We start from the raw sequence: 133,733 nt of genomic DNA, 5'->3' as shown, positions 1-133,733 counted from the left end.
GACTCCAATCATATCGTCAGCATCTTTAGAGCGTGAATGATGTCATCGAAGGCATCATCAATCCTCTGGTCTTTACCCAACATCCTCTGATGGTAGAAATGGATAATTAGCACATTTTCCCATTGTGCCAAAAATAAAGCTGAAAAGATGACTTTTAGCTTTCTTTGGCTCTCCACAACCTTGAAAAGCCTCCAAAGTGGTAACATTACTTGCCAGAGTTACTACATCAAGCAGTGTTGAAGTGGTTCATTCATCCAAGTATGTTTTTTTTCCACATTTATTTAAAATAAGTGAAAATGCCAGCTTTTGTCTTCAGTGGTCTGTTGTTTGATCATCACAGACCTGAAGTTAAAGGAGTAATTAGACATTTTGGAAAATATACATTTTAGATGTACCTTCTTGCCGAGAATCAAAAAGTGATGTCAGTCTTGTGCCTGTCAAGCAGACCCCTGGAGACAGGAGGCAATTTGTCAAGTTAAACATAAAGACTGAAAGCAGGGGGCAACACCTTACCTGGCTCTATCCAAAGTTCCAAAATATGCAAGAATCTCTGAAGCTATAAATTAACAGCGTATCTGAGGTGTTTAAAGGTCCCATATTGTATAAATTCAGATTTATGTTTCTTTTCTTTAAGACAGGTCTTGGTGCTATAAATACTGTGAACATATCAAATTGCTAATTCAAAGGAGAAATACACACAGGCCGTATTCATCAACTGTATCGTTTGGACTTCTGCAAGTTTGTGATGTCACAAACTCACACTTATATCTCACGTGGTACTGTGGTTGGCCTGGGTGTGCAACACTCAGAAAAGAATCAGCCAATCAGAAGAGAGGGTTAAGGAGATCAACGCACCTTAAAGACACAAAGCAGCATGTTCTTCATGGATCTCATGACAGAGACTTAAGAGAGGAAATGTTAAACTAAATTAAGATGGTTTTGGGTACTTAAAACCACACAAATAGTTGTTTTATTTATTATCAAGACTACAAATGAATCAATGGAAAAGAGACCTTTAATATGCATAAACATTTTTTAGATTACAAGATTTGTTTTTATGCAACATTACATGCTGAAACTAATGCATTTCTTGGAGAACAGTGGCCTAGATTATTGAATATTGAGCTCTAGAAACACTGGAAGACATGTCTTTGAACTGCTCCTTTCCACTGCATCAAGTCCTTATGCTAAGATAATCACCTGCTGAGACAGACATCAGAGTGCTATTGATTTTCTACTCTGAGTCTTAGCAAGAGAGCGAATAACCATATTTCATGAAATGTCAAACTATTCTTCTGAGGTCATAACCACAGTAATCATCCCCATCATGACCATCATTATTAATCCCAGTTACAGTACAATATGTGAACAGCAACTTTGTGCCAAGAGCTCTTTATATTTGGGAGAAACCAAAGCATGTCTCCTTGTGAAGGACATTCTCTTTTTGAAGGAGGTGCAACCACAATATAATGTGAGCAACAAGGCTTTTTTTTTTTGAAAAAGTGCAATATCAAGGGCACACTGTAATTACAATGTGTTTGTTTTAGCCTGTGGAGACTTAGGTCTCTGCAGACAAGTAGAGCCAACTGTCCTTGAAAATGTAACCAGATTGGCTGAGTAAAGTCAAGAGGTTTCCAAAGGTGGGCCAAACTGAAGGAATGTGAGTGCATATCGGGTCATGTTGGTAACCGATGTCCACTTAAAGAGCAAATTCACTCAATTTAGAGAAATCCAAGTCATTTTGTGAAGGTCAGTCAGACCAGTAATAAGTGATTGTTTGAGTTGTGTTGGGAGATCACTCCTGACTAAGCTGATACCAGAGGACATGTGGAGTCTGGTCGCCAGTAGAAACAGACAGGGTTGTGGTCCAGATTAAAGGTTACTGTTTTATCCTTGAGGGACCGAAAGGCCATCTTTCATTTCTCATTTAATAAGTGTGTGTGTGTGTTTGTGCGGTGTGAGTGTGGGTTTTGAACAAGAGGATGGTAGCTTTAACAGGAGAGAGTGAAGAATGGTCTCATTTGGATTTGAAGGCAAATAAACAGTAAAATGTAAAACAGCCAACGATAACTATAATAGGTTGATGACTAATGAAACAATGAATTAGATAATGAATTGCTTAAACTTATGGACACTGAAGTGAAACCTTACACGCTCTACAAGACTCATGGAAATACCATGGAAAGGTACTTATTCATCAGTGTGTGTCAGCAGGTCATGTTTTAAACAGCTCCTGCAGCACTGTGTTGCAAATAAAGACCAATGGGCCAGTTGGGCGCAAATAGATCTTTTAACACCAAACATTCCTTTGTAGTCGCTTCGGGCTTAACAGTCGTCCACCTAAAGCTTTGGAGCAAACAGGATTGTACATAAATAATGGACGTAGCCTCGTCACCTAAAGGTTTCCTGAAGGGCGGATTTGAACCTTTGTGTGAGTGAGTTTAGTTGGTGAAACCTAAATAACTCGAGGAAAAAATGTATTGATTTAAAATTTTATGGGACTAGTTGAATGCAAGTATATGAAACCGGAGGAACTTTTTGGAGCCAACCTCCAGGAGCACTCGGAGGTATTGCAGCTTCAGGCATCTGCCTCATTTTTCAAACCTGGAAGCTCCATCCACTTTTATATACAGTTTATGAGCCTCATGTGGCCATTTGGGGAACTGTAGTTTTTGGCACTTTTGCATTGGCTTAATGTTTCAGCCCTGGTGGAGTTCCACACTGGACTGACTGACACAAAAAGTCACACAAGGTGGCTGCTATACATTTGGAGGAAATGATGCGGGAGTAACTGTAGTGCAGCATGCAATTTTCAGAGCATGGCATTTTCACTCATACATAGCCACTCCTCTATAGTGACAGGGTTGCATAAAGAAGGTTACGTGATAATGGTCTAGAGCAAGAATGAGTGAGAGGAAGGACAGCTGAGGTGATGTACGTATCAAGCTTCCTATATCCCTCCGTTTTCTGTTATATGACGGTGTAGTAAGTCAGTGCAGCGGCCTTTGCTCTGGCAGCCTCGTGATTTAAAGACAATACTTTTAACCTGTAAATCTGGACAGTATATCACTGGCTCACCTCCTCATTTTCCCCTCTTTATCTCCACACTTGGGTCTTCATTATTGTCGTCTGTGTCACATAGGCTCAGGTACACACTCCCAGGCACCTCCCCTCCTCACCCTCGGGGCCCACACAATAAGAGCTTAATGAAAAGGTACTTTGCACTGGCAGCTGTTCACTGGGGAGATATCTTTAAATGTCACTGTTAATGGGAGGAATTAGCAGAGAGCCGGTTGTTGTATCTGTGTGTGAACATGTGCATCCTGATGACAGTGTATGATATCTGGTTAAATGAGCTGCAGCTTATTTGTGCCGCGTTGCGTGTGCATGTGTGCTCTCGTTCAACACCCAGCAGTGTAGAGCTGCAGTTCATTCGACTGATTTATGTTCCTCAGGCCTCAGCTCTCTGGACCCCGGCTTGATTACAGTGTATCGCTGCAGCTAACGCCATGACCCCCCTGTGATCTCATAAATTAGCCCCACTCTATGACGGGAGCTGGCCAAATCAGATGATGCCGATCTACTTGAGCTGATTGATTTAACTACAGGCATGATTTCAGCATATCATTTATGCTCACCTGGTCTTCTGCCTCCAAATCGAACATCTCAGTGGTGCAATGCATCACAGCTCCAGTGAGCCTAGAGGACCACAGTGAGCGAGATTGATGCTCTTCCATGCATCATTGCTAAAAGGGTCTTTTTTAAAGGCTTACAGTAATGGATTACATGCTTGATAGAAAGGTGTTAAAAAAAATGTAGGCAGATCATGTTGCTGCCGTCTTAGAGGAGGAAAACTGGCTGCATTCTTGAGCTGCGGTTTTACACTGAGACACAGCAGAACGAGTCAGCGCAGAATTGATCACTTTTGACCTTTTCCTGAACTTTACTCTGTCTGTGACAGATATTTACAGAGTCTCCCAGAAAGGAAAATGACTGATGGACAGAAAGGAGGAGGAAGAGTCCAAGAGAGAGAGAAGAAAACGGTTGTTTATAGGACTGTGACTTGCTGCTGTGGAGAAGGCAGGTTTTCCATCACATCAGATCTGCTTTTGGGGAGCGGTTTGCAGAGCTGCAAATGGGAGGATAACACAATTTACAGTGACACCATCTTTACATTTAACATGGGCCCGGGCTAATTGAATTTGAAAAAAAAAAAAAACGTGTGAACTGTTGCTAATGGATGACACTCTGTCTTTGATTGTCTCACTTAGGCTTAGATTTTAGATTGCCAGGAGAAGCACAGATGTGTGCTGTGATCAGAAGTGGAGCAAGCCACCACAGGGGGAGAGGGAGGGATTTGCACGTGACTGGTAGACTGCAGAGTGTGTCTGCAAAGTCATCTGAGGTCGGTCAGGCTGTGTGATGAGATAGATGACGCAGGCTCAGAGTAAAGGGCCCAGGCTGAGGACAGCACAGTGCCACACAGGCCCAGGCTTTGCACTTTACATAGTAGATCAGATAACAATTGAACCATTATCTTTATTTACAAACAAGAAACTTAAGGGAGGAATTCAAACTTATTCCACTGCAGCAACAGCTATGTGGTTCCTGTGGCGGGTAGGGCTACATCCACGCTAATACATTTTCATTTTAAAATACCTTTGCTACTTTAATGCCAAGCGTTCCCACTACTCTGACGTTTTCCAAGCCCTGAAACTGAGACTTTTTAAAATGCTGCTGACCCAATTTTACTTTGAAAATGGTGAGATTGTGTTATAGACTTGACTTTTGAAAAGAATGACGCAGACATCCACCATCACTTCCTGATTGGGTCTTATCAGTCATGGCATCCCTTTCCCTAATTCATTGTGCTCCTATCACATGGCATGTTTCCAGAATGAAACAAACAACATCAGCCTGGGCTACCAATTTATTCAACATTGGATAACAAATTACAGATTTTTCTGACCTTGTTGTCTCACTAGCAGCTTTTGTGCTCTTAAATTCTGCATTTTATACAACTACCACTGCCCACATGTGCAGGAGGAGAGCTTTTATTCAACGTGTAGGCTTTAATGTGCACCTCAAAATGTAACTTCACGTTAGGGCTACAGCGCTGATGGACATGCCACATGGGGATGGCAGGAAGTGGAAATGGCTGCTTGTGTTTCCCTTTACATGTCTCTAATGTCAGGGAAATTTGTTGAGACATAAAAAGTTAAGAAAATAGATTAGAGGTAGTTGTCACTCTTTCTGTCACAAACATCTGACAAAACAATCACGCCGAGACTAGTTCTCGGTGTGAGCAAAATAACATTATTTTACAATCTCCAAACGGCCAAATCAATGGCACAAAGTCACTGAAATAATGTAAACACAGTTATTGTGGGCAATACAAAGTATGACATGACATAATAACATACGCCAGCAAACATGCATTGGTGATGTCACAGGGTGAAATCTGATGCTCATCTGCAAAGTGCGACCTACACTCTTGTTACCATATTTACCATTTAAGTTTAGCATGTCAGCATGAAAACATTTCCTATCTAAACAGTACAGCTGAGGCTGATGGGAATGTCAGCTAAACAGATAGAAATTCATATTTTGGCCTGATGACAGCACTACACACAAAATTAGGGGGTCACCCAATTTCCAATTCATCCCATGTTACAATTCATCCTGTGTGGAGTCCAAAGAGGATTACTTTGGGATTTGAGATTCATTGTCTGAAAACGAATAATGTTTAACAAACTGTTGGTCCTATTGATGTATGTTCAGATATTTCACTTTAACTAAAAACTGTGATGGAGCTAAAAGATCACCAAAGGATTCATTCTAGTGGAAAAAGTACAAAATTTGTACAACATTTGACAACAATCCATGAAATGGTTGAACCAAATTGTTGGATCAGCTGATTGTCAGACAGATAGACACCACTAGCATGGCTGAAAATGATAGCTAAACCGGTCAAGTACCAAATAAGAGGCAACACAGCTGCCAAAAAAGCTGCGATGGAACATTTATTAAAAAAATAACACATTTTTGCTCATATACTGCAGCTGCTTTGAGCAATTTCCACTGCAGATCATTTTTGCAATTACACAGTAACACAGTGAGACAAAGATTGAAGAGAAGAAATTGGTATGGACCTGTGTGATTAGCCCTGTGAGCTGTGTTTCAACACAGTGGCAGTGACTGCTTGGTGATGTTCTGAGCCTCAGCATACTAAACACTCCAAAACAGAGGAGAGGAGGAAAGGGAAGGAGAGATGAAGCTGGGGGATTGGAGCGGCACTAAACTGGCTGTCCTCCAGCCCCATCCCAAGCACAATCTGGGTAGTAGCTGGGCGCTTATTCCTGTAAACATATAACTCCTACAGGATGAGAGGTGACTGGATCTCGGTACTGGGTGCTACTCAGATGTTTGCCAGGATTTAACTTCACTCCCAGTTCTTCAAAGGCTGAAGTGTGCATTTTTTTCCCCACCACTTTCCTGTTGGATACAGGAGCAGACATATCCCTTTCATCAGAAGGTGCTTTTCTCTGACAGCACAGATTAGTAAGAGGCAAATGCATTTAGAAATGCCAGCCTCATTTTCCTTCCTCACACACCGAGCCTTTACCAATGCTTTGCAATAATAAATGGCTCATCCGAGGTCCTCTATCTGTTGGTCCTATTAAAGTCAGCATATAAAAAATGTATGTTCGCTCACATCACACAAGGAATTCTGAATTCAAATGATGCCAGGGGCCTTCTGTGGGTGCAGAGGAACAGACACTTCAAATCAGTTTGATCTGTATTAAGTAAATTGAATCGAGTAGACTGAGAATTGATGTAGAGACTGAGACCAAATGAGGTAATCTGGGTACAGCTCAGGTCGCTGATGGCCGTAGGGATGCTTGGTGGCTTAAACACTTTGGGCTGGGCCTTAGCTCTCTCAGCTGGAGTCTGGAGCCTCAGTCTCAGCCCTGGAGTTCCTGTAAATCCTGCCTTCTGTTGTTTACACTTTGGCTAAAGCTGATGTTACAGGGGCTCGCTCGCTCCATCTGGAGGAGGCAGAACCATGCTGGGCTCCACGCTGATCGAGACACTCCTTGAGTTTAAGATCTTCTCAAAAATGTGGTCAAATCTCTGTCTTGATCAAACATAGCAAATTGGGTTGCTTTGCTTTTTCACCTTTCCTAAAGCCACTTCGTTTTGAATTCAAAGATTTGTCACGTGCCCCTGTTGTAAAATCAACAAGTCGATAGCCATGCCAGCAACAGTGAAGCTCTGCTTTGAACTAATATCAACAGGCTGACATGCTCACAGCAACAATGCTATGATGTTAAACAGGAATAATGTGTTGGCCATTTTTACTATCTTAGTTTAGCACGTTTACATTCAGCAATTAGTAATATAAATGAAGTACAGCAGAAGCTAATGGAAATGTCTTTGTTTTTTCTGCCTGTGGATCATGAGAATCCAGCAGTTGTTGACATATTTCAGTGGAGACTGACAAAGCGACACTGTCAGCCTTAAAGCCAAGCTGCCAGCATGGCTAAACATGATCTTATGTGCACCAAAATCAAACATTTCAAGGAAACAACAAAATATTGTCATACCCTACTCATCAATTCTTAATAACCACCTTGAAAACATACATTTTCAGTTAAATATTTAACATTTTAAATTACATTTTTTTTATTACACATTTACTTCACAAGAGTCAAAAATCTTGTGAAGTGAAATATTTAACCCACTGTGTGATTAACATTTCTACCGCCTTCTGGTCCTTTCCCAGAGAGAGCAATCATTCCCCATGTAGAAGACTGTGTAGAGACTCTGTGAGCATTGGGAAACAGTCTCAGGCTATCAGTGATGTAACATCAGGGTAAGAGAGGATGAAGACAAACACACACCCTTACACACGGAAATATGTTTAATCTCGTTATGCACATATTCAACTATGTTTTTTAATGTATGCAGCCGTTGCAAACTACTGTGATTGTGATGCCTCTGGAAGATGTTCTTAACAAGAAGGTTTTAAATATTTAAGTTTCTACAATATTTAAAATTAAATGTGTACCATGAAATAGTATCATGAGGGTTTTTCATAACCTGATTTTTCTTAGTTCCACAACACTGATAATACACATAATAATGCAAGAACCAACATAAACGAGTCTGCTCCACTATGTACATTTGTATTCTGTATGTTTCCTTGCCAGGGTAAAAGCTGTCTTCCCTGACAGGCACATTTCCTTTGAAGCTGGGGGCTGAGTGAACGCAGAGATCCAGATTGCACAATGGGAATACAGGTCAGGAATCCCGGCTCATGGATATGGGAATGGGCAGTGTCCTTTGGAAAGTGAGCTGCGCTGATAAGCTGCTTAGGGATTCCTGGAATGGAAATGGGGTGAGCCAATCGATCACGAGAGTAGAACCCTGAGGCTGAGCAGAAGTGGTGCGTGGTGGGATGGGAGCTGGAACGGCATGATTGTATCTCCATCAATGTTCTAATCCCCCTCGAGTCCAATGACCACTTGACCACTCTGAGCATTTGTTTCATCATTAGACCTCTTTCACGGCCGACATTTTGGCTTGTCACAGAGGGAAAATACAGGCGGAACTAATGATGGCTCAGATCCATTAAGTGTCCCTGTAAGTCAATACAATGAACCAGCATGCACAAGAGTGGGACCTCCCAGCGGTAGAATGCCGCCATCATTAATACACCTGTTCTTTCCCCACAGTGACAAGTCACAATGTTGGGAAACTGGTCCATCTCCCCTTGAAAACACACACAGACCACCTTTTCTTTTTGTAAAAGTTATTGTATAGTTCTGAGGAGGAGTTTACAGCAATTAGAAATAATGGTGGAAAATACAAAAGGAGATATAATGCTTTGATAGTTTACAATAATATAAATCAAAACTATTTATGCAATGATTGACTTTTTTCTCATAGAATGTTACAGAATCAAGTCAATCAAATAAAAAATAAAAAAAACTTTCACTGATTTGTTGCAGAGATAAATAAAATTAAAAACCTGCCTGGAAAATCAAAAACATACATGTCTAAAAGTATAGACTTCTATAGTAGATAATAGCACTTTATAAAGTACACCTGTATAACTAAAGACAAGCCAGAACAACATTCCATAACCTCTGTTTATTTATATGCATTTAATGTGTCAGTTACTGTATATGGTGACTTTGTCAGAAATATGTAAATTCTATTAAATGTTCTTTACTGAGATTATAGTTAAAGGCATTGTTGTACTGCACTAAATTACATTAAGATGTGTTTGTAACATTTTGTCGATACGTGAGGGGACAGAATATTAGAAACACTCAATATAATGTTAGTGCAGTACAACGCCATGACAAACTAAAGCATGATTTCTGTATTTAACTGCCTTTAGCTGGACATCTATATCAAATAAATTAGCAACTAGGCCTATATATTCATGTAAGTGTAAGTTAGTAGTTATGAGCTGAAGGTGCTAAAACAGTGGAAACACGAGATAGCTATCGTAGGACTTGTAATCACATGGCCAAGGTTACTTACCTGCATTATGTGATAACAACTGCTCAAACTCGTTTCACTGATGAAGACTGTGAGATGCAGTTAAAATATGTAACACTTCAATGTAAGAGATGGTAAACAAATGCTCTTGAGTGGACCTTATATCACACTTGTCTTGTCTGCTTGTAACATCGCCCCAGGATAGAGCTCGGGCCGAGAGGGTTGTCTTCTCTAAACCAATCAGAGATGCCTGGCCTGTCTCTTTTTCCTCTCTGACGTCAGGTAGATGAAAGGCCAGAAAGAGCGAGAAAAGAGGTAGACAGGCTTTTGGTGACCGAGAACAGAGAAACAAAGAAACGCATTGGAAGAGTCGTCCAGGGTCGGCTGAGTACAGGACGGGAGAGAAGGAAGGACAGAGATGGTGTTAGTAGAAAACAGGAATGATATGCTGATAGAGCATGAGAGGAGAGAAACAAATACTTTTTACTGATGAGGAGACAAAGAGAAGAAGAACATGCATATTGAAGCCCACCAAACGAGATACGGCAACAGATCACTTTAAGAGGTATATATCCGTGCTGACACGGTGCGTAGGAGGTGTGAAGGTTGGTGATTTGACACAATTTGGCAAATGGCCATGTGCAGTTAGATGATGTTACCTGTCTCTTTTCTCTCACTCCACTCTCATCCTCCTCTGTAGGTCCTCCTTGTCTGTAGGTCCAACCTGGCATCCACCTCTCTCATTCTCCCCATCTCCCTCGATGAGGAATGCAGATAGGCGGGAAACACATTGCAATGATGAGATAAACAGATGAACATCATGTTGGAAAAAAAAAGTCTAGACACAAACTTCAAAAGCTTATTAAGCCTGTTTTTTTTTTTTGTTTTTTTTAAATAAAAAACATTTTTAGCATCAGTTTAAGCTCCTTATATGACTCATAAACACAAAATTGAATGTGGTTACTTTTTATAGTTTGAACTCAGAGGGAGATTGACTTAAAAAGCATTGAAACAATTACTAAAAAGGCACCGAGACGTCCACTTTTGATTTCTTCACTCAACATTTTTAAACAGATATTTATACATTTTTGAGGCATGTATGAATGACAGAGATACACTTTCAAGTGCCTTTGACACGTGTTGCCTACTTTTTAAACTCCTCAAATTTGAATATGCAAAAGAGACAAAACCTTTGACTCTTCAAATTACCCTTGATTTAGCGAGAGCTATCAGTACTGTGAGACAGTACAATCAATTCTACGCATGTATGTAGGCCACAGTCGTTTCAGAGAGGACACACACAGACACACACGTTCCCCAGCTTTCATAGTGGATGAGTCATGTCTGCCAGCCCTTACTGTTATTGTGATGGCTCCAGATTTAAGGGCCAGCAATCTGCATTCATCTCACACTCACTCCCTTTCTCGCTCTCCCCTCTGTCTCTCCACTCGGTCTCACTCTTGCCCTCGCACTACTTCTGTCTCCTTCACACACACACACACACACACACACACACACACACACACACACACACACACACACACACACACACACACACACACACACACACACACACACACACACACACACACACACACACACACACACACAGGTAGGAAATGTAGGCGGTTGGTGTGAAACTGACAACTCTGCTGTGCCAGACACACACTCTCTGTTGTTGATTGGTCTCCTCTCAACTCTCAGTTGATGACATAAGTCAGGTGTTAAGATATGGAGATAGTGTCATGAGACGCAAGTCTTCGTCCTTATCACCATATGTCCACCAAAGAAGTAGGTGGGAAACAATTACACACATCCACACGCACACACCACGATCCGGGTCAAAGACAGAGCGACTACAGTGATAGGCGGACCGGAGAATCGCAGCTGATGTAAGACATCTATCCCCACAAGGCATGATCACAGCTTCCTGCGGTGACATAATATATGAGCGCTGAATGCATAAAACACCCCTAGCAACGAGACAACAGATGTTTGCCATACCACCATCCCTGGATCACTCAGGACAGCATGGCAGAAGGTGCCTGCATCACACACATGGGCCCTTGTCAAGCTGTTTAATTAAGAGCTTTTTAGATGCAAATTTGCTAAATTCAACCAACTTTTGGAGCTTAAATAAGTCTGTAGAGCACTCAGTGGAAGGTGTAATGCCATCAACAAGCCAACATGAGTAAATAAACACCTGTTTTTGTTGCGCTTGGGAGCACTTTTACAAAAGCCTCAGTAAAAGGGAAACTACAGCCTCCATTCACACAGGCGACAGTGAGTGGTGAGCTATCCATGGTGCTGAAATTCAGAGCTGAAAGTTTTCCAACGATTTCAACAATTACATCTTCGGTTTTTGGCAGAGGGACACGAACTGCGCTAAAAAATAATTGGATTGGTGTTCGACCAGCAGTTTTCCTCCCTCCGAAACAACAAACTGTGGAATAAGCTGCCCCCTGCACAGCCTTAAGAACTAATTAATCAAGTAATCATCTCTTTTCTTTTCCCCTATATACAACCCATTAACATCAGGCAACACTCTCTTGTCTCTTTGGTAATACTGCAAGCCATGCCACTGACAATGATTAGTAGCTTTAAAGATAGGGATAAATACTGTAATTTACTTTCAGCACCCGAAGAGCAACTATCTATCTCCCCATCCCTCTCTCTGTCACACACGCTTGAACGTTGCCTACATCCATACTGCATGTAATGTGCTTGTTTTAAACCCACTGACCAAACACAACGGAGCTGATAAGACTGGACTCACATGCAAAAAACAAATGATATTGTTACAGCACAAACCTCATGCTTGTTCAGCTGCTTTGCACGTGTTCAGAGGCTTAAGCTTGACTCGTTTCCAGCGGTGTTGTCAAAGCCTTTCCTACATCTCAATTTCACCTTCTCCTCTGGGCAAGAAGACAAACATTTGAGGATGAACAGTTTAGCCTGCGGTTCGACATATGGGACTGCTCAGGCCTACACTGTGTAAAGAATGGGTCGGATCAGTGACTTTTAATGAGGACATGGAAACGGTGAGCGTGATTTCTTAACTGCCTTGTTGTTCTTGTGAAAGAAATGCATCTATCCTGCACCAAAAGCAAGATGTCGCCACAAGTGTGTGTTTGTTTCCTACCAGGGAAATATCTGGCGACTATTACTTCTGAACAGCAGAGTGGAGAGCCAGAACTACATTAACCACCTCTCTGTGTCTGTGGTCTCTCCCTCACCCTCTGTCCGCGTGTGTGAGTGTGTGTGAGTGCGTGTGTGGCGTGCATATAGGTAATAAGCTGCTCCGCCACTGCGCAACGATGGAGCTATCGCAGCGATGGAGATGACGCAAACAGACCCAGCTCTCCGAAAAAGTGTTTCAAGACGAACATGGCGGCAACTTAACCGCGGTCCAAGATGACAATGGACAACAGGAGAAAGGATTCTAGGCTTTCCGCCCAGGTACGGGACAGAGAAACCAGCCTGCCTGCATCAAAGGGGCTCGTTGCTCTCCTTTAAGTGAATCTGCAAAGCGAACGGCGGCAGACGCGCAGCATCAGTACCGAGAGGCTCGCAACAGCTGGTCTCCCTGCGCCCCTGACGAGAGAACAAACCCGGGGAGGGACGGTAAGAGGAGAGGGGGGCATGCGGTCAAAGAGGACGCCGTTTCCCCCCGGAGAGCCATGGAGAGCCGGGATGCGGCAGCGCGAAGCTTAATCTGTGCGGGCACGCTAATTGGCTCGGAATAGCACCGATTGCTGCGGGCGCGATAGTGGAGCGCCCTGGACCGGCGGAGGCAGAGCACCCCACTGTTACAGAGAAGAACCAACCGGAGTCCATCTCCCAACAAGTCAATGAGTATTGTGGCAGAGCAGCCCCCGCGGTGGAGTCGGCCAGGGCAGCACTTTCCTAAAATATGACCAGGGGTGCTTGGATGCGTCGGCAGCATGACGAAGGCTTAAAATACTGGTTTGCACCCCGAGAGAACGAGAAGCCATTTACCGAGTCAGAGCGGGCCCAGAGATGGCGACTGTCGCTGGCCTCTCTGCTGTTCATCACCGTCCTGCTCTCTGATCACTTGTGGTTCTGCGCCGAGGCGAAACTGACGCGAACCCGAGACAAGCGGTCGGACGAAGGGCTTGGAATTACGGACATGGGCGAGTACCCAAACTCCCTAAACCGACACCATATCCCAACATCACCTGACCCCAACCATCTCGCCAGAGAGCAAGATGTTATTTTTCTAGGGAATTCTACCAAACCTCTGTGGCGAATGGACACCTGTCACCCCGACAGCCTGTCCAAAGACTGCTTTACTTTCACGGACGCGAAGACCGTGTGCCTGGGCCTCTCTGGTGGAGGGGAAAACGGGACACAGTTGGCGTACGTGAATCTGAGCGATTTGTACCTTTCTTTTTGTAATTCCTACTCACTTTTCGATTTGTTTTACGGGTTTACGAGTCCGGACGTTTTGAATTGCACCCTGGATATGGCCACGGGGGTGGATGTGCTGGGATGCAGTGAGTGTGTCCGGGCTTACCAGCTTCTTGACAAGGAGGCGGAGGAGAATTACCGGGAGTTTGAACTGCTGGTTCAGAAATACGAGACGGATGCATACTCGGTTAGGACGTGCATGGAAGAGTGCAAGGTAGGACTAACGAGGCCGGGTCGCGCACGCGCGCATACACACGCGGGTACATTTAACGAGGGTGGGTTCACGGTCGTCATGGCAACCGTTGGGCATATCTGTCAGTATACTGGTATTTATTTTTTTCAGAGTTCAGAGTACCACCAGTGCCTCCACTGCATCCTCTGATCTGTTTTTCACAAATACACAACTGCATCTCACACAAGCAGCACAGGAGGACTGGAGGACAGGTCCACGCATACTCCCGCAGTCCACCATGCTCTGTCTCTTCTCCCTTTGTTTTTGCTCTCTAAGCCTAATCTTTCTAATATTGACTGTTTTGTGAACTGTGACTGAGGAAGTGACGTTTGACATTTGGAGGAAGGTCCAAGCTTGTACCACAGTTCTCTGAGATGAGGGTAGAGAGTGGTGCCCATTTCAATATTGTTAATAGCACTCCAGTGATTTCTGCACCTAATCCAGGCTTTGCATTGTCCCCTGTTCACTTGTCGTTCCAATAGCACAGCAGCCTTAGAGCACGCATCCCAGGCTCTTCACTTGCATACATGTTGTGCATTTCAAAAGCATAGTAGAAACAGGGTTGAAACCAGCTACACACACACACGCACGCACGCACGCACGCACGCACGCACACACACACACACACACACACACACACACACACACACACACACACACACACACACACACACTCAGCTGGACTTGTGCTACTTTGGTATTAAAGCCACCTCTGCTGTGGTGAACAACAAAAGCCTGTAAAGTGAAACAGGGTGAATATATATCGTTTTAAATCACACTTCAACCTCTTTCATTTGCTGTTAACTGGACTGTTGCAGAGGCTCGTCTCTGCATCAGAAGTGCATGCTCCTGTGTTCACTGTCCATGGTGCTGAATGAAGGAAAAAGGCCTTACAGTAGGACAGATTTTTTTTTAATACTCTACATATTCAATTATATCTATTGTTTTAATTAGTATGTCATGTTCAACCTTATTTCTCTGACTAAGTTGACCACAGGATATTCTGCATCTCTTCTAAGTATTCTCTAAGAGTGTGCTGTCTTGCCTGCCTTTACACCCCTGAGAGGCACAAAATATGCAGTGTGAGGGTCTTCCAAGAACAAGATCAGTGGTATGGAAACTGTACAATATGGTTAAAGACACTGGGGATGTGGGAGTAAAGCCTAACAAGGACAGTAGAGATTGATGATGCTATCCTTGCTTGTACTGTATCTGGCAGAAATACAGTACATGCATCATTACACTGCATCGTCTGTATAGCCTTATTGTCCCCTTTCACGTGTGCTGTGAGATGTTTTTTGTGTTTAATGCACCATAACTTCACAGATTTTCTTCATCCTAAACACTGAGTTTGAGCAAAAAACAGTTATCAAATGTGTCTCATGCCAGCTGAGGTGCATCATCATCACACCAGCGCTGTAAGAAAGGTCAGGGAATGAACCTTGGAAAGCAGGAAGCGTTCCCTCAAAACATCTGTCTTAATGATCCTGCAACCCATACTGTGTTTGCAAGATAGATGTTGTAAGAGGGCAGATGGTCAGGGTCCTGGGCTGTGAGTACTGATCATCCCTGTGTGTGGAGGGATAGTTAGTGGGAGGAAATACCAAGGATAAACCTTCACAATGGAATCATGTGTTGTAATATGTTGTTTGCTTACTGTGAGTCATACCTTATTGTTATGCTTGTTTGTCAGAGAGTGTGTGCATGCATATGTATGTATCAAATGTGTCTCATGCCAGCTGAGGTGCATCATCATCACAACAGCGCTGTAAGAAAGGTCACATATAGATTCTGTATGTGCATGAATCTATTTCTTATGACATCTCCTAGCTGCTTCCTTATTATGCCATCTAATCATGAGTGTGCTTTTGCACTCCTACTCTCTGCTAATGTAATAAGACTCAGGCAGGGCTACTTTTTTGCCCCTTTAGCCCAATCTGAATTGCTAATCGGCTTCAGTGTTCGTGTGACCTTTACCAAAGTACAGCACCCCGGGCCTGCATCACAAGTCACGGCTCCTTGAAGAACCTCTCTGCTGGACAATAAAAAGACATTCAGCAGCTTGAAACAATAATTATTGCTATTCACTGTTATCTCAGCATTATTTCTCCACACTTCAAGCAGCTACTCAAGACTTTTGTTTCCAAACACTAAGTGAATTGAAACAAAAACATCAAATGGTATTTGCTTCATTGGTTTGTTGTCACTGTTATAGATAATAAAATAAGTGGCATAAGGTTAAGAAGTGAATATAAAGGAGATAACAAAAACAAAAAATGCATTGAAGGAGGGAAACTGTCACAATTAGGCACCGGTATCAATATACATCCAGAGTACAAGCATACTGCATGCATAATAAGGCATAAGTAGCTCAAAAGATCTTTATGAAAAGAGGTAAACTAGGGGCTTTCAGCTTCACTCAAAGGCATGGTATTCATCTGGATGGTGTTTGGCATGGGGCCAGCTAATCTCCCTGTCTGAGGAACGATAGTTTGGCAGTTAGTTATATGCTAAAAAAATGTAAATCTAAATTCATAAAAAAAAAGAAAGAAAACAAAACAAAAAGCAGAACACCAATATATCTGGATGTTTGGTGGGTGTAATGAAGCTGATATAGCAAAAATAAAACATGCATAACATTTGGCACCCTATCATATCATTAACGAATTATATTAAGATAGAACCAAACTTTACATTGCAAAGCTAAGTGAGGGGTTTGTATGAGTGAGAAGGTCAACTAAATATCTTACAAGAATTAGTTCAGTATACAGTACGTACTGGATGTGAGTGAAAGGAGGGAAAAGAGCTGCTTCAATGGACAAACCTCCAGCATGTGTGACAAATGCAAAGAGAGGCATAGTCAGCAGAAAAAAAATGCTCTGAAGGGCTTTTCTTAAAATCAACTGTCAGAGACTATTTAACTGTCACGATTACAGTATTTGTAGCCTACTGTTTAGTTATACAAGTTTGTAGTTATTCAAAGGACAAGACATTATAAATCCTTATTAGTACTCCAATTGTGTATGAATCTACTATTAATCCCATGTTTACTACTATTTCAGTAACCTTTGATTTTTGTTGGAAATTACTTCAAACAAGAGGAAACCATATTTGTCACTGATTTTTAAAAAATGACTTCATCAGAAGGAACAAAGGGCCTTGGAGTTGAGATCCGCTGACAGGACATGGAAGTTTCAGTCGCCGATGCTGCCTTTGACTCAGGTCGGTGCTTCTCTGGCTCCACTTGATGAAATTGTGCACAAACCTCTGTTAAATTAGCAGTCCCAGATGACATCCACCAGCATCCTGCTATTAACTAAACAAGATGATTTGATTGGCCTTTCTTTTTCTTTTTTTTGCCAAAGAAGCATTGACATGTCACTGCTGGATGAGCACAGATGTACACAATCAAAGTAACGCCAGTTGAATTTCATTCAACTTCTCAGGGTGTTGTTATTGTGCATGATGTGTCACTGGCATACTATCATGTCGTACCGGGAGACTTTAATACTGCAGAGTCATTGTTAAGGTTATTAAACACCCGTGATGTTCCTACTATGACAAGTCAAAATGTTTACTGGAAAAAAGGCCTATTGATGCAGAGTTTTGGCAGCCTTGTCTGGTGCAGCCCACTGCTCCATCTTAAAGCCCTTTTAGGATGTTATATCAAAACAAGCAAGGTTGTTATGTTTTCAAAAATCAGTCATCTGAGATGGAAGAATGGCAACATGAAATGAACTGTGTCAAAACTGATGGGTGACAGTGTAAGGTTACAACCAATAAATAATTAACTTAATAAAAACATTTGATAAAACCAACTATACCAAATAAGTAACTTCCGCAATTCCTATTCAAAGTCCTGTTGAAAATAATAAAAATATCAGTTAAAAATAAACTTTTCAACAGACAAACCAACACAGCAATTAAAGACAGAAGAGCGACGTCTCTTCTCAGGATCCTTTATAAAGACAAGAGAGATAACTGAGTACTTCTGTGTCCATAAACCTCACTGCTGAAGCTTGTCCTCGGCTGTTTGTTGAGTTGGTCCTCTTTCTTTTATCGCGGGTCAGACTGACCTCCACAGATATCTTGGGGACAAGAGTATACTACTAGTGACAAGTTCTAAAGTTCTTTGCCGACAAGCACATCTACTCATCAGATGACTGTCACTGCCCAGAGCTTCTTGCAGAACTCTACACTCTTTCCGGCACGACATAGGATGCTTATCCTTCCGGCGGGTGACTTGTCCTCTGGGTAAATGACCCTGTTTCTTGTCTGCTTCGGTCAGATATCTCCGCAGATCTGTGTTGTGGCCTTGCATGTTGCTTCATCAACCTCGCTCTCCTCCCATGCTTGCTCCATTTGTGTTTCCCTGCAGCTGGTTAACTTCCTGTCTCTGGTGCTGTGATGCTTCATCTCTCCACAGGTCCATTGAACTGTGCGTTCTTCTAGGGTTGTAAAAGCTTTACCAGGTGCAGGATTGGAGTGTTGTCTAATGTCCAGCAGCAGAAAGTTAAGAACATGCAAGTAAAACTGATCACAACATAAAAGTGATTTTAAACACTCCTCATGTGGTAGAAAAATACTCCCAACAGGCATTACTGCTCCGCATTCACTCAAAATCTCACAAACACAAAACTAATACTTCTGTTGTGGTCCAAGAAAAGTTCCAAGAAAAGAGCCATTGTGTGCACAGACAATGATCAGCACACACCGGGTTCAAAGTTCATCAAGTCCTTGTAGCACAGAATCACGGCAAAAAGAAAGCCTTATTATGAAATGAAAAAGGGGGACGTGGAAGAACTGCTTTACTGGATCATATATGTATGATGTTTTAATGTGGAGGTGCTCGGCATATTTCATGCAGAACCAAATACTGTGTCCCAGTAAACCCCCTCCCCCCCATTCTTCTGTTTCACTTTCACTTTCACACACACACACACACACACACACACACACACACACACACACACACACACACACACACACACACACACACACACACACACACACACACACACACACACACACACACACACACACACACACACACAAACTTTGTGTAATCAGGTTGTATCACAGAGATTTAGATTTATTTTTCAAGAGGGACCTAGGTACATGAAATATTCATGATTAGACGTATATGTTTACACACACAATCACACACACACACACACACACACACACACACACACACACACACACACACACACACACACACACACACACACACACACACACACACACACACACACACACACACACACACACACACACACACACACACACACACACACACACACACACACACACACACGCGCTCAAACAAAGAGCCCCATGCACAGTGTTTCCTGCAGGTCCAGACCTGACTGTTCCTTCCGGTGTAATTTAATTTGCACTCCCATAATTCTCTGCTTCTCTGGTGGCTGTGCCTCCAGGGCTCTGTCTCTACATGTTGATCTCCTTTCTCCCTCTATTTGTCACTGTCTCTCCCTTAGTTTCACATCCGCTCCCTCTTTGTCTTCCTCCCATCTGTGTCAAAGCTCTGAGGAACCAACATCACACATACACATGTCCAGTGTCTGTCTCTGCATCGCCTTCACCCCTCTCTCCCTCGTCCTTATGGCCTTTCTTCTCATCTGGGGCTTTGGTTTCTCTTTCCCTCTGCTTTTCTGGAAATATGTGGGTGTTGAGCTCTTTTCTTTTTTCCTGCTGGAGTGATAGATACTGATCTAGGTTGAGGTCCTTCCCTTCCCTTCAATTACAGGCCTGTCCACACTAATCCCTCTGTGCGCTCCTCCACCCTGCCTCTCTGGTCGTTTGCTTATTCAATCACCTTTTCTCCTCCATCACTCTCCATTTCTACAAGACTATTCATTTCAGCCCCTATTTGATTTAGTTTATGTGTTAAATCCACAGTAGTGAACAATACAGCTGAGGCTGTTGGTCAAAATGTAATGTTGGGTAAACAGAAATTTTGACCTGATGATGGCACTTTATACAATTCATTCTAAAGGGAGCACAGATGTTTTTTGTTTTTTTTAACAAATTCCATGGCAATCTGCTCAATAGCATTAATATCCCCAGAACATTGGAGTTGCATTTATGATAATTGTGTTTGTTAAAGTTTCTACTCTTCTATATTTTGATATAAGGGTCCAATCTGAAACATTATTCCTTGTCTCTGAAGCAAAACTCTACGACGCAAACAAACGCTTCAACAGCTATGAACCTTGTGGTGAAATTGTTTTTTTTGTTTTTTTTGGTCAATCCATCCAATAGTTGTGGAGATATTCCCATGAGAACCAAAGTGGGTGAGTGGGTGGATCTGGAGTCGATAAAATGCCACGAACATCTGTGCAAAATTACAGGGCAATCCTCAGAATATGTCCAGATAATTAAACAATCAAACAAGTGCAAGAGACCGACAGCTCGCATGGCTAAAAATATACAGAAATAACAAGTCAAAGTCAGAGCGATGTGTGGTGCATTGGGTGTGTGTGCCTTAGTCCTGATTGTTTGAGACAACTAGGTAGAAGAACTATAAGAGGACAAACTGACACAGCATATTCATGTTGGTATAAACTGCACATTTGCTGAACTGAACAGCTTTTTGTACAAGTCACATTAAAAACGGCTTTGTCAAAGCACATAATGTACAGATGGTTCTGCTATCAACACAGACGGCTTGGCCCTCGTAGACGTCCTGCACTTTTGTCTCTCTTTCCTCAAATTCAATTAGGGCTCTGTTGCTTCTCCACAGCTCAAATAGATCCAAGGAAACTCCCCTTCGTATGAGCTGCCAGTGTTTGTTTCTCCCCAGGCAGGAGATAAGGGGATGCGTATGTTCGAGAAGAACACAGCAGCCCTCCCATGGAAACGCCTCCTCGTCATCCTCTATTCCCCCGCCTGCACTACACAATGAGACCGTACGGCTCCTGCCTTTGCTGCCTTGAGCCTCGACTCCAATCAACACATTCACAACCGCTTCTTTCTCTCCATGCACTTCTCCCCTTTGTCTTCTGCATGCCAGTACTCTGAAAGAGTTCTTATGCTTTCACAGTGTAAATGCATGTCCCATTTCTCTGGTGCATGGTGTTGGGTGCAGTTAAATAAGTCAAAAGACTGGAGGAGACCTATGTGCTTGTCCATGTGTGTGACTTTCTGTGTGCAAAAACAAGCTGCACATATTCAGCCAATCACACAAGCCAAATCCCCTCCCGCCCCCCCGTAATGAGATAAAAGTTTAAATGAGTTCTTTTAATGCGTCCAATTCAATAAAACCCATGACATAAACAAATTAGGACTTTTACAAATGCACACTTTGCTATCTGTCTCTTCTCTCCTCTGTCTCTCTGGTATGCTTAGCTGAATGAGTTGACGAGTGGGTGATGTGTTATGTTCGATTTTCTGTGACAAAGCGAGGAGACAGAAGCAGAGAGAGAGAGAGAGAGAGCGGAAATGGCTTGATAACGCCATACAAAATGCATTAAACGCTGGAGGCATCAAATCGGTAGACATCAGGAATTTATTTGTTTAAGCTGGTAATATTTGGTGGTGTCTAACATCTCATATTTATATGAAAACATCAGCATCACAGCAACAACAATGACCATCTAGATTTTGAACTTGTGTCCGGGATTTGGTTGACATCTGTCCGTTAAATTTTATGCAGCGTTAGCGGATGGTGAAAAAAAGGAAGATGACTATTGAATTAACTCAATCAGTAATGTTAGGACTCTGATTTGAAACACGAACCGTCTGATATATGCAAGTACTGTCATGACAGTCAGTTCTCCTTTGTGTGGAGATGCCCATGGTAATTCAGTTCTTGTGTATAGGCCTGGCAAAGATCTGTAGACTGGATTGTTTATATGAAAGGATGAGAAAATTGCTTTTCAATGGAATGAGTCATTGATAAAAATGGAAACCATTTAATCAGAACTTCATTGAAGCAGCTCTGTGGAAGCTATTTATAAAAGCAGGGAGTGGAAGTATGTGATATTTGGGCAGTATTTTTAGAGTAATATTAGTTAGTTTCAATGACATTCATCTTGGACAAGAAATGGAAGGAAACAGCACCATGACATTTTATTTACATGTAAATGCATCTGAGTTATTAAATAATTTAAAGGGGACGCGGTCTTCAGTATGAAAAAAAATAATAAATGAGTGTTAAAGGATAAACACTGACATGATTATGGCAATTATTATCCCTATGTAACCAAGAAAATCAATTACTGATAACTGCAAAAGTTGAATAGGCAGAAAAATAGCATTTTATTCAGTCTGATTCTGATGAATGTGCATGTGACTCCCTGTGTATGCTTCTGGAAACCGTCCAAGCTGACTGCAGCTTTTTGTCACCTCCCCCGGCTGCAGTCACCAGCTCTTGTCCTCTCGCCAGGCGAGAAGGGATTCATCTTAAACAAGCTTACAGTTTTTTTTTTTATCAAATCAGACCACCACAGGGTACTTTCTTCCCATGCGCTTCACTTCTGAGGCAGTATCTCCTCACAATATTTAAGGAAAAATTCCATAGGTTGTCAAAATCTAACCTAAAGCTAAGCCCTATACCTTTCAAGATAAACCTGAGCATTCAAACAACAGTCAGACAAATAAAAATAAAAAAAATCTAAATATAATGCAGCTACTGGTTAGAGAAGCATTGTAGATGTTGAAAAGGTATAAGAAGTAGGGTGTGCAAAGTTAAGGCCTATATGATGTAAGTATGAAAGCTCAAGGGAGATTTTTCTTGTCACATTAAAAGCAACCGAAAGACACCAGGACAGTGATTTTAACATGAGGTCATACATTCTGCTTTATCTATGAGTGCTGGTTACAAATATTTTCTACCCGTATTTTTGTGAGTTTGATTTGTATTGGGGATGTACACCGGTTCCTCCAGAAAAAAGCCATATGCTTAATCAAAATTTTGCCTGGTGTTTGCTTTCTTCTTCTCTGTGAATCATATAGCCAAGTCATATATGAAAATTTATAGAACCTTCAATCGTGTCTCAAACTCGCATAAGTATTTTCACCCAGCACTTATAATTTCAGCTAGTATTAAGTCATGCAGACGGTGAGTGACTGACACATTTCGTACCATAGCTCTAGGTAAATAGGTGTATTTGAACCTCCCTGCACCAGTCAGAGGTTATTAATCTATTGGGCGCAATCAAGGCCGCTGCAGCACCCCCTGGTGGATGACAGGGGACCTGCATTCCAAAAATATAAGAAAAAAAAACGTTTAACTTGATTTTTGTTGGTTATGTTATATTGTGTAGAAATATTATGGTTTCAGTAAGTGGTTAAGAATGGAAAATAAAGGCTTCACACTTTCAGTCCGGTTGAAAGTGACATTCAGGGTCAGACAGTCTGGTCAAAAGCCTCTCGTGATGAAGGACAAACAGGACCAACAGAAAGAAAATGGTGGCCAAAAAGCAAACCGCAGTGGACCAAAATCAACACCCTAAAAGCAGGTCAAAGATGACGGTCGAGACTCGGTGGAATGTTTTCCAGTAAGAGAGCAGGGAGCTTACGTTTTTCGAGTGCCACGAGGAGAGCTGAGAATAACGAGACAAGGCATGTTGATTCGTATCGCATTAAGTAGCCTGTTAGTTGTTAGATTGATCCAGCGCCATTACTTTGCTTGTAGATATTGTAAATCTGACCCTAATTGTTGTTTGTACTTTGTGTATGCTTATCAGATCAGCTCATCGCCTGCTTTGCAAGTAAATGAGCGTCATTGGATGCAGTTTTGTCATTTCCGTTTCTTGTGTAAATCTGGCTTTCCTTTGAGCCAGTGCATTTTATGCAAGAAATGCATAATTTATTTTAAATGTATTTATTTAATTATTATTAAATAATAATTTAATTTTTGTATTTAATTTTTTTAAATTTTATTGAATAAATTCATTATTATTAAATAATAATGTATTTCATGCAAGAAAGCATGCTGAACTGATGTACATTTTACAGCAGATGTTATTAATACAGATCTTTTTCATATAGGTGTGGGGTTCACATATTGCATCATCCTGACTGACATCATCCCTCTTTAAAATATTTTCACAGCTGTGGAGGCATCGAGAGTGAGAGCCCAGAGTAAAACATTTGTCTGGGTATTTCAGCCATTTAGATCAGCCATGTGTTACTGGTCTAATATCCTGCTTCTAATGTGTTTTTGAGCCAAAGTAGTGCCAACTTTGAAGCAGCATCCTGGAGAAGTACCAACTTTGATTTCCTTGAAGCCTAAAGTGGTTTAAGTGTAAACAAAGTGTATAAAATCATATACCTGTATTTTGTCCACATTTGAAGAGACAGTTGAAGTGGGGTTGAAAAAAAAAAAGAAAATTTCATACAGCAGTAGGGAAGTGTGCTGAGAAAGCTGCAGTCTGAGCAGAGAGACAGAAACCAGTCACAGCTCCAAGACTCTGGTGACATTCTCACATTACTGAGTCATCGTCATCATCAGTCGCTCACAGCATGTCCTGATTCAGAGAGAGCAGGGAGAAAAGACACGCACATGTATACGTGCAGTCTCTGTTTATACACTCATATTATACTGCACATAAACCGCATGAGCAGACACAGAGGCTGGACATATACTCTCTTTGTTAATGATGCATAGACTCAACGTTGTTCACAGCATGGCCTGCGTACTTTGCATGTTACTGCAGGATTTCACCAAACTCCATTCATCATAGAACAAAGAATGTTAAATGGAACTTCTGGATGTTTATGATGTAACCGATAAACACGACGACATTGTCATATCCCTGCACTGCCTCATAGCTCACACGTGTCTTGCGCAGCCGATGCAAGAATGCACGAGGCAACCGTCATGCACATGCAGACGCATAGTTAAAAAGTGAACATATGAGCAAACATGGGAGAGAGGCTGACGGATGCAAATAGAAGAGGATTGGAGAGGGAGAGAGAATGACAAATGAACAGGGAGATTAGAGGAAATACCCAGTGATGTGTGCAGCGTGATGGGCTTGTGTCGGACATCCCCTGACATACTGTATTTTTCAGGGTTTGGTAGAAACAATTGATTTGAGCACCTGGTCTGGCGTAATCCTTTCCATTTTAATCAGGCTAGTGTGTCTTTCAATGAGTGTGTGTGTGTATTTGTCAACCGAGTGCGTGTACATGCACAGTGGGATGCCACAATACGTTGTATTTGTTTCCATTGTTACTGGAAAAAGGAGCTTTAGAGGAACAGTTTGACATTATGGAAAAAATGCCACTTTGTTGTCAAGAGGTGGAGGAAAGAATCGATGCCACTCTCATCACTATCACTGTCTGTTAAGAAGGAAGCTGCAACCAGATGACCATTTACTTATTTTAGTGGAACTGCTGGCGGCAGGGGAAACCAGCTGTTTTAGTCTTTTGTACTCATCGTTTGTGCCGATCAATGTTTTAATCAGTGAGCTTTAGAGGTGGATTTTTGTTAACCTTATGGACAGGGTCAATATGCTGTTTCAGCTAAATGGCTGCTGATGCTGGCTTCATATTTACCATACAGACATGAGAGTTCATTTTTCTTTTCATCTAACTCCCACCGAGAAAGCAAATAAACAGATTTCCCATAAACTATTTGCTGTAATTCATAAGTTTGCTGAAACATATTTTCCAACAATGGAGTCTTGAAACTGGAAATGTTTTAATTGTATATGTTGCAACTGATTCTCATTCTGAAGTAATCAGCCATTTAATTCCTTTTTTTTTAATTTTTTTTTTTAAAGGCATTTATTCATATCACAAATTTATGTCAGAAGAACATGAGCAATTCTGGGCAACACATTTAGATTAACTTGTTTTATTCATCAAATTAAATGAATCCAAATTTAAAGATTCCAGTAGACACTCATAAATGAAGAACCCCTGATTTATATGGTAGCAAATTAACTTCCTCTCAATGAACTGACCAATAAAAAAACATGTATAAACTTTAGCTGTAGGGTCCTGATACATATTTGACCAGTGATGCACATAAAAGCACAGTGAGGTTGTTGATGCAGCTGTTCTTCTTTCTGGAGTATAACAAGGGTAAAAAAAAAAGTGACAATGCTTTGCTCTAAATAGTGTCAGTCATAATGGATTCTTTTATGTGTTTGGTAATTTAGAAGGTGGAACATTTGATCTTTGTTAATTTAGTCATGTTCAAATGAGAGTTTCTTTAAATAAAAAAAAAAAAAAGAATTTTCCCGTTGGGGTGGAAAAACCTCCAAACAGCATGTCGACCATATTACACTAAACGCTTCCATTAAAACCAATGCAAATGAGTTTGTGCTGTCCCTGTCACAGCCCTCATTATGAAGCCAAAGAGGCTGATTATTCACATCATTACTCCTCCAGTGGCACCTAGCAACCACCTCGCCACCGAAGAGCCTTTTCTGTAGCGTGATACACGCCTGTCTGTAAGAATGTAAGACTTACAGTTGGTTGTGTGGTCAGACGGAGGATTTTTGCGAGTGGGCGGAAGCTGAGCAAACTGCGTCCCCACCCCCACACCCCTAGTCTGACAGAGTAATTTGATTGTGATAGAGCAGAGGGGAAGGGGGTGGGGGAGAGAGAGAGAGAGGTTATTGATGGGTACAGATAGAACAAGGAAAAGGAACAAGACATGACAGAAGAGGAATGGAGGGGAGCTTGACTTGATGATGAAGGTATTATCAGCACCTCTTCGTAATGGTTTTCCAGCTGCTCTGTGTGCAAAGTGGACGGATGGTGGAAGGGTCAGAGGGCTTTTTCACCCACTCAAGTTCACCTCTTTGTCTAAAACCCTTTGGTCCATTTGTCCTCAGTCCCCATCTGCCATTTGTCAAATGCAACTGTGTGTCTTCAACTTTTTTTTTCTTTTTTTTTTTACGCCATCTTTCCCCGACTGTTGTGCTTTCTTCTTCTTTTTTTTTTTTTTCGAATCGTATTTCTTCTGTCTCTTTCCGGCTTGCAGTCTACCTGTGTGACATGGATGTCCTCATTTGACTCTTTTTTTGCAGTGTTTCTTTACAGTGGCACTGACGGCGCATCAGTGATTCTGTCTAAATTATTTATCTATCGTTGACTTTTCAAAAGCACAAAATAGGAACTAGAACAGTCCTCTCCTTTGCTCCCACAACGCTGTGACGCCGTGCTGTGTCTCACTTTTTGCTGTTCACAAAGGCACGTGCACGCTGAAGTATTTCCTCATGTCAAGGATGTTGGTGCCCGATCTGTGCCGACTTCCCAATCAGTGCACTTGGGAACTCTTGAGTATCGCTGTCCAATTTGTACCACACATGTGTAAAGAGTTTTAAGTATTTGTTAAATCATTCACGTCCCCCAGCCTAGAAGAAATGTCAGACACAGAGGCAGACAATCCTCCTTTCTGGGCCAGTTGTCCATGTCATCTGGATATGAACCCAAACTTGTGACACTCCACTTGTTTATGCTTGTTTTATTTTTTTATGTGGCACGGGCAATGTCAGCCAACATAAAAGCACACAAAAAGATGCTTTATTCAAATAATTTGATCCACACAGAAATTAAAGGAATATAACGAAACGAAGGAAAGGCTGCTGAAAGGATCGTTCTTTGTTTATCCATGTCACATCACACTTTTCCATTTAGGTTGCCTGTGGTGAATGTACCTTGGTGAATGGAGTCTGAGCCTTCCTTTACGGACATAGTTATCAGCCACATGGGTGTTTTTCTTTTGCATAACCTTGTCCAATTGTAGTGTTATTTTTCCGGCTCTCTGGACATTGCTAGAGGAGCAGCGTAGAACTCGGGATGACACTCCGTTTCAGTCTTGTATCACTCGTGAAAATTAAAGCAAGTAAAAAAAAAAACACTAAAAAAAACAGAACGCACTGGGCACTGCAAGTGTAACGCACAAAACCAGGAGGTAATTGGCAGATGTTCCTTTAGCCGTTTTACTGGCAGGAACCGTTTCTGTCAAAGGAAATACTTTCAAATTGTCCAAAAATCTTCAGGTTATGTCTGATGCTGATTTTCTGTGACTGCTACAAAATACTCGTGCAGCATTAATTTAGCTTCTAGAGCGCTTGGTTTAGGAGGTATTTATATTAGGATTTGGAATAGAAGTTGAATATTATTGGTGTTAAAACAAACATTTATGATTTTCTGACAAATTGAGGAAAAAGAGGAATGACTTTTTAGAATCTAAACTGTTTATTGTAGTTACTTACTAAAGCGGAAAAGCACAATAAGAATCACCTGAGAGATCCTCTTCACTTTGGAAACAGGCATCATTATCTTCAGTCTTTCTTTCTACCTCTGCACATCATATTTCCAGCAGTGAACATCACAGGTGCACAACGGTAAATAAAAACATACTGATGACTCGCGTCTCAGCACAAACATTTCATCTCAAACAGGGTTGATGCTGGAAATATAAAGACACATGCATAAACATATTTTTAGCTCTTCATTCAGTTGCTGACTTTCTTCCAGGGCCTTCTTCATCTCACTGAAGGGCCTGTTCATGTGCAAAACACCAACTTCTCATCTGTGTTGCAGCACCTGTGTGTCCTGTGTCTGACAAAGCACAGCTGAGACAGCAGTTGTTCAATATTTAGATGGCCGGAATGAAGTTCACTTAAAATTCAGCTAATAACGCTCTCCACAGACACTATGTGCGTGTTTGTTTTGCTCTAACCCAGAGGGCATGCATGTGTTTTGGTGAAGATATCGCCTTTCCACTGTAATCCTGTAGACTCTGACCTCTGTATTGACATTTTCTCCACACAGTCGTATCCCTTTCCCCCCTACTACCCATTTCCTCTTTGCATTTATTCCGTTCCTCTTCCATTTTTATCAAGGTGGTTACCCGTCGCATTGACGCCGCTGCCCCCGTCCGTCACCTCCTCCTATCTTGCTCCCTGTAGCCCTAATCCTCCTGTGCAGGCTCTTAGCTGGATAAAGCTGTCCCCCATCCTTTCTCTTTGTGGCAGGATTTACAGCAGTACCCCATCACATCCGCCTTTTAGCACTCTTATGGTAGCTTCCACTGTTGCAAGGTCATGCTCTTTGGAGAGCGTATAATTCAGCTGCTCAGTGAAAAGAAATCCCACAGGGGTCTCTGAAAAACAAAAAATAACCATAATGTGAAATATAATTGAGAAAGTTGTGCTTTGTGGGATCAAGACATATTAAAGAGAGAAAGGGGACGGAAGGACATTTTGAAAGTGGAGACATTTGAATTGTAAACTGGCTTTATGACACACTGGTGTAATTAATGCAAGTGACCTCTCTGTTCCAGGCTATTGTAGTAGTCATATATGACTGTTTTGATGGCAGCATCAGACATGCCAGACAAAGATGAAATGTGTCGTGTACTATATGAACTAAACTATTTGATTTTCATCACTTTAATTTGTCAAATAATTGTAGACTTCTCATTGGTGGTGACGGTTAGTTGTTTTATTCTTCTCAGCACCTTCGCATCATGTCCCCTCTTTCTGCCGGTGTAATCCAGAATGTGTGTCATTTCCTCCCTGCAGTGAAGTGTCTTTGATTAGGACAGGATGAGACGGAAATGTGAATTAGTCCAACTGATTTTCTAAATTTCATACTTTTGTGTTAATGATTTGTTTTTGTACTAACAGCAGGCTTGGTGGGAAACAAGGGGAGGCATATTAGTGTGTGTGTGTGTGTGTGTGTGTGTGTGTGTGTGTGTGTGTGTGTGTGTGTGTGTGTGTGTGTGTGTGTGTGTGTGTGTGTGTGTGTGTGTGTGTGTGTGTGTGTGTGTGTGTGTGTGTGTGTGTGTGCAGTATTGTCAACAGAATAAAACTGATGATTTAAAACCAAGTGCGCTGGACTCGCATGTAGAAGGAGGGTGGACAAACTGGGGGAGGGCTGGTAGGAGGAAGTAAAGGGTCATGACCCTTCCCCTCCCCCATCTGAGATTGATGCTTTCAGCCAAGGCACACAGATGCTGGAAGCACAACTGAGGCACAGAAGAGGATGGTGATTGATCGAGAGAGGATGATGAGGGTCATATCCTGGACAGAGAACAGCAGGACTATTACTGAAAGAGTCACTTTGGCTCTTTCTTCCTCCCTTTCACTTCTTCCCCTGTCTGTCAGTCCTCTGGTCACCTCTGTCAACCCAGCATGCCATCATCTCTCCGGCTCAGCCTCTTTCTTCATCTCTGTTTTTACTTAAAAAAAAAAAAAAAAAAAAAAAAAAAAAATGCAGTTATCTGACTTTTCCCACCAAAAGCAAAGCCGAAAAACAGAGCTAAAAAATATCCATCATATTATGTTTGTTTAGAAGGATTATAAAACTGTCAAAACTATAACGTGTCAACTTCTTGAAAAAAGGAGACATCAGCATGTTCTTGTCCAACACACACAGATAGTGCAGTATAATAACTGCTGTTGTGACAGACCTGACAAACAGCGCAGAGCTGCTGTTTTCTCAGCAGCAGGATTTCCCTCTGGATAATTACATGTTTCTACCTCTCTTTACGAAACCGTTTCACCTGTGTGTGGCTCTGTTCTTTATTCTCCACACCAAAACTGACATGTTAAACAATGCAGCCCCTTCATTAGTGTTTTAATTCCACTTGCTAAAAGTTTGGTGTCTATTAGATGCAAAATCAGTCCTCATTTTTTTTTTTAGCTGTTCTTCATCAAGCTATGCTAATCCCATTATGAAGCCTTCTTGAAGTAATGTCAGCTAACCACCAAACGCCCCTGCCTTCAAATTAATATGCATTTACAAGAGTGGTGATGTTTCTGACCTCTCATTGGAAAAGAAAAAAAAATTGATCAATGATTTTTTTTTTTTTGACTCACACCCAATCTGCTTCAGTCTGTTTGATCCAGAAGTTTGGACTGGTGCATTGCTACTCTATTCCACTGCCTCTTTGCATTAGGGCTGGGTATCGCACTTCAATACTTTTATGGCACAGGCTGATTTGGTTCGGTTGTATCTAACTGAAAAAAAGCCTTGTCACTCAATACCAAATTTCGATACCCAAGTTATGTTCACACAAACACTTTTTTTTTTAATCAAAATGCCTAACTTTTGCACCGTTTACGTCAGAGTAAATCTAATCTATGTCAGTGAGCAACAGCGGTACGTAGCCTTTATAGCCTTGATAAAAACACTCCAATCCAACTCAGCTAGTTTAAATGTTATATGAGAACACATTATTTCACTCTTTACAAACTAACTTTTGGCCACACATCTGTCTTGAGTTGCACGCCCTGCAGGAACAGAAAGCTTCCCTGTGTGCAGCCAAGTTAGCCAGTTAACGTCTACTGATAAGCATGCAAGGCGTTTTTAGGGGGACATCAGTAAATTGTAGATACAGAAAACTAGCTAGGTTACATTGTCCCACTTAGTCTTGCGCCTTCAGCGGCAACAGAATCAGAAGAAAGAAGGAGATCACAGTGAAGCACTAGATGTTATTACCAATCTTTGCTTGTTAAACTTCAACCCCATTTATGCTTGTTTGTAGACATGTGCGACTGTGTTGGGGGCGTGTGTGTGCTGTGTGTGCTGTGTGTGCTGTGTGTGCAGTGTGTGTAGTGTGTGTAGTGCGTCTCTGTGTTCTCGGGGCTCAGTGTAATCACAGTTCTAATCTGTCTGCTGGGATTCTGTGTGTGGGTGACATTAAAGTTCTCATTAGCACTGTAACTCAGCACCGATGTCACTGTGAAGACACCAGCGACACATCCACTGCAGCAAAGTCTACCCACCCTGTGTGTGTGTGTGCGTGCGTGCGTGTGCGTGTGTGTGTGTGTGTGTGTGCGTGTGTGTGTGTGTGTGTGTGTGAGGGAAAGACAGTGTAAAAGCTTAAGTTAACAGTTTGAATGATTTCTCGCACCCCTTCTCCTCATTTTCTTTTCTTAGTCGTCGGGAATGTGCTGTTGATTTCATTACACATGCAGGCAACATTAGATAAAACAGAACACGGTTGCTTCGTTTAATTGAACGCACCATTAAGAAAAAGTTGGGGAAAGATTGATTCACCACAGATTTACCAGGTGAGATGGAACATTTCTTTTTCCTTAAGCATCTTAACGGTTCTCTTTACAGAGATATTTGATGTGGCCTAAGTTGAAGTAAGGCTGAATGAATGATACAAATGAGGTGGACAGAAGGAATAGTTGGGAAGAAGGAAGAGACGGGTTGCTATGGTAACTGGAAACGGGTTGGAATTGAGTGAAAGATGTGGTGTAGACCTTTTTACTGAGTGGAAACCACAATAAATTGGTACATTGCGAGTTCCACCACTGCCATCGTAAACTCAGCTGCTGTGTGAATTTCTTCTGTGTCCTTCTGTTGTCAGCCGAGCCCCCCGTTTCTGGAACCAACCCTTGACCCACCTCTGAATGCTGTTCGAATGGCTTTGAGCACTCTGCACCAAGTTTGTCTGAGTTGTTTGTTGCAGCAAGCATATTAAATAAAAGAAGCAGAGCAAGTGAGAGAAGTGGGTCAGGGGAGGATATGGGCGTCTGCACTCTTCTGTCTGATTTCACACGTCCCAGCTAATCAGCCCCTAACACGATGCATCCTCACTTGCTCTAACATGCTAAACACAAGCACGCCACATCACTAATTGTTCTTGGGGGAGAGGACAATGTAAGATGCTAACACAGAGCTAATCATCTTTTTCGCACACAGAAATGATATCCTACAGAGGGTATTGTGTTCATTCAAAGCAGGCTAGTATGGTCTTGGTACTTTGCAAACTGATGGTCTGAAATGCTTGAATGCAATGTTACGTGCAGACTGATTTCTCTCCTGTTAACTGCAGCCTTGATTTGAAACACACTCAATTTCCCTGCCTGGATGTTTTGTTTCAGAAACGGGAGGGTTTTTTTTGATAAAAAGGCAGCAAAAAGTGAAAGCAAGAAAAAGGAGTGATAGCAGACTCTGTCTCTTGTGTCCTTGGTGACGCAGAGCTGCAGTTTTTCTGCAGCAGTAACAACAGAGAGTGAGAGACAGAGACACAGAATGATAAACAAAAAAAAAGAGAATACATTTGGAAGGTCAGGGGCTGAGACAAACACTGAAGCTCTGGGAGTGAACATTCGGCACCTGCAGTGGGACTTGGCTGCTGAAGTCATTCTTATTTTTGGAGGAAATGGGGTCTCTGATTTGCATTATGCAGCATCCTGGCTGCAATGCCAGCTCTGCTGCAAAGTACAAAGTTAACAAATATCGTCTTTATACTCAGTTTGTTAAAATACAAAGCAAGGGTTCGACCTGGTATTGGTGTTGGAACAGATATATTTCTTATATGGCCTTCATGGAGGCAGCATTTTTGTTGTTGATGGTGTGTGTATATATGTGTGTGTGTGTGCAAGGGAAGGGGGAGTAAACCCGGGGCTGCAGTTTTGATGTTGAGTTTGAAAGTTTTGGCTGAGATTAAAGGATGAATGCAGAAAGCTGATGTTGGTTGATAATCCTGGAAAGAGGTGAAACTTGACAAATAAACATTCAGAAAAAAAATGTATCACATGCTTATTGTAGCTAGTAAGTACAGCTCATATTTATTAAAGATTATTGTTTGTAGAAGAAGCAAGTCCTGTTAATATGACTTACCCAAAGTCCACAGAGAGTTCATTAAATGTGTGCTTTCTCTTTGCCTTGTTAAAGTTTTAACCAGCCATTTTTAAGATAATCCATTCAGAGTGGGTCTATAAATGGACCACTGAAAACTTTTGCTTAATTAATAAAGGTTAATGCATTCAAGATGGGACACTTAATCCTGCAATACAAGGGCATTTGGTTGAACATTCACTTTCAGTATGTTTGATATCAGTTTCGTCAATATTTAATGTAGAAAATTAAGTGAAATTTTAAATGGGCTTTCCAGGCCTTTAACAAATCTGCTCTTCCATAGAATTAAGCATTTTATTCTTCTTTTCTCACTATTTTATTAATACAAGTGTGCGTACAGAGGCCGATGACGACTCACTAGTTTCTGAATCTAGATATGAACACAACAGGTAAAAGTAGAAAAATGGACATTATTTGATTCAGTTGCAACAAACACTGTTTCTTTACGAGGCTGGGTGGCCATCAGTAGCATCAAGCAACATCCCAAGAAAATAAATTAATCAATTTAGGGGTTGATGTAATCTTTAGTAACCCTGTAAACCAGTTAGGAATTACATCACTGGGCCGATGTTGGAAGAGCAGTGTTAGCTCGTTGCCACAAAGCTCCAGATAAATAAATAGTTTCCTTCCCCGTTGCAGCGATGAAATGACTGTTAGGTTTACTTATGCAGTCATAAAAGTAAAATGGCTACCATATTATCAAAATGTGTGAAGACAGGTTTCAATATGAATAGAATATGAAGCAATATTGTCTCTTGTCTTTCTACTTTTAGACTACACACTTAAAACAAGACGTTAGTGTTTGCTTGACTTACATGTATCATTTCAGTTGATCCTGATTACAACAATTGACTTTGGTACTGTATTTGCCTAAATCATACATTTAAGGAAACTAGCTTTTAGTGTTTGTTCAAAAAGGATATTAATTATTCTGATTTCCTCCTCTCATCAGCTCTCAGCTTCTCATTAACTGTCCAGCAAACACACTTGCTTTCAGTGTTTTATTGGAGTGCAGTGTGACAGCTGTCATTTCAGGAGCAAACATCTGGATTCATATCTGATGAATGCCTCAATTTGCAACGACGTCGTTTTGATTTCAGTCTGAAGATTATAATGATAAAAATATCACCATAGGCTTTCGTTTGTTAAATCGGTTAACTCACTGACTGCTGTGACTTGAGCTAAGGGCACCACGGTGTGACACTATTATCTGTCTGCTGATTGTTATTTATGCGGGTGTGGATCATACCATAATGTTTGCAGGGAACATAACTAACCTGGTTACTTATATGTGATGCAAATGAACCATGGGATTGCGAAAACTGGCAAACAGGAAGTAATATGAATGTGAGAGTGAGCCCTCAGCAGTGTGTCTGCAGTCTTCTCTCAGAATTCGGTGTTCAGTGCATATTTTTTGTTTCAAATTAGTTGTGTATAAATGTAACTTTTATGAACGGGGTTGCACTGCTGCAACAGTTGGAAGAGGTTTTGATCCGTTGCTTATCACCATCTGTGACCTCAACATTCGGTATTTCACCCGCGGAGGTCACAATGGGTTAACTTGTTGATCTAAAGCCATGACAACTGTAAACTATGTTTAATACTATGATTAACACCATTGATATAATTCTAGTAGTTATGTGGTAGACAGATCTCGCTCAACATCTGCGTCAGTCAAGTCTGACATCTGCAGGCTTTTTGCACCGCTGATCGCAAATAACGGCAATCCTAAGTAACATCATACAGCTGCCCTCCTATTGTTTTACTGGGATACCAATGAAACAAAAAAGGACCAACTATAACCCAGAAGTTTATAGACTCAATTTTACACTGTATAAATATAATGGCCAGGATTAACAGCAGACTAGAGCATCATTAAAGCAGAAAACAGAGATTTAGAAGCAATATAAACTGAACAGTGGCAGCTACCACAATAACACATCAATGCAAACAGACACTCTGCACAATTCTTGCATACAGTTTAAAAATATTTTACATTCCTGGGCAAGGCATTGGTTGTTTACGGCCTCCTTTCTCTCATACAGTGAGTGTTTTTGCATCTATTCACCTGTCTGTAAGTCACTCAGTAAGTCTTGTGCTCCATTAACTCCTGCTGTCTGCTTCAGATTCAGCTTCCCTGCTTGTTCAATCTCTTACTATATATTTAGTCCCTTCAACCTGTCTCTCCTCAAAGTTTTAAGACACTAAGCTGGATGAGCACTCCACCAACGTCCACCATTTTAGCATGATTTTTGGACTGTAAACAAACTGCTATACCCGGCCCACTGAACATAAATATATGAAGTGCAGAGTAGCACCAGTCTGACATCGACTGCTGCCTTTTGTTGTTTGTTGGCAGGTTCTTCTCGACTGATTGGCCTTCAGGACTTTATCATCTTGTGACTTTTGTTTTTACTCTGCAATAGATACAACTATACATTTCACTAAAATGTATTTCCAAAATATTTTACATATAGTTTTAAGGGTTCTTGAAAAACTGATTAATAATGATCAACTTTTCTAATGCTACAGATTACGATCGAAAAAAAAAAAAAATCACGTCGTCTCATTAACATCTATTTATGCTATTTTTGATAAATTTAAATGCATGTGCACAGCAGCTCTGCTCTGGAACTGATTTTATCTGCTGTCTATATGTCCTATATCATAGCATGTAGGAAGCTTTTTATTTATCATGCCTCGTAGGCTGCTTTTATTCCATTAATCTTAACTCCCTCCCATAGCAATTTATTTTCACTCAATAACAAATAAATTTGACACCAAATCAGTTATGATACTAGACATAGGTCTAAATCTTTTTATTTTCCTTTGTAATACAGTATTCGATATTAGAGCCAGCTACAGCTTAATGAAGTTTAACTTTGAGGCTGTCCATGGTTCTAACAGGCAGATCTTTAATGTGTAGTACATTGCTGCATCTGTAAATTCAGTTTAACAGATGTAACTCATTTACGTTATCAGAGGGAGTAGACACTGAATGGCCTCGCAGCTAGTTGAGCATTTGTCCGTCAACTAGACAAAAGCTTGTGTTGCGAGACATTTTCTAGAAGCTTGTTATCCAGCCTCAGCCATCTTGTTTTCACATTACAGTTAGTTGCATCAACAGAGCAAAAGTTAACTCGCTAACAACAAACATTTTGCAAGTATGCCGCAGCAGGTAATGATATGTTTGTGATATAGACATATTTCAAAACCTTAACAAAAGCAGCTGTTGTCATGAGTGTCCTTGAGATTATTTCCTGTATTTTCTGATGTGTCATACAGCTCAAAAAAACTAAATTTCAACTTGAATTGTGTGAACCTCAGTTTGCATCAGTTATATTAAAAGTATCTCATTTTGTGTGCCGTTTTTAGCTCATTTTGAGATTCTAACACGAATTAGGTGACAAAAAAACAAATATGGACTGAGACCTTGTTGTCAGGTTCTTTGTGGTGAAGGTGGAAGAAAAAAAAAGGGGCGTATCTAGATGTAGGAGCTACAGGACAATAGGGTTTGAACACAAATGCGATAAGGAATACAATGTAGATGCTGGCCGACCAGAAATGCATTGTTCACATTAAACAAAACCATTTTCTGACTGTTCATCAATAGCCCAAATTAGGTTATAATGCACTTCAGTTTTTTCAAAGCAACCAAAACAAATGCTAAAACCATTATTACGAGATTCAAGGTCACATTGTACCAAAGTGTCTGGAGGTTTCTGTCAGAAAAACAGCTGTGGTTACATATCACACCTGCAGCTGTAAAGGTTCCCCTTTGCTGTCAGAGGTTGGCCCCAGTAAGTGCTTGTGTGGGTTTTGTCAGTATGTTTGTGGCTTTGCACAAACACAAGCAGAGACAGTGAGAGCCCGTGTCAGTAGTGCACCTGTGTCTGTTTTGTCCTGTATCAGCGTGGCCTATCTGAAGCTTGATGTTATCAAACTCTGGTGATGAAAGGTAGATTTTGTACTTTCCAGGTGTGCTTGATATGAGAGAGAGCGAGAGCTTTCACAAATTCTCCATGGATCTTGGTGAACATTGGAGGCCGGCTTGTTACTAAGCACTTCCATGCAAATTGGGCCTGAAGTCTGGGCATGGATGTGAATCAAATCTTAAATCCCTTTTGGATTTATTATCAGTGTTTCATATAATCTCTCACAGGACCAAGGGCCCTGAACAGTCACCATGATAATGAAGCACTTTGTGGCTGGAGATTGAGTAATTTGGTCTTAATTGGCTGAATAGCTTTTCTTTCAACCTTTTGATATTTTTTGGACACTGACAGTTAATGTGGTGAAACATGTGAAGTATACTCTTAGTTGCCTGTGTGGTGATATTAAAAACAACGAATTGGTAAGGTTTGGGGACCGATCATGGTTTGGTTTAGGTCAATTGTCAAGGTTGGAGGACATTTGTCATAGCTGTAATAGTAAAAATGCGGTTACAGTGATGGAAGGCTCATGATTAAAAGAAACAACGTTGACTCTCAGTTTGAACCGGAAACACAACAACAACAACAACAACAACAACAATGGCCACCCATGTTAAAGTTTACATCCACTCTAAGAACGCCAGCCCATGTCCTTCTTTGCTCCTGTCACAGTTTCCATGGCCTTTAGAGTGCTTTGTCATTTGACTGTAAACATACAGTTTGTTTTAGGACATTTACTGAAATGGCAGATCCTGTCTTACATGACTGCTTGAAGTGAAGCTAATGGATATAGATGGCTAACCTCAGAGTGCTACACAATGAAAGCCACCTGTGTTTTGCCAGGAGAATGCTTTTAATGTGAAGCAGAAACAGTAGGAAATATTCTGTTTGTAACAGCAAAAAGTTAATACAGCTCTGATATGACTGTAGGAGTGTGACAGTACACAGTGAGGCTGATATCACTGTGATGAAATAAAATTGTTAGGGTATTTTGAATCCAGAGCAAGAGTGGCATAGTGCAACATCAAGACTGACAACTACTGTTTACTGTGTGCCTTCCATTTAAGAGTCATTCATTAAAAAAATGGAAATATAAACAGTAGTATATCCACTATTGTACTGGATAATAACCTGTTACATTTATTCACAAACAGCTTGTTCAGGCATTACTCAGTAACATATGGTCCTATTCTTTCTTACAGCTTCCTCATTTCAAATATTATCCCTCCCAGTCGCAAGGCAGTATCACTGAAATATTCAGCAGAGGCTTTGTCACCTAATATAAACTCAGTGTCCTGAAAAGTGTCAGAGAGCCTGTGTATTGTGTTGTTCCCTGGCCTGCCCAGTTGTTTGCAACCTCACACGCAGATGCGGGGAAGTTGTGTAAGACGCGCACAAACCTGGAGGTTTTTTAAGGATGACAAAGGAAAGGAAAATGTTAAAGCGGATGAATCATTTGAGGATACGGAGAGGAAACACTGTATGCTTTCACACCTGCACTGTTTGAAGTGATTGATTCAGACCAAGGACCATGACCACTGTTAATTAATTTTACCTGGAAGATGCCAGATGTTCGGCTGTGCAATTAGGGGCCCCTGTTGTTTTCTTGTATCTTTCCAGGTGCCCTTTATATACTATATGCAGTTACATTAATTTGCATGTTGTTTATTAGCACTGAATTGAAAAAACAACAACATCAGCATCTCTCAATGGAATTAGACACATGGGTTTGTGTGTCGAATATGATGAATAAATCCTGCTGTTAAGTATACATTTGCTCATTAAGTCATATGCAAATCCCATTTTTGACGCATCTTTGGGCTGCGAGTACCTGCTAGAGCTTGGGCCTTTGTAGGCTAAAAGCTAACAGTGCTAACAGAACTATTGAATAATTTCAATATGTTTTTTATTTTATTGAATATGCCTGTGGGAGATTTCTTTTGAGTTGCCTTAATGCTTGGTATGTTTTCAGTGTAAATTAGGATGTGATGCTTTCAAGAGAGCAAAATTCAACTCGGGTTAGTTTTGAAACTATTGGAGCAGCCTTCAACCAGTGGGTATTGACCACCATCTACCGTATGTCGTCTGCCGAAACTCTCCCACTACCGCGATTGTTGGAACTACGTCATTGCTCTTAGTCTCCCCGACTACTTCCAGACTTTCATCACATTGAAGGCTGAAGCTGTGAGCAATAGTTGGGCAAAGCAAGGTTAGAAAAGTAAAATTAACTGCAACGAACAATGATATCTAACTAAAATATGAAGGATACTCACAAGACATTAGGGCATCAAGATCTTTCTCTAATTTAAGCCTGTTCTAACTAGAGACCTTGGACCTTCTGCTTTTAAGGAGAGAGAACCCAAACCTTTTACCAAATGTAAACTCAGTGTCCTCAAAGACAGACTTGAGCATGTGCAGTGTGTTGTTCCCTGACCCACCTGGTAGTGTGCAGTCACATCGATGTGGAAGGAACTAAACTCACATGGAGGTTTTCTGAGGATAAATGCATGAACAAAAAGTAAGAAAACAGCATGGGCAAAATATTACCTGTGGTGGCTTTTGTACAAGCTGTCTGAATGAATCAGTGATCTTTATCACAATGGCGGATCCTGATGATATTAAAGCAGTGATCATAATAACCCTGAAGAGAGAGAACAAATACTGTAACTATGGTTCATGTCAAGGTCAATGATATATTGGGTGCCAAGTAAGCAATCAGTTGTTATTGCCAGCATTTTAGGTTTAGGAGAAATTAGCAGGCTCAAAGATCTGAACAAATTTGACCAGGGTCAAATTGTTATGACCAGATGACTGGGTCGGAGGGTCTCGGAAGCCGAGCTGTGGTGAGGACTTACTTTAATGTTGGCCTGAGTTGAGACAAACGATGAATTGGTTAGACAGTGCTGGGCAAAGTGCTGGAACAACTTTGATCTGTGGCGACTACGCCTCATAACTTAGAGGACTCTGCTGCTGAGGTCTTGGCGCAGATACGACAGGGCACCTTCAGAGGTCCTGTTGAGTCATGGCTTGGAGGATTGGAGTTGATTTACCAGCAAAGGAGCAACAGCATATGGGGGGCGGTTGGTCAGTTAGCTCATTGGTTTAAAATGTTGCGGTCAAATTACATATTTAGCTAAAAATATCAACACTGCATTTTCTTACCCTCACTCCCATTATCACACTAAGTTGTGATAGAAAGTGATGTTTCACTTCCTTCTGCTGCTGCATCTTTTTGCCAAACCGCTGTTAAATTACAGAAAGGGACATTTTTCGACTGTATGTGTAAACCCACTTGCTCTTTTGTGTCTGTGTGGCAAAGAAGTGTTTTCCTTTGAGAGAGACTAGGCAGGAGGTAGCCAACTACTGTTCAGGCTGCCTTATCTCCATCACTGCGCACCCCCTGCTGCCTCAGCTGGTCTGGAAACCCACCTTAATAGATCAGGCACCTGGGAGAGCAGCATGGGGTCTTGGCCCTCTGGCCTGTTCCACAGTTTTATTGATAGGCACCGAGCCGAGCTGCCAATATCACAGCGGCACACGGACCTCGGGGCTGTCGTTGAGCGTGTGTTTTTGTATGTCAGAGCTCCTTTGTGTGCTGCGTATCTGTATTTTGGCACTTTTGCATTCTTCTTTTTCAGTCATTGTAAAAGTCCCTAATGGGCATGGAAGAAAAATGCTTTTTGACAGCCAAGTCATGCCTACATTGACATTAATTTGCACCTAACATAGGATGGTCATATGGTATTTCAATAAACAGTAGTGTCTGTCAGTAGATTTGATTTGGTAATTTTCTTAATGCTGCTGCCTCTCATTTTTGAAATGCCATAATTTCTTCCATCTAAATAATGACAATATTGCCAAAAAAGATGACCAGGAATTCTCATGTTCATCTTTTCATTTTACAGAGGTTTGACTTCATCCATACAGCATGTAAGAACATGAGACATTAGTGAAAAATGGAGGTAAAGAGGATGGGTAATAAGAAACATGGAGAGAAAAGTGGAAAAGGAGGCAAGACAGAATAGAAGGAAAATGAAGAGGTGGTTAATATTTCATTAGTTAATTAGAGACTGTGTTACGTTCCGAGCGAGTGTGCAGTAGCTCTAGGCTCCTGGGTGTCATTGTGGCTGGCACAGTCATCACTTACTGTACCAGCCTATTTCCGATGGCCTGTACTTCACAACAAATACAATACATGGACTGGAGTAGTGCTTTAGGAGTCAGAAACAGTAAAACAGGTAACAGGCTGAGTATTGTGAAACATTGTGCTGTGTTGGTATCTTATTGGCCACCTCTGGCCAATGTATCCAGGTCAACTCGAATGGAGTGTTGAATATGAATTAACTTATTGTTAAAGACTGTCAGAAGGCATGCTAGAAGTGGGATACAGTTGGTATCAGTTTGTTATTGTGTAATGAAAGTCCAGCACAGATTGCCCCTTTTAAGAAAGCGGTATTATTCTGCAGGAGACTCTAAGTCCTAATGTTATAGAATACAACAGGCGGACCATAAATTTGTGGTGTATTAATAGACATGCAGAAATTTAATCTGCCTGATTCAGTTATGCTGGACTTACTGACTACTTACATAGCTTCATGTAATGTGTTCCACCACGTTATGGGGTTTATCACAGCCGAGGTCAACCTCTGGTGATACTTTTACGGAGGTGATAACATTTATATGAGGCTAAGAAATAACCTATAAAACATAAACATAAGTATGTGGAATAGCTTTAAGTGCTGGCAGCAAGATGCAAAAACAGGTTGAAACCATCTTCTTTGATTTTTTTTTTTTTTTTTTTTTTTAATTGCACCCAAAGCAGCCAACTCAGCACTCTTGACAATTCAGGTTTTACCATCGTAGAAATTTTAGAACACACATTAACTGTTCTACTGTACATACACTAATGAGACAGAAAATTATAACTCCCCTGCCTCATGATCTGTCAGTCCTTCAGAGCTGTCATAGCTCCAACTCATCAAGGTCAGTTAGCTTGATGTGCATTTGATAGCATATACTTTGTTGTGGTTATACGAGTGTTTACTGATTTATAGTCAAAGTTAAGCATAAAAACATGACATACAGGTACATGAGGGGATTAGTTGATTGTAGAGGGATACATATAAGTGTTTCTTCACTTTAATGTGACATAATTAGAAATTAAACCATTGTGTGCTCTGTGCAGTGCACTGTTCATCTGTTTTCAGCAGGTAGTTGGCAGACAATCCACAATGATCATAATTACATGAGATGTGCTGTGTGGATTGTCAACAATGCATTCACAACTGCAAAGCCTCCAAATTAAATAAAAAGCAAAGGAATGCAACTTTGCCTGTCAAACATTGCTTTTTCTGCTTCTGCGCAGAAACAGAGCTGAGAGAAAGTGAGGACATGCAGTAAGGATAACCAAGGACAGAGGGACATTGAGAAAAGCAGTGGGAGGCATTGGCTTCCTCCGAGAGAAGCCATAGAAATGCCACAAGTTACCTCAGGCTTCTGGGGAAGAGCACTGAAAGAGACATGAAAGTGAAAATGTGTTTTGTTTGTGGAACATTTGGAGAAAGAGATTCAGCTCTTGACACATGGCATGCTAAAAAAGACAAAAGAGAAGTCTCTTTTATGATTAATATTTCCCAGTTCTTAATTAAGTTTCATTATAATTTGAGGCCTCGATGCGCACGGTGTTGTGGTGGTTAGCACTGGCGCCTCACAGCTGGAAGATTCTGGGTTCGCAGCTGCTGGCCAGCTGAAACCTTTCTGTGGAAATGTTTGCGTGTTCTCCCTGTGTCTGCATGGAGTTTCTACAGTTGACTGTTAGGTTGATCAGTCAATCAAATGGATGATGGTCAGTCTCTCCGTATTAGCCTTGCGAAGGACTGACAACCTGTCCATGGGTATTCCAATGGTATACACCCAATGTCAGATTAATTAGGCTCCAGCTGCTGTGACACTCTACATGGGATAAAGTGGGTATAGATAATGGATGGAGGTTAAGACAGAGGTGAGAATATGTCCTCTCTTTCTATAAAGCCTGTTGTGATGAGATAATATCACTCTGGGTCCAAAAAAAGATACAGATCTCTTAATAATGAGTCATCGATACCACAATAGAGAGTACATCTGTAGTGCTAGAATAAATAAGCATTACAAGTTGAATGGGAAATATTCTGGAAACTAATTGCACACATATGGCATTAAGTCTTGTTTTGCAAGTCCCCTGTGCAACAACTTCTTGCCAGTTTTCCGCCGAGAGCAGAGCAAAGAAAGACTGATGCACGTGAGCTGTGGTTGATGCTTTATTGAGCTTATCAACCCAGAGGTGAACTGGATACCCAATTCTCCAACTCTTCTCATTGCAACACCAGAGAAATAAAAACCAAAGAAGGCAGAGGCTAAAGTCTGCATGTTAACAAGCATATCGACGAGATGTGTAAGATTAAACAAGGTTCACATAATTTGCACCTATACAAGATGAAGTAAAGGTTGGAAGCTCAAGGAAGTCATTAATTAACAGAGGGGTTTTAAAACTCTAGTGTTTTGCTCCGTTTTAATAAACTCTGTTGGTGTCAGTGAACAACAGCAATACATAGTCTCTACTCAGGTGGCGTGCCCTATTTATAATCACTGTTTCAACTTATGTAACTTAAATTTTACATTAGAAAACCTTATTTCATAAATTTCAAAATACTTTGTGGCCCTACACCTGTCTGAGATGTGTGCTCTGCTTTAAGGAGGCTTCTTTGTGTGCAGCCGGTCAGCTAGCGTCTATTGATAACTTGCATGTGAGGCGTTTGGGGGGCATCTGTTAATTGTAGTTACAGAAAACAACCTGGGTTACATTCTCTACCTCTTAAATGCATTAAAACCAAAGATTAGTACTGTAATGTGTAATGTAATTTTATCGTGGTTAAAATGGATTTTATAAAATTTATATTGAAAAAAACCTCTCAACAATACCCAGCCCTACTCTTTGACAAAAAATATGACACAATTGAACATTCACACTAACAATTGTTGGACAGTTTTACATTTTTCACAATTCCATAGACTCCAACAGTGTTACGTTTGCATTGGTTCAGTCACTTTATTTAACCTTCCATTACTTGAGCTATTTTTTTCAGTTTGTTATGTGTTCCATGCATTTCATGTGAACCTGAAATGTATAGCTGAACAAAATGCATGCCAGTCTTTCTGTGAGGAGTTTGAGGGGTTTATGCAACCGAGCCACCACACTGTTAGAGTATCCGAGGCAACACTTTCATAGGCATCACACCTTCAACATTTGAAATGGCTGCAACTGTATAAGCCTGAGTCCCCTTTGCACTTCAAGTGCTTCAGTGCAAATGAAGTTTCCACTCAGTTCTAGTGGGCACGTTTTCATTACGTACTCGCAGTGTTTCACTGAGAGGAATTAGTTTCACATTGAAGAATTAACATTCTACAGTAGCTTTCAGTCTCACATCAGGGTGTTGTTGCTGCTGTTTTTAGCAACGTTCACTCCTACACTCCTGGTTATAGCCAGCTATGACTCAGGACTACTAATTGTCTTCATGGCACTAAGGAAGCCTCAGGGGCATCAGAAAATAACCTTGAGTGATAACTCACGTTCATACTTTTTTTTAGATCAGACCTTTGCTTCCAGGTATATCATGCGACCTACGGTGTGTGTGCGCCTGTACTTCAGGTGTTTCTCTACAGGACATACACTGATGAGCCAAACCATCAATGACCACTGCTCCATGATATGCTTTTGGTCCTGTGTGTGCTGCCAGAACAGTTCTGACCTCTGAAGGTGTCCTGTGGTATCAGGCACCAGGATGTTACCTGCACAGCTTTTAAGTCCTGTAAGCTGGGAGTTGGAGCTACCATGGATCGGACTTTACCCGTCGCTGGTTCATTGTTGGTCCCGTCAGACCAGTGCTGACTGGCAGCACCCCACATGTTTTGATGCTCTGATCCAGTCGTCTGGCCATAACGTTTTGGCCCTTGATAGACTTGCTCAGATCTTCACGCCTGCTCATATCTCCCATATCCAACGTGTTGATTATGAGAAGTGACTCACGTACCGGCGAGCATATCCCAGACATGGACATGTACTATTATAATGTCACATAATCAACATTGCATGTGTCATCTGTGAGTAATAATTATGTTTTGAATAATTTATGTGCATTATATCCTCAAATTAAATGTGCCCAAATATGTGGTTAGCTTTTCATAGCACTGTGCATACCTGTGTGTGTGTGTGTGTGTGTGTGTGTGTGTGTGTGTGTGTGTGTGTGTGTGTGTGTGTGTGTGTGTGTGTGTGTGTGTGTGTGTGTGTGTGTGTGTGTGTGTGTGTGTGTGTGTGTGTGTGTGTGTGTGTGTGTGCACGCTGGTGTGACTGGGATGATTTTGGCTGTTGGACTGGACAGTGATGACCTGGCACGGGTGTTATTTGGCTGAGAAAAGACTGTGGCCCCCCCCAACCCTCCACTGTACTGATTACTGACTCCTGACTCCTGGCACACACAAGCCAGCTGTAGGCCAAGACAGCTCCACCCCATAATCACTATTGATTACTGATAATCCAGTTAGGAGAAGGGAAACTGCTTGTGTTTTGGCAATGAGTTAGACATGCTACCTTCTTATATTATTGCTGAGGTAGGAGGGAAGGAAAGCTTTTTTTCTTTAAAGGGCCTTTGAGATAAACAATAGTTCAGTCAATTTGTTGAGAATGTTGCATGTTTGTCTCAAGTCTCAGTTACTTATCTATAAAAGTTGTAATGCAATCTTAATACATAAAACAGTGCTAACATTTCTGTAACACGACCAACACAGCACAAGTCTAGTACAGTCAATGTAAAGTAAACTGATTTAAAATGTAAATCATGTTTATTGTTTTAAGAGCATCTTCAAAAATGCCATTTAGGCATTATCACTATCTTATGAAAAGCAGTCAAATGCACCACAGGATAGAGAAGATAAGCCAATTTCAAATTGAACAGGAAGATCATCTCATGTCGTACAAGTCTGTAAAAATGTTCCTCTTTGTGAAGCAAAAAAAAAGAAAAAAAGTTACACTGTAGGCTTGTGAGTCTGGCAAAATATTACATGTACTGTGTGAGCATGCAGGAATACGTGATTCATAAGTCTTATCTTTTTGAACTCTGCTTGAGTGCTGTTGGATTTTAAGCAGAATATATTAAGAAAATGTTTTATGGGTTGTGGGTTGGTTGGACATCTGAGAAGAGGCGATGTCGCGAATTAAAAGTGCCCTTTGGAGTTTTCTAGTTGGAAAAAAAAGAAAAGAAGTTATGCTTACATTTAGTGTCACTCACCAAAACACTTAATGTCCATGGTTGCGGTATAACAAACGTGTTGAATTAGTTTCCGCCCACCCAAAACAGTTTAAAAATCTTTTTACATTAATGTTTAATGCCTTGCAGGTTTGTGTCCTTTGTCAGCTTATTTCAATGTATTTTGGTGAACTACCGCCACCAACTGTCAATCAATAAAATAGTGGGAACTCAAGGTCAGAACATGAATTGTGCTGCGTATGCATGAGTGTTGTGATATGTAATGCACGGAGCTGATTCGCTGCCAAAACCAAACGTTTGCTTTCCACCGTCCTGCACGTCGCGTGTGCACTGCAATTTTGTTCTATCTTCTTCACGGCTTCATATCCCACCGGCAGCGTTTCAGAAGCAGAGGGTTTTGTCTGCCCTCTTCCTGATTTGGTCATGTTTCCTTGATGTTTGTGCTACTATCATGGGTAAACGTATCAAATGTATTAAATCTAAAATGTTGACGTAGTGATGTGTTGTAATGATTGGAAGAATGCGAATGAGTGTTTTATTTTGAAAATTGACCTGATTCTCTTTCCTCTGTCTGACTTCCTGCCTGGCCGATGTGCTCTGTTCAGCTTGACACAATCTCTGTGCGGCTTCCGTCAAAAATAGACTCGCCACCTATCTTTAGCTTTTGGGCCACAACTGACGGGCGCCACGGTGCCACTGGTGGGATATGAAGCAATGACTTTAATGACGGCGATCAGCTCTGGCAACTGTGTCGAAGACGGAAGTCGACTCAGACAGAACCGATTGGAAAAAAAATAGCCTTAACAAACCAACAAATCCCCTCTAATTCACTAACACACGTACTTTGCCTTGAGAGTCATTAATATGTCCTGACGTTTTATAATGTGTCTGCTACTTTAGCGGTGCACAGTCTCACGACGGGCCTGCAGGCATAACTCAAGTGTGTTTAAACTGACACGTATCGCCACCTGTTGTTGCGGAGGATGAATTACTCACAACATTTATAAGCGAATCTTCATCATTTAATCTTTCTCGGTTTAAAGACTGGGCCAAAATTCACGTGATATTTCTTTGTCTGTGTAGGATATCATCTTTTGTACTTGCTTCATTTTGTCTCTGAAACTTGATTTATCAGAAATATGTTAAATACTTTTTTTTTTATTTACTCAACAAAATGCATTTTGTTATTGGTGCGTTGTATATATGCAAACCTCACTGTGTTTAAGCCTGAAATCAGCTCCATGGATTGACATTGACTCCTTACCGCTGCTGGTGATCTTAAAATCCACAGGCTACATTTAATTCATGGAAATAAACAATCATTCAATTGCAAAATACGTTTTTAAAAACTGCCAACATTCTTCTTTCTTGATCTCTACTTTCCAACTCCTCTCTCACTCACCAGATGCCAAATATTGAATTCCAACTCTGTCTGTACTTGTCCTGTCATAATTAGATAGTTCCAGTACGGAACATTTACACAACAGAGGCTGATAATGAATGCCAAAAAGCCTTTACTTCAACAGATAAATTAAGCCGGTGATGGTACGTCTTTGGTTTCTTAAGAGCGCTCTATTGTTTGTGAGAGTTCAAGAGAGGCTGCATCATTGAAGCCTGTCTATTCACAGTTCAGTAGCCTTTGAAACATATGATTTATCAACCGTTTATTACTCCATTATTTGCCATTTGTTTTTATATTTGAGTGTTGTATAAGAATAAAATTGGATAAATGCAGAACAGCCATTTAGAGGGAAGAAAAACAAAACACAAAGGAGGCAAATTAGAGTGGACAGAAATGTTAAAAAAAAAAAAACAGCTTCAGTTAATCTGCAGTGTGGGAGATCAAGAAAAATGGAGAGCTGCACTGTAGGTGTATGAGCGGCTAATCTAAGTGAGGCGTTAACGCAGATGTTTTTGGCACAAATGTTTTTGCATTTTATCATGCTGAAAATCAGCAACTGTGAAAAATGGTAAAACACGATGTTCAAAACCAAATCTGATGAACAACACATTACATTTGGGCTTTGCTGGGTATTGATCACCGTGTTTAACAGACGATTTAGGAATATCAGGTACCAGGCATATTCTGGGCTCCACTGGATGCACCACAGTATTCAGTTCATGGAGAGAATACAAATTATATTACTTTATAACGCACAACAGTAAATGTATACATTTTAAACTACCTCAAACTGAAATTAAAAACATAATGAAATTAAGGTACATGTGGTTTCACACACAATCTTTAAAATGCATTCCTGTTAATGGTTAAATGTGAGAAAGCAGGCATCTACTGCGCTGTGTGGCATAATCCTGGCCATCAAACTCCCACGCTCTCGGCATCTCCACAGCATGGGAGCATCCAGTGTCTGTCAACACTCTAATAGGAGGCAAACTAAACAACACACAGGGAATGGGACACGAATGTACACAAACTACACAGAGATAAACAGATATGAGGCCAGAGGTTTCACATATTGAGAATCTGCATTGGACAGCTGAAGTGGACTTTTCCTTGTGTCACATTTCAGCATCATTACTACAGTGTAAAGAGACTCTGTCAGTTGTAATGTGATTATTAATGCTGCAGCTTGATCACAAGAGGAGGGCCAGCTTTAGAGGGTCATTACAGCAGCAACTTCTATAAAACAAAACAAAGAAGAAACCAAATGTCTGCAACAACAAAACCATTTAGCGGGGGGAGGTTAAAAACTCCATGGCAACGTATTGATGGAAAAAAGAAACTTCATCACCTTTGTCCCCCCTTGTCACAGTACAGTAGATTTAATAATGTTTGCATAAACCTGAAGGGTGATTAAGGGGCTGAACAAACAGAAGATAATTGCGTTTACTGCAATGCACATGTCGGTTCAATAATAAGAGTGAGTTATATCATTGCACGGTGCAGTTAGTGGTATACAGTACTGCAGGGCCAAATCATGTCCTTCCCTGTTCTCTGAATGTGGGGTCCCATTGGAGTCTGCAGGCAGAGATGGCAGCTAAGTGGGCTCTGGATTGATGTTCTCGTAGAGTAAAGCACTGCAGAGGCCTGACTTTTGCGCCTCTCACCCCTCCTGCCCCCCCCCCCCCCCCGCTGAACCGCTTCTTCACTCACCTGCATTGCACCAGTTATTTCTCACCTCCAACTTAACATCTCCTTCTGTCCTATAGATTCAGTGCTTTGGAGTCCTCCCTCCTCCCTCCCCTGTCCTCCCTCTGTCCCTTTATCTCTCTCTCTCTCTTGGTAAACACTGCAGGGTTGATTCACGTGTGCTCAGGTGTGGGCTGGCCTCAGGGCAAATGAGGGCTGATAATCCTCCAGTTGGAGAAAAAAAATTGAATTAAAGACAATCTACTGTGAGAGAAAAGTGAGGTTTAATACTGCTCCTGCGTGGTGTACTTACGTACTAACGCTCATTATTTTGAGTGCATAAGTGCGTTGACACTGAGTAGTGTGGAAACATGCAGTGCGCTACAAGTACCCATATGATGCACTCAAAATAGTGCAAATATTTTGTGCAAAACATTGGACAGTTTCCACACTCATCGGTCGCCAGCATGGCTATTTAGAGGAAAGGGAGGGACCACTGACGTAAAGCATTTTCACATTAGGGCGTCTGAGGAAGCTGCAGCTGTTGCAGAACACAACACAAAGTGTTTATCTTTTTTTTACTAAGTACCACCATGCTGCTGTTGGACAGTGTGTTTATTGAGTGTGTGAAACGGAGGGCACAAAAACACGTTTGTTTCTGGGTAAATTAATTAAAACACTGCATATAAATTGGCAGGTGATGCATTCGCATGCTGTGGTTATTTCTGGGACAGAGTGGCGTTTGTGTGAAGTTTGAAACAACTGTCGAAAAAGACCTACCGTGTAAGAGCACTATTTGTTAGTGTACTAATGGAAGTATGGCGTTTGGAACATAGCCTACATCGTGCAGCACCACGGATGGGTCACTTTACAGCTCAGCCAAACAAACTCATGCCGTTTTAATTCAACTGTCAATCCGAGTAGGAGGAGTGCAGCCTGTTTCCCGCAACTCTTCATCTTGCAGCTTCCTGTGGCTGCTCCTTCTTGTGCCATTAGTGCAGTATATAAAACTGAGGCGCTGTCCAAAAATGTAGAAAGTGAAAATGGTCAGAAATAATCTCATTGACAGATACATTTCTATTTCTGTAAGTGCTGTATGATAAAAGCTACATATATGTACATATAAATATGATTGCCATTTCTGAAAATAGTGTTTGCTCACCATAAACACCAAAAACATTTTGTTTTCAGGAAAATGTCAGGTAGCAAAAGATATTATATTCAATCGCCCTGATGTTTACAACTTGCAGTTAGTTCAAGGAACTCGTGCTTCAAGCAAACTCAGAGTAGAAACAAAGACTGAATCTGTGCTGATAAACTTCTGGTCTCAAAGAGGTGCACGACCCTTTTTTTGTTAAACCGCAGACATTACTGATGCTCGCCCTTACTGCACCATTGAAACCGTGAAATTTACAGTGTTGTTCAGTCTATTCTATATCAAAAAGCCTTGGCCTGCTTTGCAGAGTCGGGATGGGCAGACTGTGGTCTCCTCAGCCACTGAACTGTGACAGGCGACTGACTGATTTCTTTTTTTTTTTAGGGGTTTTGAACAGAACTCAGCTTTTACACCAAACCCCCACAAAGCAAATTCACATCTTTGGAATAAACTCTGAGTTCAAATCAACTCTTTTTGCTTGTACATGTGAGACCATCGAATTCACTCTCAAGCAGAGTGAAAGTAACTCTTTTCTTGGAGTTAATTTTTAACACTTTTCAGGAGTTGAACCTGAAATCTTTGGGAGTTAAAACTCGACTCCCGTGAAGAGTACATTTTACTTTAACCTTGAGTTGTTTGAATGTGAAACTCTTTCAGTGTTAACAGTCAACACTTAAAAGTGCATATTGATTGATATTCATGGAGTTAAAATTTTATCACACTATTAAGGTTTTAGGTAAGACTGACAACAAGATAACAACATATTCATCGCAAATTTATATTTAACTAATATATGCAGGGATTATATGCAGTGTGCAACAATTAATGCTGCATGAAAACTTTGTGTAACAAGTTGCAAACTAACCAATGTATTAATGCCACTGTGATTGGTATATATGTTACATTCCTACCTTGTACACTGATAGCCCCATTTTATTTATCATTATGTCTTCATTGAAATATTAATAAACAGCATGTTTTAACAAAACAAAATATAATTTCTGCCCATCACTTCGATTTAATTTGGTTGCTTTATTCTCAAAAGTTACGAAGAAATAACTGAGGCAACCTGGGAAATGCTAATACGGCAACAAAGCTGTGCAGTCAACACCGGGAGTCGTGTTGAATCATGTTCCTCAACACTCAGAGAATGAACACCACAATATTACCCCACCAGACAGTAACACTGAACACAAGCTGGAGTCTAATTTTGAAGATAAACTCCCAAAATCAAACTCTTTGTTTAACTCTAGGATATTTCACTCCAGAAATGTGCTGTGCATGATTGAATAGCTGAGTGGAAGGAAAGCAGAAAGAGCCAGATGTGTGTCTGTGTGTGATTGGTCACGATATGTTTACGACGTTTGGTGAGGCCACCGTAAATCAGGATCCTTCTCCTCCCCATCACTATGGCAATGACTTCCTGATCCACTCTGGGCTGATTTAATGGTCCTGGGGGGACCTCTAAACACACGCCATGGATGCTCTCTGGGCTCCGCTCGCCAGGCTTAGGCTGCCGTAAATTCAATCAGTTACCGGTTAGAGCACCTGTGTGCACTTGGGTAAATACGCGTTTGTGTGTGTGTGTGTGTGTGTGTGTGTGTGTGTGTGTGTGTGTGTGTGTGTGTGTGTGTGTGTGTGTGTGTGTGTGTGTGTGTGTGTGTGTAGTTTATCTGTGTGTGTGTGTGTATTTTTGTACTAAACAAACTTCTGTAATTGAATGAAATAAAAAATACTCTGCCTTTGGTGTGTGAAGATGAGTTTTCATTTCAAGTGCTCATTGTGATCTGCCTTGTTTTTAATTGCTCACTTCCAACAGACACGAGCGGAATTGTTTCATCCCTCTGATAGAAAATAAAATGTTCTTTTATTTCCAACTCTCATTTAGTCTTTGTTTTATAAACACTGAATCAAATAGCTTGTCCTAATTTGACAGTGCTGCTTCTAGATTTTGACGGAGTGTTTTACCTCAGTCTGTGACTCTGTGAATCTTTCAGCTAGTTAGCAAAACACACACACACACACACACACACACACACACACACACACACACACACACACACACACACACACACACACACACACACACACACACACACACACACACACACACACACACGACTAACCACAGTTTTGTGTGTTAGAGGAGCAGGAGGTAAGACTCTTAAGTACATGTTTACAATAGAAAGTTATCAATACAGTTGCAACACTGACATATTATCATCATTTAAAGATGACATGGCAAGCTTATCTATTTACACCATCAAATATTTTTACGCTTCTATCACCTGTCTTTGGTTTTTATTGACGCTTTAGAAATATATTTGACTAATACTTTTTAGAAATATATTTGACTAAAATATATTTCTAAAAAGTATAAGTCAAATATATTTGACTAAAAAAAACAATTGTTATAGCTGCTTTGATGACTTATTGCGTAGATCAGTATTTTTTGACTACTCACCTCTGAGCACCTCCAACATGTAAATTCAATATGGCAACCATTTAAATGAATGAGCGTCTTAACTGTAGGTTTTTCAGGCTTGCCTGTGTAGACTTTTAGAAAACCCTTTAAATTACGTATAAGAGGTCTCAGTGGTCTAATCAGTGCATGTTTCTGTGACAAAAAAAAACCACTACACCTTGAACCTGTGTGAACAAAGTATTTTGAGTTTGTTTCCTGCCTGTTCTGTAAATGTGTCAAGCACCATATGCGATTTCTGCTGTATTCTCATCCTTCAGCTTGTACTGAGGAACAGAAAGAGTCACAGGCAGGTCAATCTGGTGAATAAAGGTGGTGAACTGATGGGTTGTCATTTGGGAGAGCCAAAGTGCCATTGTGTCACATTGCTGGTCGTTTGCGGAACATGTTTTGACTCAGATGTCTTAGAAATGTCACAGTAGAAACTCGGTGTTCACAGTCTGACTAAATCAAATAAGGAACAGGAACTTTTTCATTTTTCATATTCTTCCAGTTTGGTCCCAGCAAGCGACATCTTTACATATTCCTTTCTTTTCTCTCTCTTTCTCTGTTGGTAATACTTATGCCACATGTAACATAACTAGAATATGGAATTTAACATAAGGACACTAACCGTGGCCCAAAAAACAAACATAAAATCCACACCAGTATCCATGTCTACAGCCATACTGGGCAAATGAGGTCAAAATAAATGCTTATGTCAGCATATAACCATTGGGCTCGTTTCCTCTCGCTGCCCCCCCCCCCCTTTCCTTTCTCACTGCACACACACGCACACACACACACACACACACACACACACACACACACACACACACACACACACACACACACACACACACACACACACACACACACACACACACACACACACACACACACACACACACACACACACACGGGCAAATGAGATAATGGTAGAGTGCATTTGTTAAGGTTTAGTTGGTGAACTGACATTAATGGGGACTGCAGTGTAAATCAAGACTGATCTAAGTGGGGATTGCTAGAAAGGCCAAGATCAGCAGTATGTGTTTCTTTCTGTGTGAATGCTTGTGTTTAAGCAGAACCATGTTATTCAATATGCAGTTTTATCATGTGTTGATAAATGTCCCTCTGCTTGATTATCAGTGGGAGCAGACACATGTGGGTCTGTAGTCTATAACGCAAGCAGCAGGGTTATTTTTTCAGTAGAAGTCAGTCAGAGTGTTAAATGAGTAATGTGCATGAAAAAAAAGACAAGCAACACCAATATAAGTGTCTATGAACAGTGTGAAATCATTCAATATAATGTGATTCACTTCATTTGAACCTTCTTCTTTGCACCTTTAAGTCTGTAAGCACAAAAAAGTAAAAGTAGAATATCTGAACAATATCTTTGGTATGCTTTTTAGTATAGTTTGAGATCATAACATTATAGACAACAAAGTTGTATCCCTATAATAACACATCATACTGATTCATCATTAGCTCCTCTTTCTACAGACTGCAGGCAACCATTGACTTTACTTTTGCATCTCATTGCATGAAACAGTGCAATGGACTTGTTTATCACTATAAAATCAACACAGCTCCAGAGTATTTTAAGCAAACCATTATATATTTAATGGAAAATGTGCCTCATTTACTGTTTCTTTACTTGTATCATTATCACCAGTGGTGCTGTTATGTTCTTTGAACATCAGGAACATACTCGCTGGCTTGGAAACATACTGTAACAGTTCTGTTGCCAACTTTGAAAAAGGAATCCTGGACCGCCTTTTTTTTTTTTAATTAATTTTTTTACTTGTTATTGACAACCAAAGTAGAGTAGCATGTATAAAGTGAAGTGAAAAATCAAAGTGTTGTGGTGGGGATTTTAAGATTTGTTCCAGTTAAAGGTAACTATTATTATATGCTTACTCAAAGCGAAACAGATTGCGTGCATCTTATAGGCCAACTGTGTTGAATGCATTTGAATTCTCATAAAACATGCAAAGCCAGGTGTTGCAAACCTGTTTCTCCGCCTTATTGTTTTATTGATAGTCCCGAGGATGGTCAATAGAGATGCTTAGGGGGTAATACTTGATTATCCCACATCAAATTTGTCCACACCCCAGAAAGTGCCATTGCACGAGCAAGAAATAAAACCAGATCCAGGTGAAATGTTTCTTCAGAACAGCAATATTCCAATTTATTTTACCTCCATGGTTTGGACTTTTTGTGGTTTGATGGGAATTTTTTTGTTTTTTTTCCCAAAAAGTTTTTAATTAATTCAAAGCAGGCGTGGTAAACCAGAAACAGAAGTGTGCAGGTTTCATTCCAACTGAACACTCAACCCACCGATTGGCGCTCGTTCTAGTGGAGGGGGAGAACTTGTCAGTAAAATCACCTGGCAACTTCTCTGCCTCTGGTGGAATGAAAACCTGCCGACTGTGAGCTCTCTGTGGCACATGGCTGTCTGTCTGATTTACAGCACAAAAGAGAAATATTTTCTGTAAATCTGTTCGAAAATCTAAGCTGTAAAATGTTTGTTTGTTTTTAGGATCAGTTCAAGTGAAATCTCTCCCTTCCTGAGCCTCTCCCAACTTAACCCAGACTGCAGGAAGATCCAGTTGTATGACTGCCATTAAGTATTTGCACACATATTTACTTTTTGGTGTTGCAAATGTTTTGTATTTTTCTTGGCACTAGAAAAACACCACATTCTATTTACAATGTGTTGGATAAGCCCATATCCCAACTCTGAAAAAAGCGAAATATGCAAAGTAAATGTTGAGTGCGTATAAATACATTTACTTAGTTTATGAAGATTCACGTTTAATTTTTTTGGACCCCTTGGGAGCAGTTGAAACATCTTGTGAACTCATCACCATCATATGACCACCTGAACTTTTTGGCAAACAGTTGCTTATTTACACATTAAACAGCTATGAAGGAATATTATTATTCATGCTGCTTGGGCCCATCTAATGAACGTAAAAGCCACATTCACTCGGTTGTAGCTGGGATTTTGGTACAAGCTCCTCAGTCAGATATCAGCCTCTTTCCCTGCAAATGACTTCACTGTGTTCACTGGCTAGTTACAAACTTTGCGTTTGGTGCTGAGCATGCAGTGCACAGTGGGCTTATAGCCTCTGAAAAATCCTCTGACCCATGCCATCACTTCTAAAACATATTTTAATAATCATCTTACCCATTTTGGTGTCATGTAAACTTGTTCTCGTGCACCATACAATCTAAGGATGATATAACTGTGATAGTCTTGCATTAAAAGACTTATTTGCACTAAGTAATACCTCCATTACCTCGTGGATACAGAAACTCTTTCTGCTGGTATGGATTGATTTAAATTCATCTTTATGTCATATAACACTATTGAATAAATCTGATCTGAAAGCTTTGGATTGGTAAATGCAGCTCAATGGATTATAAAGTTCAAAGAGCATCACAGTGGAACTGAAAATATTGATTGTGCGACATTAATGTTTATATTTAGCCTCTATGGATACTACAACGCACTCTTAATAGATTATCAATTTAGCTTTTTTACAGAAAAGTATAACCATGGAAAACGTGGTTACATTCATACTTCCCATCAAGTGCTGTTGGTGGAACTAGGTCTGCGGTTGTCATGGAAACCGCTCTATTCATGCCAGGTGATGTACGGCTGCTTCCTGTTTGCGCTCTCCCTGGACATTTCAGCTTATTCACCTGGAAACAGGCCAAATGTGAAAATATGAAGCTACAGTAAATCGGTAGCACGGCCGAACTTTAAAACAGCAAGAAATTGCATTCATTACGTTTGCTTGGCTTCTCTTCTTGCAGCTGAGGAGGACAAACACGTGAAGTTGGATGAGATGTAGCAGTTTAGCTCTTTGTCTTGTCTGTTATTGTAGAAACTGTTTCTCTTGGCTTCAGCTGACTCACTCTCTTTGATGGAGGTAGACATGATGTCTTCTTCAGTGCTCACAGTATCTGACCAGCAGCTGTCAGCTCTCGGTTCTGAAGGTAAGGATTTGTCTGTCTAAGCTCTAAGCGATAGCCTCGGGGCTATTGCTTAGAGCTTTACAAAATGTTTAGAAAGGCCTTTCAGCTTGCCTTCAGCCCCTCCATAGCCAACCAGTATGACTCCATCAGTTAGAATATGTGAATGATAAATGATCGAGAAGGAATAGTTACCCTTGTCATTGACAAAACTGTCAAACAAACAGCCACAGGATGACATTGTTGTTCGCTGGATTCTCATGAATAACTGGCAAACGGCAGATGAAACTTCTTTCCAATCCAATCGGATTTTCAAATGATACCTCAGCAGCACAATATGCTGTTGACATAACAAAAAAGTAGGCTAGTGAAGTGACAGGAATCAAAAAAAGGCATGGAGTAAACAAAAGACAGAAAAGATGAACATAAAAAGACAAATATGAACTCGAAGCTGTGATTTGTAGCTGGTTTTTTTTGTGTTTTTTTTTAAATACAATTATAACAATTATATCAAACCATTGTAGATGTTCCAGTTACAGAGAGGATTTATAAATGAGCAATAATGCAAATTTGTTGTCCCGTATTTGGTGATGTATTACAGTGAAACAGCCATTAAGATGCATTTAACTGTGTTAATATTTGAAGAGATTTCAGCAGTGACACCGACATGCAGTAGGATACTGACTTTGAGAATCAAAAGTCCGAAGTTAATGTCAGTCACAGAAAATGTATTGACTCATCAATATATTGATTTTACTCAATAGTAACTTTTCTGGCAGTGCGACACAAATACAACGCGACACTCCGAACAGGTCATTTCATCATGAAAATAATCATGAACCAAATTTAAAATGAGGAATTCTTTCAGACTGTCTTCTGCATCAAGGCTCAATAGGAACAAAGTCCTCATAAAAGAGGAAGTGATACTGATCTTTAAACTGACAGCTGCCTCAGAGGACACATCAACAAGACATACAGTGTTTTGCTTTAGGGCTGTGACCTTCACTCTGGACTGGCAACTACTGCCCACGATATTGTTCCCTTGATGGCACATGTTTGACATCGGACTGATGTTGATTATGAACAATTCCTAAACAAATCAAATGTGGATAGATCCCTGATTACTGGACAGGACATTTATAATCAGACAATAGCAAGTATCTGAAATCCAGCTGATTTAACTCCCCAGTCACAGGCAGTGAAGTGGAACAAGGTTAGCTTTAGAGGTTAATGAAAGTCATTCTGGGAAATGTAGTAAATGAAAGTACTGCAGGAGAAGCACATGAAGCGGGCACAAAAGAATTTGACTACGTAATTTGAAAATATTGTACGGACCCATGTGAACAAAACAAATTGCTGCTGTTTATAATCTTGCTCTGTAACGTAGTGTTTCTGCTCACACTCTCTCGCTCTGACATCTGACCTTTTCCCTTGAGTCCGCACTCCAATCACAGAAAAACAGGAAGAACATTGCCTCTGACAGCAGGCGTTACGAGTGGCCTCATGGGAAATGTAGTGCTGGCAATCTAAAGTGGGGTATGAGTCACCATCTGTCTCCCTCACTCAGTCATTTCCACAAGCGCTGCACATGCGCTGGTTTGTGTGTTCATCAGTACAAACTCTGACTGTGTTCAGCGGCGATTTAATGCAGTTTGTCCTACAGTTTGAATCTATTACAGTATTGATGACAGGGAAATTATCGGTTGACCTTGTAACATACTTGAAGAGTCCTGGGTGTCACTCCCTCTTGTGTGTGTGTGTGTGTGTGTGTGTGTGTGTGTGTGTGTGTGTGTGTGTGTGTGTGTGTGTGTGTGTGTGTGTGTGTGTGTGTGTGTGTGTGTGTGTGTGTGTGTGTGTGTGTGCGCGTGCGCGTGCAGGTGATGTCTGAGAGTCTGCGAAATGCTGTTGGTGCTAGCTGTTGACTCACACACGGAGGATACACTACTGCAACACACATCAAACACACCACCTCGAGGCTGAGACTGTCCTACTGTGTCTCTACTTGACAGCACGTTTAGGTATTCCAGGCAATGCTCACAGGGTGTATTGACATTCCTGTCTCATTGCTTGCTCCATTGTGCATTCTGTGAGAGCAAACCCTCCATCCCTCCCTCTCCCTCCCTCTTAGTCCCTTTATATCTCTCTGTCTCTCCCTCACCACTCTTCGGGGCTTCAGACTTATTATCTTCACGCACACTCTGCTTTGGAGCACAGCAAGGCGACACACAAAAAAATAAAACGGGCACAGACACATGTGCAAACACCGTGATTACGGTGCACAGGCAATATTTGAAAGACTCATTGATTCAATGACCTTATTTATGTGAGCGGTTGACTGATTAGTCAGTGTGTCAGTTAATCATGATGTCAGTCCCCCCTTCAACAACACTGATGTCGAGGCTTGGTGTCGATAAGTCCTGACTTAATACTAATCAGTCTACAGCCACACGAGTGTCTCTGTCAGGTTCTGCTTCTACCTATGGTGCTACTGCTAACAGTGGTCACAGAGCTAGCGTGCTGATTATAAGCAGGTGTAATGTTTTTACCATGTTGACCAGCGTCGTTTTGCCTGATGGCAAAATAGCGGTGAGTACAAAGTACAGCTGACACTGAAATGTCATTAGTTTTGCTGCTCTTTGGTGATAACTTGAATTTTGCCCTGATGACCCTGCACTACAAAATGTCAGCAGGACACCAGAATGATTACAATTCATTGTGATGGGAGCTTTAACGTGTTTCGCAAATTTCAAGGCAGCCCATGCAGTAGTTGTTGAGATGTTTCAGTCTGGTGGAGTGACATCGCCATGACACAAGCTTTTCTACAAGTGTGAAGTACTGGCAGTTTATTATGGTTGTTTTGCTTACAAATGTTTTAAATAGAAATAACAAGTTTTTTTTCCTAATTGCCCTTGAGAGGTTTTGTTCATTTTATTAAACACCAAAAAGGTTTTTCTTGCATCTTTACAGGATCCAAAAAGGTGTCCTTAAAGTGCAGAAAAAAATCACAGTACATTTGAGACCCAGCTCCACAATGACAATTTGTTGTTGTGGCTGAAAATTCCCAGTAAATACCAAAGGATTTCTAGAGTGTGGGGGATTTCAAAGTGTGACACTGTGGTCCCCCCCTTAGACAGAAGTAAGAACAGATTTTTGTCGTATGTTAAGGTATTTGTGGTGCCAACAAGAAGAAAAACAAAATTGAAAAAAAAAAAAAAAAATCACAGAACATATTTGCAATACTGTCGCCAATTTAGAGCTCAGGAGCTGCTGTGGGAAACAAACGTTTTACCAGCCACAGTAAAGTCAAAGCCTGTAATGCAGTCAAACTCATAGTAGCCGTGTCCAACAATTGCACGGGGGTATTGGGAAAGACAAAGACACAAAACAACAGAGAAACAAACTTCAATAAATATTGGTCCTGGAACTGTGATCTGTTTGTTTGTTTGTTTGTCTTCTCCTCAGCCCAGAGACAAACAGACAGCATTTCGTTTTTAGGGCTACAGGTGCTATATTGAAAGACATGCATGTGATATGTGACGTGATAATTTTGTCTTCTGCCCCCAGAACATAATACATAAAATAATGGAAAGAGAAACAAACAGCAAAACTATATAAACAGTGAATCAGTTGAAAATAGGAATTGAAATGGACTAAAATAGAAAGTAGGACTCATAAGTATTACACACACACACACACACACACACACACACACACACACACACACACACACACACACACACACACACACACACACACACACACACACACACACACACACACACACACACACACACCTCGTTTACACACACATTTGCACACCTTCAGGAGCTGGAAGCAACTTGTATTACGCTGGCCTGTGATGCTTGTTTATGTGTGCCGAGGGAGTGATAACCTGCTACTGTTGGTAACATTTCTAAACAGCTCCAGTGGCAGCTCACACTGAGAAAATGAATGGGCCGATTTCACCTGAGTTAAGTTGTTTGACAGAAAGATGACTTTGAGGCAACTGGTCTCTTTGTCCGCTAAGAAAACACCCATGGGTTTATTTATCTCGACCATGCTGCATCCTTATCCTCTGTTCCTTCACATCATACCCCTCACCAGCTGTCAGAAGTTGTTATCTCTGTTATCTCGCCGTGGTGAAGTCGCACGTTGAAGTCTTTTCTTTTGAATGGCTTTCACTTCAGGACATTTTTTTACTCCATGCTTGTTTTCCTGGTACTGTGGATGATAAGTCCAGAAGTATAAGTCGTTACTATTTGAAGTGAGCTACCGATAACAAAAAAGCCGCAGCCAAAGACATTTATTAAGAAATTAATCAAATCAACTTTAATAATGCAGTACCTCCAGACTTGAGAGGTTTTTCTTGATTGTTGCGATTTTGCGAGTTTTTCTTAAATTATTGTGATGTAATTTATAGGTTAGATTTACCTATTTTTTGCAGAAGGAATCTCGGGAATTAAAAAAATATATATTGCAAGCTCTCGGAAATATTGCAGAGATTTCTTAAATGTGAGTCAATATTTCTGATTGCTATTTACTGGAGGGCCTGGTTATAAACCTACCATGACAATAATTTACTTGAAGCACACAAGAGAGAGGACCATGAGTGAAAAAAGAAGTAGAGCCTTCACATTGTTGCGAGAGGACAATGATACAAGAGAAATAAAAGACTAATGACTCTTGGTGGGAGAGCAACACATGAAAGGGAACAGACGAGATAAAGGGCAAATCTCACAGATCAGAAAATGAGACGAAACATAGCCAGTTTAATGTCAATAGACATTGAAGTGTCAGCTGGAAAATGATCAGCCACTGACAAAAGCTCGTATGAGCCTGTGTAAACATAAGTGCATATAGACAGACACATGGTACACTTGCGTTTACAGTAAACACGTAAAAAAGGTCTCAGTTTGTGCATTCAGCCTATAAGGATCCATACTTAAGTTTTATTGTGACAGTGCCCTCTAGTGGCCGAGGTGACATAGAGGATATACAGGATTCCCTGGCAGATGTGTAGACAGACCATGGACGTTGTTTATACTACTGGTACAACTCTGGAGGACGTATTTCACACCTGCTCTTGTCCACAGGAAGACATTGATGGCACGCACGCCCATTTTTTCCCAAACTCTGGGCAATTTTCCTCCAAGAATTGTCGCACTTTTGCTTATTGTTTTAAAGACGAAATGTGCAGATGTAGGAGTAGCAATGGAACTGTTCACGCAGCCGCTCTTCAAATTCATCATCCATTTTGGTTTTCTAAAATGGATTTTCAGTTGGTAAACTTCTTGCGTCGTGGCTGCAAGGATGAGTCAGCGTGCTCACGAAAGATTTGAGGTACGCGGATTTCCACATAGAGCCTTTCGTGATGACTGTTGAGGTCATGGAAAGTAGAATACCTGTTTACCTATAAAACTACTGTGTTCTCATAGGGAGGAGGTCGGGTTGGAAGGATGGGTTGACAAAACATTAGACTTTAAAGAGGAAGATTGCTGTTTTTTCCTTTTCAAACTGAAGGTCAGCATTTCTTTTAATCATGACCTTTCCATAACCTTAACCACATGTTTATTTTTGTAACATGACAAAAAAGGTCATCTCTTTCAACCCAAACACCAATCTTTCCAGGAACAACCAAGTGGCTTTGTGTCTTACGCTAACCAAATACCTGTGCTGTGTTACTCTCCAACGGATTATAGTAGAGACAAAGCATATTTAGGTTGAAAAACTTGTTAAAGTAAAGGAGTTTGAATATGATTAAACTTGTATAAAGGTTCTCATGGGAAAATATTGAATAATTTACTTATTTATTTTTTCAAAGTAAACAAAATTGAGTTCACAATAGTAGCGTCAGCTTGTAGAAAATAAGAATTTGAGTATCTCAAGCCACTACAACACCCAAAATCCCCAAATACTGAGGTCATGACTTCAATTTTCTCAGTGGTACCTAAGACCTTATTTGCAATTATATGTTGTGTGCCCTGATCTTCTCAATCACTATAATCATCTATTAAATTCATATAAGAAGTAAACAAATGTAAACAACATAAACAAGCTTTTATATTTTAGCCAGTTAGCATAAAGACACAACACACACATGCTCATACACACACACGTACACACACGTACACACATAAGCCCACTGAACTGCATTAAACGATTCAGCATTGATCAGAACCCCAGAGAGTGGACCTCTTAGCTCTTTTATTAATAAGTGATACAGGCTAGGGAAAGCACTGGGGCGCTCATCTTTAGTTCGCATATTAAGGCAGGAACCTTTTCCTTCAAGGCTTAGAGGCAGAAGTCACTTATGGGAGGTTTGTGGCTACTGCATTCGCATGCTGATGACATTTAGCTGAGCAGGGAGTCAGGGGACCTTATTTAGATGATGGAGACATTAAGACATGTGCTGTAAGCTGGCAGACCAAAGTCATAAAATCAAACCCAGTAACGCGGAGAAGTATAGTGAATCCCTAAGAGACACGCCTATTTGCTCGATTAACATACTATCGTCACTGCTTCTTTTACAGAGGTAGTGTAAAAAAAGAAGCACATGCAAAGAGGAAAATAATTATATACCAGTGCCTGGTTTATATTGCTTTCTTTTTTTTCTTTTTTCTTTTTGAAAACTTGACAAACGTCTTTCACACCCTACTTGTTAAATAGGATATATGAGTTTTGTATGACAGGCAGAGCTGGAAATAGATTGAATTTGGAGGCATTTCTGACAGCTTAGATGATTTGTTTCTGTCCTAATATAGCTAAATTGTACATATATATCGGCATGGTAACACTCCCTGTGATTGAGATGATTAGACGTGGTGTCATTGTGCAGTTAAATGATAAGAGAAGTGAAGCCTGCTGGTGTTTATCGTGTAGGTCAGAGCTGGCAGGTCGACAGACTGTTTTTGAGAGATGGAGGGGGGGGTTGCTAGTCACATACAGATGACACAATCCGCCATGATGTTGCTAAACTGGCACAGAAAAAGACTACGCAGGCAATAGACATCAGGCATTTCTGTGTATGCTACTTGTGTACTGTGGAACATTTTAGGACACGCTGCACCCGAGGCAGCAGATGCTTATGCTTTCATACACCCTAAATATTTTTTGGTGTCCCAATGAGCAATAGAAGAATCCCGTCACGTGTCATTTAAAAGCCCCACAGTGCTGCTGCTCTTTGCTTAGTCCAGGACCATGCACTACATGTCACGGTTCTGCATGGCTATTCCTTTGATGACTGACGCCTCAGTCACACATCTATATGGAAATTGTGCTGAAAAAAAAAAAAAAACACAGATGAAAGGGGAAGTTTGTATTGTTGTTAACTTTCCCCTTCATGATGAGTTTGAATTTTTTCCTGGTGGTCAGAGCCTAGATGCAAAACATGAATTCTGTAAATCTTCTGCATAAAAACGTTTTCACACGTGAGATCAGTGGCCATAAATATAAACACTAAACACACAGTAACCATTAGCTCTACCAAATGTCGCCAAATATGAATAATTATTACTGTGGCAGAGCTGCCATGCAAGGTGCTCGCCTGCAGTCAGGAACAACTTGGGGTTCAGTGTCTTGGCCAAGGGCAGCTTGGCTTGTGGACAGAAGAAACTGGATTAAATCACCGATCTTTTGATTAGTAGCGACTCACTCTACAATCTGAGCCACAGTCGCCCCATTAAATGGAACTATATAGTACAACTGCATGCCACAAGATGAAACACAGGTAACTGCTCACACTTCAATCCTCCTGTCCAAAATGCACGATAATTGCCTCCAGTTGTCCTTTGGATCCATTTCATTAAGTCAATTAAGTCAGTTATGTTGATGTGACCGTTAGAGGGCTTTAAAATCTGTCAACACATATCAAGCCTAGAGACTGACAAGCTGTTATGAAACAGTTAAGATGAGCTTTTGCTGGAAGGTTATATCAAAAGCAGTAGTGTCACCCAGCAGTGTTATCACAGAAAGGGACTCCCTATTTTTTTCTTTTCTTTTTTTATTGCATCAGTTAATTGTGTCTTCGCAAGCATAATTTCCCGGTTAATAAACTGCAGTAGATAAAGGGTGTCCTCAGACAGCTGCCACTGCCCACATAATAAAGTGACCGCAGAGAGAGCTCAGAGCTCAGAGCAGCGCATCAGTCGTTGTGTTACTCCTAATAACAGCACAGATCCTCACACACCCTCTTCTGACACTCTGACACATTCACTCCAGTGTGTGCGGTCAGTTTGTGTCCATATATGTGCACGTGCACACGTGTATATACACCCTTTTGTGCATATTATGTGGGGGAGGAAGAGGAGGTGTCAAGCACAGTGGTATCCAGGAAAAGATTGTTCTGTTCTTGTAGATGTGTGTGGGAGGACACTGTGGAGTGGGTGGGGGGGTCATCTGGGACTGTGAATACTCAGGGAATTAAGGAATTACTTTCTCTGTTTTCGATTTAAATGCAAATTTTGGGAATGTGAGCCTCTATAAGTGTGCAGAGATACTAGGAGAGGACAAGGAAGTGGGGTATGTATGTGTGTACAAGGATGTTTAGAGGCCTGAGTGTATTACCCACTATTGGCTGTTGTTGGTAAGAACTCCAAGGGCATGATCTGGTGGGATCATTACATCTTTCTGCCAGAGAATGAACTGAAGAAGGTCGGCATTGTCTTGCCAACAGCAGCATGCGCAGCTTTATCCCATTTTTAAAAGCTGTTTATTACTGTCCATTCATAATGTCATGGTAACTCTTGTTACTCGCTATAAGTTGGGCCTCGGCAGCCAGTGGAGGACATGGCATATGTTCGCTCTATATAAATGTCTGCCCCTGTTTCATAAATTCCCAGGAGTAACTCTTACAGACTCATTTACATAATGGAATAGAACATACTCATTGGGGATCGTGACTGTGCAGAAATATGCTCAAAATTTTCAATTTCATACAACAGGTTGTCGTGGCTGAGCAAGCCTTATCTCCATACTCAGATACTTCTTAGCGACACAGAATCTATCACACTTATGCCCACCTTTATTTGTAAAATTGAATGGAGTAGCAGATTATGGGCATGAATGAGCAAAGGAAACATGAAGGAGATGACAAAATGGTGAAGAGAAATGGAGCTGAAATTGGGAAGAGAGGGCAGAGTAATAGTCCAAAACAGACACCGATATGGTCATGATCCACAGAATAAGCGAGGTGTATGATTCTAGATGATGCCTAATATATAGTGTGTCACCAACGGAGAATTAATCTCGGAGAGATTATTTGGATCCTACAGTGAATGGCCTCGTGCACACCGTTTGGGCCAAACTTCATACCAAGTGTCAACAGGTATCTGAGGGGGGGGTTGACATATCATATCATTCAAAATAATAATGGTATCATTTTTAATACAAAAGAATTCACTATAAAATTCATACGTGATAATGGCAATAATCTCAGCTGTAAACGGTGACGTCATACTGATATACAGCGTTACCAGAGGACGCACGTTTGCATTTATCCAACAAGACTGGCTAAAAGTCAACATAGTCTGCAGGCTTTTAGCTCTGTGAGTTTAATTGACGGTCGTGCTAATTCTCCTGTTTATCCACTGTCCTCTCTGTGTTTCACATGGGGCTGGCTCCGCCCCTGCTCCACACACAATGAGCCACACACACACACACACACACACACACACACACACACACACACACACACACACACACACACACACACACACACACACACACACACACACACACACGCACACACACACACACACACACACACACACACACACACACACACACACACACACACACACACACACACACACACACACACACACACACACACACACACACGAATTTATTAATGGACAAACGTCGACCCAAAACTTCAGAAAATGTGGCCTAAACATCGTTGAATGTGCAGCTGTTCTCCTGCACCTGCAATTTGTATTCACAGTGTAAGTTGTATTGCCTGTGTAGGCAAAGCTTGGTGTTGTTTATTACTTTTTGCTATAGAGCTCCATTGTTGTCCAGAAGAGATACCACAGCACTCAGTGACACGTTCCTTCACTACCATGAACATAAGCACTGTAGTTTGTTTGAAGTTATTTCTGCATGCACCATTCTGCTGCCGTAAAACGTGTTTGCCCATCAAACTCACTGCTAAAAATAGTGTCAAACAAATGCTTTAGTCACTCCAGTTTGAGTAGCATTTTCTAAAAGCTACAGTGTCCTTAAAATTGAAAGTACAGTATACAGTATTCAGACACATTCAAATATTTATGTCTTCAGTGGAGATGAATGGGCTTAGAGCTGATAGGCACAGATGAAGAAAAGGCCCTTGCATTATATCGTTTCATGGAATATTACCAGTCATTTAATATTAAGGTAAATCTGAGTTGAATGTGGTCATATGGCTGGACTTGTCCAACTACCACAGCTTGTCACCAAACCCAACGAAGATTAATGTGAAAGGGCCCTGAGCTCTAATGTCTAGCTGAGCAGACCCTGAACAGCACTGAGATATAGCCTATTAATTATTGAATGTGAGATATGGGTTATCTATTATTGCTGTGCACAGAAAAGAGTGTTGTACTTTCATCACAGCAGACAGTTGGTGAGAATGTTCTTCATTAAGCAGGCCCTCTATGAGTGGGTGACAGTGATTAAAGCTGAAGAGGACACATGCACTTGATGAGGCTGAAGTGCGGTATTAGCTTTTGTCACACAGAGCATGTGTTCGGAAGTGGAGCAGAGAGCGCCAAGAGTTCCTGTGTTCTCTCCTCCTCACAATGGAGGCAACAGAGTGGAAAATCTCTGGATTATGAAGAGACTGACCTCGGGACATGTACATAAGCACCCACCGCTATGCTCCACCCACCCCATTTATGTAAAACTCTGCTATGCCGCTGCACCTGCGCTATACACACACACACACACACACACACACACACACACACACACACACACACACACACACACACACACACACACACACACACACACACACACACACACACACACACAACATAGTGATCATGGGTGTTGCAGGTATTGCAGTGTTGCTATTATAGGAAGCAGCCGCTGCCCCGAAGGTGCTCTTCTCCCTTCTGCTCTCCTCTCATCCTCTCCCATATCAACTCCCCTAAGCAGTGATGAGCTGGGCCCTGAGGCTTGCTCTCTTCCAGCCAATGATGCCATTAGATGGTCTATTTTGTCATCACAGCCCGGTGGAATAACAGCCGTGTTCTTGTTCAGATAAATATTGGATGTGTCTAAGGACGCCTTAAAAAAAAACACAGCTTTGTGTGCCTTTCTCTGTCACTCTCAGCCATTATCTCAGTTTTCCTCTTTTAACTCCTAGATGCATTTGCGGGATATGTGTGCTGTGTAACATGGATACCGTGGCATAGATTAATGATATGAGTCGACAGCCAAGGTGTTTGAGTGCGCCCTTAAGTTGTAATGAGCCAGCAGGGAACGGGACGCCACCATGTTCCTACACTGCCTGTTGTAATGGGATATGCAGCTCAGATTAATGGACCCGTCATCACTTGATCTCAACATGTGGTCCTCATTCACCTTAGAAACATGTAGAATTTCAGAACTTACACAATTCAAAACAATTTCAAAACCAGTTTTTCTTAATACAAGATACAAAAAAACACAATATTTAAAGGCACTATCAACCAAAGTGGGAAAGTCGAAGTCTTTCACTAAAGTTTTAAAGACCTTCACACACATTTGGCCAGCGCCAACACAGAAATCAACCAAGTAGCATTTGAAAAATGGTTTTTAATGTATGGTGACATGACCACAAGGTGCACAGTATAATATAATTTTTTTCAAGTCATAGCTATCTTGCATACATGTAATAAATTTAAAGTATGTTTAACATATTGAAGAGCTGTAGCCTTTCTTCTCTGGATGACTGGAAGTGGCCAGGTGCCTCATATTACCCGGCCACCACTAATTAGCAGCTGCAGTAGTGAGATAGCATAGTATGGTGTTCAAATACCACAGAAACATGTACGTTATTTAAACAATCTGCAGAAAGGTTTCGATTCAAGCTTGGCTGTAAGTTTTCTTTCATAATAATTTTCATTTTGAGTCAAGAAAAGGCTTCAAAAACTTGTGAAAAAGCTGCTAATGTGATGCTAATTTATACTGTTATGCTGTGCTATGTTACACTGAATCTGACATGGAAACATCTGGAACTGATGCTACAATAACTCACATGCGGTGGATGCCATTCATGAGTGACTTACGCTTCAAGTATCACTCTCATTAGAGCCCAAAACACACCTTCGTGTGTGTAGAAATCCAAACGCTGACAGGTTTGCCGTACTTTGTCACGGTTGTTTAACTATAGTTGGACAATTGCTGTTTGTTTTTGTTTTTTTCAAGCTGTCAATTCATTGGTGTAATTCTACAATGTTAGTGTTTCAACCACAGCTGATTACTATTTGAGTGTTTTCTTACCCGAATGCTGTTTTTCTGTCTGTGGTGGTCACAGATGCACATGCAGAATGCATTTGGCCGTGGATCTTCCAGGACCTTGGATGCTTAACTCGATGATGATAGTATTCTCCAAGCTATCATTATAATTCAGTGTAAATGCAATGCTTTTCCCTACAGCAGGCCTAAAAGCAGTGCGGGGGCTGCTCTGTTCTGCTCTCCTCTGCTTGCACAAACTCTCATTCTCTCCTTGATACAGGGATAGAGCTTATTCTGGCAGCAGCAATCAGATTAATAAGTAAACAAGCTAGTAATTGGCGCCAATGAAATATTCAAATGATATGGCTGTTTACTAAAAGGATGTTCATCCTGGAATTTCAGGCATTAACCACCCATGATGATATGACATGTCATTACAATTACCATCTCTCTTTCCATCATCCCCCCCCCCTCCCACCCCTTCCCCCTTTTCATGAGTCCACTCTGAGGCAGTCTGTGACATGCATGTCATTTCAGTTATGGTATATTTTAGAATAATATACTGCAGGATACTAAGTAGGGATGGGCATTTCAAGCAAAAATACTATTCGATAATCACTAAACTATTCGACTATTTACCTCCCACCCCCAAGTAGTTATTGATTCCTTATCGATCAGCGTTCATCACCGTTGGCCGGTGCTTCCCTCTAATGAGGGCATAGCTGCGGTAGACTGACGATCTGCTAGCTTTACCTGCAGTTTGCATTGCATCTCATCTTCATTTGTTTATTTAAAAAAGTTCCACAAGGAATCTTTTGACGGCTGAAGTCCTCTTTGCATGTTTCTCCTGTTTCGCACCGCGGCATTTAATCTCACAACGCCACACAGTTTTATCTGGCAGACATAGCAGCAACATGTTCTTCTTCTCCTTATGTTGTATCATAAGGATCCTAATGTGGTTGGCAGACAGCTTTTACGTGCTTTACCGCTACCTTCTGACAGGAGTAAAAGAGTAGGATTTAAAAAAATACATATTTTAGCGACTATTCCAATATTAGAATATTATTGAATAAACCAACGACAACAATAATAATAAAAATGATAATAATAATGAAATGCTGTGATACCATCGCCACCTTAGTGTACACTCAGGTATACATTCAAAATAAAAAATATAGTATAATGTCAGTGGTTCCGTTCTAACAAACAAATAAGTATTTGCAATTGCACGCATTAGATGTTAACTTTTTCATCTCTCAGTGTATGTGTGTGTATGAGTGTCCATGTATGCTTGTCTGCCTCTGTGATCTTGCTTTCTGTCTAAGCGCGGCATTGTAGAGCACAAGCTGCATACTAACCCAATCATTAAGACTTAAATGAGAACATCAGAATCTATCTGCAGTCTCGCACACAGTAGTCCTGAGAGAGAGGCAGAGGGAGGGAGGGAGGGAGGGAGGAGGGGGTTGACCAATTTATCTTCAGCCTCTCTTTCCTCCTCTTCTAATGTTTGCATCTCTCCATTTCTCTCCTGCTTTCCCTACTTCCTTTCTTTCGATGACAGGCAGAAGCGCCGGGGCAGAATGTGGCCTGGTTGAATATATGAGACTCAGACCTTCTGCCTGTCGTTTTTAGTCTAATTGGGAGCAGCAAAGCGCCGACGTCTCTGGTTTGGCCCAGACGATGTGACCCCATCGGATTCCGCCATTCCTTTCTAAATTTGTCCTGCGTTTCAAACACTGGCAAGTCCTGGCCCACTTTCCTGTCCATATGTGTGATTAAAAAAAAGAAAGAAAAAAAAAGAAAGAAACGTTAAAGAGAACATGAAAAGATGGAAAGCTGTGATGATAGAGAGGAAAATAGGTATACATGGTAGGGACAGAGCGCTAGCTTCGTGTGGCTTAATACACGCGTGCTGTGGATGAGGATGAATGCATGAAAGAGAAGAAATCGGTGATCTTTCAGCGGATGTCGGGGTGCAGCAAGAGAAACCAGCGTAGATGAGAATGGGATTAATGTGGTGAAGGACTGAGTGGGTTGCAGATGAGATTAATGAGTCACTGAGGCAAATGCAGGCACCACTGACCTCTCTGCTCCACGGAGATCCCGCACATTTAGGAATGAATCCCGTGAGGACGATGGAATCCTCCTCTTTGAACTGCAGCAGCTGCAAAACAGGGAGCAAGAATCTACCGCAGTGACGTGTGTGTTGTGTGTACTTACTGTATATCTCTGTGTGTAGGTGCGTATATAAACACTCACAAGCTTAGCATACAGTTGCCCTTGCGTTTGCTCCCTCTTTGTGGGCTAGTAATATTCAAAATTCATCTTCTCGGTAGAATTCCCGACGGAGCACGTTTTGTTGGACCTCAGCTACACAGAGGCCATACAAACTGGAAACATCAGAATTATGTAGGAAATCTTTCTTTGAAGAAAACTCACCAGACACAAACTGCGTTATGGCATTTCTTCACTTTACCTTCGTTTAGGAAATGTTTTTCCCCTAAACTGTCATGCACACCTTTAATTAGCCTCTGTGTTGAAAGAAGCACCATTTTACTTTTTCTAAGCATGTCAATGTTTATTAATGAAGGACGAAATGGGATAAATGCATTTCACTCTGTGTAGATACAAAACTGTAGACTGTATATAAAATTGGACGTAGCTTCCGGGTCTGAAAAATATAGCCAATGCAGAAGTTCCTTAAACTGCAATATCACTGAGTGCCACTTGGGGTCGGCTCCAAAAAGTCTCCGTAGACTTCAACTTCTTTCATGAACAAGTCAATAATTTCCTTCTTATTAGTTTTCTGACCACCAGAAAACTAATAAATAATCCAGTTTGAATTGTTTTCAGATGATTCAGACTGGATTATCCAAAAATGATTCGGTCATTAATTAGAAATTGAGCCTCAAAAATCTGAGACGGTTGGTCTCTGTCCCTCAAGTATGCATGTAAAGCTGCATGTGCAAATGAAAAGATATGCCATACTATCTCGTGCATGGGAACATCACATGGTTGGCTGGTAAGAAGATCTGACACACGGCTCGACTGATAATGAAGTTAGATGTGGTTCCTTTATCGAATTAAGAACAGCAGCCTTTTTTAAGATGTGGTGCAACTTATTTAAATTGCATGTTGTTAAAAAAATGTCAAGCTAATCAGTCATAATTATGAAATGATTTGTTGACAATTTTATTTTAATACCATGAAATCACATACTTTGGATAATTGGTTCCAACACTTCACTATTTATTTTAATTGCATTTAATTTGATTCGTCATTTAATTTGAACAACATTTTTTATTCAATTCACCCTTTAATTTGCCCACTTTTTAAATAAGATTGGGTTTAATTGCTCATTTTTGTCAATTCCAACCAGTGTAAGAATATGTGGAACCGAATTTGTCTCCAATTTATACGAAATAATTTTTTTCTTAAACTACAATATCAAAATTGAAACATATTTGCTAAAAAGAAAATTGGTTAAAAAAATGAAAATATGCATGAATCTTTATACCATCTTGAAAGTCTTACTTGTGGGTTTGTTCTGTGCATATTTTAAAGAACAGTAAATTTACAATCATCCCTACAGTGCTTTTTGTTTTGTTTTTTTGTTTAAAAGCATTATTGTATTTAAATAAACTTTTTTTTTTACTGTAGCAGAGTCTAATATAACAATATAATATGACCAATAAGTTATAGAGAAAAGGAAAACCTCTCAGACACAGTGTCAAAAACATTATAAGATTTATCACACTGAAATTGAAAAAGGCAAAAAGGGTTACCTCTTAGAGAGCATGGCTGACTGACTCTCTGTGTGTGTGTGTGTGTGTGTGTGTGTGTGTGTGTGTGTGTGTGTGTGTGTGTGTGTGTGTGTGTGTGTGTGTGTGTGTGTGTGTGTGTGTGTGTGTGTGTGTGTGTGTGTGTGTGTGTGTGTGTGTGTGTGTGCGCGTGTGCATGTGCAGCCCAGACAAGACCTCCATTATCAGAAACTCTCTGTTAGCTGTTCACCTGATAATTAAACACTGGATAGTTCTGATTGTCTGCTGTGTGCCAAGAGACTGTGTGTGTGTGTGTGTGTGTGTGTGTGTGTGTGTGTGTGTGTGTGTGTGTGTGTGTGTGTGTGTGTGTGTGTGTGTGTGTGTGTGTGTGTGTGTGTGTGTGTGTGTGTGTGTGTGTGTGTGTGTCTTGTCTGTCTGTCTGTCTGTGGTTTTGTATGTAGCAATACAATGCCATTAAATTAAATATATAGTTTTCATACTGACATGACCTTATTTGAATGACTGTGATGCTGCACAGTGTATTCAGACGGTGTTCACACCCTTCACTTATCACACTTCATTGTGTTGTTTAAGTTTAAGTTTAAATTGATAAAAATGGGCAGTTCTGCTTATCGGTTGACACTCAGTAACCCCTAATGACAAAGCGAAAACGTGTTTTTAGAAATGTTTGAAAATGTATAATAAAGCAAAACTGAATCTCTCATTTATAGAAGCATTCAGACCCTTTGCTGTGGCGCAAATGGTTGTTTTCATCTTTTCTAAACATACAATAATAAGTCATAATTTATTTGCTGATCAGCACAGTAACAATGAACTAAAACTGCCAAATAAATGTTGTGCAGTAACAGTTTAAATAGCTGTATTTGAAAAAGTATTTGAGTAAAGTTACTATTCACCACAGCAATTAGTTTACTAGAAACCTGAGTTTATTTCAGATTGCTTATTAATTCGGCTGTCATCTGGGCATCAGCTCGTAACTTTAAGGTGCTTGTTTCCACTCCTACTTTGCCGTACTCGTGTATGTTTGTGCCCAAAGTCCAGTACGGCTGACAAGTGAAAACGCTGCTTGCTGTATGTTTGCTTTGGTCTGTTCAGAACAGTCTGAAGTCAAGCGAGAACAGAAACGTGACATTTCAATCTGTTGTAAATTTTGTCCTAGGAACTTTTATCAATTGGATTCGGCGCACATGTTACAAATCATAACAGCAATTCCTGCTAACAACACAGTAGGATGTCGGTATTTGTAATTAACACCAGTTATCTTGCATTTTAACCAAGATTTTAAAAGCAACTCTTAATTGAACTCAGTGTCCTTCATAAAATCATTAACTTCAGCTCCTTTAATCTCAGTAACAGTGACAAGGCAAAGAGGTCCTCGTGTGTACATTAGGAGGACAGATAGATGATTTTCAGATAAACTCTTACCTGGTGAAATTAGATTTCAGGGAGAAACTCTTCCTTTTTCACACTTTAAGGCCAATAATGCTCTAAAGTCAAAATTAACCTGCACAAACATTGATAACTGACAATAATGTGAGCAACTCATTTTTGACAAAAAAAAAAAAAAAAAGTGAGATAGGTACTTATAATTTTGGTATTTCTTTAACGGTGTATTAAACACTGAGAATTTATGACGTCTTTTCATTGATGTTTAGAAATCGGTGGCTTTTAACTTTTACAGTATTCACTGCACCACGCTGCTAATGGGCTCCTGTTTTTTTTTTCTGCACTCACAGGTGTGCAGAGCAGTCGGCGTGTTTGCCTGCCTCTCGCTCCTTCAGGTCCTTCAGGAGCTGTGTGCTATAATGGGCATATTTAACAGCAGGAGCAGGATATCTTTATTTTTAGATAAGGGTTAAAGGGTTTTATTCTTTCTAAGTCAGGTGACCCCCTTCGTTACCAGTGCTGCAAAAGAATAGCCAGAATTTTCTAAGTTGTTTTGCAGCTCTTTCTGTTACTTTCTACCTTCCTCTGCCTCAAGACCGTCCTGCCTTTTATATTTGCTTTTAATTAAAAGATGCAGCTTCTTTTTCTCCTCTGTTGCTTTGAAGAATGCTGTGGTTCCCCTCCCCCCAACCAAATGCAGAGATAAACTTCAGTGACACCCTTTGAAGATTCCTCCCTCCTTTTCTCTCTTGACTTTATCCCCCACGTCTGTGCCAGATGAACATGGATGGAATGAATCTTTTTAATGCAGATGTGGCAAGCACAATATCTGATGGAATTACTGAAGCTGAGGTTTTGTCTATGTGCATGCAGACATATGCATGTGTCAAGTACGTTGTAAAATATATACATTTTAAATCCATTACCCGCAGGGTACATTTCATGAGTCTTAACTCTAGAAGCTGAATATGCTGCAGATACACACTGTGTGTGTGTGTGTGTGTGTGTGTGTGTGTGTGTGTGTGTGTGTGTGTGTGTGTGTGTGTGTGTGTGTGTGTGTGTGTGTGTGTGTGTGTGTGTGTGTGTGTGTGTGTGTGTGTGTGTGTGTGTTTGTCTGATTCATGATCTGAAAAAGTACAGTATAGCATGCCAGTTTATGACATGGGCGCAATTTTTACCAATCCCCCTTGAAGAGGCTCCACAGCGCCTGGCTGGCCTGGCTGGGTCAGTGGCCCCCGTGGGAAGAGAACTCTCTAGTAAGAAGACACTGACAACTGTAGGTATTAATCCTGTAAAGACCTCCTGACACCACAATTCGTCTTTATCTGTCTTTAAGTCTTTCCCTTCTCTTAGTCACTCTGTTACTTCCATGCCTGTGTGTGTGTGTGTGTGTGTGTGTGTGTGCGTGCGTGCGTGCGTGCGTGCGTGCGTGTGTGTGTGTGTGTGTGTGTGTGTGTGTGTGTGTGTGTGTGTGTGTGTGTGTGTGTGTGTGTGTGTGTGTGTGTGTGTGTGTGTGTGTGTGTGTGTGTGTGTGTGTGTGTGTGTGTGTGAGAGATGAGGCCAAGCCAGAGAGAGAGCAACCACAGTGTGTGTCTGAAGGTGAGTGTGTATATCTGTTATGTCTCTGCTGGCAACCTTGCACCAGCTCCCCCTTCCAGGCCATTTTTCATCCAGCTGCTGCAGTACACACTGCAGAGGGAGACAAGAGGGGGATAGATTGGGGGGGTGAGGCGAGGTAGGAGGTGGCGTGGATATCAGCCGGAGAGATTGCGGCGCTGTAAAAAGAAAGCGATAATGATGCGACACTGTGCAGTTACGCTGACCAGTCGCAGGGATCACTGTGATTGAACAGGTTTTCATGGCTGGGAACGCAGTCATGGGACCCCACAGAGGCAGAGAGGGTTGATAACTGAGCTGCAGGTACACACACACACACACACACACACACACACACACACACACACACACACACACACACACACACACACACACACACACACACACACACACACACACACACACACACACACAGCGTGGTCCGGTATAGAGCTAACAGCAGGCTGTATGACTGCAGTGGGTGTTGATTCATCAGTCTCACTCACAGTGGGCCCATCTTGTTGATAATTATCGTTGTCAAATTAATTGTCAGTGTAAGTGTCACCATGACAGTGCCGATGAATTACATCCAGATAACCTTGATTAATCAAAAAAAATAAGTTTTGGGGGAAATGTATTGTGTTTATGGATATCCTCCCTGTACAAAATGTCTTCTCCCATATTCATCCATTTTCATCTCTGCGCATCCATAATTCCTCATATCTGTCTCCACCACTGTCTCTACTCATTTTATTCTCATCGAGGACTTATTTTGCCTCTTATCCTTCGTGTCTGAAAACGAGACCGTGTGCCTCCGTGTGCCTGAATGTAAACTTTGGTCCAGACTGAAAAATCCAAACAGCTATTGGACGGCTCAGCATGGAAGTTTGGTGAACATGTTAAACTGCTAGACATCAGCTTGGTATAGTAAACTAATGTTGACATTTGGCTCAAAGCCCCACTGTGCCTGATTACAGCCACCAAGCATGGAGACTCTGAGTGTTGTTCTTTAATTCTATATTATTTTACTATTTTCTGCTGGACAGGACAGTCTGCTGTTCTAATACATGTAGTGTATTAGACTTCTTTTGTCACGTGTTGAATGTATTTGGGACAGAAATTACCTTTCAAAGACCAGTTTTTTTGCCCTTGTAATCAGAATTTTGCAGCTTGTGGATCTTTTTAGATCAAAACATGAAATACAGTATGTGCATACTAAAGCCCAGAGTTAGTAACACACAGAGTATAATGTAATTCATCAAGGTCAGTAATGAATGCAGTGTGTGGCTGAATGTACTGGGAATGTGTGCAAACTGTTCAGGGGGGAAAAGCCAAACAATGGGTCTTTGATCCAATAATTAAACTTAGTGCATTAGTGACCCTTAATAATGATAACATCCACGTTTGATGCTCATGAAATCTAAGTAATGAGGGGTTTTCGAGGACATGGAGACCTAGCTGTCTCCCAAAAGTGATAAATGATACTGTTTTGGTACAAGCTGCTCAACGAGTCTGGGAAACTGAGACTGAAACTGGCGCTTTGCAAGCAAATTCCCCTCTTTCGTGTTTTGTTAGGGTTATCTATCCAAGAGCAGTTTTTTTGGAAGAAACAAGTCCATATTTGGCTGTAGTGACATGCCAAATCTTCCCTGACGTGCCAGGAGGAAGTTAAGTACTAACTTGTTTAGCAGAACTTTGGCCAGGCTGCAAGCAAGGAAGGAAGAGTATAAAAAGGGCCAAGTGTCGTAAGATATGTTGATCATTCTTGATGAAAATGTACCAGATTTATTGAAGTGCTCAATAAATCCTGATTACCATTGAGTTGGAAGACGGCCGTCCTTCTTGTGTTTATTTCTTGGTGCTGTTTACTTTAATCTGACAACAACGAGAGATTCCTGAAAGTGCTGGACCAGAGAAACATCCCCAACCAAGTAAAAACCTAAAAACTAAACCCGAGCTTGTGGGTTGAGGAGTTAAATAGCTCCATACCAGGTGCAGACACCGCTGATAAACAGGAAGATTAAAGGGACCTAACACAGACATCACCTGAACAGACTTTCTGGGAAGACACTTTGTTTAGAAATTGCACCATTGTTGACACTCATTTCATTTGTATAATGTGTGTGTGTGTGTGTGTGTGTGTGTGTGTGTGTGTGTGTGTGTGTGTGTGTGTGTGTGTGTGTGTGTGTGTGTGTGTGTGTGTGTGTGTGTGTGTGTGTGTGTGTGTGTGTGTGTGTGATGGGAGCTTGGTGGAGTTCGTCCAGCAGTCTGGACACATGGATGAAATTCAGTCTTTCATTAATTCACACGCTGCCATGACCGTGATTCATTTTTCATGTAACCCTGTACCGCTGCTGTTTTGTCATTCAACGCTCATAATGCTTGTATTTTTTTCTGTTTCACCGAGAATCACTACATTGAAACATGACCTGTCAAGTGTCCCGGCACAACAGTGTGATGAACTTTGTGCTGCCTGTAGACTGAGCTCGTTCTATTTTTACTCACATGTCCCATCCTCTGTCTGTGTTTGTTTGTTTAGATGTGTATAGTCTCCTTTCAACAATCACACTCAATGTGAAACTGTATGTTCTTTTGCGTGGGGTAAATACATTAGCACTGGCTTTTGTTTACCAAACGAGCAGCCTGTATTAAAAGACATGAGGTGGTGTGTGTCCCTGCTGTACGTGCATATGTTTTAGCTGCGGGTCTGTCACGAGCAGCAAGTGGGTCATTATTGAGGAACCGGGCCTTATGTGTCCGCACATTCATTCAAATGTAACATGAATATAATTGAATGGGCGCCTCTTGGCGAGTTGCACGAGTGCTTTCTACTTCCCTTCAATCAAGACAGTGTGATGTGGCTTCAGTTTGCTGCCAGCCGCGCTCGGGCTTTTGTTTAACTATTACATTCTCGTTGGCTCCTCAAACCATCTTGGATAAACCTGCCTGTTTATTTCATGTCTGTCTGGTTGTTACAGGTCATTAGTTACGTTACATTTTCTCTGAATAACCACTGTTGACACGGTTTGTATGTGTGCCAGGTGCTGGGCGCCCCAGGCTGTTCAGCATGCCTTAATTAACTGTACACACAAGGAAATGGACACACATACACATATACACACACACACACACACACACACACACACACACACACACACACACACACACACACACACACACACACACACACACACACACACACACACACACACACACACACACACACACACACACACAACAGCCAATTAAATGTTATCTGCTTAAGTTTGCATGATAGCAATAAAATGTTGCTGTATTGATTTTAGAGGCACTTTCCTTGCTGAGAACAGTGGTTTGTTTTTCCTTTGTGTTTGACTTCACGCTTGATCACATTCATTGACTTGCTGGCATGTTACACTGTGCACACTTGTTTGTTTGCTCATGTGAATGTGGATGTTTTTTTTCCCAGTTCATATTTGGTGTAACCTTTGCTATTTGACCCTCAAGCTCCATATTTATGTGGGGCTCCCATGAGGCATTGCTTGGGTTGCTGCAGGATTGAAAGGGATAGTTTACACGTCGGCTCCTATAAGAACGACTTCCATTTGACCTCTTGTATCTCTCGACTGCTGTAGTTTCAGTGCTTGAATGGACAGCTCATTTCATCCAACACTGTGGAGAGCATGCAGAATTATAATCTCTGCTTCTGTGGACAAGATATTGGATGTTTTCCTTGAGTGGACAGTATGTAGTGGTGTATATAGGGCCCATCAAGTCATTTCAGTATTAGATTATTATTTGGACTATTTCAAAATTAACAGAAAAGAGACGCATAAATCCAAAAGCGATGACTACATTAACCATTTCTAGTTCCTTTATGTACCCAGAAGGAATATTGTGCATTTAGGTTTTCTCTGTAAGGATTTCTTCGCTGTGACTGTAAAGGAAGGTTTGCAGCAGGAAACATAACAACATTTTGCTGTATGGGAACAAAACCTGGATGCTAATCAGTTTAAATCAGTGTAAAAGTCAGAGAACAAAAAGGAAATCAATGTATTTTCTGGTAAAAAAAAAAAAACAGGGGAAAGATGATGCGATTTTAACTCCACTCTTCATCAATGCCCTCTGTTGTTTTACCATTCTCCCAAGGCCCAGTCTCATACAACCTGAAAGTAATGCAATTCCAGGCTACTGTGCTGTGCACTTGTCCTCATCCATTATTAAAGCAAACGGTAATTTAAATAAACAGAGCAGAAAAGAGGATGAAAGGAAAGAGGATAGTCTGAATGCTGCGAGGCAGTGAATGGCTGTATTAGTTGTAATTGACAAGGCGATGTTAAAGAGGAATACGTTTCAGTGAATTTGTGTGTTTCCACCACCTGCCTGAGCCTCTGTCAGCAGTTTAGCCACGGCCACAAGTCCAGATAAAACATTAAAGACGAGGCACTGACAAGGCAGGGCCATCTGGGGCCACTTAAAACCAATGCCACAGGGCAGGGTATAAGGCTTTCCATCAATTACAACCTTATTAGCCCTAATCGTAATGAAATAATCTAATTCAGGAGACAGCTGAGTCTCAACTCTGCAGATCACCAACAGGCATAGCCAACCAGGGGAGAGGAGGGATGGGAGTGGGCTGCAACCACATTTGGGCTGCGACACTTTTCCATTACAAAATCGATGCATGCTGTAGGGCCGACGAGGAAGTTCAGCTAAATCTTACAACCTGACTGCTTTTCTCACTTAGTAGCACATTTGTATCTCACTGTACCTACTGGAGTATTCTCAGCCTTCTGACCACAAGTTCCCCGGCTGACTTTTGCTGTGACAATAAGCGCCGACTCAGTGACACCTCAGAGCTGACAGGCTGATGTTAATTTGGACCTCCGGTTCCTTTGATTTCCCGAACCTCTTCTTTCTATGAAAGTCTGTCTTTACGAGGTTGGATCAATAAGTTCTGAGACTGCTCCTGTTGTGTGCCAAATATGTGCAGCACCATGACATGCACAGAGCAGGTGGAAGGTAAACCCGAATAAGTAAGTGTTCTGAATTTAGTTGCTTTAGTTGCCCAAAAACAACACAGTCGTCACTCTTCAACCCGACTCGCTGGATTTGCTTCCTGCTCCTTCTTTCTGTTCTCCAATACTTTGTCTCAATCTTTTATGTGCGTTCTCTTTTCAAGTTTCAGGTGTGTAAAGCATTGCAGACGCACTCAGACCGCGGCTCACAAAAGCATGTGCAACTCGGATGCAAAAAAATGTGTAACTCTCTCTCATTCGGGTTATACCTTCCTTCTTCTCAGTTCATGTGCTCCAGTATTTATTTGAAATATTATTTAATCCAAAGCATCATACGTTTTCCATACACATGCATGCAAGGCACTTTGTCATTAGTTTGTTGACTTACAGTGTGCTCTTCATTCTGATCTGATAGTCTACTATGCGCAGACTGAAAATATTTCATGCCTATGCAGATAAATAAGGATTTTCTTTTTTCTTTTTTTTTCAGTTAAGCTCTTTAACTGTATACTGAAAGGACCTTATTTATCATGTAGTAGTCCCTTGTCGGCGGTACCTGGAAGGCCTCTGACAGGAGGAGGTGTCCTAATCAGGTCCTCAAACCACCTTGACGCAAAGGAGGAGCAGCTTTTCTCTGAGTGAACTCCTCGCCCTGTCGCGGAGAGTAAGGTCTGACTCCCCCGCAAGGAAAACTTATTTCACCTGTTTGTATTTATGATCGTGTCTTTCGGTCATGACCTAGAGTTCATGACCACAGGTGAAGGTAGGGACGTAGACTGACTGGTAAACACTAAAGTTCAGCGCAGTGATCGGATTACTGCTGTCGCTTTTCCCAGCCTATTGAAATGTAAATCCCTCTAACGCTTCATTCCGGCCATGCACATCAGTTTTTTTGTTTGGTGTCAATTCATGTCATTGTCTCCTGGTTAGGAGCAACTCATGGGGCATAATCACTTATGTGGCATCTACCTGCCAATAGGAAAGATTCAGTCACTTTTGGCTGTTTGAGCTGTTGTATTAAAGTAAATCCGGCTAATATTTAAGACTTGAATATTGAAAATCATTTTTGTAGTTTCATTATTTGCGCTTTCTTCCTTGAGGCCTGTATAGTGAGACTGTATCACAGTACTGTCATCAACCGGGGAGACAACGCAATGACGAGCTCTAAGACAGAAAAAGAGACGTAAAAGGAAGTGAAGTGAGCGGTGGCAGAAAACGAAGAATATAAAATTTGAGCGCCAGCTGGCTGACCTCTAACTCACCAAGTCTGTGATTGAGGAGAAGGCAGTATTTTATTCTTTCCCCGAGGGGTCTCAGGGAACACAAAAGTTATATAAAGGAGAGAACAAGTCCATCCAACCACTGTCTCTATGAAGACATTCACTCTCCCTGCCTCTTTCGTCCTCTCAGAGATTTGACTGAAGGATGATAAATTACCAGTCTTGGGTCTGCAGTGGACTGACGGTCGAGCGGGGAGAGATCTGGCATGCAGCATCAGCAGCAGCAGCTGCAGCAGCAGTGGGCTTCAATAACTGGGGCTGAGTGCAAAAGGACATGACTGTGTGGCATAGGGCCAAAAAGAGCTGCGCTTTTTACCCCACATCCGTCATCACACCTCTTGCATTTCAGACAGATGATCCGCTGACTGGCCTACCAGCTCTCTGATCTTATAAATAAGCATCACTTAACAGTGATTCCAATATAAGAAAATATGAAACGGAGGGGAAAATAGTTTCGATTTTTATGAGACCTTTTCCCCTGAGCTCAAGTCAAGACTAAGAGGCTGCTTTAGGCGGCATTTAAAGAAAAGCCTTGCGGATCTGATGTTATTGATTATTCATCTTTTGACTTTTCTTCATGTCTGAGTCTCAGTGGTGCAGATGACCAGACAGACCTGCACTTTAACATTGCCTTCTGAGATTCTGCTAAGTCGGGAGAAAATATCTGACAAATATGAAAACCGACTCTACCATGTGATGTGATACCGTGCAGAATGAGGGGAAAGCCAGAGTTTCACCCAGTTTGTCTTTATCTTCCCGGGCTGTCAGCTACAGGATGAGCAGTTATGCAAACACCAAGAGCAAGAGGACAGGAAATTTGTTGCACAAGCATAATGCAAAAACCGTGCAGCCTCACACATTCCCAGACAGTCTTGTTTACACACACACACACACACACACACACACACACACACACACACACACACACACACACACACACACACACACACACACACACACACACACACACACACACACACACACACACACACATACTGTATGTATGCAGTTCTATGCAAAGCTTTTGAGCACTAAAAGTAAAGTAAGGATGTTTTCAGAAATAATACCATGAATACCTACCGATTTACTTGGAGGACTTGCCGGAGATCTTCTGTGTATTAACGCTGACTCTATTGTTTCCATCTCTTGGCGTCATCCCAGACTAACTATATATTGAGATCACCATCTGTTGCAGGACTCCTTCTTCTTTTTCTCGCTGAAGATACTTCTTTATGACTTCTTCTTCTTGACTCTAGCTGGATGTTCAGACACCTCCCTGTTGGCGCTGTGCGATGGATAACCATCCGAACATCTAAAATCCCTAAAACGTTCTCACAGTACTCTACATACACATAAATGTGCTGATAAAGCAGAAATATTCGCATAATTTGATAAATCACATAAAGTCATGTGACCACGGGACTACCATGAGATTCACACAGGGATGGCAGATTAGAGAGAACGGGGCTGTGTGTGTGTGTGTGGGGGGGGGGGGGCGACACGCTGCAATTTACTGTAGTTTACTGTGAATGTGTTCACATTGTGTGCACGTGTTCAGTCATGCATACATTACATACCTCTCAGTTTATGATATGCATGACAGATGTTGCAACCCACCACTTACTCCATTATCTTAAAGCAATGTTACGTTGTACATTTCAAATACTACAGTTTGAGATCCCAGATGAAGTGTTGTAAGATCAACGAGTATTTCAGCAGCAGACAATTAAGTATTTTGTCAGAATGGAGTAATGTGCACCAACACAAAATTGGGAATAATTTGCTAAAATGGATCAAGAGCAATTTCAGCACAATTTTGTGACAGATTAATAATCCTGCAATTATAGTATACTGTATAATATATAATATACTACATTGTCATTTGTTTCCCTGTCGTTCGTCTCAAGATGTTGAGGCTAATTTGTAAAACCAGACATATATGAATGCCATATCACAAAGCAGTCAAGACATCTGAAGTGAAGAGTGTGCAAGAGGAACACAATTTTGTCCTTAGAAAGTTATGCCAGTCATCAGCTGACATGTCTGTTATTCAACCATATGCGAGTAAAAGTTCAGCTCAGACTTAAAAGCGTCCCTTAGAAACTTTGAAAAGGCCATTTTTAGTACTTTGTCCTTGATTAGCATATCTAACTAGAATTATATTTGATAATGTTCCTGTGTTTATGGATTTCTATTTTCTCTCATTTGTGTTCAAGGACTGTCAGAGAGAGACAAAAGACTTGCCACTGCTTATATAGACAGAGAAACATATATCAACATGCACATCTTTTGTCACCCTCCTCCCCCTCCCCCCCCCCCCACACACACACACACACACTGGAAACATGTATTGTGTGTACATGGTGCAGTGATATGATCTGCAGTTCCCTAGTTCCCAGTTTGAAGTGTGATGAGTAGCTGACAGCAGGTGTGAGTTGCCTCACGGTCGCCGGACTGCTTCACAAGAAACAAACTAATTGCTGCCGGTGATAAAACCACACGATGAGGCGACCACCGTATCACATGACAAAAGAACAATAAGGTGCAAAGTAAATCATTTGTCCCCACTTGTGCACTTGCAGAGTGGGTGAGAAAAATTAAACAAATTACCGCAAACAAACATTAACATTATGCAATAAACCGTTTTGAATAAATGCTGTATAATTTAAGCTGTCGAGTACATAATACAAAGTATGATTTACAACGTAATTTGTGTGAACACAAACGCCAGCCTTTGTGTTATTAAAACTTTAGGAACTTATTTTTTGCTGAGTTTACGAATGTTATTGATGTAAACAAACCTAACAACAGCAAAGTGGTTCCAGATCAGCTGATCAGTGTTCATTCTATCAGCTCAGATCATGTTCACTCTCAGAGTTAAGTGTGTGCATAATGAATGAGAAAAAGCCATCATGAATGGAGCTCCAATATTCTGATTCACCATGGCAACAGGTAAATACAGAGAAGAGCCTCCATTTTAATCCAGTTTAGATAGAAATATCCGATGTAACAATTTATCCTTTAAACAAAAACAGCAGCAGTGAGAGCTTGAATTTGGGAAAAGGCAAGTTTATTTATAAAGCAACTCATATACAGCACAGAAAACATACAATCTTCATGGGTAAAAGTCAACATTTAAACATCTCATGGATGATAAAGCGCTGGAATCTGACTTTATAATTTACATTATTTTAATATATTTATACAGCTGTACATTGATGGAGACGGTGGTACCAATTTGTTTATACAATATTGTACAGATTTAGCTTTTAAAGAAATGTAAAACCAGTTCCTGGAGCACTGATGCCACTTAAGATCATCCATAAAAACATTAAGAAGGACACGAAGCAGCTGAAGTACACAGCCAAATACTGTGTTGTTCTGAAGAGGAGGTTGGGTAATACTGTATATTGACCGCAGCGACCACGTTCATTAAACAGTGGATATTAGAATCACCAGGGTATGTGCTCGGTCCTGTGTGGATCGATAGCTGTAGAGGTCACAATGATGCACGTACGCGCGAGTGTTCATGCGTGTGCGCGTATCATCCGGCACAACCCTCCACTAACTCATCAATATCCTCTCACCTCTCTGTCTTCCACCCAGATGGTTTATAAGCCCTGGCTGTGTTCTCAGTACTTCCAGACCACCCAGATGCACTGCAGCAATCGAATCCCCTGTGGTCAGTACTGCCTGGAGGTGCAGCAGCGGTGCCCCTTCGTCCTGCCCGACAATGATGATCTCATTCATGGAGGCAGCCCCAGTTTTATATGCACAGGTACAAAATAATCATTGTTCATTTCATGCATTATTCTCTCTGTAATTTGATCGTGTGTTTGATCTTTTTCAATCTTTTTTTTTTTTTTTTTTTTTTTCCAAAGATTAGCCTCAGTAGAGTGCATGCAGGTGTCTGGAAAATAAACTCTCCAAAATGATGGGATGCAAAGCTTCCAGTATCAAGCTACTCTGACCTCTACTGCTTCATTTACAATAGATCTTGGCCTGACTAACTCCCAGTAGGATGTGTGAGCACACGGGCTTACTGCTTACTTCAACAGGACATGCCACCACTGATGGACACTTGTGACTTTACAGTTACAGGACGTTCTGTTTAATCATCAGACTAACAGGGTGATACACCACAATGACAAATGATTGCCAATTACTTACAGCACAGAGGCAGCCGCCCAGTGGAGCACTGTGACAATAACTGTGTCTGTCCTGAACAGCGTATACTGTATCACTCCAGGTACTTTTCCAACAAAATCATTTCATTTCCTTGACTCTAGTGTTCAGGCTCAAGGATACAAGTTCAGCAGCCCCCTTTTGTGATTTGCATTTCCACACGCTGGGAATAAAAAGCAAATTAGTCAACTGACATATGCAAAGTGTGACGTCCCCAGTGTCGCCAGTGTCGTCGTCGTCCTCTGAAGATGATGGAGAACACTAACTGGACATTTCTCATTGGTCCATCAGTCGTCAAGTGTCTTGAGCGGCTCCATCTGGCCTCAAACTACGAGCAATGTGCAATATGTTTGCAGTTGCAGGTATTGCAGAACGGCAGGTTTGTGAGAGTACACTTGACCGAGCCACTGACATTCAGGGCTGGAATCCCCCCCGATAGTTCCTGGTCCTACAGAATTAAAATTAAATTCAACTTTGTTTGTGAACAGGTTCTTGTGGAAACACACGTTAAGTTGACCAGTGTTAGTGAATACACACATGCTTTCAGGATACAGGAGAACATGCATTATTCCTAACTGACTGATTTTTGTTCCCCACATTATGCCTGTGTGAGCAGATTTCTGTCCCGGTGTACATAATTAATACAAAGACTTCTATCACATGTTGATGCTGCCCTCTGCTGGTCGTGTTGATCTTCAGGTTACATTTCTGCAATGTGACAATATTCATCATTATGTGATATAAGAATCCCAGAAATGAAGACCAGAGGACCAGCTATGTGCTCGTCAATCTATAAAAAATTTTTTTTTTCATTTTTGATCTGTGGCTCTCATGCTAACATTAATCTGAAGAAAAACAGATGCTGGACATCAACTTTTTTTCCTTTAATATTGTCACCATATTGTTTAGATGAGGAGTTCATCGTACATATGTTTGGGACTACTTCAGCGATGGATTAATGAGTGTTTGCAGGATCAGGATGGTGGATGTGACTTTTTTTTTTTTATCACAGTAAAACAGTCTTATCAGTGGCAACCCGTTCCAAAATACATACTCGTTGAACCCGTGATGAAATATACAAGTTAATATCATCAGTCATGAGTGCCAGCAGCTGTTGTAGCTCTTCAGGCTAAATCTGCTACTTTGGCTAACTGTGTCAACACGTTAAAGGAAATGCAGATTTTGTCAGAGACCTGCAGTAATTACAGGGCTCCTCTTGTCACACTTAAACTGTTGACAGTCAAACTGAGTGGGTAGAGAATTATTCAAAGTTCACTCCTCACATTATCATGCACGCAGGCTGTGATCCCATCGCTTATGATATTAGTCTGTGATTTTTGTTCTTATCTGATGCAGTCAATTTTGAGACGCAATGTTTCTCTTCACATACTGAATGTATCTTTTGTTTGTGCTTTTTTAGACATGTTTTCTACAGACTTCATACATCTTTGTGGCGCTTCCATACAACAGAAGGCTTAAATGCGAAGGCAAAGCTGAATTTAATTAACGAGAGAGACACTGAGTGCAGAATATAGACTATATAAATAAGTAAAGAAAACATCTTTGCAATCACATTCTGTATGTCACATAAAAAAAATTAAAAAATAAACACAATAGGCCTGTATTAAAATATGTTTTACTCCTGATTGATTACCTGAATTGAAGATGTTGGCATATTCACACATTGTTCATTTCACTATCATAAATTTTTTTTTTTTTTTTTAAATCGACACTTTCTAACATTTGAGAATCTGCTAATGAATTTCTGGCATTTTTGCTTGAAAAACTAATTATCAATCATTACAAAAATATAAAAAAATATTTGGTGAAAGAAAGGTTCTCCCTTTACAGGACGCAACAATATCACACTTTTTTTTAAAAGAGCTTCATATTTCAAGGTGCATCTCACTCTATATACCTCCACACCCCTTCTCTCCCCCCCCAAACCACCTGCAGGGCTGCTGGAGGACTACCCATCAGGTGTGGACCCGGATGCACAGTGCTGTGACGTGCGGTGGGACTTAAAAGTGGACAACCGTTCCCGGGGTACCCTGAAAAGAACTCACCCGCCTTGCCAGCACCGTACCTCCCTCAGCTCCTCGGCAGCCTGCAGACTGTGTAACTGCCGGCTCAAACTCTGCCTGCTGGTCCTCGTCCTCCTACACACTGTTGCCAGCCTCACTGCATCCCACAATGCAACTGGACTGGGCCTCCCCGCCATCACGCCTCTGGAGGAGAGCCCTGGCAACGAGGAGTGACTGAGCTGCTGGGAGGAGGTGAGGTTGTCGGGGCGGGGGGATTCCCTCACCATGGCAACCGCTGTGGAAAAATACAGCCACAGTTGTGCAAACGGCTGGAGCTGCGCGCCGGTGGACGTTCTGCAACGCTTTCTGGCAAATGGAAAATGTGGGACGCCTTGAGAGGAAAAACACACAAATCAATCAAAACTAATAAATAACTAAACAAACAGACATACTGAGGGATTGAACCGGTCCCTTCGGTAGGAAAAGGGGACAACGCCACAGCCTTTGTTGAGAGGGAAGGTCAGCCTCCTCACGGCTGAGTTTCTCTCACTACGCTTTTTTACACTGTGTTCCAATTATTGGTTTCTGTTGCACTGGCTGACTATGGAATAACACAATCATATTCTCTTTCTAATGTTCATCCTTTGTCTTTGTTTCTGGGTCTCTCATACAGGAAGAAAATGTGTTCTCAAAAATCAGACAGATAATGTGTAAAAACATAATAATTAGCTACAAATTTGTGTGTGTGTGTGTGTGTGTGTGTGTGTGTGTGTGTGTGTGTGTGTGTGTGTGTGTGTGTGTGTGTGTGTGTGTGTGTGTGTGTGTGTGTGAGAGAGTGGGTTTGTTTTCTAGATTTGCTGTGTGTGTGTGTGTGGGCGTGCCTGCATGCATGTCTTGCCACCTGTGATGTGAGAGATCGAGTGTGTGTTGCTGACACGTCTCCTTAAAGTCTACCTAACAGCAGCTGATGATTTTTCAGAGCCGTCTCCCCCCTCCCCCCGCCGTCCCCCACCTTCAGATGTCTCCGCTCCGCCATGCTGTTTTTTAGGCCACAACCCCATTAAAACTTTTCCGGGTTTTGGATGCGGTTCTGATGTCCACAATAAATTCTGTGTTTAACACAGGTTTATGGTTTCCCCTCACTTTGTTTTGTGAGATAATATTGACCTATTAACACTTTTTTTCAAGGAGGCTCAGCTGTTAAAACATCAGGAAACAAACAGGAAGCATTCCCCCAAAATGATATCTACATTTGTTATTATCATAATTTGGGTCTTTTTGTTTCAGTTTTGACTGTTATTCCAGCAAAGCATTGTACTAACAATCCAACAACAACTTAAATTATAAAATTACATCTCAGGGTCGAAGAAAAACTAGCTTTCTTTTTCCACAAAGTCCTGTTCATCCAAAGGTATTTACAAAATACAATTAAGGCTCAGTGCACACTTTTCATTTAAGGAATTATCATAAACATTTCAGGAGCAATCACTTAGTTTTATACCAAGTGAAGCCGTATAGAAAATGATGATGTCCACTCTTCTAGCTCTTTGTTTTTCTTACCCAACCGGATGTTATTTTAGCAACGCTGACATGTTTCTAACATCTTAACAGTTAGTTTTATGAATAGAAAGTTGATGGTTAAAACTACAAAAGTAAAGCCCAAGTTGTAATTAGCCAGAATGATCGTCAAGGCGTCGGGCCAACACTGTGATAGAGCTGAGCCATGTGAACAAAATAGTTTAACAGATGTACCTCAATAATGACAAACAGACATTACATCTTTAAAAGGTGGAAATAAAAGTCGTTATAACTGCCGACCAGATTCTCGGACACATCTGCTTGTGCTAGAGAAACTAAAGAAAAGCATTTGGATTATAAGCGTCATGTTTTGACTGACGATGAACAAAAGAGCTTTTACTAAACGTACTGACGTGTAAAAGAGGGTCAGTGAAAAGGGTTCATTTAAGTTCAAGCTTTTATAATGCTAATGCAGAACAACAACAACAAAAAAAGCACAGATAGGATAATTTTATCTCACTAAACAAAAGTGTAACTGTTACAAGCTTGTTATTTCAGGTTCTTTACCAAAACCCCTTTGTTAGATTCTGGTCACTTTTCAGCCAAATGGCTCAGCAAAGCTAACTGAGATTGGGATAATCACACCGGATCAATATATTTACCACTGTTGCTCCAGACAAAAAAAGCTGTAAAGGTGCCATCCAGTCAAGTAGTGTCTGCAGTCAACATATAATAGTTACTGAAGGTTACTCTCAGCCTGGAGCCTTGGCTCCTCTCCTTCACCTTGTTGGGGTTTATAATATAACGTGACTGCAGCGTGAGTAATAAATCACTTTATTATATCAACACCTACTTGAAAACAAAAACTCAATTTACTGTTTGCCCCTGAACTGAACCTACATCAGTGGTGGGATTTAAACCTCAGGCCGTTTTATTCAAAGCATGATGACTGGATGTTGCCTTTAATGACTTTTCATCATTTCTAAACTGTGACATTCATGCAGTTATAAAGAGAATAAAATGTTAACATCTTTTGAGGAAAGGTAGCTGTCTATCTGCAGGTATACATGTGTATGACATCATAACCCGGCTCCCTGGCCCGTTGCGTTGCATCCTGAGCGACATCCTCCTTCTCCCCAACACCGAGGCAGTTTGGTTAAAAGACTTTGTTTCTGTTGAATCCCTGTTGTGCGACACTCGGACCGCATGTGGAGGATCTGCGAGGTCATGACGAGCCTCTTCTGTTGATCGTCCTCAGCTGCGCTCCCTGTAAGCACCACATCTGATCCCCAATCAGCTCCTGTAGCATGCCCACTGTCTCGTACCTCCAAACATCAAACTAATGTCTCATTAAGTAAAGGGCTTATTAAGATATACAGAACAAACATTACCATCGACACAGACATTAAAGAAAAACACGTGCATCCAAATTGTTCACAGACAGAGGGTAAAAACATGGCTCATTTTCTGTTGTTTTGATTCTTTTTTCTTGTTTTTTTTTGGAAGCATTCGACTGGCCGTCACTAGAGAGCACGAACAGAAACACATCCAGAGAGAGAGGAGCACGTCCTTCTTTGTGTGAGCGTTAATAGCATTACCGGATAATCGTCCAAGTCAGCTGACTCTTATTTTATAAATGTTGACCAGTGTGCGAACAGGAAGGAATGGTGTGACCTTAAAGGGCTGACTTCTTCTTTAGTTTCCAGTTTGATTTTGTTGATGAACACGGCTGAGATCAGGTATCCGACAAAGATAAGCAGATGTGTGCATCCTTTCCCACTCTCAAGTACGTTTATTACTGATATGAGATGTCCAATCAAATATCTGATGTCAAGAGTTTTATTACACACCTTATAAATGAAGATTTAAAATTCATCATCATTCACATCATGTCTATATTTTAAAAACAAAAAAAGGGTATATTGGTTTATTTAGCTCTTTCCTGCTTGCATGAAACTCATCGCTGCTCATTTGGCCCAGCACGCCCATGTCCATCTTGGATGACTGCAGTCAGTGATGAAAAAAAAAAGAAAAGGAAAATGCTGCTATGCCAATGTCCACCAGTAGATGGAAATATATTTATTCTTTTACACTGATATTGCTGCTGAAGGCCCACCAGTCCTGTCAGACATACAGGGATCAGGACGGCTCTGGTAGAGAAAGCGAGTCTCCTGCCGGCCAGTCTGTGGGTAAAAGTGTGTTGTTGTGTGCGTACCTCCGCTTAAGTGCATATACATAGATGTGTGTCCATGTCCGTAAGCCAATTGCTGTGTGTCCTCTGGAGAGATCGCTGGCGTTGCCGTGACCTTGGGGACTGCGGGACAGACGTGGAGAGCCGCCACAGGGACCTGCTGCATTAGCTGTCCCATCATTCACTGCAGCCCTGAAGCTGCACTGGACTGTAGTATGAAGCCATCGTACCACACAGTTTGTAATAACAGTATCACTGCCCCAAGACCCTAAAACAGACCAGGGATGATTTATATCTTCCCTGCTCCTGTTTTTTAACAGAATATGCCCCCCGATCTTTACCATGAAATGAGGTAGAAGACGTCAGAAAGAGTGCAGATGAGCCCAAGGTGGATGAATCGGACCCGAAAGAACCCGAAACTGGTGCCAAAGCATACTTTGCGTTGAGTAAACTAAACCGAATCCAAATCTGGTGATCAAACTTAATACAGGGTCTGCCAGCGCTGTAGACATGTGCCATGTTAGCAATATGTGGATTGCAGCTCACGTGCGTCACGCAACCCACGCCACAAGCACATGTACGAGATGACATGTACGGGATTTCATCCTGCCTGTCATGTCGGCGGTGATGCAACAACCATCACGAGCCAACTGTCGGACATGCGTTCATGCAACACACCTGCATTCAGAGGCCGCGTTTTCCTTGACATGCAGGAATGCGTCCTTGCTGCGGCTGCATGGGTGCGAAGGCTGTTTTCATGCGTGTCGTCCATCACACCCCTTCACACACGTTTTCACCAAGGATGGACATTCTTGTGCTCGAAGGTTTCTTCCAAACGATACTAGAATTAGATCAGACTGATGTAAATCTCTCATTTGACTTGTGTTGGTAATGCAGGCATGCGTGCAACACTTGCTCTGTGATAATTTGACTCTGTACGTTTTGTACGTTACACTGAGAAGAAATATGTGTGAGGGTCCTACAGATTCAGTCTTGATCCCCCGACAACGGTCTGTAGCAGTCGTAGGCTATGATCTGTCAGGTTCCATAACATGCCAACCTACAGAAGCTCATTTTGTGTTTGACCCCTGCACATGTAGACTATGTATGCCTCCTGCCCCCCCTACCTCCCTTTCCCACGCCCCTGTGCACCCACCACCAAATGTTATGTACACAAATATTGCCCTCTTTCACTCTTTCTCAGCCTCTCTGTTTTCACAATAGTTCTGTTCTCTATCCTGTGGATCTATGCAGAAGCCCATTCCTTTTTTGGTTGTAAATACGTTCCCTAGTATGCTGAACAATGTATGTCTCTCCTTGTGTATTTTCAGTTGATGTCATGCTGTTACTTTCCTCTTCTTCTCCTTCTTCTTCTTCTTCTTCTAATCCTTTTGTTTACTTTGAGCGTCTGAAATCATTGATGTTAAGAGAATGTGGTGAGGTTTAACCAATAGACTTGTCCTCAGCTTCGCAACCTTATTGTTAAAGGTTGTGACTCTGTGTGTGTGAAAGCGGAAGATTTATGATAATAGAAATGAAAAAGGTTCAAAGGCATATAGAATTATCATTGCGATTATGATTATTATGATTACTATTATACTACCAGTATATTGTAATATTATAGATGCTTTAGTTCAAGTAACTTCTTTAATTTTTTTACAAACAACTTTGATGAAATGATTTATAAAACAGTCTCACAAGTCATGATCTTTTCGAAAAGTATGAAAACTACTGCTACAATGATTAAAATTGTGTTCTGATGAAAATAAATACAGACATATAATCTGTTCCTCTGTTGTGGTTTTGAATGAAGTGACTTTGTTCCGATCAAGATAGAAAAACAGCGCTGGAAACAACTTGTCACGGTCTGCAACAAAAATAGTCTCAGCATTTTAATCAAGATTTTATTAGCTACACAAAACTGATTTTCACAAAGAGAGCAAACTTTTATCTACTAGCTACATTTGTACTTTTATAGAGGAGGATGAACTATTGTTCAAAAGCGCAGAGTCTTAAAACAGAGGCAGTTTTCAGAAGTATGAGGAAACAGAGTGCATTAATATGATAGATGATGTTCAGAAGTGTTGGTGTCTTAAAATAACCCAAAGCACTCTGCAGTTGTCCGTTCAACAAAGGACATGTTTGCTAGTTGCTCGGCACAAAAAGAATAAAAGGTGTATGAGAATTCGAGGGCTTTTACTTTCAAACAAAGACAAGAGGTCACGGCGTGAAGCCGACTAACAGTGTGACTTCATCAGTCATTCACGCCGTCACACATTTGTAGGCTATTTACAGGGCAGCAACAGAAAAACAACAAAACTTAAAGAAATAGTTCACATGCTCAACTGTTTAATCATCACATCGCACTCTTAAAAAGTTATGATCCATTTAACATTTGATTCCCTTCTAACATCACTATTTGCTTTTCTAGAAATCAAAATTTGTGTTGCAGAGGTCCAGAAATATAAATGGGAACTAAAAATGGACAATGCCAGACAAAACTGGCAAAAAACAGACATAAAAACCGACAATGCCAGTGAAATCCTGACAGCTATTTTGAAAAAGTTCTGAAGCCACAGCAATCGAGCAAATAGATTTTCTCTCAGCACCATATTTCTTCAATGGCACCCACATTCTCAGGCTGTAGTACCTCAAACAAACTCCCCCCAGTCTACAGTTGTAGTATCTGACAGTATTTTACGCAGACCTTGCATGCAGTTCCACCACAAACCTTGAGATGGCAGTGAACGCATACTACATGTAGTGTGTGCTGGCGTCACTCCAAAAGCATAAAAATAGACCCTGGAAAAAAAAAAAAAGTGCATAACCACAGGGATCATAAATGAAAGCTACACACGTTCACGGAGCTCAACTCAAGCGTATGTGCACATCAGCAGAGAGATGAGTTCACCTCATTAGGTATTTACCACGTTGTTTAAGTAGTGAGCGGATACCTTCACAGGGAGCTCAGAGGTAAGGCAGCGGATGAGATACATTTTCCGATCATACATTATGAAACTGCTGACCAAGACCCACTGAGGCCACTTACTGTAGGTCAATTGCATACACACTCATCTTTTTAATATTCAATGTCACGGCACATACATTTATTCTGCTGTTTATTGAGCATCAGTGACATTATGACTCTACCGAGTTTGCAAAAAAATGTGCCAAGCTCTGAAAGTGGTTTCCTTTTCAGCCTTTTGTGCTCTATTAACTACGTGTGGAATAAATGATGCAGGTCACTGAGATGTTCTGCCTGAGCTTCACTTTTCACTACTGACAGGCTCAAAACTCAATTGCAATTGTAATGGTGGATTATGAAAACTAAAGTACAATAACAAATTGCATATTCTTGTTTGCCTTCCGCTCTGTGCCGTTGGCCCTCCCGTCTCGGATTAAAGCCCTCATTTCTATTTCAGTTTGTTGGGGGGGATGAAGTGCTCAACTGACTAATCCTCAACTAGCCCGCCAATAGTCAGCATCCAATATTCCACCTGTCACTCAAACCACAGACTCTGTGTGGATGGGTGGTTGGATGTACCAGTGGTGAATGTAAATAGTATTTATGCTGGTTTATAAATCCACAATAAACATCAATCCCACTCTGTGGTAAAGAAAACGTGATTTTGGCGAGACAGCAGAGGCAGGCCTATAACCGCCAGTGACTTTCGCTCACTGAGAAAAAGACCTGAGTGATCAAAGTTACACCGTTCGTCAGCTCACAGCAACGGCTCCCTGTGTTCATTTCAAATTAGTGAGTCGAGTTGGAGTCGTACGATGCGGTGAAAAAGTGTCTGTAGCTAAGTCACTCTTCCATTGTGTAGCCACGAGAGGACAATGTTTAGATTAAATACTGATATGGGTCATAAAAGCTTGCACACATGATATTTCACCACTTAGTTTTAATTTAGCCTCACTTACTTCCTGTATCTTTCATGGAAATGTTGCTACTTATACTTCTCGTATAATCTTCTCTTGAGATGAGTTGAGAAAAGTCAGTCTGGTTTAATATTTTGCAAAGTTAAAGCTTCTGAGGTCCTTATGTAATGGTCCCCTCATAACTGTTTTTAAGCCAAATTCCTGGCGCATCCTCCTGTTGTTGTTTTTTCTCACTTGATTTTGCAGCAGAGTGTGTGTTACTGTGTGCAGTTAGGCTTTATGACAAGAGGGAGGGGAGGAAAGCAATATTAGGACTACGGGGATTTATGGGAGATGATCTGCCTGAGAGGAAATTCCAACCCATCAGACGCAGCAGTCTCATTCACATCACTGCCGACATGTGAAAGAAAAAAAAAAAACGAGGGTTCCTTCTCCTGCACTCTTCCCCATCCACGAGCATCAGGTTTGGTCGCTGTTGGTCATAAGGCTTAATGAATGAGGCATAATTAAACAGATGTTTAAGCGCAGTTGATTACTCGAGCAGAGTTGGACAGTGGGTCAGAGTGGCATTATGGCAAGTGTCAGTCACAGCCAGAGAAGTCATCTGCTGATAAGGTACATCCGATCTGCAGTTCTCCCTTGATTTTACTTAAGAAGGAGAGAATATCAGAGCGGTTAAATGCAAATGAGCACCAAGAAGCTACAGAACCTTGAGAACCAGTCCATACATAATAATATGAAATGACTGATTCACATTTTGAGGCAGCAGTACGTGTAATATACCATTTTCTGTGGCCCAGGAGGTAATTTGATACACGAGGTATTTACATGTCTTGCATTTGTCCTGCACAGTTCCACAGCTACATCGCTCAGTATTGACGCGTGTCGTCCTGAAATCTTGACTCCTTGGTGGAGCTGCTATATGGAGATCGCAGCAGCCCTTTGATTGGGTCAACAAGAGGAGCCACGTGCGAATGCAGTTGGAATGAATATACTTCAGTTCAAAGTGCTCCAATCTGTGGACTCTTCTGAACACAGTGAAATTGTAAATATGTTCCTGTCTAACCTTTTATTGTGTTGTCAGAGGGCAGATTACAGGGCATGAATCACCGTGTGCACGGTTGCCGGGCAGAAGCACTCTCTCCAGCATGCATCCTCAGTCGAACATACCGTGCGCACATCTCACACCTCACGTGTTCCTGCTGCATTCACCCCCCCACACATGCAATTTACATCTCTTGGCATGTGAGAAAACATAACGACTGAGCGAGTTCATGCTGTCTCACTTTGGTTTTCTGTCTCTCTCCATGTTGATTCTCATCCCCTCACGTAATCGTACAGTCTTTCTCCGTTGTAGTCGTCTGTTTCTATGTGGACTCAGAGTAGTCTCTACATGGATCTACAGTAATCCACACATAAACACATAATTTTGACCAAAATGCAGTAAAATTGTAAAATCATCCATTATCAGATAAATAGGCTTTAAAAGTTGATGTGCAACCCCAAAACTTGACACTGTTAATTGAAATAGAAATACTCAGTTGAAAGGAACAGACAATATTCGCAGCATTGATGTTATTAAATTGATAAACATCAGCTTTATGAAGATATACTGCTCACTATCAACATCAAACTGGATAGAGCAGGTCCCATAATTTAGCCATTTCCCATAATGCCATTTTCAACAGGAGTGCCTTTGTCACAAGCTTACATAGACATCAAAGGGGATGCTTGCATGGATGGTTCTGATGTGTGTTTTCATGTCTGTGTGTGCTTGTGTGCCTTATGCCCTTTATGGACTGATGACAGGACTGAACTGAAACAGAGAATCTACCAACAAGAGTGCCGGCCTGAAGCCTTTTAAGCCCCCCCACCTTCTTACAATGACAGTTTGCTTGATTGTGAACACTACAACATCGGGTTTGTTCCAGACCTCAATGTAACCCCAGCGTAAAAAAACAAATCAAACATTTCATTTGAACATTACCAAATAGGTTTGGAACAAAAAGATCCTATAATGAGACTCTGAAGAGCATGGCAGTTAAATACGGTTATTTAATTTTTTTTGTATTTAAATTTAAATTTTAAATTGTATTTATACTGAACTGCAAAAATCACAACACAAATCATCTCAGAGCAACTAACACAGTGATGTACTTATAAAAGAACTTTACAACAAGAGAGGAACCCAACAATTTAAACAATTCCCACATTAGTGACACTCGTAAGGAAAAGCTCCCTTTTAACAGGAAAAAAGCTTTCAAAAGAAGCAGCCTCCGGGGTGGGCAGTCATCTGCAGTTATCTCTTCGGTTGCATTGAGAGGGGAGCAGAGAGAGAAAAGAACAGCATAGAGAGACAACAAATGATAAACATGGGGTTGGCTGTTACCAGTTAGCCAGTAACCGCAGGTCAGAAACACGCAGCTCCAGGGTCACAGTTGAAAGCAGACAACTATGGGAGAGAGAGCCCATAAAGATAAGGAGATGCAATGGTGACATATAAATGCATGATGATTGAAAGACAGAGGAGAGGAGTGCATCATGGGAGCTGGTTTCACAGGAGAGGAGCCTGTTTCTGATTTTACTTTTGGAAACTTTAGGAACTACAACTTTATGTTGCTATGCAGTTTATTATGTATTCACACCGCTCGTTCTGCATTCAAGCAACGCATCCTGCAATGTACAGGTGAATGGAAACATTTTCCATCCACAGATCTTGTTTCCCGTGACTACCGTTGCTGAAGCCAAATGAAACGTTATTCTTATTTTCTGTCTAACCTAGCTGTGTGATCAATTTCATTTCCATGCATTAGGTACAGAGATTGACAACGTCTAAACAAAACTCAACATTGGAAGCCGGGAGGAAACGATTCTCCCCGCTGTGCCAAAGTCTTTTTTCTGTTTAATATTTGCTCATATGTGCAAGTAAATAGATACACTTTTGTTGAAAGGCTGACATCATATTTGGGGAACAGTTAGTATACACTTTGAGGGATCCTGCTGTCCATCCTATTTTAAATCTTTTATTGGAAGAGCATGCATATAAATTATCCTTCTTCACATCTGCAACAATTGGAAACACGGCAGGAACACGACATCATAAGTATAAGATCTTGTCATTCTTTTCCATTTATTATCAGGTGTGGTGGCGGGGTGTGGTTTAGCTCAGCTGCAGGGGGTAGAGAGTGGGAGGAGTGGTTCAGGGAACGGTGCTGGGAGGAGGATAATTGACACAGCTGTTCTGAATCGGGGAAAATTGGGTCTGCCCTTATATAAGTAAGCAGGACGAGAGGAGAGGCGAGGCAGCCCAGAACGCAGATGCTCGGAGGCGGAACAGGAGAGCGCCGTCCCCGGTTATGAAGGAGTGATTTACCAAATACAAGAAGCATAGACCAAACGTGTTGCCTCAGCATGTCATCTGTCTCAACGGAACCCCACGGTAGCTCAGACCTGCTACATCAGGCATCAGCTGTTTAAAAAAAAAAAATCTGTTTAATATAGTTCAGGTGACCTGATGGGATTATCAGAGCAGAACGGAGACCCAATAAAACTTCAGTGGCATTATTAATAAACTGACATGTTATTTTATGAATATACTGATGAATAGCTTGGAGATCCATTTGACATCATACGTGTGGTGGGATGAGCTCAGGATTAAAGATTCAGCTGAGAGGAGACAGAATTGAGAGCTCGATCTACTCATCCGTTCGATTGAAAATGTGTTATTTCATGTTTTCCTAAGAGCATTTGACCAACAATAACCAACACACAAAATTACATTTCAATTCCTTTAAATGAGGGATCCTGATAACTCGCACACAGATGAAACAAGGTGAGGACACAACAACAGAGCTCTTGTCCCTGGTGTGTTCTAGATGAGGAAGTGATGCAGTCTGAACATTTCTGTAGGAAATTGCACGTAGGAACACGCAGCACATTCTGGAGGTCAACCATTATTCCCATCATTTCATCACCATGGTAGCGCTTCAAAGAGGTAGTCAGAGCTATAATTGCAAAAAGGGTTTCTCAGGGACTCACCTTGAAGACGGGTCACAGATATGCAGATGTACTTCCGCTTTGTGAACATATAGAATATGTGTCCTTTTGGATATGAAGCCTTTCTCCTTTTCAAATACTTAATGACCGTATGTTGGAAACAAGACTGATGAGAAGAGGCTCTGGACCATATCTGCTGGATGGAGATCTGTAAATATCAGAGATAGTTGTCCAAGTGAAAGGGTTGGACAAGGTTACCTGGTGACCACTGTGCTCTTTAGCTAGATGCAGATTAAACCAATGGTTCAGAAACTGCACCCCCTCCAGTCCAACATATTACCAGTGGCAACCTTTGACACTGTACTCAAGGTTTAGCAATACGGAGCTGAATATTGATGATGTCCTAACAAAAGTTTGCTTGACAGGAGCGACATGCCCTTAAAATTATTTTCCCAAATAAGACTGTGTGCCTTCCAAGACTTAACATGTTCAAAGCTTGGATAAAAAGATCTGTCCAATTACTGGGGAATCCCTGTTCCAATCTTCTTTTTCTGTCACTTTTAGGTCATAAATGAGCGTAAAACGTGGAAAAATCACAGAGTAAAACCGCCCACTCAAATTTCATTACACTTTTCTTAACTTTTTCATTAACAAGATGTTTGTTTTTACTTTGAATCTCTTTTTTTATTTTTTTTTATTTCTCGGCCTTATTAGACAGTAGAGGTGAATGATGTGCAGCAAAGGTCTTCAACCGGAATCAAAGCATGCACGTTAGGTGGCATGTGCTCCAGTAGACAAGATGCTTTTAACTTTGATGTCCAGCTGTAGTTCATGTTGTGATTTCTACTGTACAGCTCGGCAGCTAAACGAGTGAGAGTGCAGGCTGTGTCACCGTGAGTGAAGAGGTCACCGGCCACACAGATGGGATGGACGGAAGATTTCAAAGTTAGTGGGTAATGGGGTAAAAATATTGTCGTCTGTCTCGCTGACGGCTTTGAGAAAGCTACTTTTAGAATTGATGACCCCTGACCCCCCTCCTCCAAAACACACACACACACACACATGCATTTATACTGCATTATCAGACAAACACACAGATTACCACGCCAATGTAACAAATTATTTCATTGCGTAGAGGGCACAACTCAAATGCTTCTCTCACTCACACGCATGCATTAACATATTCGCATGCATACGCAGGTCACAAAGAGCCTCAGTGATAAGACCGAAATGGAGCTGAACCCTGACTGATGGCATCTGTTTCTAATGCCATCTGCTGCAGACATCAGCCACTGGCTGATGATGGACCGACTGTGTCTACGGTAAATAGACCGGGAGCATTTCACAGTGACACTTGCATAACATTGTTTCTGCAGTGGAGAAAAATATGACTGCATATTTGTTTCATTTTCCCTAAATTAAGATACAAAACTGTTGGCCTATTCCCCTTGACAACCTAAAATAAACAACAACAAAAAAAATTCCCCTTGGGGATTAAATATCTATCTATCCAACCTTCACACTGGTTCCTGAAGGATAAAAAAAAAAAAAAAAAAAAAAAAAAAAAACACAAACACAGGCGGGGCTTTTAAAGCATCACTGACATTTTCTACAGACCTTCAGTAAAAATTATAATAATAAACAATAAACGACCCATTCGAACTATTCGAGCAGCCTTCAACATCATTGCACTTAGCCACCAACCAAATGGTTGCTGACTCGTCTTTCCCTTTCAGAGTCGTTGCAAACAGGGTTCTAGGGTGAAGAGAACTGGAGCTGTGAGCAGCAGTTGGGTGGAGCGAGGCTCGGTTTTGGCCAGAAACTGATGTAAAAGTCTGGTTTTAAGTCAGACAACTTAATAAATTTAAGTCCAACGTCCACTTTTCTTTTAGCTTTGCCAGTTGATGCCTGACAGGTAACAAAACATTGATTTATGAAAGCAGCTGCCGTTAATGAGAGCAGCACCTCTGAGCTGAAACAGTTTGGGGCCATAAAACCAAAACAATGAGCTAAATGTTGCTGAACTACTTCATAAAGAGGAGTGTCAACATTCATATAGTATTATTTTTTTTTTAAAGTCACATCAAAGGAGGGACTCAAACCCCAAATGGCTATTTTTTTTTAAAAGAACAATAAGGAACGAGATCGAGAAAAAAAATTAAAACTGCAAGTGGGAATAGGTGGACCCGACCCGCTGGATGACCGACGTGCAGCCTGCGAGGGCCCGCATATCACTGCTTGCAGTTTTAATTCTACAGATACAACCTGAGGTCTGTTATATGTTGCAGAATATTTCCTGACTTTTTTTTCCTGCTCAAGCTGCTTTTGGTGAACATTGTCTTTTTGGCAGCAGAGACAAAGACAAACCACTGTTAACTCCTGCTGTACTTAACCGTGAAGGTGGAGGAAAAAAAAGTCTGAACAAATCAGATTCATATGAGCCTGACACATATCTGCAATATGTTTGTACTGCATCTGATCAATAAGTCTCATCTCGGAGACACGCAACAGCTTTTCTCAAATAATTTCCTCCTGCATTAGCAGCATTGTGACTCACTCCAAATGAAGGGTTACTGTGACAGAGTCTTATGTCACATATTTCCCTCAGGGCTTCAAACTCAGATGATGACCAGAAAAAAAAAAAAAAAATTGATTGGTTAACATTTACTGGTCCACACATTCAGTAATAGCAAGGCATTTGATCGCATGCCTGCTGTTCATTATACTACCCACAACTCTCCGACTGCTATATACAGTATAACACTATATATATACTATAGGCTATAGACTGTGTCTGCCCAGCCACACACCTGAGGGACGGCTGCTTCAGAAATAATCTGTGTCGGTGGCCTCTGAGGAACTGGTTTTAACAAGGAATTACAAACTGTAAATACAATACCATGCAAAGAGTGTGAGTAACCATCATAACAAGAAATGAAACAATCAGTCGTGAATGCGGTGGTTGTTATAAAGATGTCTATCACTTTTTCTATTGACTTTCTTTGAGCATAAAGCATGACGGTGTAGAGCCAAAAAAAAACTACGACTTTCCCTCTACATCTACAACATTAGAAAAATCATAAAATGTATTTCTTTAATCTCTAAATAAACCAAAAAAAACCACGTAATTCACGTGAACAATGTGGAATTGAAATCACCTCATAATTTCAAGGAAAACTGTGTTAAATTAAGAAATTATTTTGATATTATTAAACTGATCTTGTCATGATTCTGCCCTTTAGTTATTCTGTCTCGTCATTCATTGTTTCACTTCCTCCGCCCACCAGGGGTCCTCAGCCTGCCACACCCACCTCACCTGCTCCCAGCTGTCCAATCAGCCAACCTGCATCCACTTTTTTGTCATTGTAGGGAAAGCACAAGTGTTTTAATGACAGTCGATTGATGATCGGTTCCATTAAGTGTTCTTGAAAGCCACGACAGCGAACCAACATGCTCAAAAGCTAAATGGAACTGAGGCATCATTAATACATCTGTGCTTCCCCTAGGATGACCAGTCAATATGTCTGCCATGAAAAAGGTCTATTGGTGGTTTCCATCTGAACTGGGAAGATGGAGTTTCCAAGCTACAGTAGGATCCGTCAACTGGAACAAGCTGAAGTCGGATCTCCATCTCGGAAAGTTGGAAGAACCTCACGTGACCTCACCTGACATGAAAATCCATGATGGCTGCATTGATGGTAAGTGAAAGCTAACACTGTTTATTCGAACTGCTGTCTTATCTGTGTCTCATGAATGAAATTAAACAGTATCACAATAACAACCCCAACGCATACTACAGAGAGCTGCTGGGAAAACACTGATGCTGCACCATCACCCATGATCATGCCAGCAAATGAGGACTTCAGCTAGGAGCAAACACTGGTTTTCATGGAACTGAGGCAGCGGCACATCGAGAAAAAAAGGTAAAAATGAAAAGGCCAATCAAAGAACAGCCGTGGAAAGACGCAGCAGAGAAGTTGGTCAGACATTTAAACGCAGTCTTTCTGCCCTGATTAGCTTTCTGGGAAATGGAACTCTGCTTTTGATGCTCACAAAAAAGTGAAAGATAATAATAGCAGCACAACTACATGGGAAGTGAACTTTACGCTTCCAGTCTTATTCAGACATCAAGGACCCAGGAGGACAGCATGATGCTATCTTCCCTGTTGTTGTGGATCAGTGCCTGATTGTTCTGTTGTCTTTGTACTAAAGCCTTAGTTTTTCTACTGTTCTGTTTTCCTCGTCAACGTTGCACTCTTCCCTGAACCTTGGACTTCTGGTGGTTAATGGATATAGTGCTATCGTCAATTCACAAGTCCTCATGTGTTCAGTTATTCAATGACAAGAATGCTTAGCAGTCATTAAAACTGGAATCTTTTCCAAAAACATCCATCCCACATGGTGTAAATGTGACATAACGTAATGATTAGTTCAGTTAGTAATAAAGTTAAACTGTAGTATCTCAAATTACAAATAAAACATAAATTCAGAGGGCATATATTATGTTTGGGGTGGACCTAGCAAGGTCAGTTAAACTGCAAAAAGCTCTGTGTGTATCACGCTCCTAGCTAATGTGTGTGTGTGTGTGTGTGTGTGTGTGTGTGTGTGTGTGTGTGTGTGTGTGTGTGTGTGTGTGTGTGTGTGTGTGTGTGTGTGTGTGTCTGTCTGATGTGAATGTTTAACTAAAACTAATAACACAGGAAAAAGAATAAGATGACATCACACAGAGAAAGGGATGCCGTAAACGTAGTTATTCTGTTTCACTCGTGCCCCTGATGTCAAGTGGAACGGTTGTGAAGAATAAATGTTTTTTTTAATGCAAAACTAATGTAATACAGAGATGGAAGATGTCCTGAATTCAGGAGGATAAAAAATGTTTGAGTCAATCAGCTTGATTGGGCTTTTATGTCTTCCTTCCCATACATCACTGTGGCAGGCAGCAATCATTGGTATTGTTCTAATCTGATTGGATATTGTAATGGATCTGGTATTACCTAATGGCAACCACACTGACAATCAGAAGAGGGATATGTTATGATTCCACCACGTATGGTGTCTTCAAGGTCAGTCTGCTATAATATTTACTGGTTTAATGTCAGAAAACTTTTTTTCTTTTTTCTTTCTTTTTTTTTTTATCAGGGAGTGAGGTCAAATTTGGGCTTGCCTTAAATGTGTTTGGTAAAAGTGGTTTCAAAATATGCCAGACAGTGTGTCCATGTATAACCCAGGCAAACAACACAACATCTATTGATTACATGAAGCCTTGTTGTTACATCTTATTGTAAATGAAACCCACTTTGAATACAGGAGTCGTATAAAATGCCATTAATGCATTAAATACAACTTTAACCCGCCATTGACAGCTGCACTTAAATCAAGCGTGTATCATCTGTTGAGTACAACATCATAACCACCAGTTCAGCAAGAGGTAAAGATCATTAAGGGACACAGATATTTTCCTTTAATTAACTAAAGTATAACGTAATGCTGGTCTTTGATGGGTAACAGGTACATATGCATTACTGTCTTTTTCTTTAAGCTCCTGTTTGCTCACACCTAGCTGAAGACTTGACACACTTACATATGTCTGACAAAACCTGTGTTGTCTGCATTCAAACTTCATAAGAACATTTTTGTTTATGCTTTTGTAGTTCTTTATAAGGGCAAGCAGGTAAAATTAACTATAGACAGAGAGGGAAATGTGAGTGGAACAATTTAATGACCCGTCAGGCTAGACAGTAGTCCATCCTAAAAACTGATTGAATTTGAAAGAAGGGTGAATGAATTAAAGCAGATGTTTGCTTGGTGGTGTAAAAATATCAGTCATGAAATACTTCTAAGTGACTTTGGTGGGTAAAAATAGCAGCACATGGGCTTGCTTTGACCCCTACAGCGCTCAAAGTGCAACGCTGTCCGTCACACAACTTCTAAATATCAGTGCTGGCAACACAGTTTGGCTCTCTCCTTCCCTGTTTTCATTCACAACCAAAGGGCTTTGCACATAGCTGCAAACATTCGGTTCATTACTACAATGTTGATACATAAATCGGCTTCATTACAAGCTGCCTGCTGGCTAAAAAAAAACGACACTCCCTGTTTAAAGATTCTTTAAAAGAAATTGAATCCAAATAAAAGTTGTCCTTCTTATATGGGTTTTGACTTAACCCTCGTGTTGTCCTTGGGTCAAAATGACCCGCAGCTGTGTTCAACCAAGTTCTATTTTATTTCTATATTTTTGGGGATTTTTTTGGTTTAAAGAAACCCTCGCAGCATCCTTGTCACCAATGATCCCAAAAAATATGAAAATATAGAAATAAAATAGAACTTGGTTAAACACAGCTGCGGGTCATTTTGACCCAAGGACAACACGAGGGTTAAAATGTTTTGAAATCAAATTTTCTTCAACATGAGAAAGAAAGCTCAACAATAGGAGCACAAATAAATCTGAATGACACATAATTACTGCACATCAGTACCAATGACAGCCACTCAAAACAGAAATCCACGTGATGTGGTCGAGTCAACCTACTCTCATCCATGTAGATGAAGTTTTATCTCCATGGATTCTGAGAATGTTTTTTTCAGTTTAACAACATAATTAACTGTTTCTATCTCTCCATGTTACTTATTCCTTAGCACTTTGTTCATTCGCTGTTTTGATGCCTCAGAATCACTTCTTCTCTCTCAGTTGGTGAACATCCACTTTTTGTGTGGGCACACTCACTTATATAGTGTGTGACGTGAGTGCGCTGCTGAGGGCACGCTGGGTAAAGACTACCAGACCCGCTGCTGTGTCTTCTTCTTGCTGTGTTGAGGCACCAGTTAAGCCTACGCCACATCAGTGTGTCAACAGGGGATTCCAGTCCGTTAAGCTCCTGTGGGCGGACGCCTCCCCGTCCAGGCTGCAGCATTGTCTGTGACACACACACTTTCCCCTTTCAGAAGTGGAAACTCTATCACGTTTCCAGCTCTTATCAAAGTCTGCCGTGTTCCAATCAGTGTTTTCAGTCAGAAAGGCCGATGAGAGGCCCAAGGCCACGCTGTTGTTGTGTGTCGGGAGGCAAACAGACGGCAGAGAGTCTGATCCACTGAGTCTCCGTGGCAGGTGTCCAGATCATCTGGGACATCCACAGTACTTATGTCTGCCAAATAACATCCATCTACCATTTACAGAAAAGAAAAAAAGAAATCTTGATTTTGTATTTTTATTTAAATTGTATTTACTTTTATGTGATTCAATTGTTGTTCACAATCATTACCAAACATTGTCTCTTTATTTAAAAGACACCCAAAAAAGAGCAAGGTAAGAAAAAAATTAGGTATAAAGCTTATAGATATTTATTTGTTTAAAAAGCCATAGCATTTGGTACTGTTCATGGATGATTTTAAATTGTTTAAAACATGTCTGTTGGGCAGGGTGGATGAACATTTGAAAATTGCATAACATATGTTTCATTTACTCACTGTTGTTTTGTGTGTGTGTGTGTTTTTTTTAATGCAGAACAGATTAAAGAACCTCCAGAGAAATTACATTTGCAATGACGTGCACCTTAAATTGAATGTTTAAGCACTGATGGGTTAGTCTTTGTATGGTCTGTGTAGGACTCTGGCCCATATGATTGAATGCATTTGGATCTGGCATCATCAGTAATGAGACCTTCCCTACGACTTGTCAGAGTAACAAGGATGGAATGAATGCAAGCAGAGACGGGTCAGCCAAGGTCCTCAAACCTTTTCAAGTTGTGACCATCCCAGAATGAATGCATGCTAATAACTGTAACCCTGATGAAGGTGCTCTATTTTAGCCCAAACCATAATCCCTCCTTAACCTCGCCAAATTATTGTTGGACCAAAGCCTAACGAGAAATGAAAACCACATCTGCCAGCATTAAGCTAACTTTCTGATTCAGTGGAACCTTGTTCAGATTCGAAGGATTTATTGGAATTAATCCATACAAAATCTGATGGTGATTCATTCAACATACATTTTACAGAAAACCAAAAATGCTGTAGGAGGGAGAAACCAAAGTCTTTGGAAATCATATAGGCATGATATCTGTCATTTTTTCCACAAAGGTTTGTAATGTAATATTAAAATCGAGTCCCTTTAGTTGACTATACAGTTAGGGATCGAATGCATTTGTGGATTCACACACATTATCCTTCACATATGTTTTCTATAATCTCTTATTTAATTTTTTTAATAAAGCTTTAGATTCAGTAAATGTCCATAAGAGAAACCCCAAGTTCTCTGCTTCACTATACCAAACAATACTCATCGACAGCCACACATCTTTATGTATTTAAAAATGCTTTTATCATTGTTGTGTGTAATCTTTTTTCTAATTAACAGCAACATTTTAAAAATGTTATAGTTCATAGTATGTAGAGAGTTAAATGTAACTCAGTCAGGCATAAAAGAGCTCATGAAAGATTATATATCAGTCATCTTCCCAGTTGCAACTTTTAGATGGGATGGAACAGTTGGTTTAAAGCCCAGTTTGACACAATAAATTAGTCAAATTAAATATCTGACTCAGCTTTTTTTTTTAACTTTTCAGCCAAGAAGGAGACAAAACAGAATGAAAACAGAGAAAAAGACAAGAGGAAGAATTCAAACAGATGTAGAAAATGTGGTCAACTGGGTTTGAAATTGTTGATTTCAAAGATACAAAGGATGAAAAACCTCCTTCGCTTTAACAGGTGCAATCATCCTTGCTTCTTCCACTCTGTTTTATTCCAGCTCTGATTCCAGCTCAGTGGGTTGAAGCCAGAAATGTGCATTAATGGATTTCATTACCTGACTCGTCAAGCCACAGTGCGACTGTAAAAACAGCCTGCGGTCATGCACACCTTAAAGCTCAAGAAGAGTGGGTCAGAGGGGCGGAAGAGCCACAAGATTAATTGAAGGTTGATGAGATTTTTCACACCTGATGCAGAAAGCACATTAATGTTTAATAAAATAAGACACCTTAGCTCAGTCATCATGACATTCATGGCTCATCTCTGCTGTAACTACAGACTGACTTAATTTATCAGGTGATTGGCTGTTCATAAAGACGTATGAGCCACTTATGTGTGCATTTAAACACAGACTTCTGCACTGACATATTCTATTATATTTGAAATGCTCAAGGTTTCATGGGGATGCAGAGGTTTTCTCAGACAAATTGATGTGCAGCACATAGAGCAAATGCCTCATTAATTGTATGCGTTCCAGTGAGCCTGCTTGTGTATTAACCTGCATTTATTTGGTCTGACCATGTTTTACCTGCTCCTACAGTAAATCAACCACTTATTTCGCTTCTGGCAGAATCACTGTCACACTTCGATTAGCCTGTTAGAATTCAGCTCCGTCTCTTCAATTTATCAAGATCCCAGAGGCAGACAGAGAAGACATTCAGTTCCTCCTCTTTTCCTTTTCTCCGTTCGACTACATCCGTCATCATCAGGGAATGAAGTGCAGGTGGCATCAGTTATTACCTTTAACTATTTTGATGAGATAAATTCCATACCAAGATTATTATTTCACAGTGTGTGTGTGTGTGTGTGTGTGTGTGTGTGTGTGTGTGTGTGTGTGTGTGTGTGTGTGTGTGTGTGTGTGTGTGTGCGTGCGTGCGTGCGTGCGTGCGTGTGTGTGTGTGTGTGTGTGTAAGTAATCTAACAGGCATGTAACCATTTGTGGCGTGTGTCTGTGTGCCTCTGGACCCTAATTCATTTGATGTATTCACTTTATATCATCAGATAATCTAGATGAAGAGTCAGAGTTCCACTTGTCATTTTTCATCATTTATTCTTAACGTTTCACTTCATGAATGTGGAACTGGTCCCTATTTGTGGTCATGCAGAGGAAATGATAGAGAACTCAATTGCTTTCACTCCAGTTCTGCTTGTGCTGTTAAACATTGCCTGCATATGTTGCAGTCCATATGGATAGATACATACAATTTTTTAGGACCAGGTGCACTGAAACATATGCAAGGCTACACAATTTCTATACAAAACATGTACAATAAAGATGAAAGATGGTATAAAGCTTTACAAAGTACCTGCTCAGGTAGAAAGAGCATACATTTCTCTATCATGGCTACATGATACAACAAACTCACAATGACAGTAAAGGAAATGTGACTTTAAATTACTGATTTAAATTAATGCCAGTATGTCAAGTTTCAAAATATCAAACCGAATATGAATATTATAATATTCATATTTCAAACAGAATACAGTTTTATTCATTTTGCTGATAACATATTTTACCGTGACTTGAATTTAAAAAATAATCTTCTGTACTTCTGAGGTGAGCTTCAGTGTCACCATCCCTGGACCTCTTGGACCTTGTGACTTCAAAGTGGCCTTAGATTATTATCCCAATTACCGCCTTTCCATCACATCATGTCTTTAATGGTGGCAGCCGTGACTCTAATGCACTTTGCCTTTGTCCCCATGGAGATATCCTGTTAGCATGATGAAATGACCCAAAGGTCACCTGTCTGTCTCACCGGCAGGTCTGCAAAAAGCCCTGCTAACCCCCAACCCCCTTACATCCCACTCCACCCAATGTGCTGCTGTTAAAGCGGTTTGAGCTCTCATTGTCGTATGTTTCTGAGTGAGAGTCACAGTTTTGTTGTGAGCAATGTCATGATTTTATCTGGAAATCTGGATTTTACACGTGCAAATTGAATTTGTGCTTTACATTATTTGCAGTAGGCTGCAATTGCAGTAAGATCTGCAATGTGACCCAGAGTCTCAGCAAAAGTAACCACTTCTCCACCAGTGATTTTCATGTTCAATGGCTCCACGTGTTCCTCTAAAACATTAAACTGTACTTCTGTGTGGTTTTATTACCTTCATCTTATTGGTGAAGCAACTGCTTGAAACTTGGCTAGTTTAACTCCTCAAATTTAACTGATTCATTACATGTACCCACTTAGTTCTTTACAGGATATGCCGGGTCAGTTGTGTATGAGTGCTTAAATGGATCAGCCCTGGTTTATCCGTCTGCCCTTTTGCATCTCTATACCCCTCGTTGCTGGCTTAGGTCACTAAACCTCCAGCTTCACATGGTTCCTAAATCCAGGTCGGCACTCAGGGCCAAGTAAGTTTTCTCAATTGCAGCTTCAAAACTTTGGAACAGCTTCCACCTCCAGATCAAGTCAAAAACTGCACTACCAGCCTGTTCAAATCTTGATCACAAAACACAAGCTATTTATTGCCCAATTCAGTTTTGATTTGATTTCTTAAACAATATGCATGTATTTGTCTTGTGTGCTGTTCTGCCTTCACATTACATTTAATGTCTTAGTTTTTTTTTTTTAATTTTTAGTTTTTTAAGTGCTAAATAAAATGACTGTGGGGGCAACCCAAACAGACACACAACCATTCAGGCATGAATTTAATGTAAAATCACCAATCACCCGAGCACACATCTGCAGTTTAGACTGTGGGAGTCAGCCGAAACACCCATGCAGGTAAGAAAGAACATAGCAACTGCCTATTGCAAGTTATTTATAGACACAGGTCCGGTGTTTTGGTATTTTGTTGTTCACCGGAAGGTTACCGAAGACCATGAATTTGTCGTTTTGGATGATTAATCTCTGGTGAGTGTGGTTTGTTTTTCTGTGTTAGTTTAACTTGAACGTGGCTCATGAACATTTTCATGATTTAAAGGAAAGAAAAAAAACAAAACTATCGGAGAGACGCCAACGTGAAATACAACATCGGCACTGCAGAGACACGGTGCTGGCGAGATTTTAATTTGAAGTTTCATCTCTGCAGAAAATGTTTATTTTGGCGCGTTTTGTTTTTACTTGTTGCTGACAAATGTCTGAACTCTGTTCGTACTTTTGAAAAAGTTTAATTATTAATGAAAGTGATTTAGGGACTGTGAGATAATTGAAGTTCTGTACAATATGCAGGTTGGTTTTATGTTCGATGGACTTTTGGGAGAGGAGACTGAAACTGGTGACTGCTGTGCCGGATGTCGGGGAAGAGGACGCTGGATCCTCCGGTTGGATGAAAGATTACTCAACTCCAGGTAAGATTCAATAGAAATATAGTCAACTCATCTGAAACTGGGTGGCTGACTAAAAAGAACAGTTTGCCCTGACTCAACTGAACTAAACTTATTTAACGCGGTATTTACAGAATGGAAGATTTACTTTTATTTTAGTTTTCTATCTAAATACGAACGCTATACGAAGTGGATAAATGTATGTTAATTGTGTTGAAATAAAGGGTCTTTAAAGTTTATTTATTTATTTTAATGCAAGTGAAACCGGCCACAGGTCCATCGTGTCCTCTGCATGTCTTCATACCTCATCAGGAGTGTTTTTCTGAAACTGCTGCCCAGTTTTGTTGACTTCCTGATTTGGTCATTTTTCAAGAAGTGACTGTTTCTCTGACTTCCTGTTCATAGACTGGTTTCATGCTTTAGACTGAAATCTGCTGAAAACTGGCCGACTTGATTGCAGTTATTTGCCTTCGCCCCCGATTGCTGCGGTTCATCTCAAACGAGCCTGTTGTCCTTCCTGGGACCAGGTCACAGGCACAGAATAGATTGCGCTTCTGAAGAGGCTGCTGCATTAAATTGGCTTTATGTCAAACAGTAAATATTGTCTTTGTGGAAGTACTGCAGTTAAATAAGTTAGATAGTATATGAGCAGTGTGGATTAAGCACAGTTAAATGTAATTCTCACCTGCACCAGTATACAGAGTAAGAAAAGGGCCGTTGGTTCTGGTGTGCTGACTCTGCAGCGATGTCGTGGTGTCTCGGTAGTGGCTGTACGATGGATTTCTCTCTGGACTCACATGGGAGGCTGCTGTTTGTTTCCTGTTTCAACTTTACTTTTAAACATGACTTTAGCTATCCATATGAGTTTGTTATTCTAACTATAACAATGAAGTTCCTCCATTTTACCCCAGATCTTGCCCTAAACTGTTGAGTTGTTTTTGTGCAGTAACTGGGAGTCATGTGCTGCGTATTCAGTGGGTTGCGCAGGTTGGAGAACTTGTATTGTAAAGTATTTTGGGTTTTGCACTTTCAAATCAGTTTTCAAGTGTGCAATTGTCATGACATTAATAAAGGGTTTCTCAGTTTCTAATCAGCCTAGCAGACGTTAATCAGTTTCCTCCAATTAGAAATGTCAGTAAATTATGGCTCCTACAATTCATCAAGTCTGCAGTTGCATTTTATTGAAGCAGTGCAGTGTCTCTAGTCTTTCAAATGTTTTCACACTAAGGGTGTTTTTTCTAAATAAGTGTTTTCCAAACATAAGTGAAACATGTACGTTTAATGATCCTAAAAAGCTGCTTTTGATTTCATTGCCATTACACTGCAGAATTACTCAGCAATGTTAATTTTTGAAAATAACTTTTTCAACTCTAATTTTGAGAATTAATTAAAGTCATTGGAGTACATCTGTATTCTAGATAGGAAATGCAATGGCGCCGTAATGGATTTTAAAGTAGAGGTTTGGAAAATAAGAGCACTCCATCTTCTCTGCGGCACGCTTCCAGCTATGTGGTAATACTATCACCGGTGAGCTCCATCAGGTTCTCTACATTAAAAACTCAATCTTGTCTTTATCTTTATGGCTGTCAGTGCTCTGTCCATTTTTCCACTCTGTCTTTTAATGTGGCCGTTAGGTAAGAGGAGATGGTCACCGTTCACCTCAAGTGCTCCTTTCTCCTTTTTACCGCAGTGCTCTTATGTTTTAGCTTCTTTGTCACACATCTTATACAGTTGAAACAAAAGTAATCCAAAAATACCATTATAGACAATAAAGTCGTTCAAGTCTTGTGTTGCATTTTATTACAATACATTTACTCTCATTTAGTCTGATTATAACTTTTAAACTGTGCAATTGTTCATTTGTTACAAGAACTGAACCAGAGAATCTACTCATTAATTTCCAACCCCCTTGAAAAAATTATTTTCTGCCTCAGGTCTGAAATTTCTTATTGATGTAAGATATAATTGGGAATCCTGCAGAGGAGCTCTACTTTAAGCAGCAACTTGCCAGGTACAGCAAATAGAGCTAGTTATGAAATATACATTTTCAGACGGAGGCAAATGTAGGGACACAAGCCACAGTACACATTAAACTAAGGTGTACTAAACGGGTGAATGTCAGGCAGGGCAACATAATAAACACATTAGACCACCGCCTGCTAAAACATATCTGCTACTGAATAGCACAAACTGGCACTGTGCTGGTCGAGCAGTGGATCCGGTTGCTTTAAGTGACAGCTGACTGCGCTTTGAAAGACTCATCGAATTCCAGTGAGAAATTGAAGCGGTTTGCAGCCATCACACTAATGGGACTTTGCACAATAAATTAGAGGTTGCCACTTCAAATTACTGGGTTGATTTAATTGATGACTTTCTTGTAAGTGGAATAGGTTGTGTAGGATTTTATTATTTATGCGCATGAACCAAATACAACGTTCGGAAGATAACTGAAAGCATCTGTTACTGTCTGTAGGTTTATTGTTGTCACTGTACAGTCTGTTCATTACAGGCATGCAATTATCTTGAGAAATGAACTTTAACTGCCCAGATAAAGCTCTTGTGTGTACTTCTGTGCAAAGCCCCACTACACATAACGATGTAGCTCCAGAAAAGATATTCAGCAGGATATTCAATATGGCCTTTGTAAAATGTCCAGGGAGTATCGAGAACCGTCCGACTTTACTGACGTTATTTTCACGGCACTCGGACTGCCTTAAAAGCCGATCTCTGTTTAAAACATAATGGAGTAAGTGAAGACTAATTCATACTATTCATTAATTTAAATACACTTCATATTGTGCAGTCACTTTGAATGAATGACAGACATAATATGCATGTGAAATGATTTGTCTAAGCTGCCAACTCATTTCCCATGTGTGGTGAGACGCCTGCATCCCACCACAGTGACATAAAGAGTAATTTCCCTTTATCAGAGTTAGTTGCTAAGTTACTGAAAATCAACTAATGAGATGTTCCATTCAAAAACCAAGTCTTAAAGAAAGACTCCCCAAAACGCGTTGTGTTCCTCTTTTATTTGTTCTCTGGGAGGTCTTGTTGTCCTTACCTCTGTAAACTACAGGTTGCTTTGTATGTCTGTCTTTTGCCTGACTGTCAGCATGACAATTCCTGGCCAATATTTTGTATATATGCAAATGTATTCGACTCTTTTTTTTTTTTTTGTCTGCATTTATCTCCAACAAGGATAGAAGGTTTAACCAACAACTTGTTTGACCAGAGTTGTTTAATTTGGTTTCTTGAGTAGGCACACTGTGTACAAAAGGGAAAGTATCTGCATTGTGTAAGAAATATGCTTCAGTTCCTCCTTCTGCAGAAACATGGATCCACAGTAACACAATGGCTCTTTTCTTGAATGGACTAAAAGCCTTTGGTTGTTTAGGGTTACAAGGTTTGAAGATTCAGACAATTTGTTAGCTCTGAATTATCACCAGCTGACAAATGCTAATGACAATTACTGACCTTTTTTTTTTTTACATCCAAACAAGTTAATAGACTTGACTTTACAAGTAGAAGTAGAAGGGCTGTCCAAACTAATAGGTAAAATAAAAGTGCAATAAAAAAAATACAAAATTACTTTATTAATGGACAGATGTTGACCCTAAAATTCAGAAAATCAGGCCAAAATTTTGCTATTGTGACAAACCCAATCAGAAGTCTGCTGTAAAGCTTAAAAAAGTGTTGTCTCCAATAAGTAACTTCACTATAGTATTATAGTTGTTTATCAATGTGATGTGCACACTGATTATAAAACACAAATGCTGTGTTAGAAACCAAGTCCATACATACAGTTTCTCAGACAGCTGAAGGATTTTAAAAACCGTCTCCTGTCCTTTGATGATATTGATCGGCTATGAGGCAGGCCGGGCACTTTACCGGTGGGGTGACACAACTCTCTTTTTTTCTTTTTTCTTTTTTTGCCAAGATGGGAAACACAAATGCAACAAAGGCGCAGAGAAAAAAAAAACAGACAACTCCTTCAGGCAGATGCTCACAAATGTGTAAAAAAAGGACTGACATGTTTGCTGTAGGACTTTTTTCAGCACCCGTTGATGGTGATGATGATGATGATGATTGTGATAATGATGATGAAGAAGTTTTGAAGAAGATTTTTCGGTAGTGTTTGACTGGGTGGGCAGAGCCACCTTGGCAGTGCACATATCTATAGCCATAAATCCCATTTTGTTAAGATAGGTTTGCATTTAATCACTTGTATTTTGGTGTTTGAGGACAAAATGGATTTCAGCCCTGAGACTATGTCTGAGTAGCTTTTTTCCCTCATCACTATGTTCTCAGACAGCATACAGGTTGATGAGGATGTTGGCTATTCTTGTTTGGAGGTGAAAGATGATGACTTTCATTATAGTGTGTATTTATGTATCTATGTAAAATATATGTATCGTATATGTTTGAAAAATTAGACATACAAAGTGATTCTTCTGGTTTTTCCAATTTTTCTATTTTCCATTCAGCCAGTCTCTGACATTTGTGACATTACGTGGACATGCTGATTGGAGGATGCACATTGGAGGTAATGGCTGCTGTTGAAATTTGCTCCCTATAATTTACTGGCTTTAAGACATTGAATGAGCTTTCAGCAGTTTGATAACAGGAACAGTTAATGATCCAAGCAGAGATCAATAGTTTATTTCTTCCTTTTGAGATGAGGAAAGTAGCTCCTGCTTTTGAACAAGCAAAACCTGCTGTAAAAAGCAGAATCTTCTCATGTCCCTCTAGTTTTTTGTTTGTACGCAAGAGTAACCGTGTGTTAAATAGAAAAGATGAGATCCATCTAATTGATTTCTGGGCTGAATGCTTGGTTAATTTGTGACCTAGCCAGGCAGTACTAATCCTTATTAGAGCCACAATATGGATAACAAGTACTCTCCAAATCAATAGCCATCAATTAGACAGAACCTTGCTATCTAAATCAGAGCAGCCCAATTTTGTGCCCGCGGGTCAAGTTTGGCCCGCACCTTCATTTTTTCTTTTGCCCACCACGGCATTTAACAAGCTAGTGCTTATTCTCTTCATTCTTAAGTGCTGTCAAATTCAAATCCTACTGAGTACAAACTGTACATTTTGTGCAGCTAAAAATTGCATTATAAGATTATTTTTTTTCAACAATGTACAGCAGAGTGCTGTTAAGCTTCCCTGTTAAATTACATTGGCCTGCTTCTTATCTACAAAGAATGATGGTATTCTCTCTCTCCTGCTACTGCTCATGTGCTGTTAGTGTTGCCTACCTCGCTGAGCTGCCGGTCAAGATAACGTAAGTCAAGAAAAATTTGAACAAAATGGCACGAGAAGTGTTTTTGACAATAATTTATGCAAAAAAATATATATAATTACTATTACGCAGATTAAAGATTCATCTTTTTATTATTCTGAAATTTAGTTTTAGAATCAGAATTTTATTTTTCTGTCAAATATATTACATTTAAATGAAATGTAATTACACATAATATAAAGATTTATTTCTGGCCCTCCCTCCAAGATCATTTTTGACCCTTTATAAGAAAGAATTTGGGCACCTCTGATCTAAATTATATTCATTTTGTAGCGAGTACCTCTTCATGCACTAAGTTATCTATTATAATTGAAATGCTGTCGAGAGATGTAAGACCGTGACTGGAACACTATTGTTATTTCAAGGTCAAGGTAATGGTGCTAAATCATCAAAACTCTGCTTGGCTCTCATGAATATGGTCCGTTATGATTGGATGTGATAGATTGAGGTTTTTTTAGGTTTCAGTTGTGCTTAATGGCAATGGGGTTATTGTGATATAGATTTCTTTATATGCTGTTTGTGTCTTGAGAGACTATATGGGCGCAATGTAAAGAGTAGCTAAGCCACCATTAGGTTGTCTTTTGAGACCATTAAGCCCACTAAAGCAGAAGTTGGCAGAGAGTCAGGGGCAACGCCTGTTCACTTTACCTCCTCAAGTTTCAGCATTGCTTCATACAAAAATGTTAAAGCTAAAACTGCACAGAAGAGCCCAGTATGCCTCATAAATGCATGAATTTGTTGCTTATTTTTTCCTCTTAAAATGGTCACTAAAGAAGTTTTAAAATATTGAAGTGCATCAAAAGAACAGGAAAAAAACATCACCTAAAACTGCAACACAATATCAAATTCATGTAACGACAACACAAAAAGATTTGGTATAATTTGACATTGAGACTTTATTAGATTTTAATAACGTCACAAAAAAAGTATCTACTATCTTGACAACCATCCATTGGAATGTGCACATTTAACACGGCGTGTGTCTGACAGACAGACAGACAGAAGATAACAAAGTGTATCTCTCAAACAAGAGGATCACTAGTTAGCACAGCAGCCATCGTTCAAACTCTCGATACTTAGAATATACAAATGCTAACCAGCTCATCCTCATGATATATTTCATATCTATCAAGTCAAAAACAATGAATAGTGGCTGCAGTGACAATCATATTAGCAATGAATCTATGCTTTCAGTACGGATGTAGACCTGTTGAACCATCTCCCTCTTCTAGACCTTAAACCAGAAAAGAAAACTCTACATTTTAAACCCACACGCAAACAACCAAGTCCTTACAATGTCAGAGCAGCACTAACAAACCTGTCAAGATAGCATCGAGAACAGAAGCCAATAAACAACATAAAATGTTTTTGACAGATTTCTTTTTTTCTCCAAGTTGTCACTGATTCAGAAAGACTGTGGTCACAATAGCTCTTTTTCATCACCATTTATCGACAGACAGTTGAAAATGTCAAGCCAACCCGTAATTTGTCCAAATCAAGAGTGCTTAGCGTTATTCATATTCTTTGTCATGGGTGAAGACACGACACCGCCAAATGATTTCCTCTCCAGCTCTCATTTTGCCCTCAAACAATAGTGACTCATGTATAACACAGTAAAAGTATGAAGGACTCATACACACACAAACATGCACACAGACTTACAGATACTGTACACTGGAAAACACACTTAAGGCAATGGTGGCCTGGCAACTGTGACTATTTGAGTAGATCTAGATGTGCCCTCATATGATTCTCTAACCCGTCATTGCTGTTCATCCCATGGACCCCTGCGGCCCAAACAAGCTGCTTAGAACAACGAGCTGGCATGCTACTACGCATCACCAAAACACAACATCAACCAGAGAAAAGAAAATCTTATATTAACACCTGATTTCCGTACAATTCAGAGTAGTATGTGAGTATGAACTATGCTGCAGATGAGCAGGTGTGGACAGAGAAATGAAGCAGATACCGTCTATATTTGTATGTATATTTATATGTTGCTGAATGAGGCTTTTGTGCCTTCACATATTGTTGTTGACATTCACAGCTAGATGGCTGCACTAATCCTAAATCTGCCCCAGAGACAGCAAACATCAACACTAATAAAACAATACCCACATACGACACAGCCTTTAATCCTCATTATGTTACACAATTTGATTTTTACACTCCACATGGTTCATATTGATAATGAAGGCTGAAACAACAAATACATCTGTAAGACATTACAACCCCGAATACTTTATTAAGACATAACTCACACTGCAACTTGCTGCCCGTGTGCATGATAACTGTCAATTCTGATCATTTTAATGATTCCACAACAAAGATGCTCAACACAGCCTTAAAAAAATATGGCAGCATTGTGTTTGTTCGTTGTTCTTTCAAGAGACACTGAAACCTTTGTTGTGCCATAAATGAGCTGTTAAATCGGCAAATGTGTGCAAGTATTAGAAGGGGCAAATCTGGATTACTAATCTGACAAAGATGGCAATTTCCCCAGGGCCCCTAAAGCCCAAAATTCAGCCTGTGACTTTGTTAATTTAATTTATTACAAATGTGTTTGTGAATTTGCAATCAAGTACAATGAATGTTGTGGCCCTTTATCGTATTTTTAGTTTATACTATGTATGAGGCCTCCTATTAGATGTATCCAGTCATGCTAAAGGGACAAAGTAAGATTAGAAAAGTGTTTCAATATGTCCCTAATAAATATAAATTACCTTAATTATCTTATACTTTCTCTTAAATGGCTAGTTTAAAGTCATATTAATCATAGCAGTGCCAACAGTTAGAATTCACTTGGGAATTTTCCCTCTCACTTTGGCCGGACATTCAGGCAAGGAGATCTTCCACTCAGAGAAAGTCAGTTATTTCTTTCTTTTTTTTTTTTTTTAAACACTGCAGAGTGAATTTTTTTTTACAAATCCAACTGGCTCTGCTGCCCAGTCAGGTAAATGTGCTCCTCAAATATCAGCTTTGCTAGCATTACATAATAATTGTGACTCTCCCAAAATTGTCAATCCGTGCACCCCAGAGATTCCCTCTTCACCACCCGTGGAGACTGTTCTCATCAGTCACCAGTAGCATCCTCCCGCCCCTGTTTGTCAGGTTACACTTGTGTCGACGTGTCCGGGACCATTTAATTTAGCAAATGGCTACACTTTTATTTGCAGGCTCGTTGTAGGGGTACTCTGCAATCCTAGCAGCAGTTCAGTATCACTTATCACTGACATATTTACACACGTAGTGCTTAAAGAAAAAAAAAATTAAAAAAAAAAAAATAGCATTGTCAAGCGTGATAATAAGCATCTGGAACAGTGACGGTTGTGGAGGGAGAAATCAATCACAGCAACCATTTGCAGGTTCATGTAGCCTTAATGGATAGGAGGGGGTTGATTAGATCACAGCAAGAGCATAATGATCAAAGACAGAGTGGGGGGGCTTGTCACTTTATAAAGGCCACCCTCATTGTCTTTACTGAACATGATTGATTATCTAAGTGGATGTAAGTCTTTGATAGTGGTCAGTCAACAGTCTGTACAATTTGTCGCAGAGACACCTTTTCTCCTCTATAAATTAGAACAATAGACATTTACATCAACATATTTCAACTCTTAGCTGAGTCCAAAGTGTATTTTTCTCAAAAAAAAAAGCTTGGCTAGCTGGGTGTGTATGGAGAGTTTTTAAAATTTAGGGTGAACTGGCCATAAAAGAAAAACAATACATGTTCTGTAAATTAGCCATGCAGATAGTTGATTTGTAGTTGTTGGGAAATATTTCACATCTCTGACATTTCTGCTACTATTGTAATACAATGGAGGTAAATGGGATTCCATCTGTACCCAAATAATTAAAGTTTATCTCTGAATAAGTCTGTATGTTTTCTGAAAATATTTTAATAGAAGCTATTTTTTTTGGGAACTTTCAACAGTGAAGTAGTCTCAGTAAGTAATCAGTGAATTTCTTGGGGAAGAAACATTGATGTTAAGGTTTTTGACTGCCATTTAAATCGCTTTGAGCAGCACGGAATAATCCCTTCGACCTCAATTTCTGTCATTTTGATATACTCATTGGTATAAACCCAATAAATGTTACAAATTGCATTGCTTGATCATCATCAGTTCCGTAGTTACAAGTTTGTTTTTTTTGTAGGGACTGGTCCGACGATGGATCGTAGACTGTATATTAAAATGAAGGACATGTCAGCATTTCTTTCGTTCCATTATGAAGCCAAAACATCTTGGAAATGAGCGCTGCCATCTCAGATGTTTTGGCCTAATTTTTGGGGAGCTCTCATGACATCCATCTTTATACTCAGTCTGTGGTAGAGCATTACAAATGTGTGTGTTATTCTTAGCGTCCCTCCAGCCGTCATTGTCCCTCGTCAAAAGCAAACAAGTGGAAGCTGGCCTGTGCAACCCTCATCTTAAAGTTGCAGTGATCCTTTTGGGGTTAGGGAACAAGATTAAAACACAACAAACTGACTAGAATTCTCTCATTAATTGTTACAGCTAACACATTTGCAAACGGTTGCCTATAATACTTCCAGCAGGATGGAGAAACATTATATGTTTCCATGCAGACTTTACTAAAAATCAATCCAAATACAATCTTTGTCCTTTGTGTGAAACCAAGGTTATTTCAGTGTATTACATTGATCAGGGAGGGGGGTGGTGGGCACATGCTAATTGATTACCACAGAAATGTAAGATTTTACTGTTTTAGTCTCAAAGTGTCAACAAGATTATCATTTGCTATATTTTCCACAATGTAGATTGATATTTCAGCGGATAAAATGTTCTGCCTGTGTGTAGTTTAGACCCCCACAGTAAGGCATCACTGTGATTTATTTTTTTAACATAAAGGGTACAGTGTACACAAGGAACCACAAAAGATACAGGCCTATCTAGAATAACAAACACCCACAAAAGCAAGTAATACATCTATTAGTTGTGAGACTGACAGCATTGTGCTTTGGTGCACTCAGTGAAATATGCTCAGCAGTTCAGGCTGGCGGGATTGAAGTTGTAACACAATTAATGGGAGGTGAGTAGGGGAGCAAGAGTCAGGCACGCAAGACAGACCTGACAGAGACCTCTGAAACCTGGCTTCCACTTGGTAGCCTTCAGGGCAACTGAATGCAGACAGACCCCTGAAAACTTCCATGAATTTACTGTTAGCTGCACTTCTCCGCCGCACAAAAGACTGGTTTTTAAATTGGACTCTGCAATAGAAGCGATAGCTGGCACTGCTGGACTTAAGAGCTGTGGTGGGTTGTCTGGTCACTGTGCAACTCTGACCTACAATGATACTGTGACACAAACTTTTATCACAATATTACAGTTTTTTGTTTTTTTTTCAAATTCAGTTCAAGCAGGCATTGCATTAATATTAATAAACTACAAATACACATTTGTACTGAACATCCTTCCATAAACATTGGAACTCGACAATTCTGTGTTAAAACTTCATCAAACTACTTTTGTCTTTTTACAGATTTCAGTATAGAGCACTTTCTGTTATACACAGGGAGGGTTTGTGGATCTTTTCTTACATTGCATCAGTAATATAATAATGCAGGAACTGTTGAAGATTTGTGTGTCAGAGGATCTATTGGCAGAAAATTAAATACAATGTTCAGAATTAGGTTTTCACGAGTATATAATCATCTGAAACTAGTCGTGTTTTCATTAACTTAGAATGAACCTTTCATATCTACACAGGGAGCGTCCTCTTCCGTTAAGCCCGGCATGTTGCGCCACCGTGTCTCTACAGTAGCCCAGAACAGACAAACCAAACACGGGCTCTAGAAAGGGCCTTTTTTTTGTGGCCACCATAGATTCTCATATGCGCTTGGAAGTGGAGAGTGAGACGAGAGGAGTTCAGATGGTTGCAATCTGCAACCTCACCACTAGATCCAACTAAATTCTACATGCTGGTCCTATCAGTACACCAGATTCCCGTCAAGATGTTCTCCACAAAGTGCTAGACACGAGAAACTCGTTAACATGAGCATGTAACACAACTCAATTTGTCATCTCATCCTTTTTACATTTGTAACGGTGTTTTGACACAATACAAACCTTAAAGACCCGAAGATAGCTAGCATTACAGTTTACAATCACAACACAAGGCATCACCACTGCGTCTTTGTCTTTTTTTTTTTTTTTGTGGAGCCATGTACATCTGGCAAACCACTCATTTATCATTTCCCATGAAGAAAGTTTTTCATCTGATAAAGATTTTCAGTGAGAAGATCTTTTAAAACATTAAACTCCACTTCTAAACGCCAAAACAAAATTATTATTATGCGCATGATATATGAAGCAAATCAACTTTAAACAAATACTGTATTACATCGTATTTAGAAGCAGGCACTTAGTCCACAAGGCAATTGGATTACCATCATTAACACAGATAAACATTAACAACTGACAGCAAAATATAAAACAGGTTAAAAAGTACATAGCAAATAGTCTCCTATTTTTATAGCTACATTATAACTAGTAAATTTTTTAGACTGCCTCCCTCACATATGCAGCCCACCACTGCTAACATCAGCTGCATCACAAACACACAAACACACACACACACACACACACACACACACACCACCGTAAACATCTAAGCAAACACTTCACCTTGGTCCACTGAGAAGAAATAAATATTTGACCGTTTTTGTGCTTTTTCAATAAAGCTATGGACGTATTTACACTGTAAGACCGGGTTTCATCATATAATGTCAACATAGTTTAACTCACGGTCACAGGTGAAGCTTCTATACTGCTACATTATATAGCCTGTTCATCCACTCCTCATTACCGTTCCTATGTGCACAGCATTCGCCTAAAAACAAAGGATTTAGGGTGCTGTGTTGCCGTAGTAACTGTCTTTCCTAGATTGTGCCAGCATCCATCTCCCTCAGCAGGTTCCCATGGTGCTCACCGTGGTGTAACTGAACTTGGACATGGACGCCCCCGTTGCCATAACATCCTCCTCGTTGTCCCGTAGCCCGCGATGGCGGCGGCGATGGCAAGGTGCGGCACAGCATGAGAAAGTGGCAAGCAGAGCTTTGCGGAAACGTGTGTTCATGAAGCAGTAAATAATAGGGTTGACGCAGGCTGAGGTGTACGACAACAAATGGATAAAAGCGATAGGGGCTCCTGACAGGGCATGTTTGGCAGAGATGTCATCGAAAGCCCGCCAGGTGTTGGCACAGTACAGCGGCATCCAGCACAGAAAGAACATGACAACGATGACGACTAACATGCGGATGATTCGCTTCTTGGCCTCAAGTTTGGCCTCCGACGTGTTGCTGCGCGGTCTTTCTGCCTTGGTCGCCTTGCGTGATGCAGCCATGGTGGACATCTCGACTGAGTGCGGCCGCTGACCCACATTAACGTAGCAGCCATCTCCATCATCGCTGCCATTAGACATAGTGGAGGTCAAGCCATTCTTCACATCTGCATCGGAAAGCAGGGTGAGAGAGAGATGAGTTCTGTTTGACTTAAATCGGTGTGAAAGGGGTTAAAAAGGTTGTGGTCTTGTTTTAATACAGAAATAGTTTGCAATGACCAGGGCTTCCCAGAAATAGTCGAATAAGCCCTAGTCAATAAGAAAAGTCGTAGTCGACCAAGTTTTCATTAGTCAAAAAAAAACGACGATAAAAATAACTCCTAGAAATATGTTTGACTGGTCAAGCCTTTGCCTTTAGGATGGTGGTCAATACCCTGGTGGTGAACTAGGTCCAGTGGGAAATTGCGGGAAATGAGCGACTGTCATGTGTGATAAGTAACATAAGCAGCATGTAGCCGCAATTACTGTGAAGTGCCAACGGCGGTAATTAAGTTACTGTAATCAGCCATAAAGTGTCCAGATAAGCCTGAGTTTCAGTATAACAGCTGTCCAAATGTTGTGCACTGTGTGCTGCCCTTGAAAAAGAAATAAAGGCCTGGTTCATGCAATGTTAAGACGACATCTCTGCTGCTCCTAATCACTTCTGAGCTGCCCCGGACCGAAAGGCTGGTCAACACACACACACACACACACACACACACACACACACACACACACACACACACACACACACACACACACACACACACACACACACACACACACACACACACACACACACACACACACACATCCCAGAGGGTGCAGGTTCCTCTTATGCCACTGCTGTCAATAATCTATTAGGAGCCGAGACACCGAAACTGCTTATATACAGAATAGTGTGTTCCAATAAATACACCAAATGTTCAGTCTGCTTCCTTGTTGTTCCGACACATTTCGAATCATTACCACTTTTGCCGTTTCAATTGTCATTAACAGTCGGCTTGCTTCGTGCACGTGCTTGTAAAAGTTTTAAAAGCTTATTACGGTTTTGCATTTCTGTGTAATGTCACGCAGTGTTAACAATGATACTTATTACCTTTGTTGTCAGCTCTGGAATTTAAAAACAATTTTGATGCCCAAAAAAATACATTTTAAATCAATAAATTTAGACAACTTTTAGACCACTGTCTTAAGCCCCATAGTTGAACAATAAATATGGCATAAAGAGCTGTAAGGCAACAACATGCAACCAGGATCTGGTTCTTTAAACAGAGTATTGCTGACCCACTTGTGAATTTTAATAAATAAAACAGATTTTCCAAGAGGTTATTATATAATCTCTGTATAATATTTAGTATTATTTCCTGTTTGTTTTGTTTTACCCAATGCATTTTGTCTCACAAACGCTTTATTTATTTATTTATTTATTAGGATAACCTCTTTCTCTCTGAGACCAAACAGATGGTAATGTACTGGCCTCCAGCTGCCAGCCAATTCCATCCTTTAATGGAGCACTCGCAGTCTCACTCCACGCTGCCATCAACCCCGACACTCTTATACGGCCACAAAAGGTTAGGTTTTGATTAATCTGCACACATTACAGTGATTGTAGCGCAAATGGGATTGTTGTGGCTAAAATTAAATTCCCCATTATTCACATAAATCATGTCAAAATATTTAAATGTTATAACATTAAAGCTAGATACTGATTAGTGTGGTGGCATTTATTTAGAGACACAATCTGACTCAATTAAATGATACTGCAATCAAAATACAAATATTCAGCCTGAGAATATTGATTAATCAGACGCATTTATATATATAAAATATACTATAAATAGTAAGCCAATATTCTGCTGTGTTGAGCTGGTCAGAAAATAACATTTCTGTGTTTAGTTCATGTGTTTTTTCCTGAAAATTATTTTGAGGAACGTAGGAAGCTTTTAAATCTGACTTTTGTCACAACTGTAATTTCCAGGAGAGGAAACCATTCTTCAGTGTAAGAGTCATCCATTGTTTGATGCTTTCAGTTGTCTAAAATCTGTGTTTAGTGACCAATTAATCATACTGAGATGTTCTGCACAACAATTTTAAAAGACATTTGTATCCACAGATGACCCGGTCTATCAGATACAAACTACCTTTGATGCCAACATTAATTGGTCTTTTTAAAGTTGTAATTTTTAAGATATAAAATTCCATCTTGTAATACCACTTTGTACATTAGGAGGTGATAGTGAGTCACTTCAGCATCCAGGCAGCGTGCCACCACTATGGACTTAGTAGATAGTTTAATTTAGTTAGTTTACATTACAGCTTATTTGTCTTATTTTTTAGCAAAATCATAATAGCAAGAAAACATCCACAACAAAACAAGATATCGAAGGTTTTTCCGGTACAGTTTGTGTTATTATTTGCTTCACTAAAATTCCATTTTGAATTGTCCAGACACGGTTAGTACGCCTGGTTTATGTGCAACATAAAGTTTTATCAGTTAAGTAGATATGATGATGATTCAACCCTAGACTTAACCACTGGAAACAGGACTACCTGCAGCAAATAGGACCAGTCAGAGAGATACAACGTAGGTAAAACATTTTGGGATTTCTTTGACGGTCCACTCACACACTGATGCTGCGACCCACCAGGATTTGTCCTAGTATGCCTGGTGGCCTGTAAATCCTGATGTTATACAATTAGCTGCATTATTAAGCTCTTCCTACACAGACACAGTTAACATTAACAGTTGTTCACTTACCAGTCAAGAGGAAATGTTAAATAGGTGACAAATGAAATGATTGCTTTCACTTATTGCTGCATTTTTCTGTATTTTATTTTATATTCTTGGAGCCAAATTGCCATCTGGAACATTTGTTGAATCGTTACCCTACTACTTTATTTATTTTTTTCCTCATGTAGACTACATGGCCTTACCAGTAGAGTTTTTTTTGTGGCCCATCTCAAACTGGATGCCTCGGTAAAGTTCTCTGGAGATCAGTCCATAGGCCACAATCATCACCACCCCTGGAATCGCAAACAGTATCAGCAGAAGCAGAATGTACCTAAAAGAGAAATGAGAGGTGTCAAAATCCCATAAAGATAATGATGCATGCATACAAAAACTTGTGTAGAGGGGTCTAATCACTTGTTTATTTAGGTGAAAGAGCAAAGCATTGTATTTTAAGCTAATGAAATACCCAGTGATCTTGGAAAGACCAATGTCCTTCAACAAAAGTTGTATTTCCAGAATCTTCAAAGGCTCTATTTAAATGAAAAAAAAAAAAAAAAAAAATCCCTCATACTGTTTAGCTGGAAAATAGGGAGCTTGGGAAACAAGTTGGAAAAACATATCTTCCGGAGAATAGGAAAATATGTTTCTTCTGGAAGTACATGGAGAAAAGCTGTACATTTAAAAAAAAAAAAACAATAATAAAATATATATATATATACAGTGGGTACAGAAAGTATTCAGACCCCTTTAAATTTTTCACTCTTTGTTTCATTGCAGCCATTTTCTAAAATCAAAAAAGTTCATTTTATTTCTCATTAATGTACACTCAGCACCCCATCTTGACAGAAAAAAACAGAAATGTAGAAATTTGTGCAAATTTATTAAAAAAGAAAAACTGAAATATCACATGGTCATAAGTATTCAGACCCTTTGCTGTGACACTCATATTTAACTCACATGCTGTCCATTTCTTCTGATCCTCCTTGAGATGATTCTACTCCTTCATTGGAGTCCAGCTGTGTTTAATTAAACTGATTGGACTTGATTATGAAAGGCACACACCTGTCTATATAAGACCTTACAGCTCACAGTGCATGTCAGAGCAAATGAGAATCATGAGGTCAAAGGAACTGTCCAAGGAGCTCAGAGACAGAATTGTTGCAAGGCACAGATCTGGCCAAGGTTACAAAATAATTTCTGCAGCACTCAAGGTTCCTAAGAGCACAGTGGCCTCCATAATCCTTAAATGGAAGAAGTTTGGGACGACCAGAACTCTTCCTAGACCTGGCCGTCCAGCCAAACTGAGCAATCGTGGGAGAAGAGCCTTGGTGAGAGAGGTAAAGAAGAACCCAAAGATCACTGTGGCTGAGCTCCAGAGATGCAGTAGGGAGATGGGAGAAAGTTCCACAAAGTCAACTATCACTGCAGCCCTCCACCAGTCAGGGCTTTATGGCAGAGTGGCCCGACGGAAGCCTCTCCTCAGTGCAAGACATATGAAAGCCCGCATAAAGTTTGCCAAAAAAAACAAACACATGAAGGACTCCCAGACTATGAGAAATAAGATTATCTGGTCTGATGAGACCAAGATTGAACTTTTTGGCGTTCAAGTACAGAGATATCCTGGAAGAAAACCTCTTCCAGAGTGCTCTGGACCTCAGACTGGGCCGAAGGTTCACCTTCCAACAAGACAATGACCCTAAGCACACAGCTAAAATAACAAAGGATTGGCTTCGGAACAACTCTGTGACCATTCTTGACTGGCCCAGCCAGAGCCCTGACCTAAACCCAATTGAGCATCTCTGGAGAGACCTGAAAATGGCTGTCCACCAACGTTCACCATCCAACCTGATGGAACTGGAGAGGATCTGCAAGGAAGAATGGCAGAGGATCCCCAAATCCAGGTGTGAAAAGCTTGTTGCATCATTCCCAAGAAGACTCATGGCTGTACTAGCTCAAAAGGGTGCTTCTACTCAATACTGAGCAAAGGGTCTGAATACTTATGACCATGTGATATTTCAGTTTTTCTTTTTGAATAAATTTGCACAAATTTCTACATTTCTGTTTTTTTCTGTCAAGATGGGGTGCTGAGTGTACATTAATGAGAAATAAAATGAACTTTTTTGATTTTAGCAAATGGCTGCAATGAAACAAAGAGTGAAAAATTTAAAGGGGTCTGAATACTTTCCGTACCCACTGTATACATTTTTACGTATTTTTAAAAGACTGATGGGTATAGTGTATATTTAAAAGAAAAAAAAAATGATCTCAGTCAAATGTAATGGAGACAGTGAGACTAATACTTATCCACCCACAATCACACAATCAAACACAAAAGTGCTAAAATACACAAATAAGAAAACCCAAATCATTAGCTCTGCACAAATACACACGGCTATACACACGGTTGACTGAAATTACCCCAAAGCTTGTTCCATGTTAAGTACAAAACAAAAGCGCACTGAAACACATTCTGTTCTCTTCATCTGTCCCAATGGGAGAGCTGCTAAGAACAGACTTCAGGTCCAAACATGGAAGTAAATGAGATGTTTCAGTGCAGAGTGTCTTGTTGAAAGTACACACACACCCCTCAGACACAGACACGGTTCATCTAAAGGTTATTTTATACAAATCGGCACATTGCCCACATGGCGAGTGCTGTTAAAGTATAAAAACAATGCATGACCTGACATAAAATTTACTAATAAGTTACATTTGCCATTGGGTGGCTGCAATCCCTGGAAATGTAACTGATGATGTTCAGCACATAATAGAAAGACAGCGACTATAATGGATCACTCAATTTCAAGTTAGAATACGAGTAAACTGTTTTATTAGCTTCCCCGTGAAGAAACCCCAGCTTAAACTGAACTAAATGATCTGTTACAGCAGGAAACATATTTCTTATTACAATATGAATTAGTATTTGATGATACCAGCAGGAAATCGATTTTGTCAAACATTGTGGTGTATTGGCATGTCTCTGGTTTGGATTTTCTCAATAATCCTTACTTGTTCAACTTTTGATTTTTACCTACTAATGGTGTTCCTTAATCCAGGAGACATCCTTCTATTGCATTACAGAGTATCAATGACTTCTAAGATTACAGATTTACCTCCTTTTACTGTAAGCTTAAAAATGATAGTTTGACAATGTCTCGGTCATAAAAAGGAAATAAAGCTTAATCAAATTTTATAAATAAGTGATCTTTCATTTCTATTAATTTTTTTGGTGTTCTCCCTTTGCCTTCTCATATAATTTATATGAAAGTGTGTCTTTTTAATAACGCGCCCACTTTGTGTGATAGAATTGGAAAGGGCGTAATAAAACAGGCTGAAATGTTATTATATAGAGAAAAGTTACTTAAATTATGACATGTCTGAATAATAAGAAATTCATGTAAAGACAGACTGTGTAACTCCAGAGAGAAGAAAACATTTATCCAGTCACAAATGAAATGCTGTTATAATCAGTAAAGGACCTCTTCTATATGTTTAACTCATAGATGGGTTTACTGATACAGATTTACTTGGTCTGATATGACCTGTAGTGTATGGTGGCTGATGATCTCTTATGTGATCAACATTAGGTACATCCTGTGCAACTACCATTAGGCTTGCTGACTCTATGCTTCTTGTTCACTTGTGCTTCTGTTACACTCCATTTTAGCATGTCAAAGATCTAAAGGCAAATTCAATTAAAACTGCAAGCAGTGATGTACGGGCCCTCGCACTCCGGCGCGCCGCCTCCCCGACGTGCAGCGTGCGAGGCACCCGCTTAAAGTTGCTATGTTTGTCTCGTTTCCTGTATCCAACAGGGGGTGATGGCGAGCCGTTTGGCCACGCCCGCTCGCAAAACACATATCAGCTGTATCGTCTCACCACGCCAGATGTATGTCACACGTTTCGTGAGGTTTGCAGGACCGTGCAAATTCCACGTATAACATTGCAGGCGGGAATTGAACCTGGTACCTTCAGACTGAGAGATGACAACGCTGACAGGTGCATCACTATGCTGGCTTCCATGACCTGAACGGAAGTCATACTTATAGCATGTCGTGCAAAATATGACTGATCATATTTCGGACAAGTTGAATCACCATCAACAGGTGGAATCTGAACCATTAATAACAACCTTGGTGAATTTAGTCACCATTTTTGGCGATTCACACATGTTGTACTTTAACGAACTCCTCCCACATATTTTTTCGGACCGACTTGAAATTGAGTCTGTGCACTCTGAACATGTTTGGAATTAAAAGTTATCAAAATAATGTGTTTTAGTCGATTGGTGTGCCAGTGGCGTCGTGGACAAAAAGTGACCCAAAATTCATGCTATGGCATGTTCAAAAAATAACCGGCATTTTCAAAGTCAGAAATTACTAATGTCCTTTTTTGTATGTCATGACAAAAGGGGGGAATTGAACCCCAAACCTTCTGGCTGAGAGGCAACAATGCTAACCACTGCACCACCAATCTTCCCAGGAGTTAGGCAGCATTGTGACAAATCTTTGGCTCACTGCAACCTATACCTCCACCGTCCACAAATATTCATTCAAATGTGACCAAAATTGCCATAGACATTTTTTGGATAGTAGATATACGTGTTTTCAAGGGGGTCTGCAGTGATATTAAATATCTTCCTGTAATGTGTTGTGAATGCAAAACTTTTTCAATTTCCCCAAACGTTTCAACTTCACTAAAAGTTGAATCACCATCAACAGGTGGAATCTGAATCATTAATAGCAACCTTGGTGAAGTAGAATCTTTTACCTGTTGAGTTAACCAGACTGTCGGCTGAGTCGCTGGATTCTCTGAGTGAACTCCGTGGTACACTTTCTCCTGCCACGACTCTTTCTCCGGTGCCGAAGATAGTCCTGCGGTCTACGACGCCGACTCCCAGCTGGAAACGACCTCATGAAGACACGGGTTCAAGCCCCGCCGAGGTAACACAACACACATGGTTCACGGTTTACCCGCCGAGGTAACACAACACATGGTTCACGGTTTACCCGCCGAGGTAACACAATACTCACGGTTTACCCGCCGAGGTAACACAATACTCACGGTTTACCCGCCGAGGTAACACAACACACATGGTTCACGGTTTACCCGCCGAGGTAACACAACACACAAGGTTCACGGTTTACCCGCCGAGGTAACACAACACACAAGGTTCACGGTTTACCCGCCGAGGTAACACGAGGTTCACAGAGGGCAAGACCTCCTAAGGCAAGTCCCTGTAAGGGTAAGCCACAAACCAAAGGTAAAAAAAAAAAGTCCAAGAGACTTTTTTTTTTCATTGTGTACTGGTTGAGTTGCCTCAGAGAAGTAACTTGAGGCATGTCAGTTCAGAAAAAGGTCATACTCTAAAAAGTCATTAAAAAAGTCCAC

At 40.6% G+C, this 133,733-nt stretch overlaps 2 protein-coding genes across 2 annotated transcripts in view; one reads left to right on the top strand and one right to left on the bottom strand.

The window, feature by feature from the left end:
• Window positions 1–12,508: 12,508 nt before the first annotated feature.
• LOC138629703 (NALCN channel auxiliary factor 1) lies at window positions 12,509–94,858 on the top strand. The gene is made up of 3 exons (XM_069713592.1): window positions 12,509–14,158; window positions 86,760–86,931; window positions 89,295–94,858. Exons 1-3 carry the CDS (start codon window positions 13,427–13,429, stop codon window positions 89,594–89,596), a joined length of 1,206 nt encoding a protein of 401 aa, XP_069569693.1. The 5' UTR covers window positions 12,509–13,426; the 3' UTR covers window positions 89,597–94,858.
• A 26,009-nt stretch (window positions 94,859–120,867) lies between these two features.
• Window positions 120,868–133,733, bottom strand: part of cckbrb (cholecystokinin B receptor b) — a 27,467-nt gene continuing 14,601 nt past the window's right edge. Inside the window, exons 4-5 of the mRNA XM_069713646.1 lie at window positions 128,546–128,673; window positions 120,868–125,736 (exon numbers count right to left, since the gene is read on the bottom strand). Coding sequence (XP_069569747.1) covers window positions 125,195–125,736; window positions 128,546–128,673 — 670 coding nt within the window. The 3' untranslated portion in view covers window positions 120,868–125,194. The remainder of the gene's footprint in view (window positions 125,737–128,545; window positions 128,674–133,733) is intronic.

The sequence above is a fragment of the Brachyistius frenatus genome, unplaced genomic scaffold, assembly GCF_029030835.1.
Source record: "Brachyistius frenatus isolate BFR_SWC_R1_liver_20210118 unplaced genomic scaffold, ASM2903083v1 Contig_120, whole genome shotgun sequence".
NCBI lineage: Eukaryota > Metazoa > Chordata > Actinopteri > Embiotocidae > Brachyistius > Brachyistius frenatus.
This window is presented reverse-complemented; position numbering and strand designations above follow the sequence as displayed.

Coding starts and splice junctions, on each gene's coding strand:
- LOC138629703 (XM_069713592.1), top strand. CDS start 13,427: ATGACCAGGGGTGCTTGGATGCGTCGGCAGCATGACGAAGGCTTAAAA. Junction 14,159..86,759: donor CGTGCATGGAAGAGTGCAAG/GTAGGACTAACG, acceptor TCTTCCACCCAG/ATGGTTTATAAGCCCTGGCT. Junction 86,932..89,294: donor CCCCAGTTTTATATGCACAG/GTACAAAATAAT, acceptor AACCACCTGCAG/GGCTGCTGGAGGACTACCCA.